Source organism: Cavia porcellus, unplaced genomic scaffold, assembly GCF_034190915.1.
Source record: "Cavia porcellus strain 051 isolate PalLab524CR breed Dunkin Hartley unplaced genomic scaffold, mCavPor4.1 scaffold_23, whole genome shotgun sequence".
In the NCBI taxonomy this organism is placed as follows: domain Eukaryota; kingdom Metazoa; phylum Chordata; class Mammalia; order Rodentia; family Caviidae; genus Cavia; species Cavia porcellus.
Window position 1 is genome coordinate 16,547,397 of NW_026947506.1, and position 144,179 is coordinate 16,691,575.

Here is a 144,179-nt window from a genome sequence, read left to right on the forward strand (position 1 = left end):
TAAAAAAGTTTATGGAAGTAATGACAGAAAACTTCCCAGGTATAGAAAAATAATTCCACTTACACATAATTGAGTTATATAGATCTCAAATTAGCCATTACCAAAATAAATTTATAAAGGCACATAATAATTAAGATGCAAGAAATCTATCACAAAGTCAGACTATTAAAATCTGTTACAGAAAAGAAACAAATCACCTATTAGTAAAAGTCCATCAGGACCACAGCAGACTTTGCAACATAAAAGCTTAAGTCATAGGGAACTTTCAGTGACATATTCCAAGTCCAGAAAGAAAATAACTTCCAACTCAGATTGAAGTATCCTGCCCAGTGAACACAAGGAGCTTGCGAGCTTCAGTGTGCCATGTGGCATGAATTCAAGGCCTTCACAGCATGTGCCACCTCACTTTGCAGCATTGATGCACCACTCAGGATCTGGTATGACCCCATCTAGTGGTACCAAGCAGCCAAAGAGCTTCAATGTGCCATGTGATACAAGTTGAAGGTCTCTATGTTATACTCTACCTAGATGTGTAGCCCCAGTGCACACTCAGGACATGGTAGGTTCCTGCCCAGTGAACCTAAGAGGCTATGAAACTGTGCAGAGTGAGCTGAAAACATGTACAGTACATTCCACCTTGCTGTTCAGCACTGGTGTGCCACTCCGGAACTGGTATCGTCCCACCCTAAGACCCCAAGGATCTGGGAAACCTAGTTTCCCTGTGTGGGGTGATTCAAAGGCTGGCAAAGTGTACTTCATGTAGCCATGTGGCCTTAGTGTGCTGCACAGAACCTAGTGAGCCTTCCCAGTGAACCTAGCTTGAGAGCCTTTCTGGGCTATTCTGGACCTGCGAAGGTCCCACCTAGCAACCCCAAGCAGCCAAAGAACTTCAGTGCATAATGTGTGGTGAGCTGAAGGCCTGGAAACATTCTTCACCTAGCCATGCAGCTTTAGTGCACTGCTTGGAACTTGGTAAGGACCTGCCCACTGATGCCAAGCAGTCAGGGAGCCATGGTATGCCACTCTGGACCTGGTAAAGCATTATCCATTGACCTCACACAGATGAGAAACATAGGTGTGCCTATTGGGGTGATCTGAAGTCTTGTACATCATACTCCACTTATTTGTGAAGCACTGGTGCACCTCTCAGGACCTGGTAGGGTTGCGTGCAGCAACCTCAAGCAGTCAAGGGGCACTGGTGTGACATGTGCCATGAGTTGAAGCCTTGCAAAGCACACTCTACTCAGCCATGTAGTCTTGGTGCCCACTTGGACCTGGTAGGGCCACACCCAGTGACCCAAATCAGCCAGTGAGACTCACTGTGCAATGTGGGGCATGCTGAAGGTCTACCCAGTGTACTCTTTCCATTCAGGGGGTCTCCAAGAGCTGCTCAGTATCTGGTAAGGCCTACCTAAGAAGCTATACTCAGCAGCCACTCCAGTATGGGCAGTCATACTCAACCCAGGAAAGAATGGAGTGTTAGCATTTAACTTCCCCAGGGAAACACAAGAAAATGAAAAAACAAAAGAGCAAAGTGCAATTGCAAAGCTCCAACCTATCCCCAATGAGCCTAGCAGACTTGGACTTAAATTAAAGTGTAAGTCATGCACCTGTCATTTTTGAAAAGATAGCAACTAAAGAAACAACTCCATGAAAATGTAAAAGAAATCAGATCAGAAATAATCTCCCAGGTAAAACAAGAGATGGTAACTATAATGAAAGAAATACTGAACACATCTAAAGAAGACCTAGTTTAAAAAATAGAGGACCACTGCTAAATGATGGAAACATTGGATGAACAATATAACAAAGAATTAGAATAGATAAAACAAGTTCAAAGTTGTTTACAGGAATTCAAAAATTCTATCAAATGCTGCCAAAATGGACTCAATGTGTGTGAAGATAGGCTTTGAGACCTCAAAGAAAAGATTGCTGCTAATGAACAGGAAAGAAAAGATGTAAAATTAACAAGGAATCAGGAAATAATGAATCAGTTATGATCAGACTATGCAAAGAAAAACAAGGTAAGATTAATAGGTGTCTATGAAAAAGAAGGTTATAACACAAAGATGCAAAGAGTCTATTTATAGAACTAATAGCAGAAAATTTCCAAAACATGGGAAAAGAAAATGACATACAGATAACTGAAGCATGGAGAACTCTAGTTAGCCATAAACAAAATAGAACTACACCCAGGCATATAAAACTCAACATTCCAAAGATTCAATATAAGGATAGAGTATCAAAAGCTGTTAGAAAAAGAAAAGAAATAAACAACTTATAAAATAAAACCCATCAGAATTATAACATTCTTCTTAACAGAAAAGAATCAAGTCAAGAAGATGGTGAAGTGAACTATTTCAAACCATAAAAGAAACAACTTCCAATGGGATGGATGTACCCTGCAAAAACATCCTTCAAAAATCAATGCAGAAATAAGATACTTACATGACAAAGAACAGTAAAAAAGCTTTATGATTACAAAACCAACCCTACGAAGAATGCTGAAAGATATGCAAGATAGACATAATAGTCAGTATAAATTCAAGGACACCAACAGAAAAAACCACCAAGCATGGCAATTAATTAAACAGAGGGGAGAGATAAAGAACCAACATAGAAAGATAACATGACAAAAATAAGGCAATATAAATGGTCCCAACTGACCAACAAAAAAAAAACCAGAAAGACAGAATAGATAAAGAGACAACATTCAACTCTCCACTATATACAAGAAACCCATCTAACTAAAAGGGAAATTTGTAGACTAAAAGTCAAAGAATGGAAAACAATGCTTCATCTAGCAGAGCCCAAAAGAAGCAGGCATAGATTTTCTATTTAAACAATGATCAGAAGAGACAAGGAAAGTCATTATATTCTGGTTAATGTAAAATTTCAAGAGGAATAATTAACAAATTGAAATACATATGCTCCAAGTATGCGAGCACTCAGTTATATAAAACAAATACTAATAGAAAAGCAAAATCAAGTAAGCAATAACACAATCATAATGGGAGACCTTAACACCCCATTGACACAAAAAGACTGACCAACTAGACAAAAATCAACAAAGAAATAACAGAACAGAGCCAAACTGGTGAACAAATGGACTTAGTAATTGTGGACAGAGTGTTCTACCTAACAACATCAGAATACACATTCTTCTCAGCTTCACACAAGACATCTTCTAAAATAGATCATATACTAGCCCATGGAACATGCTTAAGTAAAGAAAAGAATGAAAATTATCCCACGCATATTACCTAGTCAAAGTGCCATGATATGGAAACTTAATGACAAAAGAAACTGGAAACAATCCATCAACATATGAAAATTGAATAATACATTCCTCAGCAATCAGTGGGTCCAATAAAAAATAAAAAAGACATTAAGCAATATCTAGATGCAAATTAAAATGCAAATACAAGTTACCTGAACCTATAGGATGCAATAAAACAGTCCTCAGAGGAAATTTATTGTGGTAAATTCCCACATCAGGAAAACAGAACAAACACAAATAAATAACCTGATGCTACACCTTAAATATCTAGAAAAAGAAGAGCAAATCAAGCTTTAAGTCAGAAGTAGGGAAGAAATTCTAAAGATCAGAGCAGAAATTAATGCAATTGAGACTATGAGAATGATACAAAGAATTAATGAATCAAAGGGTTGCTTCTGTGAAAGGATGGAAATGGACATTTTTGCAAAATTTGTATACCGATGTCATGCAATTCCATTCCGGATATCACTAACATACCTCACAGATGTACAGAAATCATTCCTAAAATTCATCTAGAACCAGAAGAGACCTACAATAGCAAAGGCCTTTCTGGGAAACAAATACAAGGCAGGAGGCACCACAATCCTTGACTTGAAAATACAGTACAAAGATACTGTGATAAAATCAGCATGGTACTGAAATTAAAATACACCTAAAGATCAAAGGCACAGATAGATGATACAATCAGAACTATAAACACAATCAGCTAACTCACATTTGACAAAGGATACAAACATTTTCAATGGAAGAAAGATAGCCTCTTTAATAAGTGATGCTGGAATAACTGGCTTTCCATATGCCAAAAATGAAAGCTAGATCTATGCCTAACATCATGCAGTTATCTATAGTCAAAATGTATCAGAGATCTAAGTATATAAAAAGAAATATTGAATCTGCTGGAAGAAACTTTAGGTAGAAACATGAAAACATGCTGTCCTCCATCATGAGCAAGTATTGTACCATACACCACTAGGGCACAAAAACAATAAAATTGAAAACTAAAGTAAGATTTACACTAAATAGTTTTTCTGTATTTTTCAGAAGGTATTTTACCAGGCCTAGGGGATGTTAAATAAGTTACTGTCTATTGGAGATAAATCCCAGAGTTCATAATTTGTGTTCAAAGAGGGCCATACTCAATTCTTCAGGCCAGTTGTTGTAACACTTCCTGTCAGAGTCCCCAAGTGGCTGAGAGTAAAGTTGTGAACTACCACACATCACTGATGATTATTTTACCCAAGCATTGAAATCTTGGCACATCATGCTGTATAAAAACATCCCAAAATTAAAGTGATATAAAACACATGTTTTGTTTCCTCACACTAAATTAGTTACCAACACTATAAAAAATTCACACCACTTAGGGCCACTTAGTAAGATCACATCTCAAAAATTTTTAGAAAATTTAAAAACTTAGCTCAGAGCAAAATTCCGGATTTCAGTCCTACACCAAAAAACAAACAATCAAGCAGGCTGAGCAGGGTGGTGTACACCTATAATCATAGCTCCAAAGAGGCTGAGGCAAGGAGTTTACCATGAATTTGGAGCCACCCTGCATTCCAAAGTGAGACCTTGTCTCAAAAAATTAATTAATAAATTAATCATTAAGAATAGCTGGAAGCACTTCCTGTGCAACTCCTGCTGGCCCTGGGGAATACATTCTGACCTCAGACCTTGGCCCGCACAGGTGTGTACTTCCTGCATGAGTCCAGCTGGCAATGAGGAATGCCACACCATCCTGGGACCGTGGCCTGTGCACAGCACGTGACCAGACCTAGGACGTCTGCTGGCTCCTCAGCGATACTCTCTACCTATGGGACTTAATACTGCTGTTGATCTTCAGCTCCCACCTTTCTCCCAGAATCTTGAACTACAGCAGATTAACTGTGCTAGCTTGAAGGGAGATTTGGTAACTGCCTCATCCAAACAGATCTCAGCAGTCCAGTCAGTGTGGTGGGTATGACCCTAAAATAGAGGTGTACAGTGGGTAAATAGGGCCAGTAGTAAAGCTCCCTCCAAATAACTGTCAGACCTTTGTGAGTCTGACAAGAGTCCTTCCTGTGCACAGAAAACATCAGGCAGGGTGAGGAGTGTGCCAATAAGGACTCTCCCAACTAGGAGGAAATCAAAAGGGCTTATGAAACAACAGGCACACAATAGGGACACAATAGGGCCTCAGCTGACACAAACACTATAGACAGGGAGGTTTGGTGAACTAGAAAGACCTGAAGATAAAGTAACAGTAGGAACTAAAAGTTGGTGCATGGCTCCTTCCTGCACACAGAAAACATCAGACAGAATGAGGAATGCATCAATAAGGACTCCCCAAACTTGGAGAAAATCAAAAGGGCTTATGAAACACATAGGCACACAATGAAGACACAGTAGGGCCTCAGCTGGCACAAACACTGTAGACAGGGAGGTTTAGTGACCTAGAAAAACCTGAAGAAAAAGTAATAGCAGGAACTAAATGTTGACCTACATCAATATTACTAAGCTTGTCAGCCCAGGAAGAATATAGGACTCACCAAAAAGGCCCTGCAGTGGGAAGTCAGGTAACTGGCCCACCTATTCATTGTGGGACCCAGCAATTGGACAAACATCAACCTTACATTAGGACTCCAAGATACACACTACAAAGAGTTAACACAAGTGGGATTGAAGGACCAAATATTAACTTGAAAGGGAAAATGGCAAAATACAATCTCAAACATCCAGTCAACCAGAAGCAGGTACAAGAGACATTGAAATAGAGGACTTCAAAAGTAACACACTGAAAATCTCTGAAAAGTTGGTGAATGAAATAAAACAACTCTATGAGGCTAAAGAGGAAATGAAATTAAAAGTACTCTCCCATGTAAAGATAGAAATAGAGGGAAAAGTACAGGAGCATTCGAAACCGATTGAAATCTTGAATGAACAATATAGAAAACAAGCAGAATTCATGAAACAAACTCAAAGAGACATCCAAGAAACAAAAATTTCTATTGAAAACTGGCAAAACCATTTAAATGAAGATGAGGAAGGATTTCAGACCTTGAGCACAGGATCACTATTAGTGATCATGAAAGGATAGAACTTTTAAAACTAATAAAGCAGCATGAAATGACAAACCAGGAGCTTCAAGAAGGTGCCAAGAGTAACAATGTAATATTAACAGGCATCAGTGAAGACACAGGAGTCAATGCGAATGACACAACTAAAATATTCACAGAAGTAATATCAGAAAATTACCCAAACATGGGGAAAAATCTGATATGCAGATAAGTGAGGCATTTAAAATTCCAAACAGTTACAAACAACATAAATCTACACCCAGAGAAAAAATAACTAAGATTTTTAGTTAAATAATAGCTAAAAGCTGTTAGAGAAAAAACACAACTCATCTATCAAGGAAAGCCCATTAGAATCATGGTAGACTTTTCAGCACAAACCTTCAAGTCAAGACAAACTTGGAGTGAAGTATTTCAAGTTCTGACAGAAAACAACTTTCATCACAGACTGATGTACCCAGCAAAATTTTCATTCAAATTTAATGGAGAAACAAAATATTTCCATGACAAAGAAAAATTGAGGAAATTCATGTCCACCAAACCAACCCTAGAAAGAATATTGAAAGCCATACTAAATAGAGATAAAAATGACCACAATCCCCAGAACAACAGCAGAAATAAACCACCAGGTAGGACAAGCAGGTAAACAGAAAGCAAACAACTAGGACATAACATGGCAAAGTTGAGCCAGCTCATATCAGTGATATCCATAAATGTAAACTGTCTCAATTCACCTGTCAAAAGAAATAGGTTGACAGAATCAATCAAGAAATATTATCCCACAATATGCTGTATACAAGAAACAATCTGACCCAAAATGAAACTCATAGATTAAAAGTCAAATGATGGAAAACAGTATTTCATGCAACACAAGGTCCCAAAAAAGCAGAGGTAACTATTTTATTTGCATACAACATAAACATCAAACCTAAAATGATAAAAAGAGATAAAGAAGGTCACTACATACTTGTTAGTGGAAAAATTCAAGAGGAAGAGCTAGCAATCATAAATATATATGTACCAAATACAGGAGCACATAACTATATAAGACAGATACTTACAGGGATAAAAAAAACCAAGTACACAAGAACACAATTATAACAGGGGACCTTAACACTCCATTGTCACAAAGAGATAGGTCAACTAGACAAAAAGTCAGCAAAAAAATGACCAAACTCAATCATACCTCTGAGCAGTTGGACTTAGGTGTTTACAGAGTGTTCCACCCAACTACACCAGAATACATATTTTGCTGAGCTGTGCATGAGACATTCTCCAAAATAGACTGTATATTATCCCATAAAACACTCTTCAGTAAATGAAAAGGTATTGAAATTATCCCATGTATAATTTATGACCAAAATGAATGGAAATTAGAAATTAATTGCAAAACCTGAAAAAATACATGGAAATTAAATAACAGCCTTTTGAACAAGCAGGGGCTACAGATTAAATTAAAGAAGTAATAAAGCAATACCTACAAGTCAGTGAAATTATGGCAATAACATTGTAATCTGTGGGATACAATGAACACAGATTAACAGGGAACTATAGAGACATAAATTGTCATATTAAGAAACAGAATTAGCAAAAATAAACAACCTAATGCTTAATCTCAAGTTTCTACGAAAAGAAGAGCAAGTTAAATTCAAAGCTCATAGACAAGAGGAAATTGTAAAGATTAAAACAGAAATCAATGCAATTGAAACTAAAAAAACAATACAAAGAATTAATGAATCGAAAAGCTGATTTTTTGAAAGAAGAAACAAAATTGATAAACCTCTAGCTAATCTTATCAAGAAAAAGAAAGAAAAACTTAAATTCACACAAGAAGGACTAAAAAGGGAGAAGTTATTGCAGATCCCATGGAAAATCAAAAGATCATGAGTACCTACTTGGAAAATCTCTACTCACATAGAGTGGAAAACAGAGGAAACTGACAGATTTCTATGAACGCATGAACTACCAAAGCTCAACTAAGAAATATAGCAATTTTGAATAACCCAGTATCAGATATTGAAATTGAAAACATAATTAAAAATTTACCAACAAAGAAAAGCCAAGGTCCTGATGGATTCACGGCTGAATTCTACAAGAAACTTGGAGAAGATTTGATTCCAGTACTCCTTAAACTCCTCAATGAAATTTAAAAGGAAGCAATCCTTGCTAACTCATTCCTGAAGGCAAATATCACTCTCATACCATAACCAGAGAAAAACCCAAGCAAAAAGGAGAAATAAAGGCCAATCTCACTAAAGGAAATTGATGTAAAGATTCTCAATAAAATATTGGCAAATATAGTGCAGCAAATTATCAAGAAGATTATACACCATGACCAATTGGGATTCATTCCAAGAATGCAGGGATAGATTAACATACATAAATCAATAAATGTAATACACCACATTAACAGAGCCAAAACCCAAAACCACATGATCATCTCCATAGACGCAGAAAAAGCTTTTGATAAATTCCAACACATGTTTATGAAAAAACCTTTCAGAAACTCTGAATACACAGTGTCTATCTTAATCTTATGAAGGTCATCTATGACAAACCAACAGCCAACATTATACTAAATGGACAAAAACTGAAAGCTTTCACTTTAAAATCAGGAACAAGACAAGAATGTCCACTAGCACTATTCCTATTCAATACAGTTCTGGAAAGCAGCCAGTACAATCAGACAAGAGAGAGAAATAAAAGGAATAAAAATAGGAGAGGGAGAAGTTAAATTATTGCTATTTGCTGATGACAACATACTCTGGATAGAAGACCCAAAAAACTCCAGTAATAGACTCCTAGAGGTAATAAAAAATTCAGCAGTATAGCTGGATACAAAGCCAATGCTCAAAAATCAATAACATTTCTGTATACAAACAAAAACTTCACTGAGAGAGAAATTATGGATATATCACCCTTCACAATAGCATGTAAAAAATGAAATACTTAGGAATCAGCCTAACAAAGAATATAAAAGACCTATATGCTGATAGTTATACTATGCTAAAAAGGGAAATTGAAGAGGATACTAGAAAATGGAAGGATATTCCTTACTTTTGACTAGGAAGAACCAACACTGTGAAAATGGCGATACTCCCCAAATTGCCATACCAATTTAATGCAATGTCAATCAAAATATCATTAACATACCTCACAGATCTAGAGAAAACACTCCTAAAATTCATTTGGGAATGGAAGAACAAAGGCAGTTCTGGGCAACAAAGACAAGGCAGGAGGCATCTCAATTCCTGACCTGAAAATATACTGTGAAGACACAGTAATTAAATCAGCATGGTATTGACAAAGAAATAGACCTGAGGATCAGTGGAACAGATTAGAATATGTACACACAACTACAGAGACATTCAGTGACCTTATATTTGACAAAGGGTGTAAACATATTCACTGGAAGAAAAAGAGGATAGCCTCTTGAACAATTGGTGTTGAAAAATTGACTTTCCTTATGCTGAAGACTGAAACTAGAGCTATGTCTATCAACATGCATTAGACAAAAGTCAAAATGCATCCCAGATCTAAATATTAAAACAGAAACACTAAATGTAGTGGAAGAAAAGGTACGTAGAAATCTTGGAGACATAGGGGTAGGCAAGCAATTCATGAACAAAAGGCAAACCACTTGGGAAATACATCAAAGAATCAACAACTGGGATCTCATATTATTAAACAGTTAGTGCACTTCATAAGAAATCACCAACAAAGTGAAAAGAAAATCCACAGAATGAGAAAGAATTATAACCGTCCGTCCCTCAGACACTGCACTTCTATCCAGAACACAAAGAATTAAAAAGCATCAAGCCCTCAAATTCAAAGACCCTCTCCAAAATGGGCATCACTGCAGAATGGGTGAAAAAGATGTGATATTTTTATACAATGGAATATTACTCAGCTATAAAAAGCATGATCTTGAAACTTTTGTGGGTAAATGGAGACAACTTGAGACTACCCTCAGAAGTGAGATAAATCAGATTCACATTTGTAAATATCATATTGTCTGTCTAGAAAAAATAAAAATAAAAAGCTGAAAGAGTAATAAGATCCAAAATGTATAGTAGATACTGTAAATTGAAAAGGAAAGAAGGTGCTCTACAGGATATAACTGTATGTGTGTCTAACTGTGCAAGATAGATAATTAAACTACTAAAACCTTTTTACATTCATCAAACAGATTAAGTTGTACTGTCATTTGATTTTCTGTCCGCATTTTATGCTTTGATTTCATAACTTGATTAATTACTTCTAAGGTAACAGTATGTAATTTATCAACTAGTCATTTCTTACTGTTTGTGTGTTTGAGAAAAATTCTGTATTATTTCTACCATTCCTCTGTTTTGTTTTTTTCTCTAAATAAATAAAATATTCAATAAACCTCGTGAAAGAGTAAGAAACTGCTCACGGGGGAAAACATCTCATGGAAAAGAGGAAAAGAATGAAGGCAAAGCAAAAAGATACAAATTTGAGTGTATACACTTAAGATAGGTTAGATGATTGTACTAGTAATTTTATTCTTCATACAAAACAGCATTCATAGGTCAATTTTGCATGTCTATATGTGGTAATCTTAGTAACTCATTTGAAGATAACTGTGCAAAAAAACAACCTTTGTTAAACTCCTACAACCTTGTTTTGAAAGCCTACATTGTTGCTTTGGACTCTGATATTGTTATATAATTGTCTCTTTTGTTTCAAATAATTCATGAATTCTTTGTATATGTTTGTTTCTTTTGTTTCATCTTTTGTACTTTCTGTTTTCTTTTCCCCTCTAATATAAAAAGGATAGATGTACATGTATAGGGTTATACATGCCTAGAATTTCTCCTAAAGTGTTTGAGGAACCAATTTTATTGTATGTGATGGTGTGAGTAGCCATTTTGAAGCAAATAAGACATTATGGTAGTCACTGCTGTTTTCCTGCCATCTTGTTTTGAAATCCTATAGTGCTTTTATTCTTTCTTTTGATTTGTTTTAGTGTCTTTTCCATTATTTGATAATATATGTGAGCGATTAGAGAGCTGTTTTGAAAGGAACAAGAGCCATCACACTCGCTACTGTTGATTTTTCCTATTGCCTGGTTTTGAAGGCCTATATTTCTTTCATTCTTCTATTTTGATCAGTATTATACTGTTTTATATTGTTTGAATTCATTGCATGTGCAGATATGAACAACTATTTCAAAGTAAACAAGAGACACTATGGTAGCCACTGTTGATTTTCTGTTTTCTTGTTTTGAAATCCTGTATATTTCTTGTAATGGGAATAGAAACTGGGATATTCACTTTGGTTATTTTAAATGCTAACACTGGGTTTCAGTATGTTGCCCAGGCAAAGATGGAAATTGTGAGCTTCTTGCCTCTGCCTATTTGATAATGAGACCAAAGTTGTGGATCACCCAACCAAGATAGTGTGAGGGATTTATCTTTACTCCTACACTCAAAGTTTACAAATTCAATAAGACTACTGATTTGCATGTCAAGAAATTTGTAAATTCGTGTCCACTGAGAATGCATGAAGGCAAGCCTGACAGACACCCTTGTATTCTTCTGTAAAACTAAGTGTGTATAAATTTGAGATTAGCTATTTGTAGGTTAGTTTTTGAAATGTACTTCTTTCTCATGTTTTGAACACAGCCTCTCAGATGATCTTAATTTCTTTAGCATCAGGAAACACTATTCTTTCTCATCAGAAGCTCCTTGGAGGCAGTACATTTATTATTGTTAATTGGATGACTTGATGTACCACCCCTTGAGAACATTAGAGTGGTGACTCATAATGAATGACAATAGCCCATACTTTGAACAGTCATCTGCACTTGCAGTAGTGTACAGTAGTAGGACTCGACTCTGAAGTGGTCAGCACTATGATAACTCATGGGTAAGTTTACAAGTTTAACAAAGCCACTCAGGGAGTTGTTGTCCTTAGTATGTAAACATCCTCATCCTGTGCAACAGGAGGGCATGTCCACTGTGTGAATGCTACACCTACCATAGGAAGGGCTGTCCTGCTTACCGTAGAAGGAAGGAAAGGAAATTTGAATTCCCCACCCCACTTTTTGCTCTTGTTGCTTTTTCTGTCCTTGTGACACCTTGATCTCTTTCCTCTGTGCCATTCCAGCCTGTATTAGAGCTAACTGATTACGGACTGAAATCTCTGTGAACTCTTAGCTAAATAAACCTTTCCTTCTTTAATTTTGCATATCATGTATTTTATCCCAACAATGAGAGAATAGTATCTAAGACAGTACAGTGAAGAATTGTGCTTAAAGCTTTTCAATTTGTTATATAATGACTTAGGGACTGTAGTATCTAGAATATCCTTATATACCTCCTGGATTTACCTTAGTCTGAGGTGAACTCTTCCCTGTTGGCATCTTGGTAGGCCAGTGGAAATGGCTTATACAGAAAGGCTCATTAGGAATAAATGATGAGTCTTCAGTTTAAGGAATCTATTCAAAATCCCTGCACGACTTGCAGCTTGTCTCAACTTTCATCATTACTCAGTGAAGCCTCTTTTACCTTGTTAATGTAGGGCAGCCCAGATTGTGAGAAGCTAGGAAAGAGAGGGTGCAAGAGAGGGTGACAGACTTCGAAAACTTGTGATTCAGTTGCAGAGCTAGAGATATGGAGACATCTCCCAGGGAGACAGATTTCAGGGGTGTTAATTTGCCCCTTTGAAATACCGTGTCATATAGACAATTCAAGTGTCCAAAAACATTGCTAAGTCAACAGATTAGAGTTACTCATCATAGTGTTACAAATGATGTGAATTGTTTCAATAATTTTTACTGTCATGTTAGATTACGAGTGAATTTTACTGGCATCGTGTTGGTGATCACAAATTCAGAATAACTGACTTTACATATTTCCCAATGGGATAAACAGAAGAATTAGGATTATTGGTACCACCATATGAGATTTCCCATTGACTCTTCCCAGTATCGATCATCTACACCTTCATGAGTCATCTCCAGGATTATACTTATTGTCAAGATATTTCTAAGCATATGATTATCTACCTTTCTTGCATCTGAATTTTAGGATGAATTGCGATCATTTATCAGACCCACCTATCACTGGATACACCAAAAAAAGAATGGCTGCTTTGGGAGTAAGGAAGTTGGATCCAGCGATTTTGACTTCCCAGCCAAGGTTTGGAATATTATAGTTTCTTCTGTTTTTTTTTTTTTTTTTTTTTTTTTTTTTTTTTTTTTAAGTTTTCCTCAGCACATTAAGACTGACAATTGGGACTCTTGGCCTGGCTCTCAGTATTGACAATTGGGACTCTTGGCCTTCTTCCCTATCTTGTAGTGGTGGTTGGGTTATGTGTGATGCTCATTATTTCCCAAGAGATGAGATACCTCTATCCTAAGAAAATATTTGCCCACATGTCACTAGGAACATAGTTTCATGTGAGTCTTCATTCTGTTGCCAATCCCTCCTCATAATTATCATATTATAGGCCACTGTTCTCTGTACATTATCATGTTGCCTAGCCATCCTAGAGAATTCAGACCAGTATACATGAGTTTTACTGAGAAATCCAGTTTCAAATTTTTAATATGACCTAATTGATATAGTTAAGATTTCATCTCAATTCACATACTGTCATTTACCTCTGTATTTGCATTCTTCTATGTACATCTCATTCCTGCTATGGGCACTACATGTCCTCACAACATCTTATGTCCATCTTCCCCAGCAATGGGAAAGCAGTCTTTTCCAGTTCTCTTACTAAAATAAATTCAGCAGACATTTTGTTGTGGGTGACCTAGAGGATTTGACAAAGTTTCATAGACATCTTGGAGTATTTCACATGTCTACAGAGTCTGTATGCAATTGAAGACTTGAAATATATGTGTGTATTTTTTTTTCAAACCAAGATGTCTCTACCTTGCTCGCACTGCACTGGAACATGTGATCATCATGCCTCAGCTTGCTAAACATCTCAGATTACTGGTGTGTGGTACTGCATCTACCATGCTATCACACTGCCTACCCTCTTCTAGTAGTGTATGATAATATCTGCTTATAGGCAAAAAATACTGGCCATTTTCTAATCTAATGAACTCTCTAAATAGAAATTTAAATTCCATTGCTCATTCTAATTTGCCTATTTTTCTTAATTTTGTGCCTGTTATTAAATTACATGTACATTCCAAAAACATATGCTCATATCATCTGTTCATTTTTGTGAAGACTTTTATTTTTGGTAAAACTGATTTTTTGGCCTGCTCTAGGCTTTCCATCCTTACTCCAGGACACCTTTTCCAATTGAAGCAAATTCTAATCATTATATTTTTTGTGCATAAAGCATATAAGTATATATATATATATATATATATATATATATATATATACATATATTTAAAATCATTTTATCATTTGTAGATTTGCAGTCTTATGTTTGAAATTAAGCTCAACTCTAGTTAGAGAGTTGTTTCGCCCATACATTTTGTATAGCCAGAATATTTGTGTTTTGTATTTTGTCCTGAACCTGCCTGGATTGAACATTTCCTTGTGTGTTCAGTAGAACACACAAGAGATATACTTGGCCTAAAAATAAGTAGCTCTTTTTTCCCATAATGAAATAATTAATGTCTTCTTTCTTTGCATTTGCACTGGCAGTTCTAGCAAGGTTTGGTTTTGAATACAGGAGAAGTATTTCTCAATTTTTCTTGTAAGTTTAATGTACGTGCCTGTTGCTCTCTGCTACAATTTAAATAACTGATTCTTAAAGTGACCCAAGAATTAGAGAAGAGGGAATGTCTCCTCTCTTTCCTTCTTTTATCCAAAATTTCTGTATTATATTATTATCCTTTATTTATCACTAAGAACTTTGAAGAATTTTTGTCCAATTTTCAATGGATTCACTGATATTATAAATACAATTATACTGAAAATGTATTTTTTTTATTTTAAACAGGGTAAGACAGAGCATAATAAAACAGAACAAAGCAAATCACAAGAAAATGATACAAGTGAAACAGGCTTTCAAAGTAAGACAACAGGTGATCAACAGTGGCTAAGATAATGACTCTTGTTTTGTTCAAAATAGTTGTCTATATCTTCACATACAATGAATTGAAATAAAACAAATAGTACAAAAACTGATGAGAACAGAAGAATGAAAGCATTATGACCTCCAAAACCAGACAATAGGAAAATCAACAATGGCTAGCATATCTTACTCTTTTCAAATAGCCATGCATACTGAAGATATAAATTAAAGGATTCATATTATTTCATATATCATCATATCCAAGGGTAACTATTCATTCTGTGTTTAAGTCATCCTTTAGAATCTATTTACTAGCATTATTGTGCATTTCAATGTTTTGCAAATATTTTTTCTATTCCTGAATATTGTGTAGAAGAATCAACAAAATAGGGTATAGGGAAACATAATGGTGTCTGAGTATATGTCCCAAAACCCACAAAGAAGAAAGAAAAAAAAGAAAGATTCAAGTAACTAAAAAACTTTTAACTGAATTAAAATTGGGTTACCTAAAATTAGAATTACAGAACAGCATACTGGAAGAAAACACATTTATGACCCATGCTCAAGAAGAGTCTCCACTGAGCCCTATAAGAAAATAGGGTCAACTCTGAGACCACAGGGTAAAGCCCAGAATTGTGTTATTATAGGTGTGGGTTGCTAAATCCAACAGGAAGGGGATTTATAAATTAAATTAAAAACCAGCTGTTAGTTTTCATATCAAGAAAACTAATTTGTTTCTATTTCATATATAATAGGGCCATTCTGAAAGACATCCTTGCACCCTTTCTGCTATAGTTATGTTTCTCTACATTCTAAATTAATTGAATGTAGTATAATTGTCTCTGAAGGAGAGCAATGGAGCTGGCGTCTGTTATACTAAGATGCTAAAAATTAAAATAATTGATCAAAAGATAATTAACAAAAATAGTTACTTAAAAAGATAGTTATTAGTAAAATTGTCATTCTGTACTGAGCTCATTACCCTAGTAACCAAGCACCAACCACATAGTTATAAATTAACTGACCGCATCATTCTGCTGTTCTGTAACGTGTCATCCCCCCCCATCTTAGTGACCTGTGTGCTGTCAACTTTTGTTCCCCTTGAAAGAGACAAATGATGCTGTGTCAAACATTGTTCCCTTTATGAGAGACAAATGTTCCTGGAATTGGCAGACCAAGGGCTATGAATTGGCTAACCACCCACTGTGAAATGCCTCTTACCTCAAGCAAAGGGGAACAAAGGCCCACCTTATTTCTGTTTCTCATCACTATGTACTTAATGATCAATGAGCTAATCATAAATGAACTATAAAAATCAGTCAAAACTCTAACTCAGTTGCACAGCTTTGCAAATTCCATCTGCACTGTGTCACTGGGCCAGCTAAAATAAAAGCGCTTCTTTTAAAAAAGACATCTTGCCCCATTTGTCATCTTGGGGTTTTGCCCCATGTTTCATCATGGGGCCCTGTTTTTTGAGTAGAGTACAACAGCATCAATCAGGAATGAAGAGTCAGGCTGCATGAATTGTCCACGCAGGTGTGCCAAAGTAGGAAGGTTTTTCCTGCTATGTTGGCAGCACACCCTTAGCACATTGCTGGGAGTCACCCTTATCCCTGGAGACAGCTTTCTGTGACTTCTGCTGAGTGTGGGCTTCTTGGAGAGGACTCTAGGAGACCCTGGTCATGCAGAAGTTATGTTGTGTGACAGAAAAAGTGGATGGTACTGAATTGGGATGAGGCCTGATAGGAAGTGACCGGAACTACCTACAGGGATATGCAGCCTCCTTTCTTAGGTTCAGAATCTGAGGTTCTCCTGGTCTTTGGTGCTTCTGTCTTCTTTTCCTTTTTCTGTGTCAGTGTTAGTTCAGTTTCCTGCATACTGTTCCAGTTTGACACTATCAATGCACCATGCAATTTTGGGTGGTGCCAGGCACAGCCTCATCTATGTCAGTCTAGGAAGTTTGGCTGTACTGACTTCAACTCAGGTGGCTGTAGAAGCTGGGTGTATCTGTGTTGTGTTTATAACCCTGCTCTGCTTCCTTTCAGCAGCAGACCTGGAAGTTCTGACATTTATAAATGTCTACAGTGCAGGATCTTCCACCCACAACTCATCTCAGAACTCTGCCTTTTTATACTCCTGTTGAATTTTCAAGTTTCCAGTGTTTCCCCACATTGGCAAATTTATGAAAGGGCCATGAGAATTCAAAGATAGTTTTAACATCACAGGTGTCCTGATTCCGTGGGGTGCTTTTGCAAAGTATTCAGTGAACTCTTCCTACATCCCATAGTCAGCAACCCAAAATTTTGTCACCTTAATGATTTGTGTCCTACTTCTACTTACAAGAGTTTGTGTTCTCACAATAGTGTGTGATTCAGCCACAAACAAAAGGAGAATGTCCTATGTGGTTAGTATCACCCAATAAACTTGTATTCTATGTAGAATAAAAAGCAATATAGAGGTATTTTCCCCCATGAAGAAACTATGGTTTTGGCCACTTCTTTTGGTTTTTGGTCTCCAGTAAATTTGGCTTCCCAGTAGCCATTTTTCAGAATTCCAATGGGAATTCTTCAGGATAAAGTGACTGAGAAAAAGGAACTGGAGACTGGATGTAATATCTATGGTCATGCCTCTCTGTCTCAACCAGATCCACTCAGACATGGGCATTACTAAATGTCCTAGGCATCTGTGAAGCTAATGCACTTCACAATAAGGCTAAATGCAGTGATTCAAGGTGATAACTTTACAGTGGTGAAATTAACACATTGCAAGAGAACATTTTTCAACCAATGAGGAAAGGGTAGTATACTACAGAAGAATTACTCTTGAGTTGGTAGGTTTTTGTGCCTCATCATTGATAAGAGAACAAAGATGGAGCTACACTATGCCTCTCATTCTGGCCCTCCTCATACAATTAGTCTTCAGAATTCTGACTTTCTTCATGACTCTGGATATAGAACTTGCCTGTCTGTGGTAGCCAAGATATTTTATTTCCTTTCACATTGGTTTCTTTGCATGGTACTGTTATCATATTATACATGAATTTTTCACTTATTGGAGAATTATATTCTCTTTCTCACATGGTTTTCTTTCCTTGGCTGAAAATGTCTAGATGGAGAGATAGGCTTTGAGAAAATCTGTGCTAGGAAGCCACCTTTTATAAATATTGGGTCTTCCCAACAAATCACAATATATTAGCCATTGTTAATTTCTTGTTATCATGTTCTGAATTTCTGCATTATAGTTTTTATTTTTGACTTATACTATCATTTTAAAATAGAAAATTGTTGAGTTACACATTAAAAAGCACTTTAAAAACCCTCAAAATTTTTATTTTGTATACACATTGTTCAGTTCCAAAGCTATTGGAATTTTATTTCATGGATTTTAATTTAAGAATGCCTCTCTTCTTTTAAAAAGAATTAGTGCTTTCCTTCTATTCCATCTTGTCCTACTCTTGCCTGGAGACACATTATTGGGTCTGTGGATTTTTTCCATGTGGCTTTGAATTTAGAAATTCTGGAGTAATTTCAGGATCAAATTTTTAGGAACAAAAAATAGGAAGGTCCCACTGGGAACAGTAAGAAGATACAAGCAGCTTTAAAAGGCTAGAAGTAAATCCTGCTTCAGGGCTGTAATCCTTCAGGCTGGTGATGGACACATCAAGGAAAGAAGTGATCAAAGATGGAGTGAGACTAGACAGAGAAGAATTTGATTAGAGTGTAGTATTTCAATGTCATACATGCAGGTAGTACACTGTTACTCTTGTGCCTATTGAGTCATCGTACACGAAACTGAGCAGCCTGTCATCAGTGAAGAAGAGTTTGTATTACGTGAATCATCCAGTCACATACACTGGCCAGAGAAGTGGGTTCTCCTCTGTCAGACATCCAAGGCAGAAGCTCCCAGTGTGTTGCTGAGTGCCTTCCTACCTGCTAAACTTGACTTGTTTGTGGGATCTAATGACAGTGCCTGCATGGGAAAAACACTGGGAGAGAATTAGTCCAAAAATAATGCTTGTGCACTGCCCAATGATCCAAGATCAGAGTGGGGGTTGTGGTTAAGACATGATTCATGGTTGAAAGTGAACAGAAACATCCTTGTCAGGAACTAGTTCTATCGGCATCAGTTGGAATATTTGGTCCTAGGTGAAACTGTAGTGGTACCCATTTGTTTCTTTTGGCCCTGTACTTTGGACTGAGATTGCTTCCAGGACATAAGTATACTGTCAAGTTGAGGTAACCACCATGGCCAGAGACTGACCTTTGGCATCTCAATGCTTGAGCCTAACACTAATCCTAAATTCACTCCTCACCATACTGTGAAGCACATACGCAGAGTCAAGGGGAGTGTCCTGGATCCTGTGTGAGGTTTCTGTGCTGTTGCATGTCTTGTTATTCCTTCCAACATCAGTGTCATGGTTTTATCTGAAATGTTTTGTAAGTTTCAAAGTTGACTGCATTGTGTGGAATCAGTATTCATCATTAATCTATTGATGATTTCAGTGTATGAAAATGCTGTGAGGAGGATGGGTCCTGTTACACATGAGCCACTTGAAGCAAGTTCTGGAAACGTGTTCTGTCGGCAGCTTACCTATCTTTTTCGGCTTTCCAGCTGGCACCTTTGGAGAACATTTTTCTTCACCATGTGACTCTGCCATTGTATTTCTGCCTTGCAATTAGTAGACCATGTGGCTGATACTGGGAGACAAATAAAACTTCTCATTCGTTAAATTTTAGGTTTTGCATCTTTTGTCCCATGGATGTAAAAACGAATGACAACTAATAATTTTAAAACTATATAGAGTATATAATCTGAAACATGCAATTTTTTCTGGAAATCCGTGGTATTTATTCTAATAACAATAAAGTTTGAACTTCTGAACTATCTAAGCACTAGGTGGCTTTTATTAAAGCCATGAATATCTGCAGAAAATTTTAATGTTAACTATAATGCTTTGTGTTCCTTTTGAGGGACAGAAATTCATTTTCATAGCTGAAAAATTAATAGATTGATAGACATAATGTGAAAATCTTCAGACTGAAGCCAGATTCCTCATTCTTGGATACTGATCTCTCAAATAGCCAGTTCTCCCTCTATTGCATTGTGTCCTGGGCTGGCCTGGACCCAGGTTGTTTTCTGACATAAGACTATTGAGTCTTTATTAGAATACTGACCCTGGAACCTCTTTAACACATTCGTGGCCCATTTTTAGTTAGAGTCGAGTCTTATAAGAAAATTGGGTTAATTCTGAGACCTCCGGGTAAAGCCTTTAAATGCAAGTACTATTATGCAGGCGAGATGAGATTAACATTTTATAAGAGAACCTGGTCCAGAAGTCTCTGCATTACAGTCTTGCACCTGGGCTGCACTCTTGCAGGTTTTGTTTGTTTTTCTTTTGCCGCTGGCTCAGAGGGCGGGCAATACTGCAGAAGTCAATCAATGAAAAGGAAGCCAACTGTATAAACTGTCCAATCAGAAAAGGCCAAGAGGGCGTGTTCTTCCGGTGTCATGGCGTCAAAGTGCCTGGAGCTTGTTACTGAGAGCACTCCAGCTGGATCGGCTCCTTTCTGTGATTTATACAAGCTATAGGCTGCATAGAAAAGACTCTAGGAGACCTTCAAGCTGCATAATGGTAACGCTGTGCGACGGGAGCTCTGAAATGGAGTGGGATCTGGAAGATGTCATGTTAGAATTGGTCTGAACTATGTATGGTGGCCTAGGGGCCGGGATGTAGCTCAGAGACACAGCGCTTGTCTGAAAAGTGTGACACCGCGAGTTTGAATCCTGGTACCAAAGGGGAGAAAAAAAAACCCTAACTGTAGTGACTAGGCTCCCCCCCCCCCCCGTAGCTCCGGATCCTGATGTAGTTTCAGATGTGAGTTGAGCCATTCCTTGTTCGTTTTGACCTTTGCTGATATAAAGGGGGAAAAAAAAAAAAAAAAAAACCCTCACAACCTACTAAATGTCCGGTGTGAGTTTGTGTTCTCTAAAATCAAAGAATGAATTTTAGGGTCACTGGAGATTAAGAGAGATCTATATATTTATTGATAGAAAGAAAGCTGTGTCCTAGTAAGATTTTAGCACGATAGAGACAAAGAAGCATAGGTGATACTCTTGGAGAGACAAGTTGCTTCTGTGAGCCCAGTTCCAAGTTGGAAAAAGGTCTTGTTAGGCATAGCTAAGCCCCACGCTGGAGGAATCTACCGTGTCTGAAAGAGAGAGGGAGACATCGAGAAAGATGGAATCCAGAAATAAAAAGACAGAGAGAATGGGCCCTCCATGGGTTTCCTAGGTCCCTGGTTTTCTAGGGATTTTTACAGAACAAAACCACAAGTTGAGGGGGGTCCAAAGTGGGCAAAAATGGAAACTCACAGTGCAGAGGGATGAGGTAGGACAAAATTGTGGTCAGTCAAGATTATGAGTTATTTGCTCAGGTAAATGATTAAATTGGGATCCAAGAGGGACAGTAGCATGGAGGAGCAGGTTCTTTGCCCTAAGGAGACGGATTAGTGCTTCTTCTGGCTTCCTCAAGGTGATGAATATCTGTTGAGACTATTAATCCCTGATGTTTACACTGAAATTGTGGTTTTGTTTGTTTTCTCATTTGTCTTGAGACCTGGACCACAGAGAGGGGTGATTGTTACCCCCATAGTTGCAAGGTGTCTGGTCTTTTGCACTGGCTCCACTGAGGGCCTAGCCCTCTCTGACTGCATATAATATTTCTACTTAACTCAGCTGCCTATAACATCGCTAGCGCAAGGCCAGTACTAAGTTCTCAGGACATTTTGTCCGCTATGACACTGACAGCCTGAGTGCCCTCTTGAGAAACCCACTGCTACATTTGCATGTGCACCATTCTGAGCAGAACAGGGGCCTCAGGAAGATCCAAGATGCAAACTGTAGGTGGATGCGGTGGTGATGAACTAGGTCCCTGGTTTCATTTCTATCAGCAGCACAGCTGAAAGATCTGAAAGTTATAAATATCTGTGTTGCAGGAATTCATACTCACAATTCCACCTCAAATTTTTGCTTTTTAATCTTTGTAGTGATCCTCTAAATTTACACTACCTTCCTACATTTCTAGAACCATGTTAGGTATTAAGAAGCTGAGAATTGATAACAGTGTGGTGATGTGTTCCAGTGGAGGAACACCTGCCAAAATCCCAGGGGACTCCTGAGTTCCATGCAGAGCAATGCAAAAAAAAATTTAAAAATTTATTTAGATGATAGGTCCACTCACAATTAGACAGTTCAAATGATATTGCCACAGAGTTAGAATGCCAAGGAAAACATAGTGGGTGGTAAAGCCTTAGCAAAGAAATGGAAAGTGTACCTTGCAGAGAAAACTTCCAGACGGGGCTGTCTATTAAGCATACATTGAGAGAAACGTTGAATTGGGGTATTTACCTGGGCATACATTTGTGATATGTGTAGGAGTGGAAAGCAGCCAGGACATCATCTCTGTATTAAGGGCTATAGTTCTTGGCCTAATTGTTCATATTTTTAAATAGAAAAAAGCTGCTTGTGTTAGTTTCCAAGGAGTACTAGAGCAGGGGAGAAGCTGGAAATAGTAGTTGTGCAGCGTATTAATGGTTAGTAATTAAGGGTTTTTGTTTAGCCAATAGTAGTGTCTAAAATATAGAAGATTCTGAAACTCAGATTGTCCTGAGGGTAAGCATGAAGGAAGACTTGTGTGCTTGCTTGCTCTGTGAATTGGGCAAAGGTCACAGATTTAAAGAAAAGATGGGAGCTTAATAATAGGTAACTATGCCTTCTGCTACCACTGATAAGTTCATCTAATGATTTTCAAGGCAAAATCTGAAATTAGTAAAGTATCTGGCTTAGTTTTAGATTTAAAATTAATGTGGACACCATAGCTGAAGTAGAATGATGGGGGTATCCCCAATAGATCAGAGATTTCCAGGTGTTCTTGATAATTTTAGTTTGTTTATTAATTTTTGAGACAGGATCTCACTTTGTAATGCAGGCAGGCCTCTAACTCATGGCAGTCATCTTGCCTCAGCATCCCAAGAGCTGGTACCATAGGTATACAGCACCACACTCAGCGTGCTGTGTGTGTGTGTGTACAGGGACTGAACTCTGGAGTTTTGCTCTGAGCTAAGTTTTTAATTTTCTAAAATCTTGGAGGCCAGGACTTACTAAGTTGCCCTCCAGGAGGTGTGAATTTTTAATAGTGTTTTTAAGTCTCTGACTGTGGGGATAATACATATGTGTCACCATGCAGGTTTAAGGTTGGGGTGTTTATATCTATTGTGATGTACCAAGATTTAAATGCTTGGGTAAAGTAAATATTGGTGAGGTATAATACTTCAAGTCTTTATTCTCAGTTGCTTGAGGAACTGAAACCAGAAGTCTTATAACAATGGCCTAAAGAATTGGGACTCTTTCAATATAAAATCTAAATTCTAGGATTTATCTCTAGTGAACAGTAATTTTAACATTCCCTGGGCCCTGTAAAAAAATCTTCTCAAAAATACAGTAAAACATTGTAGTGGAAATCTTTTCTATTTATTTTTTTACTTTTTATTTTATATTTTTCTATTCATTTTGTGCACTAGTGATATGTGGTACAGTACTTGTGCATGATGGAGGACAGCAATCATGAATCACTGCTCTGTCAGCAGCAGGACATTGGTGCTGAGCAATTAGTGATTACAGTGGACTACTTTCAGTAAAGTTCAAGAGATATTAGTAATTCATTATGAAATTTGGAAAATGTTATATATATATATTTCCCCAAACACAAATTAAGCAAATTGTTGAGCAGGTTTAAAAGTTCCAAGGTGTACAAGTAATGTTGACTTGAGTAGGTATATTCTGTGCACTTTCAACACATTTCTTTTTGAACTTCCTTTAAGTTGAGTATATTTTTGCTAACTTCAGCAATGTCACTAGAATACCTTGAAATTGTCTTAAAGTTCTCTATAGAACATGTTACTTAACTTATGTTTCTTCTTTTGAGTGCTGTATTAGTCAGGTTTTCCAAAACAACTGAATCAGGAGAATTACATGAATAGTATTTGGAAAAGGAACACTATGAATTTTGTGTTTCTTCTTTTGCTTTGACTAGTTTGGATGATGATGATCCTTATGAAATGTCCCTACTTTGTTCACAGTGTCTGGTTTGCATGACCCTAACAAGGGGATAGGGTAGAGATTTTCAATGATCAGACTGAGCATGAGCATTTTGAACACAAACCACCAACCATGTGTCTGGCTGAAGATGAAGCACTTCCATTTGTAGTTCTAATTCATGCTGGTTTTGGGAAACTTTCTAACTGTTTTGTCTTGAGTAAACTGCCTTGCCATGCCAGTTTGCCTTCTCATAGAAGCCCACTTCATTTAATCTGTAACATTAATGGGCTAGATGCATGTCTGTCCAGTACTATGAATTCCAAGGCTCTTTCCCCTTGACAGTGATACATATCTCTGTGGGAAAAGAGAATACCATGAACCATTGTTACATGTCCCATAAATCAAAAGAGCCTGCAATCCCTGAAATTCCTCTCTTGGGGAATTTGAGTTCTCTTGGCCTGTGAATTCTGTGTGGCTGTACTGCAGATTGCCATGAGAATGGCCTATGCCATAGCTGAGATTCAGCACCAGCTTCAGTTCAAGGCACAGTTTAGTCTGTTGGTAGCTTCCTGTGGGTGTCATCTTGAAGCATGAAACTGTGGAGGCTGTTCTAGCTTTTCACACTGACATCTGAAATGTATCACAGATTTTAAGGACAAGGAAAGGGTCGCAAGGATAATAGCAGAGTACTTTGGAAAGACTTTCTGAACTTGAAGTGCAGCGGTAGCAATTTGGAAGCTCTTGGGGGTCTTTGCCTATTTTTGTACCTTGTCATTTGAGATCTGTGTCCACTGCATCTTCTGTGAGTCCTTTCCAGCAATAGTAATTCTGCACATGAAAAACCCTGGAATGTGTCTCAACTTTTTTACTTTTAATCATAATATAGATCATGAGAAAGATTTAGAAATATCTTGAGAGTGGAGATCAAGGATGTTGAATAATGTCATAGAAAAAAATGGGGCAGACTTTTTTAGAAGGAAATCTTGGGCCTAAATATCACTAGTGCTGTGCTTGAGAATCCTGTTGCAGGTGTATTTTATTTCCATATTGTACCACTTATCATCATGATTAGATTATACCCCATGGCTTCATGTACATTTTATATGCTGGCTGTAGACCCTAGATATGAATAAGCACACTCTATATGTGCTCTACACTGCTCTTCACTCCAACCCCATGTATGTATATTTTTGTGCTAAAATGGGAACGTTTTAGCTTGTTCATTCTGCATTTTAATTCTTTCAATATTATTTTCTAGATTTCTTTGCACTGCTGCATGTAGGTGTGATTCCTGACTCCACTGTTTGTCTCCATATTATTTTACTGGCCTTTGCACAGTTATGGGAGAGCAGGCTTCTCTAGTGCTGTCACTGTTATAGGTGCCACAAAGAACAGGATCCTCCCTGCTTCCCTGGAAGCAAGATTTGAGAACACGCCATGAATGCTCAGGAGCCTGCTTGATGGTAAATAGAGAGTATATTATTTAAAGTCTTCAAATGCAGTAACCACAGTTCCACAGCTAGTTTCTGTTCTGGCCTCTAGTTTCTATCTCTTATCACCATCAACACTGGACCTTTTTAGTTTGACAAATTTCATTGTTTCATTATGAAATTTAATTGCTTCTGTATAGTTTTTGCTCTATTTTATGCCTCCAGTGTTAGGCAATCATTTTTCCATTTCCTCCACAAATTACTGTTTAATAAATATTTAGATTTCTCTGTACATTTTGTGTGTGCTAACCTTTGGGTAAAACTGCTTGAGAGGTATTTACAGTTTCCATGCTGCTTGGGAATAATGTAGCTTGACTTAGCTTTAATGTGTAATAAAGGGTTAGTTTTCGTTTTCCTCATTCTCAAAGCAGTCCCTCACCTTATCAATTGAACTCAGACTATCTCTCCAAATTATTGGAGTATTTATCATCAATTAGGAGTTGACTTTTTCAGTTTTGCTAAAATTTACTCCCTTATTTTATTCATCTAAAAATATACATACTGTACAACGTAGTCTATTTAGAATAATACTTTCTTTCCCTTCTAAATAACTTCTCACTTCTTAATTCTATTTTCCCAAGACCTGTGAACTGTGTACAGTAGGATCTTCATTTTCTGTAAGTCATTTTTTTAAGAACATAATTCAGCATGGTCACTGGGTCTGTCTGTTTTATGATGTTTACAAGAGAGGCCCCAATGAAAGTAAAGAGTTTTTCTGGTGCCATTATTCAATACTAGAAAAGAGAAGAGAGAGACAGTGGCAGAGAGGCAGAGACACACCTGCACTCTTTTTTTTTCCCCCTTTTTATCTGTGCTGGGGATCGAACTCACGACTTCCTGCTTGCAAGGCAGGCACTTATGCCTCTGAGCTAAATCCCCAGCCCCTCACACCTGCACTCTTAAGACACTCCATGTGATGCTGTATGACTTCAGTTCCCTCTCTTAGAAGAACATTGTGAGATGTAAATTTTGCAAAGCAGTAAGCCAAAATAAAGCTCCTTCATTATGTACCTAGTGCCAAGCATTTAATTTAGAAGCATGAAGAAAACGGGAGAGTGCCCATGGCTTTCATAAGTTTAGGAACTGTCAGTGTGTGTTCCAACCTGACAGCCCACCTGACACTCTCAGTTACCACTTGGGAGTTTTCTTCACAACTTCACCAGCAGTTCTTATTGTGTAGTTTTCTGACAATAGTCTGCTTAGTGGCATTTTGTTTTCATATAAAAAATATTTGCCTTATGCCTAGTGACAAGTGTGGTATTAATAATAGCTACAAATGCATGAATCAATTCATCCTGAGGAAAATAGAAAACTTTTATTTTATAATTTGGACAGCTATTTCAAAGATGACAATATGTAACCTATTAACTAGTGATATCTTACTGTATTTTTTCCCTTTGGAATTATGTATTATTTATACCCTTTTACTGCTTTGTTTTTTATTTTATTTCCTTTCTTTTTTTTCTCTTTAAATAATAATAAAAAAAAGTTAAAAAAAAGAAGAAGTATCAGTTGTAAGATGGGATGTTAACTTATTTTGTCTTTTTTAAAAATTATAGTGAAAGAGAAAAATGAACAAATAATCTGTCGTGATATGTAAAATGAGTGGAGAGAAGCATAGTTTTCTGCAGAAGCCATTGTTTACCTGAAAGTTGGGAAGGCATGAATAGATATAAAATTCAAATGTTGGTCAGTGTCAATGCATTGAGTCAGCACTGTGAATATTATCTTTTAAAGCATGAGGGGGAAATGCCAGTGTGAAAAAACTAAGGAGAGCCCCAGTGAAATTGGCTCCCAGAATTAACTGAGCCAAAGGGAATCTCTTTTCTTTATCATTTCCTGAATCTGAACACTTGTGTTTAGGAAAACAAATGTAATAATACATCAGTTTTTGCTTCCACAAGTGCCGCAAGTTACAAAGAGTGTCATCCTTTCAATATTAATAGGATTACACACAAAAAGTTGTGCTAGAACAGATGAAATAATGAGAATACTTGCCAAGCATTGTAGTAAACTGAATTGAACCTCATTACCTCAATTTTTTGAGAAAAAAATATTTGAAATTATTTGTAACTGTATTGGAGTAAAATCATAATCTAGAAGAGATATCTGTATTCCCATTTGCATTGAAAAAAATACGTTCCTTAGGCATGTTGTGGAAACAACATAAATCCACTGTTATGGCTCTGTTAGTGAGATTTTAATTACACCAGAAATAGCTGACAGAATGTAAAAGGAAGAAAATTTTAATATAGATCAGTTTCAGAGGTCATCCTGCAAAAAGGAAGACATATTACATATGCACAGCATAAAGAACTCTTGTCACTCTCATTTAACCCCTTAAAGAGAGAGACAGAGAGACAAAAGAGAAGAAAGAAGAATGGAATGTATCATTCTAGAGTGTATTCCAGGGACCTTCTTCTAAAACATCAAGATGTTACTGTCCTTAAGAAATTCTATGTGCTGTTCTTTGAGACAACAAATCTCATTGTGTCAAAATGTACAGAATGCAGCATTTAGAGTATCTTTGATTCCATCACAGTGTCTCCATGCACAAGAATAGGATCATTTGTTATAGATTGGAATAGTGTAGTCTCAAAAATGGACACTGTGCCTGCCATTCATAGAAACTTGAAGTAACTAAAGATCATAAAGAGAAATATAGCAGAGATGAGGCAGAGGTGATAAGCTATAATCTTTAATATAGATAGCCCTGATACACTAACAAAAAAGAAACACAGGAAGAATAGATTAGGAGGCAGAATCCATAAAGATGCTCTGAAGAGGAAATACACTCAACCTGAAAGAGTTTAATAAACTGAAAGTCAAAGATGAGAAAACAAAGCTTTAAGAGACAGGGATCCAGACCAGGGAAGAGACAGAAATAGGGACAACTCGTCCAGCAGCCGCAGATACGTTAGAAAGTTATGACACTTTTGTGCAGTGCAGAACCACAAAGCTAGAAGGAAGGAAAACTTTGTGGCTTTATTAAGTAAAGGAATACAGCTCAAGAACAAGCTCAGGGGTAAAAAGATTTAGCAACACTCAGATAGATAACAGGTTGGCCCCCTAATCTAAAAACTAAAAGAGCTAGTGAGACCCAAAATATACAGAGCACCCTGAGAAAGGGAAAAGGGAGGAATTGCCTAAAAAAGGAAGGCAGAGAATACTGCTAATGGTATATCAAGATTTAAAAGTCACAGTAGTCTTTTTTAAATTTTTTTTTTAATTTAAAGAGAAACAAAACAGAACAAAACAGTAAAGAGGTACAAGTAATACAGAATTTCAAAAAAATAAACAGTAAGAAAAGACTAGTTAATAGATTACATATTGTCATCTTAGAAATAGTTGTTCAAATTACAAAATTAAATCATACAAAGTGAACACTCATACAGTGAGATTGCAAACAGTTCTGTTCAATGACCCAACAAAAACTTGTAATATGGTTTTCTATCTTACACACTTAAATATGCATGCAGTTATATCCTTTAGAGCACTTTCTTTTCCTCTCTTTTTTTACATTAACAATTCCACACATCTTGGGTTTTATTACTCCCACAGTTCTTATTACCTTTTTTTGAAGAGAATAAAATGAAATTAAGAGTCACGGTAGTCTTATCGCTCTGTTTAATTTGATTATATTTTGTTCCGGCCTGTCTACTCAGAGTTGAGGGCACAGACAGCTAACCCAAAAATAGCAGGTAATACCATGGTAACTATCCTTAATTTCCTATTAACTTAACACTGAAACCCTATATTACATTGTCTTACTATGACTGATCTTATTTGAAGCTGATTTGTAAGACTGCTATTTAGCCTTGACTGATTTTATTCGAATTTGGTATGCTTGGTAGTATCAAGTCTTAAGAGTAGAGGCAACTACTCTGAAGATGACAAGATGTAAAAGATACCCATTCTGGTTTTGATTATTAACTGCTTGCAAGTCTTACAATGTCTTCAAAGTTGTGTTTTTATTAAAAGAGCTATGTAATGTTATGTTCAATTATATTGTGCATGATGATGTGGACAATTCTATTGAAAATAACAAGAGAAAGCATAGTAAGTACTGTAGATCACCTAATATTGTGGTCCTCTGTCTTTTTCATTTCATGTTTTTCTAGGATTTTATTTTGTTGTTCTGTTTTGATCTGGTTTTCCCTGTAATACAGAAAGGATAGATATACATGTAGAGATTCACACATGGTAAGAATTTCTAAACTTTTTAGGGGAACAGATTATATAGTATATGATGTACTGAACAGATATTCTGAAGAAGAAGAGACGCTAAGAAACCCAATGCTAATTCTGCAGCATTATGATATAAAATCTAGTAATACTATCATTCACTGTTCAGAGTGATTAGTCTAGACTCTTATGTTCAATTTCAACATAGGTAAAGATAAAGACAGCTACTATGAAGAGACTGAGAAACATTATGGTAGTCATTATTGAAAGATTTAATTTTACTTTTGAAATATATGCAGTTTTACATACCATTATGTTTGAATCAAGTGAAATAAAATTTATCAAGTTAAAGTTAAAATGACCATGGACACATGATTTGTCTAATTCACCATCTTCCTGCAGAGATTATAGTTCTGCCCTACTTTAGTTTCTGACAAATATTAGGGTATATTAATAAAATTTATACTTCATTAATTAGAAATGTCAAAGAACTACTTACAGGATATAATTTGGGAAATAATTGACATTATGTCATCAGGGCTTTCCATTCATGACAGTCAGTATAGAAAATGTTCTACAATTTTGAGGTTTAATTCTTTCATTTAGGGAAGTATTGAAAGCTCTTTTCCATTTACTGAAGATTTTCTTACAGAACTTTTCACAATATTATATAGAGATACCTGTGTTTGTCTTGGTACTTTAGTTTGAAATTGCCTTTACAGATTTATTTTTGTGAGAGCCTTCATCTAAATATTGTGACACTGATTGAGTAAAGCGGCAATCCATTGAACTTTAATTGATTATCCCTGCCAGTAATTATGTGATTTAGTAAAGGAGAGAAAGTTGGGAAACATCGTCACCTGGCTATTTATAGTACTCAAGTTGAAAGAGGAAGTGGACATATTGTTTTTGACTATCTGGTCATACCATGTGCACCAGTGTATCACTGACTAAGAACATAATTACATCCACTCTTTTGGTGTATTTCTGTTGCCCTTAATAGAATATCAATGTTTTGTTGCTTATTACAAACAATGAATTTTCAGAGTTGTGAATGCTTGTAATTCAAGGACCAAACACAGCTTCATTGTGTAGTAAGACATGACTTAGACTTGATGCATTCTCATTATGTCCTCTCAGAAAGAGTTTTCATTACTTATAATTGCAATCATATCATTATGGAGGGTTCTAACATCATGATCTAATTAGTCCATAATGCCTCCATCACTTCCAATGTTATCACCTTGGAACATAGGATTAAATAGATAAAAATGCAGAAAAGATCCCATGTGTATATGATTGTGTCTGTGTTCTACTTTTTACTGAAACAAGGACATTCTTTCTGAGGTATATGAGGCCTTTACAAATGGGTATGAATTTTTTATGTGCTGAGACTTGGTTTCACTCTGATACTCAGACTGCTACAGATCTTGGGAATCTTCTTGTCTAAGCTACCCACAATAGTGTTAATACAGGTGTGGATCACCAAATCCAACATGATGTAGATGTTTAAATTAAATTAATAATCAACTTAATTTTCAAATCAAGAAAGCTATAATTTAACTCTACTGCTTATATGATAAGGCCATTCTGAAAGTAGTCCTTGGAATCTTTCTGCTCTAGATATGTTTATATACACATGAGATTAATTGTATGTCATGTAATTTATTTTTGAAACATGGCTGTTTCTTGCAGATTCTGGAACAGTGACCAAGACAGTTGCAATTTTATGAATACTAACAGTGTCAACCCTCTTATGTTTTGGTTTAGGACTGCATTTTCATTTTGGTTAATAGGGTGAGTCATTGTGCTATTTCTTGATTCTTTCAGATGATGATACATGACAAACACAACAGCACATGATTTCAACTGCAGACTACACTTGGGGGAGTTTAATTGTAGATGGCATTGAATTTGACATAAATGTGGTAATTCTGAGTGGGGTGAGGATTAATTTTAAGCCCACAATTTCCCATTTGAGAAATGTTTAATGTTCAGCAAACAACACACATCTGTGTTCAAAAAAAAAATTGGGAAAAGATGCAGTTCAACCTTAAAATGATGGGGTGAGACTATGTCACTACTGAGAATTGCTCCTAGGAATGGTTCAGTGAAAGAGCCAGGATACACCAGGTAACAGTGCTTTACTTATTATCAAAAGGTCTTCTTTAATGAGTAACTGCAAAGAGCTTTAAACACTCTGAAGTGTACTCTCATGGAATATGAACAGACTACACTATCAATTTTGTTCTTCGTTGCATCTTTATTAAGCCTTTGGTAGGATAAAATATTTTGCAGAATAATATTTCAGGAAGTCTATTGTGCATTGAATTCAGTAATATGCTTTAATGTGTCTCTCAATATTCCTTTTACTGCAGCATTTCCCTGTAATTCTACTCGCTTTTTGCCTCTTTTTGCCCTTTTTTAGTCTGGGATCTCATCACTTGAATCACTTGTTGTGGTTTGGTCTTTCTCTCTACATCCAGTTATTTCCTGGTGAAAAATCTTTTATCATTTGATTTATTATGTTTAAAATCTACTCACACCTTCATTATGGCTGCTATTTTGATGTGCCTTTGTCTATATTCTGTCTTTGCACTGAAATAGTAAAAGTAAGAGGCCTGTTTCTGTAACCTATGAAAGCTTTCTGCGATAGTATCACAGTAAATATTGCAGAATAAATGCTTCAGTGTTGCCTTAAAGTTAATAGGAGTGCAAAGTTCTGGGGAGAGAAATGGTTTCTTTTGGTAGAGCAGTGATATGATACATTCTACTTGGCCTGTATACAACCCTGCTTGATGTGTTCATGTCCTGAATATTTTACAGTGTTAAAAGTGATGCATAGCATATACATTGCTGTCCAAAAGCACAAAGCTGTCTCCTGACTCATGCTGATGCTCATAGATGAGGACACAACAGCCGTAGGCTAAAACAAAAAAGCTCTCATAGTTCTTCCTAGTCAGAGGTGCTTCCCAGGAGAATGTGAGGATTGTGTTAAGTGTCTTGTGTCTGATCATTTCCTATTAATGAGCCTTTTCTACTGTTGTGAGTGATTGACTGTGTAATTACTGTTATGTAAGAGATGATTTTAGGTCTTTCTTTGGATTTTAAGTGTCAAAAGAACCAAATTCCTACTTTGGAGGGAAAAGATAAGTTGTGTCTCTCCCTATACATGACCAAGTTTTATATCCAGCCTAATGTTATCACTTACTTTTCACATAGTGTAAAGCCTATGAAAAGCAAATGGAAGTTGATTTTAAAGATTGTTTAGATTCTGCATCAATAATAAATCATTATACTGTGGTTTTCATGGAGGAAAAATATTAGGTATCCTGAGAGCCTCCATGAAATGGCCTAATATCACCTGTCATGTTTATGTCAGTGGCCCCCAGGCCTCATTCATTTGTACCGTGCATCTGTGATCTGGTTCACTGTGTAGTGCTTGGGTTGATGGTGTCAGTGCTACACCCACATAGGGGTGGAGCCAGGATGTAATGTAATGGCAGAAAGAAGGTGTGTCTAACTCTCTTTCGCCTGTATCCTCCTTGCTGTTTGCAGCCGCCATGAACTGCGGCCCAACCATGCCACCCTGCCTTGGAGTCAACTGAGTATGGACTGAAACCTCCAGAAACTGTAAGAAATGAACCTTTCCTTCCCCAATTTGGGGCTTTAGGTATTTTGTGTCAGCAACAAGTAAAAAGTAACTAAAATACCACCTGAACTCCATACACTGATGCTTTTGCAGCCTGGTTTTGGCCTCTGGATTCTCAGTAAAGTGTGAACTCATGGACAGGCAATACTTGTTATTATTGATCAATAGTTTATAGCTCACTCTAGAGTCTTTGAGAGATTTTTACCTCTTTCAGGAAATATACATGAGATCCAGTTTGTTTCACCAAAAATTCAATAACAGAGCAGTATTGAAATATCTGCAATTTATAAGAATTGAAGTAAAATCCCTCTTATTCCACCTAGAATCTCCCATCAAGCTCTATGCTGAAACATTTTACAGGGCTCCTAGAAACCCAAAAGGATTAAATTTCTCAGAGACTTTCTGCTCCTTCATGATCTACATCAGCGAATACTTGATGATGTCATTCTCCATGCTCAGGATTCCTACATGCCTTTGTTTCAAACTGACTTGTCTGCCAACAGTGTTGCTTTTAACATTGCCTGGGTAATTCCTTTGTGTATCTCAAGCACTTCTCAAAAAAATGCCACCCTTTGTGTGAAATGGTTAGTTTCTTACTCCTTTCTTTCTTGTCCCCACAGCAACTATTCCTTTTCTAGTTCATCAGTTTTCTTGACAACTGCAAGTTCTGTGCTCCTTTGATATGAAAATATTGTACCTGCCTAGCTTTCTATGACTATAAACAAAGCTCTTTTCTGCTTTCAGTTCCTCAGAGAAATTCTCTTACATTGAACATGACAGGTTAGAGAAAAATGTGGTGAGGTAAGCCAGGTGTCCTTAGGCATTCAATAATATTTGAGGTGTCTGGAAGTGGTAATGTTTAAGTACAATCTGAAACATGTTTATGATGAGGTGAACTAGGGACCTAGGGAATTAATTTCCAGATAGAAAAGACTATGTATGTACATACATACATACATACACACAGAAGAACGTGTCATGATGTTGTATCATGTTAGCACATTCAGGTGTATTAAGGGTTTTTTTTTTCTGAGAAAGCATTAACACATATTTTTCTCTAATGCAGAAACATAGCAAATACAAGGGATAGAGTAATTTATGAGAAGCAGGGCTTGGAGAGTTTAGAGAAGGAGCTTCAAAGGAAAGGGATAGATTTGGTTTTTGAGGACATATTACCATGACTCAACCAGACATTGAGAAGTTGGCTTTACAAGTATCCTGTACATCTTTTGACCCAATGAACTATAAATGAGAGTGTCACATGACTCCACATTATTTTTCCTTCATTAATATTTGTGTTGAATAGCAGAGAATTTCAAAGTGTGAGGAAAGAACTTTATACATGTAGAGTTTGCAATCTTAAGTCCTTAGGTGTCCCTGTCACATCACTGAATGGTGACCAAGTGGAATCAGCATGGGGCTCCATTGTAGCATCTAGTCAGGTTCCTATGTATAGTTGTAAGTTTAGCTTCAGATTTCAGGGCTTTTTATGACCCTGAATGAAGTACGTACCTTGTATTAAGAGAGTTGCATTGTATGGCTTTCTTTCATCTTTAGTCTTTTGTAAAATATTACTATACTTTAACTTTATTCTTTATGAAATATTTCTGTTTCTTTTGGAGGGGCACATATTCATCTTCTTGACATCAAATGAAGACTTTAAGATAGTATGAAAATCTTGATAGTGGAGCTTGCCTCATTCTCAAATATTACCTTTTCAAATTGCCTGCCCACTCTCTTCCATGGGGTCTTAGCCTGGCCTGGACTCAGGATGTTTTCTAACGTTAGATTGATTGATTGCTAGCATACTCCCTGTGGAGCCTCCTAAATACATTTTCAACCCAAAACAGGAAGTGCCCACTAAGATCTTAAAGAAAACAGGGGCAGATCTGAAAAGCCAGGATCAAAGCTCTAAAATGCATCCCAGGTCAGGCAAAGTCAACATCATGGAGGAGAATGTGACCCAGAAGTCTTTTGCTTACAATCTTTTATTTGAGCATCACTCTTGCAATTAGGGGTTTGTTTCTCTTGTCACTCTTCTCTCTGAGGGAGAGTGAGGGAGCAGGCTCAATCAGCAATAAACAGTCAGGCTGCATGAACTGTCCACTCAGGTGAGCTAAAGTACGAAGGTTCTTCCTGCTATCTCTGCACCAAAGCTAGTGTCCTTAGCACATTGCTGAGAGCCACCACTGTCCCTGTGACATTTCTGTGACTTCTGTTTACTTTTGCCTGCTTTGAGAGGACTCTGGGAGACCCTGGTCATGCAATGGTGATGTTGTGTGACAGAAGCAAAGGGTGGTATGGCATTGAAATGAGGTCTGATATGAAGTAACCAGAACTATTTACAGGGATATACAGCCTCCCTTGCTAGGTTCAGACTCTGAAGTTCTCCTGCTTTTCTTCCTTCTGTCCCCTGTTCCTTTGTCTGTCAGTGTTTTGAGTTTCCTGCATCCTGTCCCAGCTGTGACACTACCAACCCACCAAGCTATGTATACCAGTCTAGTGAGAGTGGTGGTACTAACTCTAACTCAGGTGTGTGTAGGAGCTTGTGCTATAACCCTGGTCTGCTTCCTTTCAGCAGCAGACATGGAGTCTCTGACATTGATAAATGTCTGCAGTGCAGGATCTTCCATCCACAACTCCTCTCAGAACTCTGCCTTTTTATACTCATGGTGAATTCCCAAGTTTCCAATATGTTGCCCCATTTTTAAACTTATAAAAGTACAATGAGAATTCAAAGACAGCTTTAACATCTTAGGTCATCTGACTTGAATGAGGTGCTTTTCTCAATTATTCAGTGAACTCCTCCTGCATTCCATACTCAACAAACCAAAATATTGTCCCCTTAACGATTTCTGTCCTACTTCTACTTACAGTAATAAAAGTGGAGATTGTGTCCTCACAATAATTTGGGATTAGTTCACAAATGAAAGGAGAATATTAGGAAAGTTTTATTAAAGGAAACACGAATACTACTCTCCAATTCCTTGGAACCATAATGAGTGAGTGACCATGTGGCTAGTCAAACTAGAGCTGATTACAGATAACTAGGGCACAATAATTGCTCCATTGCTTAATATCACCTACCTCAAGTTACTCCATATATTTAAAATGATCATTTAGATCTCAGGCACTGAAACCCATTTTCTTGCCAGATAATATTCAAAGTGTAAGGGTCAAATCAACAGTGTGTGTGAAAGCAAGGAAACATATGGTTTGGCACCTGGACACGGGTAGACTTAGGGTAAAAAATGCCAACTGCAGGAAACAGAATAAATGGGTCTTCTTTACAGGGCTTCAAAGAAGGTAAGGGACATTCGGTTGAAGAGCTCAGTAAATGTCAGTGGGCAAAGTTCTCTGGCCGTTTCATCCTTCATTAGACAGAGTCCTTAAGGCATCTTGTGTGAGTACTTGGGTGTCTTCAGTTATCCAGCTGCTTGCATTCCATCTCATCATTTTTATCATCCTGTGTTTGCTGGCAGCACTGGTTCTGCAATGAGAACCATGCCTCTGCTAGCAGACAGGTTGTCTATGAAAGAGTCATGTACAAATGGAGCCTTATATTCCTGCCTTTTAGTTATTATAAACAAAAAGGAAAAAGAAAAAGTAAAAGATAGATGGATGCTGTTTCTCATGACAGTTTTCTGCATGGCACATGGTCTTAGTGGGCATCCCAGGGGGAAGGAAAGCCTTGGGGAACCATTTCATACTGGATGGAGGGGAAGCACAATAGCTGCTAATCACTGATTGCCTGATGTGGTGTTGTATGAATTGTAACACGTGTCTGGAAACACAGCAGCCAAGAGAAGAGGTGGATTATACAGACCAACAGACGAAGCCATGAGATCCATCCCCAGACATTAGTCCAGGAGACAAGCATATATTGTCTAAATTTTTTTAATATTGTCTAATTACTCAGGCCCTTCCATTAAGCCTTTTGGTTGCATTTTGTACTATGCCAAATTGGTTTGTGTAAAAATGGCACACTTTTCTTGGACGATGAATAGGCCACATTTTTCTAATGTAAAGAGGTGTAAGCTTCTTTGGTTTTGCAGTGACTGATTCTAAAGAATCAGTTTGTGACTGTAGACTCACAGTGGTTTGGATTATCTCCTTAAGGTTCTGAGATAGATCTTTAAATAAGGAGTGATAGACCAGAGACATGTTGCCAGTGCAGCTATTCCTGTTCTGATTGCAGCAGTGTTTCTCATGCCAGGAGGAAAAGAGATTAGCTAAATCACATTGCACTGTTGAACCTAGGCCTTCACTGTAACAGGCAGGCTCTGGTTTCCCAGATCTATGCCTAAATGTGCTGTATCATATACCAGTGTATATGGCTGAGTCCTGTTGGTGGGAAGGCATAGAGTGGTGGAGGTCACACAACAGAAGAAGGTTCTATGACTTGGTGATCAAAATTAATTATGAATGATAAAAAGATATTTAAATCTCCTTAGTTATTCAAATGTTTCATTTGCCTGACAGTACAGCACCTGTAAGTGATTGAATATGCCTTCTGGTTAGAGGATTCTGAGGGTCAGCTGTGGTTTGCTTTTTCCAGTGGAGGAAAATCCTCTTGATGCCTATCAGCTACTCAGAGGAATGATTGAAACTGAGCACAAAGAGGTAGTGAGAGTGGGTAAGAGTCTGAGTGAAGGCCTTCCCTTGATGCATCTCTGCATAGGGGAAATGACAGCCATTGCAGACATCAGAGTGTTTGTTAATCAGTGAAGCAGTGACAATCGGGGGAGAGGCTGAGAAGCAAAGGAGTTGAGTGAATGAGAGTTTTTAAGTTGTTCAGTGATTAACATTAATAGTGGAAGCTAACAAGATTAGCATAAAATTACACTGTTAGAGGGAAGGTGTCCAAATAAAGATCTGGAAGACATTGCACTGAGTAAAAGGGGGGTTTGAAAAGTTAGATCAGATTTATTGGTTATCAAGCTATCTGTAGTTTTATTTGAGTCCTTATAAGGAGTGAGACATGACAAGTAAGTTTGTAATAGCTAGATTGTTCAGCAGGTGTGTTAACTCTTTGAACTGCATCATGAGGGTATATCACAAGGATAAAAGGAGGGTCAAATCTCCCAAATGCTATTATGTATAATTAGAGAACCCTATTGTAAGCAGTGATGATGAGCTTTCTGCTTGCTCATACCTGAGACAAAATACATGTGGTCCCACAAGAGATAGCACATGTACAGACCCCAAGCCAACAATCCTTAGGCAGAGATGGGCTAGACCAGTGGAGTAAGGCGTGGGCAAGATGTTCTCTTGTGTACAAACATTTGGACTTTGGTGGGGAGACTGGTCTGTGAGCATCTGTGGAGAATATGGGGATGATACCGGTGAATATGATTGTATACATAGGGAGTGATTCCATCCTGCAGGCAAGAAGCAACTGAGTTACAGTACTAACAGAATGAGAAGGGAGAACCCACAGGAAGAGGCCTTGGAAGAACAGAGGGTGTCTGGGCTGTGTCTTATTTGTCATGGGCCTTCACATAGAGTATCAAAAAGGAGAAAGGAAAGAAAGGAGAAAAGTAATGTTACTTCCTCTGAGGAGAAATCACACAGTGTATCCTGGCAAAGGAGATCGTTTATCTACTATGTAAAGATGGGAGAGTAGGAGCCTGATGTTGAAACCATGTCTAACCAGTATTAACTGATCAAACAAAATTTGATGAAATGCAATGATGTACATGGACAGGGAATTAAATGTTTTCTGGAATTTTGGCCAGCATGATGGATGTTGGGGAGATTACTTGCACCTTCCATGAAGGGGAGAAGTCAGGTGAGTTTTCAGCTGGACACAGTTTTATTCTGGAATGGTGAATCCACTGCAGGTAGTATTGCACCTGGACCAACATTGGAGTGCTATAGAGGACTCTGAAAGGTTTCTTTCCGTTTGCTTGCAGGGATCAGGTGTTTAATCAAAGTTAGTTTGTTAGCAAGGTTATCAGGGTAAAGCAAGTGTCAGAAGGCAGGAGAAGGTTAGAAGCACATTTTATTTCTTTTTGGATTTCTTGTAAACCTGGGAGATAATCTCCAATAGCATAGACCTCTGGTCTGAGATCCTGCCCAATCAGAAAACTGCAGAGTATAAAAGCTCCAATGAGTCATGCCCAGTAGATCCTAAAGGAGTAGCTTGAATTCTGAGGAAAGTTATTGGGCAGAGGATACCAGTCCTTTTGAAGCTGTAATGAAGCCAATACTTCTTTCTACATTTTCAGATGACTGAGGGAGACATGGAGTGTGAAGTATCCTTTGTGTACCAAGTGATCTGTACTCTTTCTGTGTAATCTGACTAATGCAAGCTGGGCCACTGTCTGATTGAATGGAGGTGGGAGACCAAGTCAGAGGAGTATATTAGTTAGGAAACAATCAGTGAGTGCTAAAGCTTTTTTTTTTTTTTTTCTTTTTTGGAACTTGTAGAAAAGTCTGTACCCACCCACTGAAGATGTCAACCAACAGGAAATTATATCTCAAATTTTGGACAAGGGCATATAGGTGAAATCGATCTGCCAGTTCTAGGTTTGGAGAAACATTGTGGAAAAAGGAGAAATGAGTGTGGAAAAAGGAATAGGCCTTTGGGAACTCTAAGTCATAGTTACCTTGCAGACAAGCATTGAGCTATAAAAGTCATAATGGAGGTCTTCCAGGAAGGGAAGGAAATCAGTGGCTAAAGTAGACAGACTCTAGGTTTGTAAACTAATTTTATGATAATGAAAACTATCAAGGAGAGATGAAGAGATAGAGTAGATCTGTGAGGGAAGAAAGGAGGATCTTCCTTGAGCTGTGAACCACTTGTTCCTTGTTGGGTTGTTTTGGTATTGTTGATGATCAGAGGGTGAGCAGGCTAGAGTGAAGCAGGGAAGGGCCAAGTGTTTGCCTTTCATAGTTTGCTAGGAGAGATTAGTTGGACCTTGGTGGTGTATCTGCAAAGACATTTCCAATGGCTATGGGATCTGAACAAGTCCTTGGTGACCTCAACAGTTAAGCACGGCCATTCTTGTTGGCAGAAGAGTTGTTTGGAGGATGGCCTTAAAATATAGGGTATTGCTGATTGAGGGCCCATAAGAGGGGAAAAGCCCTTGCAGTTGTCTGTGAATAGCTGAGGCATACTGGCCAACAAAGTTCGTTCCTAATAAAACATCTTTGGTCTGTGCATTGGGCTTAATTTTAGTATATTTGTGGAGGGCCTCAGTTAAGCACCGCAGAAATAAAGAATGACTTTCTTCTTGTCCTGTTCAATTTCTCTATAATCTTTTTCCAATTGATTGACCCACTGATATGCCTTCTGCTTCCGTCAATTAAATGAATAATCACTTCCTTGTGTTTCATTGTCCTTATCTCCAGTCTGATATTGTCAATCATGTTCCCTATGATGCACTGCTACTTTACCCTTATTCCTGGCATTATTTCACACATGCATTTTGGTGGCCATAGTATGTGTTGTGCCTCACGTGGAGGCCATCTTTTTAGGGCTGCAGCCATTAGAAAACAGTACAAGAAGATGTGTTTGAACTGGAGATTTAGCTCAGCAACATAAGCACCTGTCTTGTAAACAGGCAGTCGTGAGTTCGATCCCCGGTACTGATAAAAAAGAAAAAGACAAAAAAAAAAAAAAAGAAAAAGAAAAAGAAAAAAAGGATGATGTGTTTAAGGTAGAGCACATATTATAACAAAAGCCTGAAATTCATCCATGAATCTATTAGGGTCTGGTTGTTTTTATCTGGCACCATTTATACGTGTGCACAACTTATTGTACAAGGTCCATGTAATTCTGTGTCTTGACCTAAAGCCCCAAAGATCTAGACACATGGCATATCTGTTCATACTTCCTTCATCTTACAAAATTGATCAAGCTCAAATACTGTAGCAAAGCCATGTTGCCATTCAGATCCCATGTCTTTCCACATTCTAACTCATACTTACCTCACTGTGAGCTGCAAAGAACAATCATCCATTTCTGATCTTTAAATCATCCCCTTTAAAATGGTCCCAATTGCCCATAATCCATCCTAAAGGTTATGCTTTGGGGAAAGACTCCAAGCCACACATGCTCCAGAAAGGTACATTTCACACCTTGAAGACCTCCCCTTTGAACCTCAAATGATGTGTCCTCTTTACTTTCCCCTGATGGCTGGCTCATCAAGAAATGTGTCATTAGCTGGATCTCCTGGGCTCTAAGGCTGAAAGAAAGAACTCAAAACACACCTTCAAAAAGATTGTCATAATTGGAAACAAGATTCATGGATATATCATTAAAAAGCATATCAGGCGCCCCTCGGCTGCCTGGGGTGTGGGAACCCGCACCCGGTGCTGCTCCGCTTTCCTGTGTGTGGGTTTGCACAGACGCTCCTTCATTCAACAAACACGCGCTGATCGAAAAATATGTACCGGGGATGGAACTCACGACCGCCCATTTGCAAGGCAGGTGCTTATGCCGCTGAGCTAAATCTGCAGCCCCTAGTCTGCGTTCTTAAGAAGCAACACTCCGGCTGCCGCGCCTGGCCATAGGTCTGCAGAGGAGGAGCTGGGCAGATCTGGGGTGCCCTCACCGGCCTCTCTGCGTGTCTGGAGGACTCTGGATATCTCCGCCCAGACTGCTGGAGTTCACCCAGACTTCCAGGTGCAGTAAAGGGGAGAGGTGGGTTTGAGGCTTCCACATCAGCCTCCCCATTCCGCCTTCACTTGGAGACCTGCTGAGCTGCCAGTGGATGGGCGGGCCCACACTATCAGCCTAGCCCAGCCTGTTTAGCTGCCGCACCTGGCCATAGGTCTGCAGAGGAGGAGCTGGGCAGATCTGGGGTGCCCTCACCGGCCTCTCTGCGTGTCTGGAGGACTCTGGATATCTCCGCCCAGACTGCTGGAGTTCACCCAGACTTCCAGGTGCAGTAAAGGGGAGAGGTGGGTTTGAGGCTTCCACATCAGCCTCCCCATTCCGCCTTCACTTGGAGACCTGCTGAGCTGCCAGTGGATGGGCGGGCCCACACTATCAGCCTAGCCCAGCCTGTTTAGCTGCCGCACCTGGCCATAGGTCTGCAGAGGAGGAGCTGGGCAGATCTGGGGTGCCCTCACCGGCCTCTCTGCGTGTCTGGAGGACTCTGGATATCTCCGCCCAGACTGCTGGAGTTCACCCAGACTTCCAGGTGCAGTAAAGGGGAGAGGTGGGTTTGAGGCTTCCACATCAGCCTCCCCATTCCGCCTTCACTTGGAGACCTGCTGAGCTGCCGGCGGATGGGTGGGCCCACACTATCAGCCTAGCCCAGCCTGTTTAGCTGCTGCACCTGGCCATAGGTCTGCAGAGGAGGAGCTGGGCAGATCTGGGGTGCCCTCACCGGCCTCTCTGCGTGTCTGGAGGACTCTGGATATCTCCGCCCAGACTGCTGGAGTTCACCCAGCCTTCCAGGTGCAGTAAAGGGGAGAGGTGGGTTTGAGGCTTCCACATCAGCCTCCCCATTCCGCCTTCACTTGGAGACCTGCTGAGCTGCCGACAGATGGGCAGGCCCACACTATCAGCCTAGCCCAGCCTGTTTAGCTGCCGCGCCTGGCCATAGGTCTGCAGAGGAGGAGCTGGGCAGATCTGGGGTGCCCTCACCGACCTCTCTGCATGTCTGGAGGACTCTGGATATCTCTGCAACCAGGGAGGGTCCACAGGTTCCTGAAGCACTGCGGCCTGTGGTGAGTACCCTAACCCGGCTGCGATTGAAGAACTGTGGAGCTTCCAAGGGGCAGGTGGGCGCACAGTGTCCCTGAGGCCCAGCTTGTCTGGAACTGCGGAGTTCTGAGGAGGCAGAGGAGAGACACCGGTTCTGTAGGCCCAATGACTTGGGGTAGCGCGGTGCCAGAGTCTCAGTAGCTCCAAACATAGAAGGGGATTTTCAACAGATCCTGAGGAAGCTTTCAAATAACACTTGAAACACAGAAATATAGGAAAATGACAAAACGAAAGACCAAATTACAACCTCAAACCTCCAGCCCATCTCAAGAAACCCTAGGAGCGATGTATATAGAAGAAAATATATCCCATCCACCCCATATATTGGACATAATAGCCACTGAAATTGACAAGCAACTCCAGGAAGCTTTAAAGAAATTCAAACTCGAAATAATCTCCCAGATAAAAGAAGAAATGATAAAAGAAATGAAAGAGATTCTAAATATATCTAAAGAAAACACAGATAAAAAATTGGAGGAACTAAACAAAAAGATAGAATCCCTAGATGAGCAATATAAGAAACAAACAGAATACATAATGCAGATGCACAGAGATATACAGGAAATAAAAAACTCCACTGAAAGTTGTAAAAACCGCCTTAATGAAAGTGAAGATAGAATTTCAGACCTTGAAGACAGGATTGCAGCTAGTGAACAGGAAAGGAAAGATCTTTTGAAAATACCAAGGAATCAGGAAACAACAATTCAACAACTGCAAGACGATGCAAAGAAGAATAACATAAGAATGATAGGGATTAATGAAAGAGAGGGAGACAACATGAAGGATGCCAGGAGGATATTTAGAGAAGTAATAGCTGAAAATTTCCCAAGCATGAGATCAGAAACTGACATCAGGATCAGTGAAGCATATAGAACTCCAAACAGTCATAACCAAAATAAAACTACACCCAGACATATAATAATCACCATCCCAGAAATCCAACACAAGAATAGATTGTTAAAAGCTGTCAGAGAGAAAAGACAGATCACTTATAAAGGAAAACCTATCAGAATCACAGCAGACTTCTCAGCACAAACGATAAAGTCAAGAAGAGCATGGAGTGAAGTATTCCAGATCCTAAAGCAAAATGATTTCCAACCGAGACTGATATATCCTGCAAAACTATCATTCAAAATAGATAGTGAAATACAATACTTCCATGACAAAGAACAGCTGAAGAACTTCATGAATACCAAACCAACCCTGCAAAAAATATTGAAAGACAGTTTAGATACACAAAGGAAAAAACCACTAAGCAAAGCAAATAATTAAACAGAACAGAAAGATAAAGATGCAACAGCAGAGAGATAACATTCCTACAATTAACCAGGATTTAACAGTAATAACCATTAATATAAATGGTCTCAATGCACCAATCAAAAGAAACAGACTAGCAGAATGGATCAAGAAACAAAATCCAACCATATGCTGTTTACAGGAAACCCATCTAACCCAGAAGGATACTCACAGACTGAAAATCAAAGGATGGAAAACAATTCTCCATGCAGCAGGAATCCAAAAAAAGGCAGGAGTAGCCATTCTGTTTGCAGACAACGTGAACTTTAAACCAACAATGACCATAAAGGACAAAGAAGGTCATTACATACTCATAAGGGGAAAACTCCAAGAGGAAGAGATAACCATCTTAAATATATACGCACCAAACTCCAGAGCATCCATTTATATAAAACAATTATTAACAGAAATGAAAACTCAAATTATCAGTAACACAGTTGTAACAGGAGACCTTAATACACCACTGACACCAAGGGACAGATCAACCAGACAGAAAATGAGCAAAGAAATAACAGAACTGAATCACACCTGTGAACAAATGGGTTTGATAGACATATACAGAAGGTTCCACCCAACAACATCAGAATACACATTCTTCTCAGCAGTACATGGATCATTTTCTAAAATAGACCATATATTAGCTCACAGAACATATTTAAGCAAATGCAAAAAAGTTGAAATCATCCCTTGCCTATTATCGGATCATAGCGCTCTGAAATTAGAAATTAATGACAAAAGATACTGCAAAAATTCCACAAACACATGGAAACTAAATAAGACACTCTTGAGTAATCAGTGGGTCACAGAAGAAATTAAAGAAGAAATTAAACAATACCTAAAAGAAAATGAAAATGCAGATACAAATTACCGGAATCTGTGGGATGCAATGAAAGCCGTTCTGAGAGGAAAATTTATTGCACTGAGTTCCCACATCAGGAAAACAGAACGAATACAAATAAATAACTTGATGCTACACCTCAAACAGCTAGAAAAAGAAGAGCAAGTCAAGCCCAAAGCCAAAAGAAGAGAGGAAATTATAAAAATCAGAGCAGAAATCAATGCAATAGAGACTAAGAAAACAATCCAAAGAATCAACGAATCAAAGAGTTGGTTCTTTGAAAGAATAAATAAAATCGATAAGCCCCTGGCCAACCTTATTAAAAAAAGGGAAGAAAAAGCTCAAATTCATGCAATAAGAAATGAAAAAGGAGAAATCACTACAGACCCAATAGAAATACAGAGGATCATCAACACCTATTTCGAAAACCTCTACTCTCAAAAGTTTGATAACACAGAAGAAATAGACAGATTCTTAGAAGCATATGAAGTAACAAAGTTAGATCAAGAGGATATAAAACTGTTGAATAACCCAATCTCTGCTAATGAACTTGAAAATGTAATTAAGGCCTTACCCACCAAGAAGAGCCCAGACCCAGATGGATTCACTGCAGAATTCTACAAGAAATATAAAGAAGACCTAATGCCGACACTCCTCAAACTATTCAATGAAATTGAAAGGGAAGCAATCCTTCCTAAGTCTTTCCTGGAAGCAAATATTACTCTAGTACCAGAACCTGAGAAAGACCCAACTATAAAAGAGAACTATAGACCGATCTCCCTAATGAACACAGATGCAAAAATCCTCAATAAAATATTGGCAAATAGGATCCAGCAAATCATCAAGAAGATTATACACCATGACCAAGTGGGATTCATCCCAGGAATGCAAGGATGGTTCAACATACGCAAATCAATAAATGTAATCCACCATATCAATAAAGCCAAAAATAAGAATCACATGATCATTTCTATAGATGCAGAAAAAGCCTTCGATAAGGTCCAACACTTATTCATGATAAGAACTTTACAGAAAATTGGAATAAATGGTCTTTACCTCAATATAATAAAGGCCATTTATGACAAACCAACAGCCAGCATCATACTAAATGGCCAAAAATTGAAAGCCTTTACTTTAAAATCGGGCACAAGACAAGGATGTCCTTTATCACCACTCCTATTTAATATAGTACTGGAAGTACTAGCCAGAGCAATTAGGCAAGAAAGAGAAATAAAAGAGGTAAAGATAGGAAAAGAAGAAGTTAAATTATCATTGTTTGCAGATGACATGATACTCTACATAGAAGACCCCCTAAACTCCATTGAAATAGTCTTAGATACAATAAATAAATTCAGTAATGTGGCTGGATACAAAATCAATACTCAGAAATCAATAGCATTCCTATACACGAACAACAAAATTACAGAGAGGGGAATAAGAGAAACTGGACTATTCACATTAGCAAGCAAAAAAAATGAAATATTTAGGAATTACTCTTATGAAAGAAGTGAAAGACTTATACAGTGAAAATTATAATACACTGAAAAAGGAAATTGAAGATGATCTCAGAAAATGGAAAGACATCCCTTGCTCATGGATAGGAAGAACAAACATTGTGATGATGGCCATTCTCCCAAAACTGTTATACAGATTCAATGGAATCCCAATAGAAATTCCATCAACATACCTTATAGATCTAGAGAAATCACTCCTAAATTTCATCTGGAACCAGAAGAGACCTAGAATCGCAAAGGCAATTCTAAGCAGCAAAGACAAAGCAGGAGGCATCACAATCCCTGACTTGAAGTTATACTACAAAGAAACAGTAGTAAAATCAACATGGTATTGGAATCAAAACAGAGCCGAAGATCAGTGGAATAGATTAGAAGATACAACCACAACTACGAACACACTCAACCACCTTATCTTTGATAAAGGAGCCAAGCAGGTTCACTGGAAGAACGACAGTCTCTTTAATAAATGGTGCTGGAAAAACTGGCTCTCCGTTTGTCGAAAACTAAAGCTAGACCCATGTCTATCACCATGTACTAAATTAAAATCTAAATGGGTCAAATATCTGAATATTAAAACAGAAACACTAAATCTATTGGAAGACAAATTAGGTAGGAACCTTGGAGACATAGGAGTAGGTAAAGAATTCATGAACAGGACTCAAACCGCACGGGAAATACTTCCCAGAATCAATAACTGGGACCACTTCTTATTAAAAAGTTTCTGCATGTCAAAAGAAATCTCCAGCATAGTGAAAAGAAAACCCACAAACTGGGAAAAGATTTTAGTGATCTCTCTCTCAGACAAGGGCCTCTTGTCTAAAACATATAAAGAATTAAAGAAACTCAGACCTCCAAAATTCAAAGATCCAATCCAAAAATGGGCATCTGAGATGAATTCGCAATTCTCAGATGAAGAAATGCAAATCGCAAATAAATACATGAAAAAATGCTCATCATCATTGGTCATTAGAGAAATGCAAATTAAAACCACACTGAGATACCATCTCACTCCTGAAAGAATGGCCAGGATCAAGAAAACCGACAACAAATGCTGGAGAGGCTGTGGGGAAAAAGGAACTCTCCTGCACTGCTGGTGGGAGTGTAGACTGGTACAGCCTTTGTGGAGATCTGTCTGGAGATTTCTCAAAAAGTTGGGACTGGAAATCCCATTTATTCCAGCTATTCCACTTCTAGGCATATTCCCAGAAGAACTGAAAGCATCATACCACAGTGATATATGTGCACCTATGTTTATAGCAGCACAATTTGTAATCGCCAGATCTTGGAAACAACCCAAGTGTCCATCAACTGAGGAATGGATAAAAAAGTTGTGGTATTTCTGTACAATGGAGTATTATTCAGCTATAAAGAAGGATCACATTGAGATATTTATCAATAAATGGGCGCAGCTTGAGACCATACTCATAAGTGAAATAAATCAATCTCGCATGTGTGAATACCAAATAGTTTCCCTAATGTAAGTAATGAATCAAATATATAAAAATATGTGGTAATCATGATTCCCCATTTGGTGGCCTTGGAGCCTTATAAAGTTTTCACTCATTAATTAGAAAGGCTTTATTCTGGGCTTCTTGATTTGAAAATATTTGAAGCTATAGTATATGAAGTTTTATCCAAATATTTCAAGGAAAAAGACACTATGGTAACTACTATTAAGTCAGGTTATATGGTGGTGAAGTACTAGGTTGTTGAAACAGTCATGCTGGGACCTCTATTGTTATATTGTTATGTCCTGTTTTATCTCAATCTACCCCTTATTGTTTTAAAAAAAATTATTTAGTCATTTCTTATGTTTGTCTTAATTAAAGAAAAAATTCATAAAAAAAAGCATATCAGAAAGCTTTATTTCACTTATATCTGTGGAATAGAGTTGCATCTAGTAATTCACAAATATTTGCAATTTACCCTATTTCATGGCTTAATAATATTTCATTGTTAAAAAACAACCTTCTTTATCCATTAGTTAGTTGATGGGCATTTGACTTATTTCCAGATTCTACTATTACAAACTGTGCTGCTGCAAGCATGAGTACACACGTTTCACTATGGAAAGATGTTATTAATTGTTCTGGGGAAATATCCATAAGAGGAATAATTGGGTAAAACGGGACCACTAACACTACTTTTTTGAAATATCTCCATTCTGATTAGCACAATGGTTGCACTTGTCTACAGTCTCACCAACAGTGAATAAGGATTCCTTTTACCACACAGCCATTCGAGCATTGATAGTTAAATGACTTATTTTAATAGGCAATATTTCTGTGCTGAGATGGGATCTCAGTATTGTTTTAATTGTTATCTCTTGAATACCCAAAGATTGGCAGGTGATTTGTAATTGGTTGCTCTTTGTATTTGTTCTTCTGAGAAGTGTGTAATGATTTCAGATCCCCAGTTTTGGATTGTATCACTCAACTCTAGAAGTCTGGCTTTTCAGTTCTTTGTATATCCTCACTAGTAATCCTTTGTCTAAGGAACAGCTTGGAAATGTTTTTTTTTTTTTTTTTCACAGATTCTGGGTTATCTTTTGGCAACCTAGGTTAATTGTTTCTCTTGCTGTGTAAAAGCTTTTTACAAAAATAAAATCCTAGTTTTTGGATTCTTTGTGATAGTTCTGCAATCAGTTTTATTCTTAAAGTCTTTGCCTATAGCATTGTCTTCAAGAAATTTACCATTTGTATATTCCAGCAGATTCAGTGTTTCTGTTTTACTATTTAGATCTTTAATCCACCTCAAATTTACATTAGTGTTTGATGAGAGATATGTGTCCAATTTTATCCATGGCTTGTGCAAAGCCAGTTTTTCCAGCACCATTTATTGAACATGCTTTCTTTCCAGTGAATATGTTTGGCACTATTGGAAGCAAATATTACTCTAGTACCAAAACTTGAAAAAGACCCAACTAAAAAAGAGAACTACAGGCCAATTGCATTAATGGACACAGATGAAAAATCCTCAATAAAATACCGGCAAATAAGATGCAGCAAATCATCAAGAATATTATACACCAGGACCAAGTTGGATTCATCCCAGGTATACAGGAGTGTTTCAACATACATAAATCAATTAATGTAATCTATCATATCAATAAAGCCAAAAGTGAGAATCACGTGATCATTTCCATAGATGCAGAAAAAGCTTTTGATAAGGTCCAACATTCATTCATGATAAGAATCTTACAGAAAATTAGAATACATGGTCTTCACTTCAGTATGATAAAGAACATCTATGACAAGCCAACAGCCAGCATCACATTCAGTGGCCAAAAACTGAAAGCCTTTACCTTAAAATCAGGCACAAGATAAGGATATCTCTTATCACCACTCTTATTCAATATAGTACTGGAAATACTAGCTAGAAAAATTATACAAGACAGAGAAATAAAAGGGATAAAAGGAAAACAGGAAGTTGTTATTATTTGCAGATGAGATGATACTCTACATAGAAGCCCCCCAAAACTCCCTTGAAATACTCCTAGATATAATAAATAAATTTAGGAGTGTAGCTGGATACAAAATCAATGCTCAAAAAGCAATAGGATTCCTATACACTAACCACAAAATCACTGAGAGAGAAATAAGAGAAGCAACAATCTTCACACTAGCATGCAAAAAAAAAAAAAAAAAAAAAAAAAAAAAGAAATACGTAGGAATTAATCTCACAAATGTAAAAGATGTATACAGGGAAAATTATAATACCCTGAAAAAGGAAATTGAAGAGGATCTCAGAAAAAGGAAAGACATCCCTTGCTCATCGATAGGAAGGATAAATATTGTGAAAATGGCCATTTTGCCAAAACTGTTATACAGATTCAATGCAACCCCATTGAAAATACCAACATACCTCATAGATCTAGAGAAATCACTCCTAAAATTCTTCTGGAACCAGAAGAGACCTAGAAAGCAAAGGCAAGTCTAAGCAGCAAAGCAAGGCAGCAGGGCATCACAATCCCTGACACAATCTGGAGTGAGATTCTGTCTCACTCCAGAAAGAATGGCCAGGATCAAGAAAACTACCAATAACAAATGCTGGAGAGACTGTGGAGAAAAAGGAACTCTCCTGCACTGTTGGTGGGTGTAGTCTGGTGCAACCGCTGTGGAGTTCAGTCTGGAGATTCCTCAAAAACTTTGAGATTGGAAGTCCCGTTCGACCCAGCTATTTCACTTCTAGGCATATTCCCAGAAGAACTGAAAACATCATACAACCGTGATATATGTGCAACCATGTTTATAGCGGCACAATTTGTAATAGCCAGATCTTGGAAACAACCTAAGTGTCCATCAACTGAGGAATAGATAAAAAATTTGTGGTATTTTTATACAATGAAATACTACTCATGTCTAAAGAATGATCACCTTGACATATTTATAAATAAATGGTTGCAACTTGAGACCATATTCATAAGCAAAGTATATGAAACTCACTTGAATAAATACCATATAGTCCCCCTAGTGTAAGAAATGGTAAGAGTATACAAAAGTTTATGGTAATCATGATTCTCCATTACATTGCTTTGAAGCCTTGTAATGTTTCCATTCATTAGTTGAAATGATTGTAACTTGGATTGTTTTATTTTATTATCTGTGATGATATGAAGAATTATTTTGAAGAAAACAAGTAGCCAGTGCTGATGTAATATCATCTTACTCTGAAGTCCTACCATGATTTGTTCTTCTGTTTCCATTGATTCTATCACGTTGTATCTTATTGGACTGTATTATGTCTGACAGTATAAACAAATTGTTTATGGACAGTGAGATAATACAGTAACCATTGTACACTTTCTGTTTTTTAGTTCTGAATGCCCTGTAATACTTTCTTTCTCTTGAATGGTTTTATACTATTTTGTTATGTTTGATACTATTGTGTATGTAGGCATACTCAACTATTTCAAGTAAAGAGACACTGTGGTAGCTACTATTATATCGGGTTGTCTTGTGCTGAAATACTGTGTTGCTTAAATTGTTCTGTTCTGACCTGCTCTGTTATGTCCTCTTTTTTTTAATCTTAATATTTTTAAAATACAAAATTTAAAAATCAAAGATTTTTGTGGAAACAACATAAATCCACTGTAATGGCTTGGTTACAGAGATTTTCATTGCAGTACAAAATAACTGACAGAATGTAAAAGGAAAAATTTTTAATATAATCAGTTTCAGAGGTCATCTTGCTGCAAGGAAGAAATACTACATGTGCATATCATGAAGAACTCTTGTCACTTTCATTTCACCCATTAGAGAATGAGAGACAGAGAGTGAGAGAAAACAAAGAAAGAGGGATGTATCATTCTAGATTATGTGCCAGTGTATGTATCATTCTAGAGTATGTCCCAGTGACCTTCTTCTAAACATCAATGTTGATCTCCTTAAGAGAATCGGCATGATGATCTTTGGATAGCAAATCACCCAGTAAGAAAATGTACAGAATATGGCACTTAGAGGGCCTTTGCCTCCATAGCAGTGTTTAAGTGTCCAAGAATAGGATTATGTGACTGGAATAGTGTATAGTCTCAAAAATGGATACCTTGCCTGCCATTCATTCCAGCTTGAACTAACCTGAAGATCATAAAGAGGAATATTCTGTCAGAAAAAAATATTGCATGAGCAAATTCATACTTAGCATCTGCGGTAATTTGATAAAATAGAAAATTTAATGATAGTTGATGTTGGGTTGTGAAAAGGGAGATGTTAATGAAAACTGTTGATTTTTCTCTTTATAGTACAAACAGAATGTAGCAATTCCTTGACGACTGTGCTAAATGTTACAGCATCACAAATAGGGTTGAAATTGAGTTTTCACATTCTCAAGGTAATTAATTTTGTTATATGAAATATATACGCAATAAAGAGATTGTAGGAATCATTGCCCACGTAGACATATATTGAAACATCTAATTGTACTTTTGCAATATATGCAGTTGCATTTGCCATTATGTTTCAATCAAGTGAAATAAAAGTTATCAAGTTAAAGTTAAAATGACCATGGTAACATGATATGTCTAATTCCACACTTTACTTCAGAGAGAATAGTTCTTCCCTATTTTAATTTCTGACAAATATTAGGATATTTTACTAAAATTTATAATTCATTTATTAGAAATGTGAAAGAATTGCTTGCAGGATATAACTTGGGAAATAATTGACATTATGTCATCAGGGCTTTCCATCCATGACAGTCAGTATAGACAATGTTCTACAAAGTTTGAAGTTTAAGTATTTTCATTTAGGGAAGTATTGTAAGCTCTTTTCAATTTATTGAAGATTTTCATACAGACATTTTCACAATATTATATAGAGATACCTGTGTGTCTCTTGGTACTTTAGTTTGGAATTGCTTTTTTGGACTTGTTTTTGTAACAGCCTTCATCTAAATATTTTGACCCTGGTGAAGAGAAAGAGGAATCCATTGAAATTTAATTGATTACTCCTGCCAGTAATTATGTGATTTAGTGAAGGGAGAAAGTTGGAAAGCATCTTCACCTGGCTATTTAAAAGAAAGCTGCAATTGGTTTGTATTGCATATATGATAGGGCCATTCTCAAAGCTGTACTTGGAATCATTTTGCTATAGATATGATTATGTACATTTGAAATTTATTGTGTATCACATAATTTATTTTTGAAAGATTTTTCTTGCAAATTCTGGAACAGTGATTTAAGACTTTTAATTTTCTGAGTACTAACAATGTCAATTCTCTTATGATTCTGCTGAGGGCTATATCTTCATTTTGGTTAATAGTGTGAGTCAGTGTGTTATTCCTCAATTCCTTCAAGATGATGACTCATGAGAAACACTACACTCTGGTTTTTATAGAGGAAAAGAATTAGATATCCTGCGAGGCTCCATGATATGGCCTCATACTATCTAAACTCTATTCTAGAGCCTGAAACACTGATGCTTTTGCAGTCTGGTCTCTGCACTGGATTATCACTAAAGTGTGAGCTCATGTAGATTACTTGTTGTTACTGACCACCAGTTTGCAACTGACTCTAGTGTCCTTAACACATTTTGCTTCTGTCAGAAAGTATTCATGAGACACATTTTGTTTCACCAAACATGCATTAGCACAGCAGTATAGAAGTATCACAAATTTATAAGAATTGAAGTAAAATTCACGTTATTCCACCTGTAATCTCCCCTCCACCTAAATGGTGATGATAACTTTTACAGGGCTCCTACAGGTACAAAAGGTTTAAATTTCTCAGAGACTTTCTGCTCCTTCATGGTCAACATTCATGCAGTATATAATGATGGCTTCTTTCCATGCTCAGGATTCCCTAATGCCTTTGTTTTAAACAGATTTCTCTGTGAATGGTGTTGGTTTTAACACTGCCTCGGGAATTCCTATGTGTCTCAAGCACTTCTGAACACAATGTCACCCTTTCTTTGAAGCTGTTATTTTTTACTTCTTTCTTTCATGTACCCACAACTTCTTCTTTTCTAGTCATCATTTTTGACTACTGTGAGTTTTGTGCTCAATTGAATGGAAATATTGTTTCTGCCTAGCTCTCTATGATTATGAACAAAGCTCTTCTCTGCCTTTAGCAGAGAAATTCTGCTATATTGAACATGACACGTTAAAGTGATAAATGTAAGCCAGGTGTCCCTAGATGTTCAGTAATATTTGAGGTGTGTGGAAGTAGAATGCCTAAATGAGATCTGAAACATGTATGTTTTTCATGCAGGTGAAGAAAAAACGTAGAAAAATACTTTCCAGATGAAAGAGACTGCATGAATTTTTATGTGCATGCAGAGGAATCTGTCATGATTTTTTTGTCATGTAAACACATTCATTAATACTAGGGCTTTTATTCTGAAAAAGCATTGAAATACATTTTTTTTGTTCCTAATGCAGAAACATGGTACATCCAAGGAAAAGAGTATCTAATTTATGAGAAGCAGGAATTGGAAAGTTTAGAGAAGCACCATGAAAGGAAGGGGACAAATTTCATTTTTGAGGTCACATTAGCATGACTCAACCCCACATTTGTAAGTGGGTTTAACAATTATCCTGTTCAGGCTGCAGCCCCTCCGGGGGAGAAGCACCTGCTTCTCCTGAGGTCTGCACCATGTTGGAACTTAGGACCCTGGAAACCAAGCAAGCAGCTCGCCTCCCTGGTAAATGCCTGTAGTGTGGCAGACTGTGGTCACCTCTGGGCAGGCACCACCAGTGTCTCCTGAGATCCACCACATGTTGGAACTTAGGACCCTGGAAAACCAAGCAAGCAGTTCCCCTCCCTGGTAAGTGGCTGGGGTGTGGCAGGCTGTGGCCTCTCCAGGGGGAGAACCACCAGCATCTGAGATCCACACCATGTTGGAATTTAGGGTGCTGGGATACCAAGCAAGCAGTTCCCCTCCCTGTTAAGTGGCTGGGGTGTGGCAGGCTGTGGCCTCTCCAGGGGGAGAACCACCAGTCTCTCCTGAAATCTGTGCCATGTTGGATCTTAGGATGCTGGGAAACCAAGCAACCAGACTGCCTTCATGCAAAGCAATAGTGATCCTACTGGTACATGGGCTGTGAATCAAACATCCCACTTCTCCTAACTCTCTTCCCCTGCCTCCCATTAGCAAATGGGAACCAAAGATCTGAGCATCTCTTGGGAGGTTGACCATGGCAAATAAGGGGGATTTCACTCCATCTGTTTGGAGGCAAATATTTTTAGTACTGTTTTGCTTTATTCTGATTAATAATACTGGTCTATTCAACATTCTGTTTTGATAAGTTCTTCAATGTTCTGTATGCCATTTTATTTTGATACACATAATGAAAGAACAACTATTGTAAAGATAACAATATATCCTGTGATGCTTATTACTGTTATCCCAGTAACCTGCTGTGAAGTACTGTACCAATTTCACTACACTGTCTCAGTTGGCTTTATTCTGTCTTTTTCTTTGTATTTTACTACCTTCAAAATAAAAATAAAAAAAAATCCTATACACTTTTTTTTACATTACCCATTGTAAATGATAGTATCACATGACCCCACATTATTTTTCCTTCAGGAATACTTGTGTTGAATCCAGAGAATTCCAGTGACTGAGGAAAAGTCTTTTAGGAATGCAGAGCTTACAGTTTCAAGTCCTTATGTGTCTCTGTTGCATCACAGGATAGTGACTAAATGGATCAAGTATGGGGCTTTTGGCATCTAATCTGCTCGCCATGTCTGGTTATATGTTTGACTTTAGATTTCCGGGCTTTTTATGACTTTTTTCAAAGAAAACAAGAGAAAATATGGTAGCCACTATTGATTTCCTCTTCTCTTGTTTTGAAATCCTGTGTATTATTTGTACTGGCAACAGAAACAGACATTCACTTTTGTTATTTTAAATGTTAACATTGGAGCTCATGGAAATTGAGAGCGTATTGCCTCTGCCTGTCAGAGTGATGAGATCAGAGATATGGATTTCCAAGCCAAGATAGGGTGAGGATTTTATACTCACTCTTATACTCAATGTCACAAATTCAACTTCATGAATGTTTTACATGTCAAGAAATTTTAAAATTTGTGTCTTTTAAGAATGCATGAGGGCGATCCTGAAAGGCATTCTGGGATTCTTCTGTGTTACATAAGTATTTATAAATTTGAGATTACTTATTTGTGGCTTGCAGTTTTTGAAATGTACTTCTTTCCCCTTGGGTTTTGAACAATTTCTGAGATGATCTTAATTTCCTCAGCAGCAGGAAAGGCCATTCCTTCTCACCATCAGCTATTAAGGAGGCAGCATATTTATTGTTAATTGGGTGATTTGGTGTGCCACTCCTTGAGATCTTTAGGATGGTAACACATGATGAAAAACCACAGCCCATGCTTCAAACAGTCATCTGCACCTACAGTAGTGTACCGTACTAGGACTGGGCTCTGAACTTCTTAGCACTGTATAACTCCTGTGTATGGATTAAAATTTTTGCCTCAATTTTCTGCTGGAGAATTGCTGTAATTGTTGATATATTGTGTCAATTTGAGAAGTTTAAAAGTTTAGCTAAGCAACCTAGCAATGAGGGGTCCTTAGTATGTACGCATCCTCATCCTGTACAGCGGGAAGGCATGGACATTGTGTGAAAGCTACACTCACCATAGGGAGGGCTGACCTTCTTACCATATACAGGATGAAATGAAGTTTGAATCCCCCATCCAGTATTTTAATCTTGTTGCATTTGTCTTCTGCCAACGAGCTGTTTTTGCATGTCATTCCATCCTGAATTAATACCAACTGATTATGCACTGAAATCTCCACAAACTCTGTGCTAAATAAAGCTTTCCTTTTTTAATTTTGCATTTCATGTATTTTATTGCAGCAATGAGAGAACAGGATCTAAGACAGTACAGTAAAGAGTTATGCATAAAGCTTTTCAATGTGTTATATAATAACAGAGACCTTCTGTATTTACCATAGTCTGAGGAGATCCCTGCCCTGTTGGTACCTTGGTAGAATCAATGGCAGTGTTTTATACAGAAAGGGATATCAGGAATAAATGATGAGTCTTCAGTTTAAGGAACCTCTTAGAAATCCCTGCACAGCTTGCAACATGTCTCAACTCCCAGTATTACTCAGTGAAGCCTCTTTTACTTTGCTAATGTTGGGCAGCCCAGAAGGTGAGGAACTAGGAAAGAGAGGGTGCAAGACAAAGTGGCAGACTCTTATACCTTGTAATTCAGTTGCAGAGCTTCTCACAGGAAGGCAGAACTCAGAGGTCTTAGTTTGCCCTTGTCAAATAACTGTTCAATAGACAGTTTAATTTTCCAAAAAGATTGGTAAGTCAGTGAATTTCAGTGGTGCTGTGGATTAAAAACTGTGATCAACTTAATGCCCGCTGGATTATATAACTGTGGTGCTGAGCATAAATGTTCCACCTGAGGAAAATTTCGAGACTAAATAGAGACATGGAGAAGAAGCTGTTGCAATGAGGTGTGCTGAGGTGTGCTTGTGGGTTCTTCTACATGTTGCTGCTTGAGCCATTAGGTTCTCCTGGAGAAGCTTTGGTCCTCACATCAACCATTGCTTCCTTGCTCTAAGGGGGAAGACATAAGCCCCTTGGTCTCTAGGATGAACTCCTCATGCTGGCTTCTTGACATGTACTCGACTGTGCTTGTTGTTCAAGAAGCTTGGGGCCTGTGTGTTGTTTACAATGACTGTGGTGCTTTTCAGGCCAACCCTGATCTTTGTTGTGAGTGTGACTTCTCAGCTCCCTCAACCTACCAGCACAGCTCGTCACTCTCCTGGCATAGACTTTCTAGCTTCGACCACTGATTTTTGGATCTTCCCATAACAGATCCATAAAAGATACTGGCATAAGTCCTTCTTGTGGGATCTAGACCTCTAGTTGGACTCATGGGAGGCATTGTCATGAGCTCTGGGTCTTCATCTGGACTCAAGTGGGGCACTGCTGTGGGATTCATGACCTTGGCTAAATATTCTATGTATTTGGTGATGTGGAAAATATTCTGCATTTCATTGTGTTAACTGTGGCTGACTATCATAAAACAATTACATGTTCTGTATTCTGATTCTAATTGTTCTCTGCACAACCCTAACTACAACAAGTGACTAGTCATAATCTTAGAAACCATGTTAATTGTTTCAGTATTTTTTGCTGTGATGTCAGATTATGAGTGAATTTTACTGGCATCGTGTTCGGGATCACAAATTCAGAATGGCAAATTTTACCTATTTTGCTATGGGATAAGAATTTGGATTATTGGTACCACCCATCTGAGATTTCCCATTGACTCTTCTGAGCAAAAAATCATCTCAACCTCCACAAGTCATCCCAGGATTAAATTTATGGTCAAGATATTTCTGTATCTACACATTCTTGAGTCTGACTTTTAGGATGAATTGTGATCCTTTATGAGCCCCACCTGTTACTGGATACACCAAATTAATGTGGCTTCTTTGGTAGTGAGGAAGGTGGATCCAGAGATATTGACTTGCCAGCCATTGTTGGAACAATATGCTTTTCTCTGTATTTTACTTTATTTTCCTCACCTCATTCTTGAGACTGACAACTGAGACTCTTTGCTTGGTTTCAGATACTGACAATTGGGACTCTTGGCCTGATTCCCCATAGCATCTTATGGTGGTGGTGGAGTTATGTATGATGCTCAGTATTGTGCAGAGATTGCATACCTCTATTCTTAATAAATATTGGCCCCCATGTCACTAGGAACACTGTTGCATGAGAGTCTTCATTCTGTGATCAACCCCATTTCATCATTATCAGATTATAGGCCATTGCTTCATGTAGTTTTATCATGTAGCCTGCTGAATCTAGAGAATTCAGAGAAGTGGTGCTGTGGATTAAAAACTGTGATCAACTTAATGCCAGCTGAATTATATAACTATGGTGCTGAGCATAGATGTTCCACCTGAGGAAAATTTTGAGACTAAATAGAGACATGGAGAAGAAGCTGTTGCAATGAGGTGTGCTGAGGTAGGCTTTTACTGAGAAATCCAGTTTCAAATTTTTAAACCATCCAAATTGAAGTAGTGAAGCCTTTTCTCAATTCATTTCATTTACCTCTTTATTTGCTTTACTCTTTGTAAACATCACTCTTGCCAAGGTCACTACTTGTTGTCTTCACGATATCTTCTATGTATCCTCCCCAGCAATGAGAAAGCAGCCTTTTCCTGTTCTCTTATTTAAATAAATTCTGCAGACATCTTTTTTGTGGCAACCTAGATGATATGAAAACATTTCACAAACATTTTTGAATGTGTGTACAGGTCTACAGAGTGTGTATGCAATTAAAAACTTAAATATATGTGTATTTTTTTCAAAACAAGATGTCACTACATGGCTCAGACTCAGCTGGAACACGTGATCCTCATGCCCGCGGGTTTCTCAACAGCTCACATTAAGGTGTGTGATAAAAATACCCAACATGGAATTTTTAATTCACACTTCCTACTCTTTGCTAGTAGTGAGTGATAATGTCTATTTGTATCCTAGATACCCTGACTGGTTTCTAATCTGATGACCTCTAAATAGAAAATTAAATTCCATTGCTCATTTTCATTTACCTATCTTCCTTAATCTTTTGCTTGTTATTTTCATGCATCAACATTCCTAAAAAATTTTCTCATATCTTCTGTTGATTTTTGTAGTGAAGATTTTTATTTTTTGACAAAACTGATTTTTGACATGCTCTAGATATGCCATCTTTACTCTAGGACATTTTCCCCATGAAAGCAAATTTCAAATATTATAATGTTTGGTGTGCATAAAGCCTATATGTATATATATTTAAAACCACCTTATGTTTTGTAGATTTGCAACATTGTATTTGAAAATTTTCTCAATTGTAGATTAGAAAGTTGTTTCCCTGATATATTTTATATAGTTACCAGATTTATATTTCATATTTTGCCCTGAATCTGCCTGCACTGATTATTTCCTTGTATGTACATTAGAAATGAAATGTACTTGTCCTAAGAATAAGCAGTTCTTTTTACCCATAATGAAATAATTAATAGACTCTTTCTTTGCATTTGTATTAGCAGTCTTATCAACGTTTGGTTTTGAATATAGCAGAAGTATTTCTCAATTCTTCTTTTAAGTTTAATATACATGCCTATTGCCCCAGATTACAATTTAAATAACTGATTCTTAATGGGAGCTAGGAATTAGACAGAGGAAATGTCTCCTTTCCTTCTTTTATCTAAAGTTTTTGTAATATAGTATTATCCTGTTTATCACTAAGAACTTAGAAGAATTTTTGTCCAATTTTCAATGGATTTATTCTAAAGAAACAAAATTACATTGATTATATAATTTTTAAAGAGGGTAAAACAAAACATAATTAACAGAATAAAGCAGATCAAAAGAAAACGATGCAAGTGACACCGAATTTCAAACCAAATAGGTGCCCAACAGTGGCTACCATAATGTCTCTTCTTTACTTTGAATAGTTATCCATGTCCTCACACACAATGAATTCAAACAAAGCAAAATAGTATAAAACTGATCAAAACAGAATAATGAAAGCATTATAATCCTTCAAAGCCAGATAATAGGAAAATCAACATCGGCTGCCATAATGTCTTGTTCTCTTCAGAAGGGCTGTGTATACTGAATATATAAATTGAAGTATTCATATTATTTCATATATCATCACATGCAAGGTAATTATTCATTCTGTATTTAGATCATCTACAATGCTGTTTGCTAATATTATTGTACATTTCAATGTTTTGCAAAGGTTTTTTTTCTATTCGTGAATATTTTGTAGAAGAGTCTACAAAGTAGGATTCAGTGAAACCTAATGGTATCTGAGTCCACGTGCCAAAAACCAAGAAAAAGTAAGCAAAAAGGAAAGACTGAAATAATTAAAAGTATTTGAACTGAATTAAAATTGAGTTACCTAAAATTGAAATTACACAATGTTGTGCTAGTAGCAACCTAGGCACTTCATGACAAATGGGAAGCAGTGACAAGCACAGAGTTATAAATGGTACACACTGTGCAAGAGCATACCTCTCGTGACCTCCTTTTCATACTGAAGATGTGTTAGAAGGCATCAGTCATTTAACTAAATGATCAAAGTAATTGATGCATTTGGAAGTTTATTTAGCAGAAACACCAAACTGAATTTTATTTGGTTTTTATGTGTGTATTTATGTACTTAGTTACTTACCTACAGGGATGAACTGCCTGAACCATGGAACTTAAGAAAAATAAATTCATTTTGTCTCCTTATTTCAGGATGCAATTTGCTTTAGGCTGTTTCCAATGTAGAAACATCTTGGCAAATAGAAATAAAAAATCGATACCTACTTTATGAGCCTCAGGAGCCAAAGTATAGAGGAAGACAAAGAAAAAGAATCCAGGGACCAGAGTTAGTGGGTCCAACCAAACTAACATTAAAGAACCAGACAGAGCTAGAAGTGTGCTCATTTAATATCCTATGCATCTCTTAAACTAAATGAGTTAACAAAAGTATCACATGACTCCTTCTAAGGCAGTATGTTCCTTCTAAGATATTAATTTCTTGAAAGAGGCAAATTTTAATTTGTGAGGAGAACACTACAGGGCATCAGAAAATTATTCTTAGATGTTCTTATGATTACCTGCTCATCCCAAAGAAATAGGTCAATAGGTCAGTGGATGAGCAGTGCAGCTGCACTTCTAACCCTCAAGTGTCCAATATGCTTATTTTCAGAAATAAATGAGGTGGGTTTAGACTCTAAATGAGCAGCAATTTTGTGTGCAAGAGGTTGAAATGTTTTTTTTTTTTTCATTTTTTCTCTTTTAGAGAATATTGCTACAATTCAATCCTACTGTTTGTTTTCCTCTTATGGGGCAAATCTTTATTCTATTAGCTGAAAACTGACAGGTGGAAAGAGTTAGTACAAAAATCTTCAGAATGAAGCCAGTTATGTCATTCCCAAATATTGACCTCTCAAATAACCAGTTATCCCTCTATTGTACTGTGTCCTGGGTTGGCTTTGACTCAAGTTGTTTTGTGATATAGGGAAATGGCTTCTTTACTAGACTATTGACCATGCACCTGTTACAGGCAGCTGAGTTAGTTAGAAATATTATTGGCTGTCAGACAGGGCCGAGCTCTTAAAGGAGCCAGAGTAGAAGTTCAGACATATTGCAGCCTTGCAAGAGACAAGCACCTCTTGCTGTGGTCCAGATCTCAAGACAAAAGGCAGAGCAAATACAATCATATCCTATGCATCAACAGTCCAAATAGTTCTCTATCACCCTGAGGAAGTCAGGAGTCAGTATCTCAACACCTACAACATCAGCCAGTGCTGCTAAGTGTGCCCACTTACTAAGAGAGTCACTCTATTTGTTCCAAATCTAATCAATTTTATCTGAGCCATTAATCTTACTAGTTGATCACAGTTTTGTCTGGCCTTATGCCCACCTGGTGAGTTCCCATTTCCCCGCTCCTTGGACACACTTAACCTCATGATGTTACCATACATAAATCCTTTAAAAAGAGCGTTTTTGGCAATCTGCTCAAGATTCCTTCTGTATTTTTCAGACAGAATCTTTCAATGAATATATTCCACTATTAACTTCTGTTGTCCCTAAACTTAATTTTAGAGAGCAGGAACTCATACTTGACATACAGTAGGCTGGATGTTTCCTTCCCTATAACAGAACCCTAAGAACACAATTGTGACCCATGCTCAAGAAGAGTGTCCACTGAGTCCTAAAAGAAAATAGCGTCAACTTTCCTCAGAGTAAAGCCTTTAAGTGCAAGTGTTATTAAGCATACGAGATGAGATTAACATTTTATAAGATAACCTGGTTCAGAAGTCTCTGCATTACAGTCTTGGACCTGAGCCCCACTCTTGCAGGTAAAGATTTATTTCTCTTTTCCCACTTTGCTCTTAGGGCGGGCAACAGAACAGAAGTCAATCAATGCAAAAAGGAGAATGCTGCATAAACTGTCCAATCAGAGGTGGCAAAGGGGAGGGCTCTTCCGGTGTCGTGGCGCCAAAGTTCCTGCCCCTAGCACATTGCAAAGAGTACCGGAGCTGAATGGACTTTTTTCTGTGACCGCCAAAGCTACAACCTGTATAGCAAAGAGTCTAGGAGAGCCTCAAACTGCACAATGGTAATGTTTGGGGACGGGCAGACTGAAGCGGGTCAATATCTGCAAGAGGTCTAGTTAGAATTGGACCAAACTAACTGTGGTGTCTTTAATTAAAGCCTGGAATATAGCTCAGAAGCACAGCGCCTTCCTGAAAAGTGAGATATCCTGAGTTGTAACCCTGGTACCAAAGGAAAAACAATCCCTAACTGTGGTTCCCGGGGTCTCCACGTTAGCTTCAGATTCTGATGTAATGTGAGATGGGTATTGATTTCATCTTTCTTCATTTTTCCCCTTGATGATAGAAGGGAAAGAAACTCACTACTTACTACAAACTTACTACTTACGCACAGTTCTTGGAACTGTGATATTTCTTGGTTTTTTTTTTTTTTTTTTTTTTTTTTGAGACAGGGTCTCTATGCGGTTCAGGCTGCCCTTAAGTTCACTTTGTATCCAGGGTGGTCTTAGGCTCGCAAAGATTCTTCTGCCTCAACCTCCTGAGTGCTGGGATTACAGGCTTGAGCCACCATGTCTGGCTGAGAACTGCGATTTTTGTAGGGATTTTAGAACAGCAAAACCACAAGGTAAGGCGGGGGTGAGGGGGTAGGGGATGTGGCAACTAGCAATGCAGAGAAGCCTGAGGTGGGACAGGCAGAATTACAGTCAGTAGATAAAATTATGAGTTAATTGCTCAGGTAAAATTGAGTAAATTGAGATCCAATAGGGAAAGTTGCAAAGCAGAGGAGGGCCTTTGCTGTAGGGAGTTGGATTAGTAGCCTCTGTCTACCTCAAGGTGATTCTATTGAGATTATCAATCCCTGGTGTTTATATTAGGGTGTGGTTCTGTTTGTTTTGTCTATTGTTTTGAGATCTGGCCCACAGTGGAAAAAGTGTTTGTTACTTTCACTGTTGCCAGATATCTGGTCTTCTGAACTGGCTCCATTGAGGCCTAGTCCTCTCCGACTCCTTATAATATTTTATTCAGCTGATTACAACATTGCCAGAACAAGACCAGTTAGGAATTCTCAGGACCTTTTGACCAATGTTACAATGCAAGTCTGAGTGCCCTCTTGAAAAACCCATTGCTACATTTCTATTTGCACCATTTTGGGAAAAGCAGGAGTCTTGGGAAGATCCAGGCTTAGATGAAACTTGGAGTTGGATGCAGTGGTGGTGAGCTAGATCCCTGGTTTCATTCCTGTTAGCAACACTGCTGGAGAATTTGAAGGTTATTAACATTTCTGATGTAGGTTCTCATTCTCACAACCCCAAATCAAACTTTTGTTTTTTAATCTTTGTGGAGATCTCCTAAATATCCATTACCTTCCTTCATTTCTAAACTTATATTAGATATTAAAAAATGTCCTGAGAATCCAAAAAGGTGTGGTGATGTGCTCCAATGGAGGAGCACGTGCCTAACACCCAGTGAATTCCTGAGCTCTGTACAAAGCAATGCTAAAGAAATTTAAAATTTTCATTACTTAGCTGACAATTCCATTCACAATTAGTTTAAATGAGTTCTGCCACAGAGTTAGAACACTGAGGAAAATTTAGAGGAGATCAAAATCTTAGCAAAGGAAGGAGAAGGTATACCTGCCAGAGACAATTTCCAGAAGCGCTATTAAACCCACATTGAGAGACATTGGGGCATGGAGAGATAATTGGGGCATTTACATGGGCATATATGTGTGATATGTGTAGGAGTGGAAAAGAACCAGGGCATAATTTCTGTTAATGGCTATAGTTCTTGGCCTAATTGTTACTTTTATTAAAATAAAAAAGGCTGCTTGTGATAGACTTTCAAATTAGCACTGGAGTAGGGGAGAAGCCTGAGAAATAGAAGTAGTGCAGTGTTTCCTTGGTTAAGTAGTCAGACTTGTGTGCTTGCTTATTCTGTGAGGTGGGCAAAGGTCACAGGCTTGAAGAAAGGAAGGGAATTTAGTAATAGTGAACTATGCCTTCTGCTGCTACTGATCAATTCATGAAATCTACTCTGAGGCAAAATCTGAAATGAGGAAACTGCCTGGCTTTGTTTTGCTTTGAAATTATTGTGGGCACCATAGCAGAAGTAGAATGGAATGTGGTATCCGCAGTGTGTCAAATATTTCCAGATGATCTTAATGATTAATTTATTAATTTATTTTTTGAGACATTATTTCACTTTGTAGTTCAGGCTGACTTCAAATTCATAAACAACTTCTTGCCTCAGCCTCATTAGAGCTGGGATATAGATGTACATCACCCCGCTCAGGTTGTTTGTTTGTTTGTTATTGTAGGGACTGAACTCTGGAAGTTTGCTCTCACCTGAGTTTTCAAATTTTCTAAAAAATTTTGAGAACTGATCTTTCAGTAGCTTTCAGTGGTGTGAATTTTTGATAATGTTTGTAACTCATGTAATGTCATTATAATACATGTGTATCACTGTATCAGTTTAAGGTTGGGATGTTTTTATATACCATGATGTGCCAAGATTTGAATGCTTGGGAAAAGTAAACATCAGTGATGTATGATAGTTCACACCTTTACTCTCAGCCACTTGGGGACTATGACAAGTGATACAACAACTGCCCTGAAAAATTGAGTGTGACCCTCTTTCAATACAAAATATGAATATTGGGATTTATCTCCAATAGATAGTAACTTGTTTCATATCTCCTAGGCCCACTAAAAACTTTTCTGAAAAATAAGGAAAATTATTTAATGGAAATTTTACTTTGTTTCAGTTTTATTGTTTTTGTGCACTAGTGATGCATGGTATAATACTTGCTCATGATGGAGGACAGCAGTGATGAATCACTGCTCTTCAGCAACAGGACACTGATGCTGAACAACTAGTGATTGCAGTGAGCTATATTTAGTAAAGGTGGTGAGAATTTAGTATTTTATTATGAAATTTGGATAATGTTATCTATATATCCCCAAATTCAGATTAAGCATGTGTGTTGAGCAGATTTAAAGCATCCAGTGTATAGAAGTACTGTTTGCGCAATTGGGTATATTCTTGCACATTCAACACATTTCATTTTAAATATCATTTCTTTCTAACATCATAGTCTTTCTAACTCCAGTACTGTCACTAGATTTATACTTTGAATTCCTCTTAAAGTCCTCTATAGAACATGATACTTAACTTGTGGTTTCTGTCTTTGAGTGCTGTGTTAACTGGGCTCTCCAAAAGCAACTGAATCAGAAGAATAACATGAGTAGTATTTGGAAAAAGAAACATTATGAATTTTGGTTGTTCTGTTTGCTTTGCGTGGTTTTCATGATGTTGATCCTTATAAGATGCCCCACTCTTCACACTGTCTGGCTTACATGACCCTAACAAGGGGATAGAGTAGAGATTTTCAGTGATCAGACATGAGCCTGAGCAGTTTGAACACAAACCACCAACCATGTGTCTGGCTGAAAATAAACACTTTATGAGTTCTAAGTCATGCTGGTTTTGGAAACATTTCTAAGTGTTTTAACTTTGGGTAAACTGCCTGCCATGCCAGTTTACCTGCTCACGTTAGCCTACTTTCATTTCAGTAACATTCATGGGCTGAAGGCATGTTTGTCCAGTCCCATGACATCCAGGGCTCTCTCCCCTGAGCAGTGACATAAATGTCAATGGGAAAAGATGACCAGGAGCCTTAGTTACATGTTCCATAAGTCAAAAGAGACTGCAGTCTCTGAAATTCCCCTGAATTCTCTTGCCTGCCCATCCTATATGGGTATACTGTAGGTGGCTATAGGAAGGGTGTGTCACACAGCTGAGATACAGCACCAGTTTTAGTCTTTCTGAAACTTCCTGTGGGTGTTATCATAAAGCATGAAACAGTGGAGGCTGTTGTACCTTTTCACACTAGTGACATCTGATGTGTAGTGCAGGTGATAAGGACAAGAGGAGGGCATGCAAGAACAAGCAGAGCGTACTTTGGACAGACTCATTGAGCGTATGTTTGGGGTGCAGAGGTAGAAATGTGGCAGCTCTTGTGTCTTTGGTCATTCTTGTAACTGGTCATTCAGGAGCTATGTCCACTGCATCTGCATCAATCATTTTCATCAATGCTAATTCTGTACATGAGAAAACCTATAAATATGTCTCAACTTTTTTCTTGTAATCATGACATAGGTCATGAGGAATATTTGGAAGCATCTTAGAAGTGCCAGTCAAAGATGCTGAACAGTGTCACAGAAGAAATATAGACCTTTTTCTAAAGAAATCTTGGGCTTAAGTATCACTAGTGCTGTGCTTGTGGAACCTGCTGCAGAAAAATTTTCTTTCCATATTGTATCACTTATCATCTTGATTAAAATATACCCCATGGCTTCATGCACATTTTTGCCCTGGCTGTAGACCATAGATACGAATAAGCCCTCTACATGTGCTCTACTATTGAGTTGCACTCCAATCTCATGTATATATTTTAGTGGTCAAATTAGAATGTTTTAGATTGTTCATCTTGTATTTTAATTCTTTGAATATTACTTTTTGCATTTTCACACTGCTGTGTGTAGATGTAATTCATCGCAGAGACTCCCCTGTTTGTTTCCATAACATTTTACTTGCCTTTGCACAGTTATGGGAGTGCAGCTTTCTCCACTGATGTCACTGTTACAGGTGCCACAAAGAACATTCTCAGACTTGCTTCCATGGAAGCAAGATTTGAGAAAATGCCCTGAATGCTCAGAAGCCTCCTTACTGGTGCATAAGATTATATTGTTTAAAATCTTACTATGCACTATCCACACTACCACTGCCAGTGGGCCTTAGTTTCTGTTTCTTATCACAGTCAAACTGGATCTTTTCTAATTTAACAAGTTTCATGGATTCATAATGAAATTTAATTGCTATTTTATTTTAAATTTTATTTAAAAGGAAAAAGAGAAAAAACAAAACAAAACAAAGTGGTGTAAGGGTACAAGTAATACAGAACTACAAAAAAAAAAAAAAAAACAAAAACAAAAAACAAAAAAACCAGAAATCACCAGTTAATAGATTACACATTATCGTCTTAGAGATAGTTGCTCTTAATTGCTATTTTAAGACTCCAGTTTTAGGCATTCATTTTTTCCAGTTCTTCTGCAAATTACTTTATAATACATACTCAGCTTTCTTCATACATTTTGTGTGTGCTGACCTTGAGTGCTATTTATCGTTTCTATTCTTGTTTGATATAATGTAGCTTTATTATATTGAGTTGATTTTAATTAGCAATAAAACTATGCAAAACACTATTTTCCAGTGAATCTTGTCTTTGGCAACATATGTGCCCCTGTCTTTTTTCTCAGTTTTTACCTCTTGTTTCTTATCATTTATGTACAGAAATTTTATCACTTTCATTTTCATTCTCTCTTCACTTTTTGTTTGTCTTGCTTTTTAGTATGACACATGAATTTTTCTTTTATGGTAAATCGTATTATCTGTGGTCTGATAAATTGAAGAACTGAACAAACTGCTTTGATAAATTGCAATAATGAACAAACAGCTTAATTATAATATAGTCACATTTTTGTGGTGTGTGGTGTTTAGGTTGAGCGCGGGAATTTCAAGCCTGGGAACCATGCTACCAGTGTGTTACATGCAAAGATGAGATTTTGCTAAGCAACGTTCTATCCTGGCTTTGAAACTCTCTATGTCCATATATTTGACTTTGTTTAAAAACATGTTGTCTGGACTTAGGTAAAGACTGCAACAACCTGGTGAGGTAAACTGCAGAGATTTCTTACCCATTTTTGTATTACCAAGACTACATTTCAGATTGTGGCCAGATGAGTCTATAATTTCTCATTCCAACGTTCTTATTTGTACATATTTGCTACACATAATAAATATATTCATCCTGGGTAATGAGTACATACACAAATGGCATCTTCTTCTGTGTCCCAAAAGTTTCAAAGTAGGTTTTTACTGAGATACCCATTTATAAGAAAAAAATTCTCATTGCCAGTTGAGTTGCTTGATAGTTTATTTCTTAACCCCCTCAGCTGCCAATTCTATTTTCATATTTTTAATTTTGTGTATTTGTATTTATCTGCTATCTAAAATTATGAGATGACAATTCTGTTATAATTCTTATTTCTTTTCAAATAACCTCAATGATCCATATGTTAGACATCTGTATCTACCATTCAGGTAGCTGATCCAAAAACATGTGTAGTGCACCATTCACGTAGCTGATCCAAGAGAATCATATTTTGTTTTTGTTTTTGCACTTGGAATGGACCTCAGTACCTGCACTTGCTAGCAGGCACTGTGCCACTGAGCTGTTTCACTGGGCCCTGAGGATCAAATACTGATGGCCAGTGTGTTTCCCATAGCAAGCCCATATCTCTAATATTAATATATCTATACTTTCATAATTGTTCCTGTGTTGTTACTGTCTTTATCTTTTCCAATACACTGATTTATTTTATTAATTCTTTTTTGAGTTCTTTTGATAAGACGTCTTCTTAATTACATTTTTTCAACTTGTATATTTAATTGAGATCATTGTTTTCAAACCATATTGTATCCTACAATCATGATCTAATTGTATGTATATTTTGATTTTATTATGTTTACCATTTATTCATACCTTTATTCTGGCAGCCATTACGTGGCACCTTTGACTATATCCTTGTGTCTTTTCATTAAAATGTTAAAAGTAAGATGACTCTCTAACTTATTTCTGTAACCCATGAAAGCTTTCTGAGGTAATACCAACAGTAAATGTTGTAAAATAAATGCTTGAATGTTGTATCAAAGTTAGTGGAAATGGACAGTCATGGAGAGAAAAATGATTTCTCTTGAGAGATTTTTGTCCTGTATGTAACCCTGCTTGATGTGTTTATGTTCTGAATATTTTACCGTGTCAGAAGTAATGCATAGCATATGTGTTGCTTTCCAAATGCACAACTGTCTCCTGATTGATGCTGATGCCCATAAATGAGGACACTATGGCATGCAACATTAAAAAAAAAAAAAAAAAAAAAAAAAAAAAAAAAAAAAAAAGCTCATGGATTTCTTTCAAATCAGAGTTGCTGTCCAGGAAAATGTGAGAACTGTATTGTCTCTTGTGTCTGATCATTTCCTGTTAATAAGCCTCAGGTTTTTCTACAGTTGTGTGAGGTTGACCAAATAACTACTGTTTGATATAAGATGATATTAGGTCTTTCTTTTGATCAAAGTTTCTGAAGAACCAAACTGATAACTTTGTTGCAAAAATAAATGTTGTATCTCTCTTGAGACCTGATCAAGTTTTTTCTGCAGCCTAATGTTATCACTTACTTTTCATATAGTGAAGCCTATGAAAAACAAAAAGAAGTTGATTTAGAAGATTGTTGAAATTCTCCATCAATAGCAAATCATTATACTCTGGTTTTCATGGAGGAAAGAATTAGATATACAAGCAGCCACAATGATATGGGCCTAATACCACCTGAACTCCATACCAGAGCCTGAAAGACTGATGCTTTTGCATTCCAGCCTCTGCATCTGGATTATCAGTAAAGTGAGAGCTCATTGAAGCAATCTTGGTTTTTATTAACCAACAGTTTGCGACTCACTCTTGAGTCTTTGATAGATTTTTGCTTCTGTCCGGATATATACTTGAGACTCTGTTTATTTCATCAAAAATTCATTAGCAGAGTGGTATAGAAGTATCTGAAATTTACAATTCTTGAAGTAAAATCTCCGCTTATTCCACCTAGAATCTTCCATCAACCTCTAAATGGTGCTGAAACCATGTAGAGGGCTCGTAGAGGCAAAAATGGATTAAATTTCTCAGAGACTTTCTGCTCCATCATGGTCTACATTCAGACAGTATTTAATGGAGGGTTCTCTCCATGCTTAGGATTTCCACATTCCTTTGTTTCAAACTGACTTAGCTGCTATCAGTGTTGCTTTTAACTTTGCCTCGGGAATTTGATTGTCTATCTCAAGCACTTCTGAAAAAAAAAATGTCATCTTTTTGTTGTAGTGATTAGTTTCCAGCTACTTTTTTTTCATGTTCCATAGCAACTTTCCCTTTTCTAGTACATCAGATTTTTTGATCACTGTTGGATTTGTGCTAATTAGATATGGAAATAATTGTACTTGCTTGGAGAGAACACACCCAGTGAACCATCTGTGGGGAATAGCAGGATTACACTGTTGAATATGATTGTGTATATAGGACGTGATTCCATCCTGTAGGCAAGAAGCAACTGAGTTACAGTACTAACAGAATAGTAAGGAGAACTCACAGGAAGAGGCCTAGTAAGAACAGAGAGTGTCTGGGTTCTGTCTTATTTGTCATGGGCCCCACATAGAGTAGCAAACAGGAGAAGGGGAAAAAAGAGAAAAATAATGTGACTTCCTGTGAGGAGAAATGACACATTGTAACCTGGAAAAGGCAATCATCTATCTACGTTTACATAGAGTAGAGAGTCAGAGATTGATGGGGAAACCAAATCAAACCAGAATAAACTGACCAAACAATAAATCAGATAGCACAATTTTCAGGCATAGGGCAGGAAGGTGTTTTCTGGAATTTTGTTCAGTTTGAAAATTGTTGGGGAGATTACTTGCACTTTCCATGAAGGGGAGAGGTCAGGTTCGTTTTTAGCTGGACACAGTTTTAATCTGCAATGGTGAATACACTGCAGGCAGTGTTGCACTGCAGGCAGTCCAACCCACCATTGGACTGTTACAGAAGACTCTGAAAGGTCCCTTCCTGTTTGCCTGCAGAGATCAGGAGTTAATCAAAGTCAGTTTATTAGCCTGGTTATCATGGTAAGGCAAGTGTCAAAAGGCAGGAAAAGATTAACAGTGCATTGCATTTCTTTTTTGATCTAATATAAACTTGGGAGATAATCTCTAATAGCACAGACCTAATTGCTGAATTCTGGTCTAGTCAGAAGCTCAAATAGATTTTACCAAGAGGATCTTGCAGGAGTGGCTTGAATTCTGAGAAAATTTATTGGGCAGAGGGAACAAATCCTTGTGCCAATTTGAGGTGGCAGTTAGTTCTTTTTAACTCTCAAGATTATTGAGGCAGTTAGGGAGTGTTAAGTATCTTTTGTATGTCAAGTGACACATTCTGGTAATCTGACTAAAGCAAGCAGGCCAGTATGTGATTGAATCCAGGTGAGGAGAGCAAGTCAGGAGAGTATATCAGCTGGGAGACAATCCATGAGTGCTGAATCTTTCTTTGAACTGTAAGGAAAGCCTCTAACAAATCAGGAAAGATGTCAACCCAAAAGTTATGTCAAGTTTGATTCCAGGGCATGTGGATGAAATCAATCTGGCAATCTTGGATTGGGAAAGGTCTTGTGCTTGAAGTGTGGGAAAAGAAGAGGTACTCAGGGAACTCTGAATCACAGTTACCTTGCAGACAAAGCATTGAGCTGTAATATTCAGAAGGGGGCATCATCATCATAAACCATTTTATGATAATGAAAAATCTCATAGACAGATGAAGAGATAGAGTAGGTGTGTGAGGCAGGGAACAGGGATCTTCCCTGAGCTAGGAATCACTTGTGTTTTGGGAGTTCTTTTGGTGTTATTGATGACCAGAAGGTGAGCAGGCTAGAGTGAAGCAGAGAAGGGCAAAGTGTATGCCTTTTGTAGTTTGGGAGAAGAGATCAGCCGCCTCCTTGGTGGTTTTATGTGCAAAGCTGTTTCTACTACTGCCTATGGGATCTGAAAATACCGGTGTCCTTTAAAATAAACCACAGCCACCCATATTGACAGGAGAGCTGGCTGGAGAATGGCTTTAGAGTATGGAGCATTGCTGATTGAAGACCCTGAGAGGTGCCAAAACCTTGAAGTTGGCTATGAGTATCTGAGGCATACTGGCCAATATAATTTGCTCCTAATAAAGCATCTTTCAGTTGTGAGTTGGGCTTAACATTAGTGTATCTGTGGAGGGCCTCAGTTAAACACCCCAGAATTAAAGGATAAATTTCTTACTTGTCCTGGGCAACTTCTCTTATCTTTTTATTACTGACTGCTACTCATATGCCTTCTGCTTCCATCAATTAAATGAATAATCATTTCCTTGTGTTTTTTTGGCCACCATCTCTAGTCAGACATTGTCACTCCCAGTTCCTATCAGGTACTGCAACTTTACCCATGGCCCTGATATTGTTTCACACGTGTAGTTTGGTGGTCATGGTATGTGCTGTGCCCATATGTGGTCCATCTATTTAGCACTGCTGCAATTAGAACATAGCACATGAAGATCTGTTCAAGCCAGTATACATGTTATAACCAAAGCCTGAAAGTGATCCCTGAATCCATTAGGGTCTGGTTGTTCTATGTGACACCATTGGTACATGGCACAACTTACTGTGCAAGATCCATGTAATATTGTGTCTTCACGTAGGACCTCAAAAACCTGCACATATTGTATTTCTCTCCATTCTTCCTTAGCTTACAAAACAGATTGAGCTGAAATAGTGCACAAAAGTGATGTTGCCATTCATGTCCCTTGTCTTTCCACCTTCTAACTCGTGCATATCCCGCTGTGAGCTGCAAAGAACAATCCTCCATTTCTGATTCTCAAATCCTCACCTTCGAAATGGCCACATTTTCCACTACCCATCTTCAAAATTATGATTGTGAGACAGATGTCCAAGCTACCCATGATGATCCAGAGAGGTACACTTCACAACTTAAAGAACACCCGTTTGAACTTCTAATGATGTGTCTTTTTTACTTCGTGCTCACAGCTCATGAAGAAATATATAATGGGCTAGACCTGTTGTCTCTAAGGCTGAAAGAACTCAAAACACACTTTCAAACACATTCCCATCATTGAAAAAGAACATTGATTATATATCAATAAAAGGGATATGAGAAAGCTTTTTTTCACTTATAAATGTGGATTAGAGTTGCATGTACTTAATTTATAAGTTGCAGTTCACTGTTTTATGGCTTAATAATACTCCATTGTTAGAAAACAATCTTATTTATCCATTCCTTACTTGATGGACATTTGGTTTGTTTTCAAATTCTAATATTGCAAATTGTGCTATTGAAAGCACAGATGCATACATTTCACTATGTATGATGTTATTAATTTTTCTGGGAAAATGCCCAGAAGACAAATAACTGGGTCAAATGGGACTATTAGTACTAGTTTTTGAAAGAAAAGACCACTCTGATTTCCACAAAGACTGTACTAGTCTGTAGTCTTACCAACAGTGAAGAAGGATGCTTTTTCCCCACAGGCCTTCCAACTTTTATAGTTAACTGACTTCAATATAATAACCAATTTTTCTGGGCTGAGATGTAATCTCATGGTTGTTTTAATTCACATCTTTAGAAAGGACAGGGATTCTTTGCCAAATGTAATTGTTTGCTCTTTGTATTTCTACTTCTGAGAATTGTATATTCATCTCAGGTGCTCTCTTATGGATTGGATTGCTAAATTTCAGAGGCCTGACTTTGTATGTTCTTTGTATGTTCTTTGTAAGTTCTTTGTATGTTCTTTGTAAGTTCTTTGTATGTTCTTTGTAAGTTCTTTGTATGTTCTTTGTAAGTTCTTTGTAAGTTCTTTGTAAGTTCTTTGTATGTTCTTTGTAAGTTCTTTGTAAGTTCTTTGTAAGTTCTTTGTATGTTCTTTGTAAGTTCTTTGTTCTTTGTAAGTTCTTTGTATGTTCTCACTAGTAATCCTTTGACTAAGGAAGCACCAAAAATATTTTTTCCAAGATTCTAGGTTTTCTTTTGACAATCCATTGTTTCTCTTGCTTGAAAAGCTTGTTAGTAAAATAAAATCCCATTGGTTGAATGATAGTTCTTGTGCAATCAGCTTTATTCTTAAACTCTTGTGTACACCATTATCTTTAAGAGTTTTACTGATTGTATATTCCAGCAGATTCAATGTTTCAGTATTTGGATCTTTAATCCATCTCAAATATAGGTTAGTGTGTGATGTGATATATGAATCCAATTTAGGCATTGGCATGTGCCAACATTATGTTTACCAGCAATGATTTATAAAGAGGCTTTCTTTCCAGTGAATACATTAGGAAACGTTGTCAAAGATAAAGTGACTGAGTATGCTTGCAGTTGTTTAAGCATCTTGTCATCTCTTCCATTGATCCTCAGTTGTCTGGTTTTTGTTTTGTTTTGTTTTTTTTGTAGTGCCATGCTGTTGTTAATCACAGTACTTTTATAATATAATTTCAATTTGATGCTCCATGCTTGCCTTTGCTACCCAGAAATGCATTTGCTTTCTATGTCTCTTTTGGCTCCAAGTAAATTAAAGAATAGTTTTGTTAAATTCCTTGATGTATGTGGTAGAAACTTTGATCAAAATTGCATTACATCTGTTTAACAGTTTTGGAACTCTGGTCACTTTCACTATATTGGTTCTTTCTGTCTAAGATCAAGGAATATCTTTTTATTGTCTGATATCCTTTTCAACACTATTTTTCAAAGCATAATAGTTTTCAATGTAGAGATCTCTTACATCCTTGTGAAATCATTGGATGTACTTTTAGGTGTTTCATTCATTTAAGTAATATAATAAAAGACATTATTTGCCTAATTTCTCTCTCAGTGGGACTTTTTATTCAAGTACAGGAAGGCTATGCACTTTTGCATGTTGTTTTTATATCCAGCTACACTGCCAAATTTTCTGATAAAATGTAACAGTTTTTTATTGGCATTTTTGGCTCTTCTATATAAAGAATCATGTGATACACAAATAATGATACTTTACCATCTGTCTTTCATAATATTTTTTTATTTGCTTGTCTTGCCTAATTTCTCTGGCTAAGGTTTCCAGAATTATGTTGAATTAAGAGTGGAGACAGTGGGTATCATTCTCTTATACCTGAATCTGTTTTATGAATTTGTTTTCTTTCCAATCTTGGGCACTCAAAAGTTGCATCATTTTTTAAGTTACTCTATTTATTTTTATCTGTCTCTACTCCAGAATCACTAACCATGGTTTTGATTGCGCCTACAATTTCTTCAGGTATCTGTACATTATTTCTGATTTTTTAGCCTCTTTCAATTGCTTTGTTGTTACCACTTCAGAGAGGCAAGGTGGGTGGCAGTCAGATTGTCCCAGGTCTTTGGCCCATGAGTTTGCCTTTGGTGAGTTCAGTATCTGAGGTTTCATCTCATTTGTGTTTTCTCACTTTCATTTCTACTTTTTAAAGTTTATTTCCTGGTTGAATGCTTGTAAATTGCCTATAGTGAGTTATTTTTTTGCTAGTATTGAAACCACTTATGCAGTGAGAACATGTCTTCCATGTGTAGCTGGTTAGGTTTTCAGTCCATGTTAACATTCTCCCTCTTCAGTGTTGGAAAAATGAGATGTTCTTATATGTTCATCCTGTCCTATGTTTCTCTGGTACTGTCCCACATTGCCTTCCAAGAATCCTAGTAAATCTCAGTCTTGGAAAACCATGAACAACAGCCAAATAAAACAGTTATGCCACCCCCGCTAAAGGAGAACCACTGGACAATGCTTTGCCAACAAACAAGTCCTAGAAATTGATAAACTGAAGTAACCATATCTCTACCACCTTCAACTCCATGAAAATGATTTGTTGTTATATAACAAAATCTAAAAAGAACCAGAAATTGATACGCAGTGCATACATCATTATTATGCCAATTTTACAATAAGGGATTGAAATTTAATAGGAATTAGAGAAACAGAGTGTAGAATATGAGCAAGAGTTTAGAAATAAAGCCAAAAGACTAAGGAATGTCTTGCTTAATTTGGAGTACATGTGCAGAAGACAGAAAGGGGAAAGAAAGGAATGATAAGACAAACAGAAAAATAACCACAGAAAGACTAAAAGCCACTTTCACACTCATATAGAAATAAAATAAAACAATGGAGGAGAACAAGTAAAAATCCTCTTCCAGATTTGTCTGTGCTGTCATTATTAGGTAATGTGTGAAGACAGAGTCCAGATCTGTGTTGATCTATCCCAACATTCCAGCAGTAACTTTATATCTGAGTAGTAGATAATCTTAGCCAGCCTACATCTTTATTTCCCTTAGAGTTTATGTTGTATTCAGGAGGAAGGTACCAAGAACAGAACTCTTTAGGCTGCAGCAGTCAGTGACCCTTCTCTGGTCTGAAGCTTAGCTGGGAGCTCCTAGATGTACCAGTCTCTTGTTCTAAGTTCTGAAGTTACTTGGGCCTTCTACAAAATGGCTCCTGGCCAGTTGCTTTCCTGTGCAAAATGACTGAGGCCTCAGCACTCAGCCACACACAACACACTCCTCCACATCCACTGCTCCTCTCTACTGCTGCATCTCTCCATTGAGGCTTCTGCCACTGCCAGCAGTCCTCATGTATAACCAGGCCTGAACCACTCCCATGTGCTGAGTTCCAACTCATGGAGAGGATTCTGCTGGCTGCCGCCTTTGTTGAAGTTTCTCTTTTCACTCTTATCTGTGGGCTCCATTTCTAACTTCATATCTTTCCAGTGTGGCAGCAACCCACTTCCCTTTTCTTGTCTTCCTTGTATTGCTTTGTTCCAGTGTGTGGAGAGCCACTCTCAGAGATGTTCTTTCTCTGTTGTTTGCCACTATTCCATCTTCTTGAGAATCTCAGGCAGCAAGTTTTACTGAGCTGTTGTACACTTACCTAGATGAACTTGTAAACCTGCTGTGTACTATATTTTACACATGCAGCACTTCTCAGTGCAGACTACTAACTTTAGTTCAATCACTTGGCAACCATGAGTAGCAAAGTGACTACGTTAGCATAGGGCAGCTCAACCAGTCTCTGTTAACCCCCTAATGCCCCAGCAAGATCATCAGGGCATAAGTGTATGGGGTCTTTTTTTACACTTTAAAATCCCTGTGTGATGTTGATAACATCTATGATTTCTGAAAAAACTTAGAAATACCAATAGCAATATGTCTTAGCTTTTAAACAATTTCTAAGCTTGTAAAATTTCGTGGTGAAATCAACAATACTGAAAGAAGTAAAACTAAAAAAAACTTTCCATTAGAATGTTTAGATCCAATGTTTAGAATGCCATGAAATTTGGAAGAAGAATTACTGTGTTAGGAAGAAAGAAAGGAAATAATCTTGCAAATGGCAGCTTTCCAAAAGGAACTGCATATTAGGTGGTAACTGATGCTCTCTTTCAAGTAAATGTAAATATCCACAAGGAAATAGACACAATTGTGTTATTTGACTATGTTTTTTAAGAGACATGGATGCCATGTCTCACATTATCATTACATTGTTGGTGAGTGTGTAGAAAGTTTTGGAGCAATGACATGCTTTGTGTGGTAGCTCTTTCATAAGAGTGTTAGCCATAGATGTTAACTAATCTCAAGCCTGTTTCAAATGTCCTGTTGCTTCAGAGATAGTTTTGTATGTTAGTAGATTCACAAGTGATTTCTCTTACGTACTGTTTATGTCACCCATGGTAAACATCAGTTTGAGGATAGTTTCCTTGTTTCACAATAGAATCTGTGCCCAAAGATTGATTCTTGTATTTTTCCCTGGGGTTGGATAGCCTTGGTATTGCCTTTTAATGTTTACATCTTTGCAGATATGATTATATAGAAATGTTTGCCTTTAAGATCTTTCTCTGTAGTTATTTCCACCACATTTGCATTGTTAAAATAATGGCCTGGTTGGCTTTGTGTAGTTATGTACTGCCTATTTGAATTTTACTTTGTTCAATACACTTTTTCCTTTAAGATTCATCATTTCCTCTTCTCATGTATTATTTCTCATGAGTATACATTTGATTTATTTTGTGTGATAAATGTCAAAATACAAACTTTGGTTTTCCTTTTTTAGAGGTGATTTTGTCACTTTCACCTCGACCATCATGTCATTAATTTGTATGATTATCTGTGCAACAAGTCATATAACTGTTGGTTTAATGTGACTCAACCGTGGAGACAATGAATACACACATTTCAAAATTTAATTTATTAATTTTTTTAATTTTAAAGAGGTGAAGACAAAAGAGAACATAACAAAGCAGATCAGATCAGAACAATGCAAATAACACAGCATTTCACCACAAGACAACCCATATTTAACTACCATAGTGTCTCTTTCTTTGAAATAGTTAAGCATAGCTTCATATACGATAGTATCAAGCATAACAAAAAAGTATAAAACTATTCAAGAAAATGAAAGCATTACAGGGCTTTCAGAACCAAATAGCAGAGAATGAACGATGGCTACTATAATCTCATTTTCCATAGAAAATTTGTTTATACTATCACATGTAATAATATCCAACAAGATATAACAGGATAAAACCAAAGGCATCAGAAAAACAAAAGCCTAGTGGGACTTCAGAATAAGATGATACTAAATAATGTCTGGCTATTGTTTTCTTTAAAATAGCTGTTTATACTATCACAGATAGTTAAATCAAACAATCCACGATAAAACCATTCCCACTAATGAATGCAGACATTGTAAGTCTTCAGAGCAATGCAATGAGGAACCATGATTACTATAAACTCTTATGTACTCTTACCATTTCTATTTGGTATTTATACATGTGAGTTTGATTTCTTTCATTAATGAGTATGGTCTCAAGTTTTGTCCATTTATTTATACATATCTCAATATGATCATTTTATAGCTCAGTAGTACTCCATTGTATAAAAATACCACAACTTTTTTATCCATTCCTCAGTTGATAGATGTTGTTTCAAAGATCTGGCTATTACAAATTGTGCTGCGATACACATGGGTGCACATATATCACTGTGGTATGATGATTTCAGTTCTTCTGGGAATATGCTTAGAAGCGGAATAGCTGGAACAAGTGAGACTTCCAATCCCAGCTTTCTGAGAAAACTCCACACTGCACCCCCAACATTGCAGGAGAGTTCCTTTTTCCCCACAGCTTCTCCAGCATTTGTTGTTGGTAGTTTTCTTGATCCTGGCCATTCTTTCATGAGTGAAATGGAATCTCAGTGTGGTTTTAATTTACATTTCTCTAATGCGTAATGATGATGAACATTTTTTCATGTATTTATTTGCCATTTGTATTTCTTCATCTGAGAACTGTTTGCTCATGACAAATGCCCATTTTTGGATTGCATCTTTGAATTTCAGGGGTCCAGTTTTTTTTAAATTCTTAATATGTTTTAAACAGAAGTCTTTTCAGGATCAGTTCACTTTAAGATTTTTTTCCAGTTTGTGATTTTTTTTTTTTCACTATGCTGGAGGTTTCTCAGCAGCATAAGCACCTGCCTTGCAAGCAGGCAGTCGTGAGTTCGATCTCTGGTACCAATAAAAACGAAAATGAAAAAGACAAAAAAAAAAAAAAAAGACATAATTCCAGTTATTGATTCTGGGAAGTATTTCCTGTGTGGTTTGATTCCTGTTTATGAACTCTTTACCTACCCCTGTGTCTTCAAGATTTTTACCTAATTTGTCTTCCAACAGATTTACTGTTTCTGTTTTAATATTCATATCTTTGATTCACTTAGATTTTAGTTTAGTGTATGATGATAAACATGGGTCTAGTTTTAGGTTTTGGCATGTGCAGAGCCAGTTTTTCCAGCACCATTTATTAAAGAGACTGTTATTCTTCCAGTGAACATGTTTGGCTCTTTTATCAAGGATAAGGTGGTTGAGTGTGTTTGTACTTCTCGTTGTATCGTCTAACCAATTCCATTGATCTTTGACTCGGTTTTGATTCCAGTACCATATTGATTTTATAACAGTAGCTTTGTAGTATAATTTCATGTCAGGGATTGTGATGCCTCCTGCCTTGCATTGTTGCTTAGAGTTGCCTTTACTTTTCTAGGTCTTTTCTGATTCAAGATGAATTTGAGAAATATTTCTCTAGATTTGTGAGGTATGCTAGTGGTATTTTGATTGGGTTGCATTAAATCTGTAAAACAGCTTTCGGAGAATAGCTATTTTCACAATATTTGTTCTTATCCATGAGCAAGGGATGTCTTTCCATTTTCTGAGATAGTCTTGAATTTTTCAGTATATTATAAATTTCCCTATATAGATCTTGTACTTCTTCTGTGAGATTAATTCCGAAGTATTTCATATTTTTGGATGTTATTGTGAAGGGTGTGGCTTCTTTTATTTCTTTCTCAATGATCTTGCTTTTAGTGTATAGAAATGCTGTCGATTTTTCATTATTGATTTTGTATCCAGCTACATTCCTGAATTTATTTATTATATCTAGGATTCTTTCAATGGAGTTTTGAGAGTCTTCTGTGTGGAGTATCATGTCATTTGCAAATAATGATAATTTAACTTCCTCTTTTCCTATCTTTACTCCTTTTGTGTCTCTCTCTTGTCTTATTTCTCTGGCTGGTATTACCAGTACGATGTTAAATAGGAGAGGTGATAAGGGGCATTCTTATCTTGTGCCTGATTTTAAGGTAAAGGCCTTCAGTTTTTGACCATTTAATATGATGCTGGCTGTGGGTTTGTCATAGATGGCCTTCATCATATTGAGGTAAAGACCATCTGTTCCAATTTTCTGTAAGATTCTTATTACGAATGAGTATTGGACCTTATCAAAAACTTTTTCTGCATTTATAGAGATGATCATGTGATGCTTACTTTTGGCTTTATTGATATGGTAGATTACATTTATTGACTTATGTATGTTGAATCATCCCTGCATTCCTGGGATGGATCTCACTTGGTCATAGTGTATAATATTCTTGATGATTTGGTACATACTGTTTGCCAATATTTTATTGAGGATTTTTGCATCTATGTTAATTAGGGAGATTCGTCTGTAGTTCTGTTTTTTGTTGGGTGTTTCTCAGGTTTTGATACTACAGTAATATTTGCTTCCAGGAATGTCTTAGGTAGAATTGCTTCCCTTTCAATTTCATTAAAGATTTTGAGGAGTTGTCGGCAGTAAGTCTTCTTTGTATTCCTTGTAGAATAATGCAGTGAATTCGTCTTGCCTGGGCTCTTAGTAGGTAAGGACTTCATTACATTGTCAATTTCATAAACAGAAATTGGGTTATTCAGCAGTTTTACATCTTGAACAAGCTTTGGTATGTTGTATGTCTCTAGAAAGTTGTCCATTTTTTCTGTTAGTGAACCTATGAGAGTAGAAGTTTTTGAAATAGGTGTTGATGATCTTCTGTATTTCCACAGTCTGCAGTGATTTTGTCTTTTCTATTCCTTGTTGCATGAATTTGAGCTGTTTCTTTCCTCTTTTTAATAAGATTGGGTATGGGCTTATCAATTTTATTTATTCTTTTAAAGAACTAACTCTGATTCATTGATATTTTTGGATTGTTTTCTTAGTCTCTGTTGTATTAATTTCTGCTCTTATTTTTATAATTTCCTCCCTTCTTTTGGCTTTGGGCTTGACTTGCTCTTGTTTTTCTGGATGTTTGAGGTATAGCAACAGGTTGTTTATTTGTATTTATTCTGTTTTCCTGATGTGGGAACTTAGTGCAGTAAAGTTTCCTCTGAGGACTGCTTTCATTGTATCCCACATATTCAGGTAAGTTGTATTTGTATTTTCGTTTGCTTGTTGGTATTGTTTAATTTCTTCTTTAATTTCCTCTGTGAACCACTGATTGCTCAAGTGTGTATTATTCATTTTCCCTGTGTCTGTGGGGCTTTTGCAGTTTCTTTTATCATCAATTTCTAGTTTTGTGGCACTATGATCTGATAACATGGCATGGGATATTTTGAATTCTTTTGCATTGATTTAAATATATTCTGTGAGCTAGTAGATTGTCTATTTTAATGAATGTCCCGTGTGCTGCTAAGGAAAATGTATATTCTGATGTTGTTAGATGGAACACTCTGTATATGTCTACCAAGTCTATTTGTTCACAGGTGTGAATCAGTTCTGTTATTTCTTGGCTGATTTTCTGTATGGTTGATCTATCCCTTAGTGTCAATGGTGTGTTAAGGTCTCCACTTACAATTGTGTTATTGATAATTTGATTTTTCATTTCTACTAATACTTGCTTTGTATAGCTGCTTGCTCTGGAATTTGGTGCATACATAGTTAAGTTTGTTATCTCTTCCTCTTGAAGTTTTCTCCTAACCAGTATGCAGTGACCATCTTTTTCTCTTAGGATCATTCTTGGTTTGAAGTTCATATTATCTGCAAGCAAAATAGCTATCCCCACTTTTTTTTTTCAGTTCCCATTGCATGAAATATTGTTTTCTATCCTTTGACTTTTAGTGTGTGAGTTTCCTTTTGGGTTAAATAGATTTCTTGCAGACAGCATATGGTTGGATGTTGTTTCTTGATCTATTCTGCCAGTCTGTTTCTTTTAATTGGTGAACTGATACCTTTTACATTAATGGTTTTAACTGTTACATATTGGTTTATTTTTTACGTTTTATCTTTCTGCTGTTGCATCTTTATCTTTCCATTCTGTTTAACTGTCTGCCTTGCTTAGTGTTTTATCCTATGTGTATCTAAAATTTCTTTCAGTATTATTTGCAGAATTGGCTTACTAATCATTCCGTTCTTCAGCTGTTCTTTGTCATAGAAGTATCTTATTTCTCCATCAGTTTTGAAGGACAGTGTTTTAGGGTTCATCAGTCTAGGTTGGAAATGATTTTCCTTTAGGATCTGGAATACTTCACTTCATACTCTTCTTGACTCCATTGTTTGTGTTGAAAAGTCTGCTGTGATTCTGATAGACTTTTCTTTATATGTGATCTGTCTTTTGTCTCTGATAGCTTTTAGTATTTTATTCTTATGTTGGATTTTTGGGATGGTGATTTTTATATGCCTGTGTGTAGTTTTATTTTTGTTATGCCTATTTGGAGTTCTACATGCTGCACTAATCTTAATTTCAGTTTCTATTCTCATGTTTGGGAAATTTTCAGCTATGAATTCTTTGAATAGCCTTTTGATATCATTTGTGTTGTTTCCTTCTTTTTCATTTATTCCTGTTAATCTTACGTTGTTTTTCTTTGAAGCATCTTACAGCTGTCAAATTGTTATTTCCTGATTTCTTGTTATTTTTAAAAGATCTTGCCTTTCCTGCTCACTAGCTGCCATCTTGTCTTTGAGGTCTGAAATTTTTCTTTACTTTCTTTCAGTCGGTTTTGAAAACTTTCGATGGAATTTTTGATTTCCTGTATATGACTTTGAATCTGCTTCATGTATTGGGTTTGTTTCTTAAATTGTTCATCCAAGGATTCTATCTTTTTGTTGTGTTCCTCTAATTTTTTAACTGTGTCTTCTTTAGATGTGTTCAGCATCTCTTTCATTACTTTTATCATTTCTTCTAACTGGGAGATTATTTCTAGTTTGAATTCCTTTAAAGATTCCTGGAGTTGCTTTATTTCAGTTGCTATTACAGGCATTTCAGGCATATGGCATATATTTTCTTCTATGTACATGGCTTGTAGGCTTTCTTGGGATGGGCTAGAGGTTTTCAATTGCATTTTGGACTTCTGTTTTGCCATTTTCCTATATTTCTGTGTTTCACGTTTTTTTCTAAGGCTTCCCCTGGATGTGCTGGACGTTGTCTCCTATGCCCTAGGCCCTAGGACTGAAAGGAGGTTGCTGAGCATGGTCCGGTCAGGCCCTCATGCCCTCCTGTGCTACCTTCAGTGTTCCAGGTAGCAGGGCAGGCACCTACCCATTGTGGATGATGGGCTAAAGCTCTCCCTGGGCAAAGACCAATTCCCTGAAGCTCACTTCACCTGCTCTCAACTCCTGTAATTGAAAAAGGCCACTGGGGGTAATCTACTCAGAGTACAAAACCTCCCAAGGCCAGTCTAGTGTGGGTAGGCTATGGGCGAATCCTTGAGCTCTCGGAGCAATGATCTTAACACAGTGTCCTGGGCTCGGGATGGCACGTGGACTCACCCCAGCCAACAGCTGAGTTTCTCAGTTCCTGGTTCCAGAGAAAGGTTGCTGGGCGTGTCCTGTTCAGGCCTGAAACGTGCCAGGTGAGTGCAGCCTAGTGTGCCTGGACTCTGGGCAGGCCCTTGAGCTCTGGGAGCAGTGATCTTAACACAGTCTCCCGGGCTCTGGATGGCACAGGGACTCACCACCGCCACCAGCTGAGTTTCTGGGTTCCCAGTCTGGAGAAGGTCCTAATTTCAGGTTTGGAGACCATGTGTTTGTTATAGGATCTTTGTACTTTATCTGGTTAGGACATTTCATTTAAGATTCTCTTCTGTAGAAACCTTGCAGAAATAATGAATAGAAATTGAATTATAGAAAATAACGTTTATACTAATATTCAAATAATCAGATGAGGGTTTTGTTTGTTGTTTTTTATAATTAATATTAAGATAAGTTTCTAATAGTGAGACATGCTTATCTTTGATGAACAGCATTTGAAAATGTGTAGTATCTTTCCTAAATGTTTACATTTCCTACACTATAAGAAGCTTGCTGTTTTTAGTGAGTAACAAAAAATGAGAATTTAAAAATGTAAATGTCTGCATTCTAAATTACTGAGATAAGACAGACTTTTTTGCAATGCATTTTATAAATGTTTTCAGATATTCCTGGAATATGTGCACTGTGGTATTTATCATCCCTGTTCATCAATTCCTATTGGGAATGACCTAAAACTTCATTTCCCTATTAATAAAATACACCTAGTTGCTAAATGTAGGCTTCAGTTTTAATATCCTCTATTGCCATGGGAAATGTTAGGAAATTTATTTTTAAATAGATGTTTTGAAAGACTCTTAAGTTGTAACACCTTATGCTAGGATGCCATTCGAGCTGACCCAGCAGCCAAAGTTCTCACTTGTGCTTCTTCATTCCATTTTAGATCTCAGCAACCACCACAGTCACACTTGTTTAGACATACTATACCCAACCACAGTTAATTTTCTTTGGCTTTCTTGTGGCAGCTCCAGCCAGTGTTCCTGGTGCTACACTTGCTGATGTTCATGTTCACACTGCTAATGAAAGCACTGTGTAGAGTAAATGTATGCTACACACATTTTGTGCCTACTGTATAGTTTTTGTACCTCAGAAATTGTGTTCAGTGTGATAATATAACCTGCTCTACTCTTACAACTGTGTCACATGTGTGGCATACACTAATTGCATATTCTGCACGTTTTCATACAGTCAACCATATTGATGGTTATGGATTCAGCCCACTGTCTTTAACTTTGCATTCCCTGTGTTAAAGTCTGTGCCCTTGCACTTGTAATCATGATTGTATTGTGTCTTTATACTGGCATATAGCTGTTCTATGAAAATCCCATGCACTCACAGATGGGAATTTTGGGAGGTGACCAAATCTTGGATGTCATGGATATATGATCTTTGATTATTCCATAGCTGTGTATGATTTTAGGAGGTAACAGAAAGAGGTGATTCACTGTGGATATGAACTATATGAGTGTACATATATCTCTCCTGCTCCTTTGATGACCTTTTCCTTTCCTGTGCCATGCCATGCACAAGTATCCTGTTTTCCATTCCCTTCTATCCAGCCACCATTCCTTGGATTTAGCAAGCTATGGACTGAAAATTCTTCATTTTTTCTTTTGAAGAGAATAAAAGGAAATGAGACAAAATAAAATAGGGTCAATCAAAATAATAGAATGGACATAGTACATGACTTTAAAATGAAAAACAAGCTGATCTATAATGGCTACTGTAATGCCTCTTTTTGTCTTTTGAAGAATTGCCTGTATCATCAAGCATAATAAATCAAACAAAACAATACAGAACAAAACCAATTAAAACAAAACAAAGGAGACATTATAGGACTTCAAAGAAGATAGTCAAATAAAGATGGTATCATAGTGTATCTTGTCTTCAAAGTAGTTGCCTATGCTTGGTACTATCAAATAAAACAGAATAGAGTAAAATCAATCAACGCAAAACAATGAAAGCAATGCAGGTTTTCAAATGAAGCTGATAAGAAATCAAAAATGGTTATCATAATCTATCCCGCTATCTATGGAACAGCTATCCATGCTATCAAATCTAATAAAAGTAGCAAACTGAAACAAAATAAAACCAAATTAAACTGAGCAATGAAAACAATATGTTTCAGATCATGATACTGGATTAACAGTGAATACTGCCTTCCATTTTTAGACAATTCCTTCCCTTCCAATTTCACAGGGTGTATTATTCATTTTGGATTCCACTAACACCTTTAATTTTTGTATGAGGGATGTAACCTACTATTTACCTAAGTGATTACAAAACTTTTTACCACTGATCATGATCCCAAGTTGTATCCATTTACTTACAAGAGCCACAAGGTTATCTTTCTTTATGGCTGAATAGTTTTACATTGTATAAACATTTGTCATCTTAAACTTTCAGTCTAAAACTCCCTTTTTTGGTAAGTGTATTTCTTATATAAAGCACATTGATGTGTCATGTCTCCAGATCTGCTATGCCTGGGTTTGTTTTTATTGGTGAATTGAGGCCATCTATATTAGTAATTAAGGGCAACCTTTTTTGCCTCATCTCTGGCATGCTGTTTTTCTGCCAATGGTTGTCTACTTTTTCCATATATTCCACTGTCTGTCCATTCAGTGAGTACACTCATCACTGTTCCTGAATTCCTGGCCTATTTTTTCTCTCTCTAGAATGAATGTCCTTCATTATTTTTTGTAGGATTGGTTTGTTGGTCATGAATTCTTTTAGTTATTCTTTGTTGTGGGAGTATCTTGTTTCTCCATTAATTTTGAAAGATAATTTTGCAGGGTACATCCACCTGGGTTGGACATTATTTTCTTTCAGGACTTAGAATACTTTATTCCCAGGTCTTCTTGATTTGATGGTATGTGTTGAGAAGTCTATCATAATTCCTACGGGTTTTCCTTTTTATATGATCTGTTTCTTTTTTTCTGATGGCTTTTAATATTGTGTTCTTGTGTTGAATTTCTGGAATCTTGATTATTGTATATCTGGGTATAGATTTCTTTAGGTTATAGTTTGCTGGAGTTTTGTATGTCTCACTTATTTGAATATCATTTCCTTTTCCTATACTTGAGTAGTTTCCTTTAATTATTGGTGTAAAAAGGATTTGTATTTCATTTGTGTGCACACCTGCATTTTCCTTCACATTTTTTCTTAAATTATACATCTTTGTGTCATCCTGTAGCCTTTGTATTGCTACTTCCTGATTCTTTGTTATTTTGAAAAGATCTTTCCTTTCAAGATTACAAGCTGAAAATCTGTCTTCAGGGTTTGATAGTCTATTTTTAGTTACTTTCAGGCAATTTGCCAACTTTTAATTTTCTGATTATCTCTTTGAATCTGTTTCATGTATCCTGTCTTTTTTTTTATTCTTCATTGAAGTTTTCCCTCATTTTCCTATTCTCCTCTACTCTTGCATCTGTGTCTTCTTTAGATGTGTTTAGTATTTCTTATTACATTTCTCATTTCTTCTTTCCTTGTGATAGTATTTCTGTTCTAATTTATTTTTTAGTCTCTTGAAGTTGATTGTTTATTCAGTTATTGCTACTTCAGAAACTTCAGGAGTGTTACTCCCTGTCTCTTCTGTGTTTACATCTCCTTGACCAGTACTGCTTCGGTGGGAGGCCAGAGACTGCCTTTTGTTTCTTCCTTTTCTCATGTTCCTGGTTTCTTCTGTAAAAGTGAGTAGTAGGGTCCCTGGCTCTTCCTATGTTGTGTACAATTTCTCTGAAGCAAGGCTATTTGCTTTTTTTTTTTTTTTAATTTTCTTTAAAAGGAAAAAGAGAAAAACACAAAACAAAACAAAGTGGTGTAAGGGTACATGTAATACAGAACTATAAAAAAAAAGTAAGAAATCACCTGTTAATAGATTACATATTATCATCTTAGAAATAGTTGCTCAAATCACAGTATCAAAGATTACAAAGTGGACATTCAAACAGAGAGACTGCAAACAGCTGTGTTCAATGATCCAAAAACATTAATATAGTCAGCTATTTAACACCCCTAAACACACTTGCTGTTACATCCGTTAGAGCTCTTTTTTCCCCTCTCTTTTTTACAACAAAATTTACACATTTTGGATTTTATTACTCCTTAGTTCTTATTACTTTTTTGGGGGGGGAGAGAATAAAGTCAAATATGGCAAAACAAAGCTCTCAGTCAAAACCAAGGATAGACATAGCACATGATGTAGAACAGAGTACAAGGTTATTAACAATGGTTATCAACATTGTCTCTTGTTTCCTTAAAAGGAATTGTCTATCTCATTAGATATTATAAAGTTGGACAAAACAGTGGAGAACAAGACCAATAAAACTTAGGCATTGTGAACATTACAGGACTTCCAAAGGAGACAATAGTCAAACCAGAATGGGCATCTTTGTGAATCTTATTGCCTTCAAATTAGTTGCCTATACCCTCAGACTTGCTACTATCGCACAGAATGGAACAGAGTCTAATCAGTCAAAACAAGATCGTGGGAGTATTACAGGACTTCAAAACAAGTTAATAGGAGATCGAAAAGAGTTACTATTATATATCCTAATTTTTTAAATTTTTCCCTCTACGGCCATACCACCCTGAACACGCCCGATCTCTTCTGGAGTAATGTTTTCACTGGAAAAAAGAAGGGTGAAAAAAATGTCAAAAGCATTAGGGGTTAATATAAATACAAACTGAATCTCCTTGAGGTAGGGCATCTGCATATGCTTTGTGTATGCATGGAAAGGTAGAAAAAGCAAGTTCTCTCGCATAATTGCGATGGTGCATGAATGATTTGTAGATATTATTTCAAAAAATGAAAATTCTAGCTGGGTGTGGTGCCAGATGAGTGTATTGCTAGTACTCAGGAGGTTGATATCAGAGGATTCTTGGATGTTCAGTTTCACCCTGGGCTACACAATCAGTTCAAGCCCAGTCTTATGTATAAGGGAAAAACCTGATTCAAAAATAAAAACCTGACACACTGAATGAGGTAGGACAAAGTGTAGAAGCAGTATAAAAGCAGGTGAAAAGAGCCACTTGTAGGTCTGCAGACATATCAGTAATTAAGTGGAGAATGGTGTTCTGTTATTAGAAGAGCACGTGAAAGTACATACAGCATGGGAAAGCAGTGGATGGTGGTGACAGGCAATAACATTTTCTGAGCAAGAAATTTCCCTATGAAAAATGCCTGTTGTGTATAAAAATATATGATCATAATATTGCTCAGTTAAATTCAGCATAATATATTATACATTTTGTGTCCAAAATCTTGTAATTTTTACTGTTGGGAATATGCAGTGACCATTTTGAAAGGCATGCTTGCTGGCTTCTTTCTCTCAATAAGTATCTGAATTAGAGATAAGTTGTGTGTTGTATAGCTTTTACTGGAGTGCAGAATCTAACACTATGATAACTGCACAAACTGCAGTTATATACACTCCTTTTTGTCAAAAAGCAACCATGAAGCAGCTTTTTTTTGTTACTCTGTTTCATTTCTTTTCAGTCAGAGTCTCACAATGTAAATCATGCAGATGTTGAACTCACTCTGTAGCTCACAATGGTTTTGTAGTCATGACTGTCTTTTTGCCTCAGCCTCCTGAGTGCTGGGATTACAGACATGTATCACCACACTTTGCTCAAATATATGTATGATCCTCTAGGAATCAGTGACGTTTGAGGATGTGACTGTGACCTTCACCAGTGCGGAGTGGACTTTGCTGAGTGCATCCCAAAAGCAGCTCTACAGAGATGTGATGGAGGAAACCTTTCAGAGCATCATGACTATAGGTAAGAATGAAATCTCGTTCTTATTGATACACTTAGAGGAGATGGCTTTTTGCTCTTCAGTGCAGTTTCATTAAATAGAATGTGAAAACAATTAGAAAAATTAATTTGGCCTGCTTATATTATATCATGAATCTAATTGGCATGTGTTAATTTTTATGTAATAATGTAGTGACCACTTATACTTCTGTGTCTGTAATTCAGGAAGACTCTTGGGTAACCAGAAAGTGGAAGAAGAGTGCAGTAACCTCTGTAGAAATCTAAGGTAATTTGTCCTTTTAAGAAAAATGTATAAGCCTTAAGACACTACATAAGGAAAAGGACTAAAATAAAAAAAAAACCAACACCATTTTTAAATTTCTTTAATTTCACAAATACTCTCCAAAACTATATGCAGCTTGAGTATGTATAGTCTGAAAAGTAAACACAAAAATATTCCAACATAAGAAATGGATTTATAAGTAAAATCATACAAGTGACACTATCTCACGTGTAATACAAAAAAATGTTGCTTTATTGTCAACATCATGAACATGTATGACGTTGTTATTAGGTGTTTTGTGTAGCTGTGAATGAGAGGTAATGGATAAAGGAAAGTGATATTTTAGAGATGGGAAAGACAAATGGGATAAAAGTAGAACAGAAAGAGTAAATAGGAAATGGTGTTAAAATTAATCAACATGTGTTATGCATATATATGTAACTCAAAATAAAACTAAAATTACTCTTATAAAATATACCAACTGAAAAATTTCCAAAAATATAACAGTCTTTAGGGAAAAGCTTTCTCAAAAGATCCCTCATATGTATTCTTTTAATTCATTATCAAAATTCTTAGCAGGCATCAATTAATCTCTATTAAGTCATTGATATGGAGAGGTGTTTTATTTGTTTTTTTTTTTATTTTTACAGAAATGAAGATGTTGAGAAATACCATCTATATAAAGGTTGGAATCAGCACAAAGAATGCTTTCTTTGCTCTCACGATGCTAATGTGCATATGAAACCATGTGGTTTAAAACCAATTGAAAGTCTTACTTGCAGAAAGCTTTTGATTGGGCCTTTTTCACTAAACATGCCCATCATAGCTCACACCTCAGTAAAGACAGATGAATATTTTGAACTCAAAGGGAAGCTGTTTAAATGTAATGAAAGTAGAAAATACTGTGATGATTTGCAGTCCTTTCAGAATCCTGCAAGAACAGAAGCTGGCAAGAAACCACGTGAACATGATCAGTGTGAGAAATCCTCCTCTGGTCTTAGTGAAAGAACTCATCTTAGAGACAAGATATTTGCATGTCCAAAAATTATGAATGCCTCCAGGAGGCCCAGTGATGTTCAGATCTATCAGACAAATCACAGTTGGGGTGCACCCTCTGCATGTAAGCAATATGGGAAAGCTGTCAGCACACATACTATTTCTCAACAACAGGAAAGAATTGAGATAGAGGAGAAAAAGTATGTATGTAAGCAATGTGGGAAAGGGTTCAGGAAAAGTTGTTATTATCAAAAGCATGAAAGAACTCACACTGGTGCGAATCCATATATATGTAAGCAATGTGGGAAAGCTTTCACTACACAGTATTATTGTAAACTACACGAAAGATCTCATACTGGTGAGAATCCTTATATATGTAAGCAATGTGGAAAAGCTTTCAGTATAAAGAGCAGTTGTAAAAGACATGAAATAACTCACACTGGTGGGAGACCTTATGTATGCAAGAAATCTTATGTATGTAAGCAATGTGGGAAAGCTTTCACTACACAGGCAAATTTTAAAGTACATAACAGATGTCACACTGGTGAGAAACCTTATGTATGTATGCAATGTGGGAAAGCTTTCAGCAAACAGAGTAATTGTAAACTACATGAAAGAACTCACACTGGAGAGAAACCTTATGTATGTAAGCAATGTGGGAAAGCTTTCACTACACAGGCAAGTTTTAAAGTACATGACAGATGTCACACTGGTGAGAAACCTTATGTATGTAAGCAATGTGGGAAAGCTTTCAGTACACACAGTAGTTATAAAAGACATGAAACATCTCACACTGGTGATAAAGCATATGTATGTAAGCAGTGTGGAAAAGCTTTCAGTACACAGTGGTATTGTAAACTACATGAAAGATCTCACACTGAAAAGAAACCTTATGTATGTAAGCAATGTGGAAAAGCTTTCAGTACACAGGCGTATTGTAAAGTACATGAAATCTCTCACACTGGAGAGAAACCTTATGTATGTAAGCAATGTGGGAAAGCTTTCACTACAAAGTCAAATTGTAAAGCACATGACATATGTCACACTGGTGAGAAACCTTATGTATGTAAGCAATGTGGGAAAGCTTTCAGTACACAGGGGTGTTGTAAACTACATGAAATATCTCACACTGGAGAGAAACCATATGTATGTAATCAATGTGGGAAAGCTTTCAATAGACAGAAGAGTTGTAAAAGACATGAAAGAACACACACTGGTGACAAACCTTATATACATAAGCATTGAGGCAAAGCTTTCATACACAGGAGTATTGTAAACTACATGAAAGATCTCACTGGTGAGAAAGCTTATGTATGTAAGCAATATGGAAAAGTTTTCAGTACAGGGTTATTGTAAACTACATGAAAGATCTCACACTAGAGAGAAACTTTATGTATGTAAGCAATGTGGGAAAGCTTTCAGTACACAGAAATTGTAAACTACATGAAAGATGTTATACTGGAGAGAAAGATTATATATGTAAGCAGTGTGGAAAACCATTGATCACACATAAATATTAATATGAAAGAATTCATACTGCAGAGAAATCCTATGTATGTAAGGAATGTGGGGAAGGTTTCAGCAGAAAGAGTCATTGTCAGAGACACAAAAAAAACCTCAAAACGAAAAGAAACTACACGTGTGCAATTTTTTAAGTCTTTCAGTACACATAATTATTGTAAAATAAATGAAATAAGCCACAGTGTAAAAACCCTATGTATGCAAGCAGTGTAGAAAATGATTTTTTCATTAAACAGACATTAAAACTCATTAGGGAGAAACCCTATGTCCATAAACAATGTGGAAAAAGATTCAGTGCACACAAGTCCATTACCATATATATTTTATATCAAATCCAAAAGGATCACTAGGAAGAAACTATATGTGTAAGACTATTTTAAAACCCTGTTAAGATGTTTCAGTTGGTGAAATTCTGTAGAAATAATACCATAGTATTTTATGTCAGTGTTGCCTTAGATATGTTCCAAATAAATCAAATTCCAGGTGATTTATTTGGAACAAATACATACATTATGTGGTTTATAATGCATCACATATGTACATTATTAATGTACAGTGTTTAAAAATATTGAGTTGCCACAATGAGGAATTTTTATCTGAGTGTCTGTGCTTAATCCATAATGTCTTAATTAAGCATGGTTGATGAAACTATTTTTTTCCTTTCAAGTACCATTAGAATTTGTGCTGTTTTCATTTTATCCTCAAGTTTGGGAAGAATAGGCTATTAAATATCTTAATTTTGTAACTTTTGCTATTAGAGTTTTGCACTATTTTGCTTTTCAATTACTGTGTGGGTTTTCTATATTCTATGTAAAAAATGATATTTTTAATTTGATGCTATATTTTCTATTGATATCTATTTTCAAAGATTTGTCAACGTGAGTTTTTGACACAGTTAGTCATGTTCACACAACTTGTAGATTAGCAAATTTTGTTTTTTATATGACAGGGTTCCTGCTTGTATACCATCAGTACTGTATACTGCATCATGTACATATATTGCGTACTTTTATTTCAATGCATTCATTTCCATGAAGTTTTATTTTTTCTTGTAAATCTTCTGTTTACATTGCAATGGCTTAATTTGTTTCACTGGTAGTTTCTTAAACATAGATACCAAACATAAACCATACTGCTCAGTATTTTTCATTGCCAGAACCCCACTGTTGGAGAATTCAAGATATCAGAACTAAGGTATTGGACTTTGAAAACTGACTGGGGCAATCAAGGACATGGAAACAATCAGAGAAGTTTATAACAACGTTGAAATGAGACAGAACTTATGAATCCTGTAAGAACAAGATGACACAAATTCTTCACGGTACATAGTTGTAAATCTTACCTCTAGCAAAACAGCAACATATAGCTACAGGGGAAGAGGGGGGAACTTTAGCAAGATTCATCTCAATGTCCCATTTCACCACATGACCATAACTTGTCTTTATAGGAAATCATTATTTACAGTCATCTGTCCAGAATATGTATATTATGTTATATCAACCATAACAACACTTTGAATGGAATGCTCATCATCTGTGGAACTTTTCTCAGGAGCATGGTCACTACTGAATATTATGAGATTAATGCCTTTATTCTATTCCCTAATGCACTGATGCCAAAATATTTTTGGTAATTATTGTTTTTACATAGGAAGCTAAAATACTGGCACCAAGAAAAATGAAACTCCTCACATACATCAATCAACTTATTAAAAACAGAAATGTCTGAAATTTTTATTTATCCTGTGTTCTTGACCATTTTAGGATACATTACTATGATGATATTTTTCATCGATTGTTAAGGTTAATCATCTAGTTTTTTTTTTTTTTTTTTTTTTTTTTTTTTTTAATTTTTAAAGAGGGTAAAATTAAACAGAAAGAACAGATCACAAAGTAACAATGTAAGAAACACAGATTCCAAAGCAGGACAACTGGAGATCTTCACTGTCTATAATATTGTCTCTTATATTCTTCCAAATATTTGTCCAGATTTTCACATAGAATGAACTCATACAAAACAAAATAGTATGAAACGGATCAGAACCCGATGATGAAAGTATTTTAGGTCTTCAAGACCAAAAAATCAGGAAGTCAATAATGGCTGCGATAATGTCTCTCATTCTTTTCAAAATAGATGTTCATACTTTCATGTATGTTGAAATTAAATGAAATAAAACAGAATAAAATCAGTCTGAACAAAAGGTAATAGTATTCCTGGATTTCACATCATGATGCTATAGAATCAGCACTGGGTATCTTAGTGTCTCTTCAAAGTAGCTCTTTCATTTCATCGTGCATTATATTAACGATTTTCATCAGGTTTTTAGAAGTTGTATGTACGCATGAGTCTCTACACATATACCTATCTTTTCTGTATTACAGGGAAAGCAAAACAAACCCAGACACTACAAAACAAATTCACAAAATAACATGAAATGAAAAAGACATATAAACAATAGGAAAGAGCCCAGAACACTGACAAGTATAGGCCTTAAAAACAAGGTGTTATGGGCAAAACTAGGGTTTTTATTTAACATGATGATCTTCAAGAGTTCCTTAGATAGCTATACAATAATATGTACAAATCTCCAATTCCTATGAATGTTAACTATTTTGTTCCAAGAACTTATGGTGTTTGCAGCGCAGTCATGTAAGCTATCGTAAGTGTTTCTCTTTACTTTTTCATTATTTTCCCCTTTAAGCATATTGTTTTCCTTTCATTGTGATCATTCCGATTTTTGTATTTTATATACTCTTAACATTTCTTACACTAGGGAGACTAAGGTATTTAGATATGTGACTTTGATTTATTTCTCTTATGAGTATGGCCTCTACTTGCATCTGTTTACTTATGAACTTTTCAATGTTATCATTCTTTATAGCAGAGTAGTACTCCATTTTATAAAATTTCACATCATTAATCCATTCCTCAGTTGATGGGCATTTAGATTGTTTCCAAGACGTGGCTATTACAAATTGTGTTGCTATAAACTTGGATGCACATATACAATTGTGGTATAATGTTGTCAGTTGTTCTGGGAATATGCCCAGAAGTGGGAGAGCTGGGTCAAATGGGACTTCCTAACCCAAGTTTTTGAGGAACCTCCAAACTGACCTCCACAGTAGTTGCACCACTGTACACTCCCAAAAACAGTGCAGAGGAGTTCCTTTTTACACTCAACCTCTCCAGCAGTTTTTGTTCGTAGTTTTCTTAATCCTGGCCATTCTTTCTGCAGTGAGATGGAACCTTTGTGTTTTTTAAGGAACAGTGATGCTTGACATTTCTTATGTATTAATTTGTCATTTGAATTTCTTCATCTGAGAACTGTGTATTCATTTCAGATGCCCATTTTTGGAACGGGTCTTTGAATTTTGGGGATCTCATTTTTTAAAAATTCTTTATATGTTCTAGACAGAAGTCCTTTGTCTGAGGGATCATTCACTAGGATTGTTTTCCATTTTGTGGGTTTTCTTTTGGCCATGTGGAGATTTCTTTCAGTATGAAATCCCCATTAATGATTTTGTGAGGTATTCTGTGTGCAGTTTGATTCTTGTTTATGAATTCACTACATATCCCTGTGTCTTTAAGATTTCTACCTAATTTGTCTTCCAACAAATTTAATGTATCTGTTTTAATATTTAGATCTTTGATCCATTTTGACTTTAGTACACGGTGATAGGCATGGTTCTAATTTTAGTTTTACTCATATGGAGAGCCCATTTTCCATCAACATTTATTAAAGAGTCTATCTTCCAGTGGATATGTTTGGCCCCTTTATCAAAGATAATGTGGCTGAATATGAATGTTATTGTAGTTGTATCTTCTACTCTATTCCATTGATCTTCAGGGCTTTTTATTCTAGTACCGTACTGATTTTATTACAGTACCTTTGTAGTATAATTTCAGGTCAGGGATTGTGATGTCTCCTGCCTTGTCTTTGTTGCTTAGAAATGTCTTAGCTTGTTTAGTTCTCATCTGGTTCCAGATGAAGTTTAGGAGTGATTTCTGTAGATCTCTGCAGTATACTAGTGGAATTTTGATTAGAATTGCATTAAGTCTGTGTAATAATTTTTGGAGAATGGACATTTTCACAATGTCTATTCTTCCTACCCATGAACAGGAATTTCTTTCCATTTTTGGAGGTCCTTTTTGATTTCTTTTTCCAGGGTATGATAATTTTCCTGAATAGGTCTTTTCCCTATTTCATTTTTTGTTGGATGCTATTATAAAGGGTGTGGCTTCTCTTATTTCTCTCTCTGTTGGTTTGTTGTTAGTGTATGGAAATGCTATTGATTTTTGATTGTTTACTTTTTATCCAGCTACATTACTGAATTTATTTATTATACCTAGGAATTTTTGAATGGAGTTTTAGGGGTCTTCTGTCATGTCATCTACAAATAGTGATAAGTTAACTTCTTCTGTTAATATCCTTAGTCCTTTTATTTCTCTCTCCTGTCTAATTGCTCTCACTGGTATAAACAGCACTATATGGAATAGCAGTGGTGTTAATGGACATCCTTGACTTGTTCATGATGTTAGGATAAAGGCTTTTAATATCTAGCCATGTAATACGATGCTGGCTGTTGAGTTGTCATATATGGCTTTTATCATATTGAGGTAAAGACTATATTCCATCTTTCTGTAAGGTTTTATCATAAATAAGTTTTGGACCATATCAAAAGCTTTTTCTCCATCTGTAGAAATTATTATGTAGTTATTATGTTTGACTCTGTTGATATGGTGGATTAGATTTTTTGATTTGAATATGTTGAACCATTCCTTCATTCCTGGGATGAATCTCACTTGGTCATGGTTTATAATATTCTTGTTGATTTACTGCCTTCTTTTAGCCAACTTTAATGAGCATTTTTGCATCTATGTTCATTAGGGAAATTGGTCTGTAGTTCTCTTTTTTGTTTGGATCTTTCATAGGTTTTATAATTAGAATAATGTTTTCTTCCAGGAATGAGTTAGGGAACATTGCTTCCCTTTCAGTGTCATTGAAGAGTTTCAAGGTTATGGGCATTAAATCTTTGGATTGCTTGTAGAATTCCACAGTGAATGTCTGTGTAACTAGGCTTTTCTTTTTTGGTAAAGATTTAATTACATTTTCAATATCATTAATTGAAATTGGGTTATTCAGAAGTTTTACTTCTTGTTGAGTCAGCTTTGGTATTTCATATGTTTCTAGTAATCTGTCCATTTCTTTCAGTCTATGAGCTTCCTTTTGGGTTAGATGGATTTCCTTTATGCAGCGTATGGTTGGATGTTGATTCATGATCCATTCTGCCAGTCTGTATCTTTCAATTGGTGAATTTAGGCCATTTACGTTAATGGTTATAACTGATACAGATTAGTTTACTTATCACATTTTTTCTTTCTGCGGTTGATTGTGTACATTTCCACCCTGATTAATTGTTTACCTTGCTTAGAGGTAAACCCAGAATAAAACCATTCCAACTAATATATGAAAAAATTATAAGGCTTCAAAGCAATATAATGGAGAGTCATGATTACACATATTTTTATGTATTCTTACTATTTCTTATACTAGGGAAACTCCTCAGCATTTATACATGTGCGTTTGATTTATTTCACTTATGAGTATGGTATCAAGCTGTGCCCATTTATTTATAAATATCTTAATGTGATCATTCTTTATAGCTGAGAAGTACTCCATTGTATAAAAAATCACATCTTTTTTATCCATTCCTCAGGTGATGGACACTTCGGTTGTTTCCAAGATCTGGCTCTTACAAATTGTACTGGCATAAACATAGGTGCACATATATCACAATGGTATGATGTTTTCAGTTCTTCTGGGAATATGCCTAGAAATGGAATAGGTGCAACAAATGGGACTTTCAATCCCAGCTTTTTCAGAAATCTCCAAACTGATCTCTGTAATGGTTGCACCAGTATACACAGTATACACTCCCAACAGTGCAGGAAAGTTCCTTTTTCCCCACAGCCTCTCCAGCATTTGTTATTGGTAGTTTTCTTGATCCTGGCCATTCTTTCAGGAGTGAGATGGAATCTCAGTGTGGTTTGAATTTTTCATTTCCCTAATGGCTAATAATGATGAACATTTATTCATGTATTTATTTGCCATTTGTATTTCTTTATCTGAGAATTGTGTATTCATGTCAGATGCCCATTTTTGGATTGGATCTTTGAATAGCCTTCACTTCTTTACCCAAGCCTTAGAAAATGATCTTGAAAGCATAAATGTACAACCTAATGTACTCATTTAATACATAGATGACCTTCATCTCTGCTCCTCTTCCTGTGCCACAACACAACACACAGCTGTTTTACTCAACTTTCTCTGTAGTGAAATATATAAGCTCTCTTGCTCCAAAGCTCAAATCACACCACCAAATGTCAAACATTTAGGCTCCATGCTGACTCTCATCACACGGTCCATAACCTATAAGCATAAGACTCTCCTTCATGATGTATACACTTGAGTCACCAAACAATGAAAGCTATTCTTAGGTCTATCAAACATTTTTGCCTATGGATTGCCAACTTTGCTTGCCCATACCACTATACCAGGCATATAAAAGGCCTACTTCCAACCCCCCCATCATAATTAGTACTCCCTTCAAAAGCTTAAAAGGCTCTCCTTAGATAGCCTACACTTACACTTCCTAATCCTCATATTCTTTTTATTCTGTCCACTAAATCAGAAAAAGATTATGCAGTGGTAGTACTGGGACACAATAAAGAACCTCATTCCAGTCAATATCCTACCCCTCAAAACATTTAGATGTACTGTTAGAGGACGGCCTTCCTGACTTCAGGCAATAGCATCAACAGCCATCCTGACACAAGAAGGCAAAAGTTAAATTAGGGCAGACAGTCACAGTCTATTCACACTATTGAGTCAATCTAATTTCTCCCAAGACACTTCAAGCTCTAATGATCCTATCATAGCTACAAAAAACTAAATTTAATAAAACTCCCATTATCACAGTCTCAAACAGCAACACCTTCAATCCAGCCACCCTACTGCCCACTCCAACAAATACGGAGATACATTCTCTATAGTACTGTAAAGATGTTCTCCAGTTAACTCATACTTACTTCCCACATATACATGATTCTCCTCTCTACTGCCACTGATACCTGGTTTTCAGATGATCATTCAACCAACACCACTGCACCAAAAGTGATATTCTACAGTTAATAGGTCAAAAGTGATAGAGGCAAACCACTACTTCCAGGATCTTCCTCACAAAAGACAAAAATCATTTCCTTGATCTAAGCACTGTAACTATCAAGAGATAAAATTATTAACATATGTACTACTCCAGGTTATTATTCCCAGGCTTGGACTTCCACAAAATATACAATCTGACAATAGCCTGGCCTGCATTTCTCAGTATCTGCTAAAAGCTATATAAAACATATCATGTATGGTTCTTAAGAAAAATCAAATAGACAAACGGGCTCATCAAAATGCACCTAACAAAACTTATTCTACAATGACATTATATATGACTGAAGCACCTACCACCTCTAGCCCCTACAAATCTCCAAGCTTTTTACAGATCCCCTACTTAGTTAAACCCCTTTGAATTTATCTACAGTATATCATTTGTCTTACAAAACTGGCCTTGACCTTCTAGTCTTCCACTTTTGGCTGATTACATTCTGGTTCTCTTGCTTCTCTGACACCTTCAACAATGTGCAGATCTTTGTTTCCCTCAACTCTCTGAGGGACACACACCAGATCCTTCTGTATCTCAAAGAGACTTAATCTGTATTAAAATTCCTAAGCCCACATGCTTAATTCCAACTCCTCAGTGTAAGTAAAATGAACCTCACCTGGTGTATATTGTCACTCCAACTGCAGTAAGTGTAGAGGGATTCCCATGCTCTTTTCACATCATGCACATGAAGAAATATCAACCGCTGCCCAGTAACCTCAATCCCAAACACAGTAAAGGGACTTTGTGCACCTCACAGCCAGTAGTTCCCACCTGTCTCCCGTTAACACAACAGAAATACTGATGCTTTGCTACTCTACCTAGTTTTTGTCCTATATATGTTTCTATACGTCTCCTCTCCCTCACAGGTGCTCTAACACTTTACCCTCCAAAATTTCTCTAAAGACTTACATTTATTACACTTTTCATATTAATAATCTTACTGGTTACATTCCTCAATTGTCTTAGCCAAAATGACAGGCTTCCCCCTTTAACTCAATCCATTCCTTCAGCTCACCTTACAACACTCAGACATCCCAAAATATCAATTCTACATGTCAAACATGGGGGAGTAGTTGGTCCTTCCCACATAACCATTACTCAAGAAAATTAGACTTTAGGACCTCTAATACTTGATTTCACTTGGAATGCACTAATGATTAAAGGTGACAACCTCTGTATGCAACCTATCCCCCTCAATTGCTCCTCTTCCCTAAAAATCCAAACTTTGACCATTCCAGTTTTCATTGTCTCCACTGAAGATTTGAGACTATAGGGTAATAATCTTCAATTTTGGCCAAATCAAGATGACTATATCTGCATAAACAACTACCACATGTATATTTGGGACAAATGTCTTACCTTTTCACATAAAAAATATAGAAACATTTCGACTACTACCTTGCAGGCAAACATGGGGCTCTCGTTTGTATGTCATGTCTGCCTCTAAACCCATATTTATAACTCTCCACAAACAACTGCTCTCCATTACACAAGTCCTCACATCTCAACACTTAAACACACTCCCCACTTTTAAGAGACATATATCTCACAAACTCTCACACATAGCAACTTTTAAACTCTTTTCAACTTTTACATGCTTTAAATTTCTCAGACACTAGCTGTTGGCTATGTCTACTCAATCAACAAAGAATCTCCATATGACATCTCTGATAAAATGAACCAGTGTCTATTACAACAAAAACCTCAAACTAAAGTGGTGGAGCCACTTACAATTGCCCCATCACAAATATGGCCTGTAGACATAACTTATATATACAACCCTGAAAATTCACAGAATGTTCCTCAGGTAAAAAACCTAACCTTCCACAATATATACATACTAAAGACACAAAAATAGCCAAACAACCTGTCCCTCAAGTGGAAAATTTTTTGCTTATGGACATGGGGGCTGCACATGTCTTACCTCCCTATGGTAGGAATCATCCACAGTGGTTGTGATAGCACCAAAAGTCACTTTACATAATCAATCACAAATTCTACACCATCTACAAGCCCTATTTTATCACACTATGAATGGCAATTGTACATATTATGAGTGGGTTAAATATATTTTCTTTCATCAATCTGGTAGCAAAGAGATTAAAAACCAGTCTAATATAGTACTATTGGGTATCACATGACTTGAGAACAGTGATAAAATCAGTCTCCCAAAATGTTAATTCACTTGAAGGTCAAATAAAAACTCACTGAACAAGATAGTTCTCTAGTAAGGAAAGGAACTCAATATTATCACAGAAGAAAAAGGGGAGTTCTATGCCTCTTCATGTTGGGAGAAGAATGCTGCTATTTGGTTAATGAACTGGGTATAGTAAAGACCAGGTAAAAACTCAAAAAATTGGCAGCTAATATATAAAACAGACATCACTTTTCAAAATCTACTTCCTGATCATCATGGTGGGGCTCCCTAGACATATGGGCCCTCATCTTAATGCCCATTATGGGTCCCCTAATTGCTATAATAATTATTTGCATTTTTCCCACTGACTTCAAGTTCCTCTCATGGTTTGTCCAAACCAAAATACAGGTGTTCACTAACAAAGAAATCCTACTACTGAGTGACATCTTTGCCTCACAAATTCCAATGGGATTCTTGGATCCCATTCCGTTCTGCCCTATACCCCAATAATGCCTATCTCTTCACAGGAAGCAGTCAGAGAGACTCCAGGGTGCACACTAACACCTTGTGGTGTGCACACTAACACAAAGTGATGGGAATGATAAATACCCGCAATTATCATTGTGGCAGTTCCAAATTGTGCCATGATTATGCATAAATCCTTCTTCCCAGAAGGCCCTATGGCCTTATCCTTCTAAAAGTTCTTTCCAAAGCTCGTGTGTAAAGATTTACCCAATTCCCTGCACTCTCACAAAACAAATCCACCCACATCAGTCTCTGGAGGCCTACCATCATAAGATCCCATATCTAGCAGAGCTTGCGCTCTGTGTGCAGAGGGCCCTACATGCTAATTTGCGATGACACTGTCTGTGCCCTTATTAAATGTTCAGATCCCAAAATCAAACAACCCAGGTAAAAACCATTGCAATTAATGAGTGAACACATTATATGGATTCAAACCAATATGATTGGGGATCATTATTACCACATATTTTATGTATTCTTATCATTTCTTACACTAGGGAAGCTATTCGGCATTTATACATGTGAGTTCGATTTATTTCACTTATGAATATAGTCTCAAGTTGCATCCATTTATTTATAAATGTCTCAATGTGATCAATCTTTATAGCTGAGTAGTACTCCATTGTATACAAATACCACAACTTTTTTATCCATTCCTCATTTGATGGACACTTAGGTTGTTTCCAAGATCTGGCTATTATAAATTGTGCTGCTATAAACATGGGTGCACATATATCACTGTGGTATGATGTTTTCAGTTCTTCTGGGAATATGCCTAGAAGTGGAATAGATGGGTCAAAAGGGGCTTCCAGTCCCAGCTTTTTGAGAAATCTCCAGACTGACCTCCACAATGGTTGTACTAGTCTACACTCCCCCCAGCAGTGTAGGAGAGTTCCTTTTTCCCCACAGCCTCTCCAGCATTTGTTGTGGTTGGTTTTCTTGATCTTGGCCATTCTTTAAGGAGCGAGATGGTATCTCAGTGTGGTTTTAATTTGCATTTCTCTAATGTCTAATGATGATGAACATTTTTTCCTATATTTATTTGCTATTTGTATTTCTTCATCTGAGAATTTTTTATTCATCTCAGATACATACTTTTGGATTGGATCTTGAATTTTGGGGGTCTGATTTTTTAAAATTATTTATATGTTTTAGACAGACGTCCTTTGTCTGAGGCTCAGTTCACTAAGGTTTTTTCCCAGTTTGTGGATTTTCTTTTCACTATGCTAGAGATATCTTTTAATGTGCAGAAAATTTTTAAAAGAGATGATCCCAGTTATTGACTCTGGGAAATATTTCCCATGCGGTTTGAGTCCTGTTCATGAATTCTCTACCTACCCCTATGTCTTCAAGGATTTTGCCCAATATGTCTTCCAATAGATTTAGTGTTTCTGTTTTAATATTTAGATCTTTGATCCATTTAGATTTTATTTTAGTACAAGGTGATAGGCATGGGTCTAGTTTTAGTTTTTGGCATATGGAAAGCCAGTTTTTCGAACACTATTTATTAAAGAGACTGTCGTTCTTCCAGTGAACATGTTTGGCCCCTTTAGTGAAGATAAGGTGGTTGAGTGTGTTTGTAGTTGTGGTTGTGTCTTCTAATCTATTCCACTGATCTTTGGCTCTGTTTTGGTTCCAGTACCATGTTGATTTTACTACGGTGCTTTGTAGTATAACTTCAATTCTGAGATTGTGATAGCTCCGGCCTTGCCTTTGCTGCTTAGAACTGTCATTGCTATTCTAGGTCTCCTCTCCCTTCAGGTGAATTTTAGGAGTAATTTCTCAAGTTTTATGAGGTATGTTGATGGTACTTTTATCAGGATTATATTGAATCTGTATAAAAGTTTTGGAAGAATTGCCATTTTCACAGTATTTATTCTTCCTCTCTATGAGCAAAGGATGTTTTTCCATTTTCTGAGATCATCTTCATTTTTCACTATATCATGATTTTCCACGTATAGGTCTTTCACTACTTTTGTGAGAGTGATTCCTAAATATTTCATTTTTTGATAATGTAAAGGGTTTGCCTTCTCTTATTTCTTTCTCTGTGACTTTGTTTTTAGTGTATAGGAATGCTATTGATTTTTGAGTATTGATTTTATAGCCAGTTACATTACTGAATTTATTTATTATATCTAGGAGTCTTTCAATGGAGTTTTGAGGGTCTTCTCTATAGAGTATCATGTCACCTGCAAATAATGATAGCTTTACTTCTTCTTTTCCTACCTTACGCCTTTTATTGCTCTCTCTTGTCTAATTTCTTTGGCCAGTATTTCCAATTGTATATTAAATAGCAGTGGTGATAAGGGACATCCTTGACTTGTTCCAGATTTTAAAAATTAAAGACATTCAATTTTGGGCCATTTAGTATGATATTGGCTGTTGGTTTGTCATAGATGACCTTTATTTTATTGAGGTAAAGACCATGAATTCTAATTTTCTGCAAGGTTCTTATCATAAGTGAATGTTGGATATTATCAAAAGCTTTTTCTGCATCTATATAAATGATCATTTGATTCTTACTTTTGTCTTAATTGATATGGTTTATTACATTTATTGATTTATGAATATTGAATGATCTCTACATGCCTAGGATGAATCCCACTTGGTCATGGTGTACGATCCTCTTGATGATTTGCTGCATCCTATTTGCCAATATTTTATTGAGGATTTTTGCATGTGTGTTCATTAGGGAGATTGGTCTGCAGTTTTCTTTTTCAGTTGGGTCCTTCTCAGGTTTTGGTAGTAGAGTAATATTTTTTTCTAGGAACAATTTAGGAAGGATTGCTTTCCTTTCAATTTCATTGAAGATTATGAGGATTGTTGGCATTAGGTCTTCTTTGTATTTCTTGTAGAATTCTGCAGTGAATCCATCTGTGCCTGGAATCTTCTTTGTATGTAAAGATTTCATTTTGTTCTTGATTTCAATAATACAAATTGGGTTATTCAGAAATTTTCCATCTTTATTATCTAGCTTTCACACTTGGTATGCTTCTAGGAATCTATTTCCTCTGTGTTATCAAACCTTTGAGAGTAGAGGTTTTCAAAATAGGTGTTGATGATTTTTCTATTATTATAGGGTCTGTAGTGATTTCTCCTCTTTCATTCCTTATTGTATGAATTTGAGCTTTTTCTTCCTTTTTAAAAATAAGGTTGACTAGGGGTTTGTCAATTTTATTTATTCTTTCAAAGAACCAGCTCTTTGAATCATTAATTTTTTGGATTGTTTTCTTTTAGTCTCTATTGCATTGATTTCTGCTCTGATTTTTATTATTTCTTCTCTTTTTTTGGCTTTGGGTTTGACTTGCTCTTCTTTTTCTAGATGTTTGCGGTGTAACATTAGGTTATTTATTTGTATTCATTATGATTTCCTGATGTTTGAACTCAGTACAATAAATTTTCCTCTGAGGACAGCTTTCATTGCATCCCACAGATTCAGGCAAGTTGTATTGGAGCTTTCATTTGTTTGTAGGTATTGTTTAATTTCTTCTTTAATTTTCTCTGTGACCCACTGATTACTCAAGAGTGTGTTATTCAGTTTCCATGTGTTTGTGGGAATTTTGCAGTATCTTTTATCATTAATTTGTAATTTCATAGTGCTATGGTCTGATAACATGCAAGGGTTAATTTCAACCCTTTTGCATTTATTTAAATATATTTTGTGAGTTAATGTATGATCTATTTTAGATAATGACCCATGTTTTGCTGAGAAGAATGTTTATTCTGCTGTTGTTGAGTGGAATCCTCTGTATATGTCTATTAAGTCCATTTGTTCACAGGTGCGATTCAGTTATTTTATTTCTTTGCTAATTTTCTGTCTGATTAATCTGTCCATTGGTATCAATGGTGTGTTAAGATCTCCTGTTAGAATTGTGTTACTTTTAATTCGGCTTTTCATTTCTGTTAGTACTTGTTTTGTGTAGCTGGGTGCTCTGGTATTTGGTTCATATATATTTAAGATTGTTATCTCTTCTTCTTGGAGTTTTCCCCTAACCAGTATCTTTATCCCTTCTGATCATTATTGGCAGAATTTCCACCCCCACTTTTTTTGGGTTCCTGTTGCATGAAGTATTGTTTTCCATCCTTTGACTTTCAGTCTGTGCATATCCTTTTGGGTTAGATGTGTTTCTTGTAGACAGCACATGGTTGGAGTTTGTTTCTTGATCTGATCCGACCTGTGGATCAATCCATGGGTCTCACCTGGAGCAGGGATCGGGGATGGGGGAAGGGCAAGAGAAAAGAGAGACCCGAGACTTGGCAGGATTCCATTCAAGTCTCATTTATTTTTAAAATGGCTACAACTTATATAGGGTGGGGGCGGGCCAAAGGCAGGAAGAAGGCTTAATCTGATAGGTCATCATCACATCCAGTTATATGATGTAAGCAGGAGAGGATTATGGGTAATGTAGGCAGGCTGAAACAGGAAGTTCTCTTGTCATGTGCATTGCAAGCAAGGGGAGGATCAGGGGAAATGTAGGCTGACACACAAAATGCTCTCAGGCAAGAGGGGCAGGGCAGCTGTAGCTATTTGAAGCTGCTCCCTACATCTCCTCCCTTATTATTATTTATATTTTTTGGGAACATGGCAGGCCCTTTGAGGACAGTGCCTGTCTTGGGTCAAGGACTCCTCATATGAACCTGATCGAGCCTTACCCGTCATGGGCCTGTAGGACAGCTGTTGGTCCTGGACCTGTCTTAGGTGTCCGATTGGCATTACATATGTGTCCTAGTTGCTTGTCTCCGACTGCCTGTCCAGTGCCTCAGGGCATTTGGGCCACAGCATCATGTGGGCCGTCGGTGGGTGTTTTTTCCCGATAAGTTTGTTGTTCTGCCATTTCCAACCGATGGTAATATACCTGAATGGGCTTTGCCATAAATGTGTCAACCTTGTTATTAACGTTATTAATGAGTGTCATGATCCTCTGGAAAATACAAGGTCCTACAGTAAGCAGCAACAGCAAGACAGCTAGGGGTCCCAAGAGGGGGAAGAGACCCCCCCACATGGAGGAAAAGGTGGTTGCTCCGATGCACTCCTTTTCTCTCTCTTTGAGGCGCTCTCTCAGTTTACTCATGGACTCTTTGACTACTCCCGAGTGGTCAGCATAAAAACAACACTCTTCCTTGAGGGCTGCACATAAGCCACCCTCCTGCATAAATAGGAGGTCTAGTCCTCTTCTATTTTGCAGGACTACCTCAGATAGAGACATCAGGGATGCCTGTAGAGCTGTCACAGATGCTTCTATTTCTTTTAAATCCTGATCCACTGCTGCCTGTAATTGAGCTAGATGCTTATTTCCCAACACTAGAGCCGTGGTCCCTGTCCCTCTTCCTGTTGCTACTCCTAATCCTAGTAACACAGCTAAGGTGAGTGTCGCAGGTTCTCTCTTAAATATATAGCTGATCTGCGATGCCTGGAGGTAGTAGTCTCCTGGGTAGAAGGTTATGCAAGGAAGAACCTGTACAAGAACACAAAAATCTGCAGACTTGTTAAAAACAGCAGTTGCTATACAGGGTGAGAGGCCAAAATTGCAGGCCCAGGACCTTCCTGGGGGTGGAATGAGGTAATTATTTGGCTTGAATTTGGAATGAAGCTGGGCACAGAGTTGTGCTGCCAGGGCTGGTGGATGGCTGGAGTCCCCAAGACAAGTTCCTCTACCTGAGACATCAGGGAGAGTCAGCTTGTGGTGATTGTCCCAGTCACAGGCAGATGAGCTAGAAGAACTGACAAAGGTTAAATTGAGGGCCTTTCCTTCATAATATGGGGGAGGAGCAGCCAAGCATAACCAACATGATTGGGTGAGATTAGGTTGGGTATGATTTAAAGCCATGTATGCTCCTTTAATCAAACTGAATAGGTTAGAATGTGAATATTGAGGGGCAGGTACATGATCTGTCTGGTGTAGCAGAGCTTGAGAAACCGTTATGGTTGAGGGACTTACTGTGGTTATTTGAACAGTAGTAACAGGATCTGTAGTGGGCTGATTGTATTTTGGATTAGGATAATATTTTGGCTTTAGAGCAAAGTTTGGGCCTATGGGCACAAATGAAGTCTGTAGGGGAACCTTTTTTATGAGAATAAGACTTCCCCTGTCTTTACCTGACTCATAAACTCGAAGTCCCCAGGTGCATCCTGTCAGCCAACCTGGGTCCTCAGGAGTGGTGACAGTGACGTTTAGGACCTGACAGGATCTTTGATTGGCCAGTGGGTAGTCACCTAGGCTGCACCCCGGCGGCCCCCATGTCAGTTCAAGGTGTTTATTGGGGAAGGCAGGTTGCCACCCTGTTGCAGCTGTTTCACAGCCCCAATAAGCACAAAAATATTCTCCCAGAGAATTACAATATGATCTGCCCCTGGTTGCTGTGGGACAAAAGTAAAAATGATTTTGTTTGGGACATTGGAGCCCTGGAAAGAACCAACAGGGTGTGGGCGCAAACCATGGACTTCCTGATCCTATCCAAGTCGAAACCTTTTCTTCATCGTTCCAGCAGCTAAGATCCCATTTCCAGGGTTGATGGGGGTTGCTGTCCATTAGATGTAGTTGTGTCACAAGTCCAACGATGATCCATAAGGTTTTGACAAGTCGCACCATCTGTAAGAGAACACAGGGAATTGTGCCTCAGGAAGAGATTTTATTCCTGTGTGTCACATTGGTCCTCGATGAGGAACTGTCTATTTGTTTTATAAGCTGTTCAGGGAGCCATCTAGCTCCTTTTTCCTGTTTGGAATAAATGCATACAGAGCCTCGTCCCCAGATGAGGACTGGGTCTGGACCATTCCAAGTGTTGGTCAGGGGATCTCTCCAGAGAACAGATGCATATTGTGTGGCTGTCTGTGTGTGCCAGAAGTGAGATGCTGCAGAGTAGCCTAAGGCATCCAGGGATAGAAAATTCAAAATAAAAAGAGCATGTGAAAGAATATTTTTAGGAGAACCTTGGGTTGGATACCAGGTTCCTCCCTTTACCTTGTCTATGGTAGATTTGAGGGAATGATGTGCACGCTCAACAATGCCTTGTCCTTGAGGATTGTAAGATATATCCATGGTATGGAGAATATTAAGGCACTTACAAAATTTGGCAAAAGAGGTACTAGTATAGCCTGATCCATTTTCCGTTTTGAGTTGTTGAGGACATCCCAGAACTGAGAGAGCTGATAGCATATGGGCTATAATACGTTTAGTAGCCTCTCCAGTCTGGAGTGTGGCGAAGATGAAACCACTGTATGTATCAACACTTACATGTATATATTTTAGGTTGCCAAATTCATTAAAGTGAGTGACATCCATCTGCCACAAGGCATTGGGGATCAAACCTCTCGGGTTGACTCCCAGATGCTGAACAGGCAAATGAACAGCACAAGAGGGGCTGTTTTTTACAATTTGTCTGGCTTGTTCCTGAGTAATTTTGTGGAGGAGGCGGAGGGTCTGGGCATTGAGATGGTGTAGCTGATGAGCCTGTTGGGCCTCAGATATCTTGGAGTCATCTATAGGCCCAGAGTTGGCCATGAATACCTATGCCTGTGTGGCAATATCAGCCAAGTGATTTCCCTGTGCAAGGGGACCTGGGAGGCTAGAGTGAGCTCATAAGTAGCCAATGAAAAACTTATGACTACAAAGCCGAATCATGTCCTGTAATTGTTTTAATAGGTCTGTAGCTGGGGAGGCATGGCTTATGGTTGCAACAGTTTCTAGTAATGGAACAGACTGAGAGAGGTAGGCACTATTGGTGTACAAATTGAAGGGTTGGTTAGGATAAGCAGTGAAAACTGCAAGAATGGCCTGTAATTCAGCTAGCTGTGTGGAAGAGGTGTTTGTCTGAAGGGTGAAAACATTGTCTTGGCCTACATAAGCAGCCTTGCCAGAGGAGGAGCCATCAGTAAAAAACACTAGGGCACCAGAAAGGGGCTGTTAAGCTGTAATTTTGGGGAATACAAATGGATGACGGTTAGCAAAATCAACTAACTTATCTGGAGGGTAATGGTTATCAATGGTTCCTAAGAAGGAGGCTATAGCAATAGGCCATGCCTCAGTAGTCTGGAGTAACCAGTCCACTTGATCTTTGGTGAAGGGTTGAATGATAATATCTGGTTCCTTTCCATAATAACATTTTCCTAGCCTTCTGCCTTGAATTATTAGGTCAGAGACTGCTTGGTAGTAAGGCAATAATACTCTCTTTGGGGAAACTGGCAGATGAAGCCACATAAGAGGAGCCTGTTGCCAAAATACTGCTGTGGGAGAAAGTTTTGTATTAAAAATGAGATAATGGAGTGGCCTATTATAATCTATGAATGAGACAGTTTGTCGAGCAATAGCCTCTTCTACTGTATGGAGTGTTTTTCTAGCATTAGGTGTAAGCTCTCTAGGGGAAGTTGGGTCAATGTCTCCTCGGAGGATCTCATAAAGGGGTTGTAGGTCATGTTTGGTCAATTTTAAATAGGGCAAAAGCCAATTAATATCACCCAGAAGCTTTTGAAAATGATTAAGTGTCTTAAGGCCATCAAGCCTTAGCTGATGCTTTGGAGAAAACACCTGAGTGCCTTGTAACTGAAAACCCAAATATGTATATGGGTCAGTGAGCTGGACCTTGTCAGGGGCTATTTGAAGCCCAGCCTTTTGTAAGGCAGCTTGTAATGCCTGGTAACACTGTAAAGTTTGGTCCTGACTCTCTCCCGCCAAGAGGATATCGTCCATATAATGGGTATATATATATATATATATATATATATATATATATATAGCCAATGATCTCTAACTGGCTCTATTGCAGCAGCTACAAAAGACTGGCATAGCGTTGGAGAGTTAGCCATACCTTGTGGTAAGACTCGCCATTGAAATCTCTGCATAGGGGCTCTAAAATTAATTGATGGAAGACTGAAGGCAAAACGCTTTTGGTCATTTGGATGTAAAGGACTAGAAAAAAAGCAATCTTTAAGATCAATGACAATTTTAAAAAATCCCAGAGGAATGGCACTGGGTGAAGGGAGGCCTGGCTGCAGGTGTCCCATTAAGACCAAGGTCTTATTTATTGCCCTAAGATCTTGTAGCAGCCTCCATTTCCCTGACTTCTTTCGAATAACAAAGATAGGTGTGTTGCAAGGGGAATCACTGAGGACAATGTGGCCTGCATCTAACTGGTCCTGCACCAGCTGCTGTGCGGCTGTAAGCTTTTCAGAGGTAAAGGGCCACTGATCGACCCAAACAGGTTTGTCTGACAACCAAGTAATCTCTTTTGCATGGGCCGCAGGAATGTCAATGACCCCTATTGAAAATGGCCTAGGCCTGCTTTAGAGGGGTTTGGAGTTGGGGAAATAGGGACTTTAATGCTTGAGCCCTGTTTGCCTAAGCCTTGATTAGGAAGGAAGCCCTGAGTGAGCATTTGTTTGGTGACTACAGCATTGGGACTGCCCATCATCATTCCCATTTGAGTTAGCAAATCTCTGCCCCACAAGTTAAGGGGCAGCCCTTCTACAATATAGGGCTGTATGTGCCCCTGATTGTTCTCACTATCTTTCCAGGTAAGTAGACTGGCACTACGTTGTGGATTTTTAGATTGTCCAATCCCTTGTAAATGCATCATAGTGGTTTCTAAGGGCCATGTGGGAGGCCAGTCTTCCTTTCTAATGACTGTTACATCAGCACCTGTATCTATGAGCCCTGAGAAACTTTTCCCATTAAGCAATAAAGCCATAAGGGGTTTATCTTTGGAAATGAACTGAGCCCAGTATATATGTGAGGATCCAAGGGAAGAATTTCCCCTGTAGGAAGCCACAGCTGCATTAGAAGTTTGAACTAAAGGCAGTAGCACCAACTGAGCAATACATTGTCCTTGGCTAATGGAAACTAGGCCAGAGATAGAGGATATCATGACAACAATTTTGCCAGTATAGTCGTTATCTATGACTCCTGGAACAACTTGTAACCCTTTCAATATTGTGCTGCCGCGTCCAAGAACTAACCCACAAGTGTCCTTGGGAAGAGGGCCATAAATCCCTGTGGGGATGGCTTGTACTCCCATGTCGGGAGCTAATACTGCATCGGAGGTGGAACAGAGGTCCAGTCGTGCACTTCCTGGCGTGGTGCGGAGGAGGTTTGAAATGGATTGTTTTGTGCCTGGTCATGTTGTGTCAGGTTGTTTTGTTGTGGGACAAATCTTATAGCCCCGGAGGTCTGTCTGAGGTTGGGGGTCTGGGGCTGACCCCGAATCCCGTTTCCCTGCCGGGGGAGGGGATTGCCACCTGCATCTGTCTTTGACCTGCATTCATTAGCCCAATGATATCCCCTTCTGCATTTTGGGCATAGACTTGTGGGTTTTGGCCTTGAATTATTGTACTGAGACTTTTGGGCCACAGGGCAGTCTCTGGCAAAATGGCCTGTCTGATCACATTTAAAGCATTTGCCATTATTTGTTTTCCCTCCTTGCTTGTGTGCGAGGAAGATTTCTTTTACAGCTGTAGCCATAGCTAAACCTTGATGATAGGTGGGGCCTATGTCAGCACACAAGCAAATATAACCCAAAAGGTCCTCTTTTTTTCTATAGGGTTTGATAGCAGCCTGGCAGGCAGGAAGAGCATTTTCATAAGCCAGTTGCCTAATAAGGCCAGTGTTATCTTTGGCGGTGCTGAAGAGACACTCAGTTTCCTCTAAGAGGCAATCAACAAAATGAGAAAAGTGTTCCTCAGGTTTTTGTTTTATTTTTGTCAGGGAAGAAGCAGCTCCACCAGAGGGGAGCCTTTGCCATGCTCTGCTTGCTGCCAGGGTGATCTGAGCAAAAAGACCTGCCTCATATCGCATTTGGGGTTGTTGTGTGGCATATCGGCCTGTTCCCATCAGCATGGGAAGGGTGTAATGATTTTTCCTGTTACTATTGTCTTTAGCTTCACATTGATCTTGGAATTCTACCTTCCAGAGCAGATAGTTGCCCCCTGAAAGTGTAGCTCTGGCTAAATCTCTCCAATCATTAGGCGTAATCCAGCCTTGGGTTAAGGAATCTAAGACTGCAAGGGTGAAGGCTGCCATGGGACCATATTGAGATACTGCTTTTTAAAATTCTTTTAGGGCAGATACTGGGAATGGTGCATGGTCCCTATTGGCTCTCAGTGCTAGGGCCGGTTGGTCTGTGTCTGTATCACTGCTATGCGAGTCAGAGTCATTTTCTTCCTCACTATTATCAGTTTCTATACCTTGTCTCTGTAGACGTGGTGGCTGTCTTTTTTTATTTCCCCTTGTTGTGGTAGTGGCCTGTATTTTATCTCTTTCATGTTCCTGACTTGAGGATTGAGTCCCACGTCTAGTTCACCTCCTTTGTCTCCCCCTTTCCCTAATTGATTTAATGTCGCCCTCTTGTGGACTGGCACCACCTTGGGTGGGTTGAGTTGTCTCCCTACCATTGTGTAAGTTATCGCCACTCACGCCAGGTTGGGCAACTTCTGTTACAGGAAACAATAAGGGATGTGTTACTCTCAAGGCCTCTGTTTTGGGAGGGCAGGCAGTTTCTGTAACTGGGAACATCATTGTGGGCAGACCACCTGGCGACCCTGAGATAGGCGTTATCTTAGGGAGTGGCAGGCCCGTGACAGCCATCATTCTAGGGGGGTTTGCATGCAATGTTTGGAGCTCTAAGGAAAGCCTTTGTATATCTTTAGTCATCTGAACCTGCTGTTGTAAATCATGAAATTGTTCCTCTAATGAGAGAAGGGCAGAAGACGGACCAGGCGGTCGCTGAAGACCGGTGGGTAGTTCTGCAGCAACAGGAGCCATAACCCGGGGGGAATGGTATTGGGCTGCCTCTTCTGCTAATTGTCACCAATCAACTTCCTGGCCATTGGAAAGGTCAGGGTAAATAGGGCGGTATGGAGGAGGGACTGTGGCAGCGCCATTTTGAGGACCCTCGTGGTCTCCAGACAAAGGGAGTGTCGGCACATCACCATCTTGAACAGGCTCTGGGATCTCAAGGACAACAGAGCTGGGAGGGCTGGGTGCCTTAGATAAGACCGGTGGTGGTGGAGTACAATTGCGGGAGGCAGCTAACGCAGCCTCACCCTGGGCAAGCATCTCCGTGAGCTGGGGATCTGTGTGACATTGTGCCAGCAGCTCAGAGATTAAAGTCCAATATGAAAAAGCAGTTACAGGGATCTTTTTTGGACCAAAAACTTCATAATAGTCTTTAAGAGCATCTCCTACTCCATTGCACCTGTTTAAATTAATGGTACCCTCTAGAGGGAACCATGGACACAGTGAATGTATAAACTGAAAGAACTTTATTAGTTCCTTTGTCTTAACCTTAATCCCTCTAGTCTTGAGTGCCTCCCTGAGGCCAGTCATGAACGATTCATGCTCACTGAGTGCTTGTCCCATGCTAATGCTGTTCACCTACCGTGATTCAGGCGAGACGTAAGGTGGCCATCTGCACAGATCACAGGAACAATGTCCTTGAATCAGTCACACTGGCCAGTGCTTTACTCCTGTGACCGGTCCCGCGTCATTATCCCTCGTGCCAGGTGGGGTCCCTTCGTGGTCGCCACTTGATCCGACCTGCGGATCAATCCATGGGTCTCACCTGGAGAGGGGATCGGGGATGGGGGAAGGGCAAGAGAAAAGAGATACCCGAGACTTGGCGGGATTCCATTCAAGTCTCGTTTATTTTTAAAATGGCTACAACTTATATAGGGTGGGGGCGGGCCAAAGGCAGGAAGAAGGCTTAATCTAATAGTCCGGTTATATGATGTAAGCAGGAGAGGATTATGGGTAATGTAGGCAGGCTGAAACAGGAAGTTTGCTTGTCATGTGCATTGCAAGCAAGGGGAGGATCATGGGAAATGTAGACTGACACACAAAATGCCCTCAGGCAGGAGGGGCAGGGCAGCAGCAGCTATTCGAAGCTGCTACCTACATTGATCCATTATGCTAGTCTTTTTGTTTTAATTGGTGCTTTGAGACCATTTTCATTTATGGTTATAACTGTTATAGGTTGATTTATTGTTGACATGTTATCTTTCTGTTCTGTTTAACTGTCTGCTTTGTTTAGTGGTTTTTTCCTAAGTGTATCTAGGCTGTCTTTCAGTATTCTTTGCAGGGTTGGATGGATGATCATGTAGTTTTTCAGCTGTTCTTTGTCATGGAAGTATCCCATTTCTCCATCTATTTTCAAGGACAGTTTTGCAGGGTACATCAGTCTAGGTTGGAAATCATTTTCCTTTAGGATCTGAAATACTTCACTCCATGATCTTCTTGACTTTATTGTTTGTGCTGAGAAGTCTGCTGTGGTTCTGACAGGTTTGCCTTTATAGGTGATCTGTCTTTTCTCTCTGACAGCTTATAATATTCTAGTCTTTTGTTCGATTTCTGGGATGGCCATTATTACGTGTCTGGGTGTAGTTTTATTTTGGTTATGGCTATTTGGAGCTCTATATGCTTCACTGATCTTGATATCAGTTTCCAATCTCATGTTTGGGAAATTTTCAGCTATTACTTCTCTAAATGTCCTCTTGATATCCTTTATGTTGTCCCCTTCTTTTTCATTTATCCCTATCAACCTTATGTTGTTCTGCTTTGCATCATTTTGCAGGTGTTGAATTGATATTTCCTTATTTCTTGTTATTTTTAAAAGATCTTTCCTTTCCTGTTTGCTAGCTGCAATCTTGTCTTTGAGGTCAGATTTTATCTTCACATTCATTGAGGCGGTTTTTACAACTTCCAGTGGAGTTTTTGATTTCCTGTATATCTCTTTGCATATGCTTTATGTATTCTGTTTGTTTCTTATTTTGTTCATCCAGAGATTCTATGTTTTTGTTTGGGTCCTCCAATTTTTTACCTGTGTCTTCTTTAGATATGTTCAGCATCGCCTTAATTTCTTTTATCATTTCTTCTTTTACCCGAGAGATTATTTCTCGTTTGAATTCCTTTAAGGCTTCCCAGAGTTGCTTCTTTATTTCAGTTACTATTACTTCAGGTATTTCAGGGATGTGGCATATATTTTCTTCTATGCATGTGGTTCCTAGGCTTTCTTGGGATGGGCTGGATATTTGAGATTGCATTTGGGTCTTTTGTTTTGTCATTTTCCTATGTTTTTGAGCTTCAAGTGGTGTTCCAAGTGAGACAGAGAAGTCAGCCAGGCTGGGACTGGTTCTGTGGCTTGGCTGGACTCACTGTTACTCGCAGGAAGCCATGGTCTGCACCCCAGACAAGTGAGAGAGTTCTGCCAGGCTGGGATGTGATTCCTTGCCCCCTCCTTACTCACTGATCCCAACAGGAAGCTGTGGCCTGGCCTCCATGCAAGGGAGAGAGTTCTGCCAGGCTGAGACAGGGTTCCCTGTCCCCTCTTGACTCACTGATCCCAACAAGAAGCCACAGCCTGGCCCCCACGCAAGGGAGAGAGTTTTGCCAGGCTAGGACAGGTTTCCTGCCCCCTCCCGACCCACTGATCCCAACGGGAAGCCATGGCCTCGCCTCCAGGCAAGGAAAGAGTTCTGCCGGCCTGGGATGGGGTTCTCCACCTCCGCTGGACTTACTAGTTCTGACAGGTAACCAGTTTGGTCATTTCTTTGCTGATTTTTTTGGTTGATCTGTCCCTTGGTTTCAATGGTGTGTTAAGGTCTCCTGTTAATTTGGTTTTTCATTTCTGTTAATATTTGTTTTATATAACTGTGTGCTCTGGAATTTGGTGCATATATATTTGACAGTTATCTCTTCCTCTTGAAGTTTTCCCCTAACCAGTATGTAATGACCTTCTTTATCTCTTCTGATCATTATTGTTTTGAAGTTCACATTGTCTGCAAAGAGAATAGCTACACTACTTTTTTTTAGGGTTCCTGTTGTGTGAAGTATTGTTTTCCATCCTTTGACTTTCAGTCTGTGAGTATACTTTTGGTTTAGATGAGTTTCTGGTAGGCAGCATATGGTTGGATTTTGTTTCTTGATCCATTCTGCCAGTCTATTTCTTTTAACTGGGGCACTGAAACCATTTACATTAATTGTTATCACTGTTATATGTTGGCTTATTGTTGACATTTTATCTTTCTGCTGTTGCATCTTTATCTTTCCATTCTGTTTAACTGTCTGCTTTGCCTAGTGTTTTTTTCCTAAGTGTATCTAAACTGTCTTTCAGTATTCTTTGCAGGGTTGGCTTGGTGATCATGAATTTCTTCAGCTGTTCTTTGTTGTGGAAGTGTCTTATTTCTCCAACTATTTTGAAGGACAGTTTTCCAGGCTACATCAGTCTAGGTTTAAAATCATTTTCCTTTAGGATCTGAAATACTTCACTCCATTCGCTTCTTGAATTCTTTGTTTGTGTTGAGAAATCTGCTGTAATTCTGATACGCTTTTCTTTACATATGATCTGTCTTTTCTCTCTGACAGCTTTTAGTATTCTATTCTTATGTTGGCTTTCTCGGATGGTTATTATTATATGCCTGGGTGTAGATTTATTTTGGTTATGGCTATTTGGAGTTCTGTATGTTTCTCTAGTCCTAATTTCAGTTTCCATTGACATGTTTTGGAAATTTTCAGCTATAACTTCTGTGAATAGCTTTTTGATATCATTTGTGCTGTTTCCTTCTTTTTCATTTATCCCTGTTAATCTTATGTTGTTTTTCTTTGCATCGTCTTGCAGGTGTTGAATTGTTATTTCCTGATTCCTTGTTTTTTTAAACAATCTTTCCTTTTCTGTTCACTAGGTGCAACCTTGTCTTCGAGGTCTGAAATTCTATCTTCACTTTTGTTGAGTTGGTTTTGACAACTTTTGATGGAATTTTTGATTTCCTGTATATCTCTTTGAATCTGCTTCATGCATTCTGTGTGTTCCTTAAATTGTTCATCCAGGGATTCTTTTTTTTTCTCTAATTTTTTAACTGTGTCTTCTTTAGATGTGTTCAGCATCTCTTTCATTACTTTTATCATTTCTTTTCTACCTGGAAAATTATTTCTAATTTGAATTCCTTTAAAGCTTCTTTATTTTGTTTGCTATTATTACAGGTATTTCAAGTGTATGGCATATATTTTCTTCTATGTATATGGCACCTACAGTTTCTTGTGAGGGGATGGAGGTTTGAGATTTAATTTTGATCCTTCATTTTGTCATTTTCCTATATTTCTATCTTTCAAGTGTTTTTCTATGGTTTTCCTGGATGTGCTGGAAATCATCTCCTATGTTCTAAGCTGCTGGGACTGAATTGAGGTTGTTGAGCATGGTAGTCAGGCCCTCAGGCCCTCCTGTGCTACCATCAGTGTTCCAGATAGCTGGGCAGGCACCTACCCACGGTGGATGATGGGCTAAAACTCTCCCCAGGCAAATACCAATGCCCTGAAACTCATTTCACCTGCTCTCCACTCCCATAATTGAAGAAGCTTGCTGGGCATAATCTACTCAGACTGCAAAAGCTCCCAAGCTAAGTTTAGAGTGGCTGGGTGGGACCTTGAGCTCTGGGAGCAATGATCTTAACACAATGTCCTGGGCTCGGGATGGCATGTGGTCTTACCCAGCTGCCACCTGAGGTTCCTGGTTCCTGGTTTCAGAGAAGGACTCTGGGCATGTCCTGGGCAGGCCTGAAACCTTCCAGGCAAGAGCAGCCTAATGTGGCTGTGCTCTGGGTGGGTTCTTGAGCTCTGGGAGTGATGCTATTAACACAGTCTCCCAGGCTCTGAATTGTGATCAGAGTCACCCCAGCCACAAGCTGAGTTTCCAGTTTCCCTTCCTTCTGGAGAAGGTTACTGGTCGTATCCTAAGCAGGCCTGAAACCTGGCAGGAAAGTGCAGCCTAGTGTGGCTGGGTTCTCTAGTTCTTATCACCATAATCCCAGCATTGGACCATGAATCACTCACAAATTCTAGAAGTCTGCTTCATTAATCAGATGAGGTTTTGAAATGATATTCTATGCAAATCATAACACGTTATTTTATGAAGTCTTAGTACATTTATGCTCAGTTTGAATTCCTTTTTCTGTAAGTCCTTTCCATTGTAATAACATTTCCAACAACAAAAATTTGGAAATAGTTTGTGTAGGTCACAAGTGCACCTCTACTTGATCAGAATATATGATGGGATCCAAACTCTGTTTCTATTCTTTACTTTTGCTCTTATTTTTATATGTAAAACATCATAGTAAAATACAGATTTTATTTAAGAAAATAAGGTATGCTTGACTTCAAATTCTAGGACCTGTGTTCCAAATAGTGATGAATAAATTGGAAAATGAAGAGAGGATTTTGTGATGATATCTCAGACAGTGAACTTACTGTGTCATATATCCCTTGTTTGTCCTGTGAGGCAATTCGTGAAGCATAATTCTTTCACCTCCCCACTTCTCCATGTACATTGGGGTACTTGATGCATATGTTGTTCCACATGACCAGAGAAGCCTCTTGGTCTACCTTCTATCTTCTTCCGGAGAAGATGGAAGGACTGGGGACAGAAAACATCAGCATGTTGCTGTGCCAATATGGCCAGTACATACTGTGGTTACTGTTTCCTGTGAATTAAGAATGGGTAATTCAGGACAGAGTCCAGTGAGTCTGCCTTGAGGGGCACAAGTTTCTCTGAAGAGGCCCATGTTTGTAAATGCCAGTTGCACAGAGGTGATGTGAAGGGAGTAGATACCAGACTCCCCAAGAAATGGATGGACTATGCACAAAGAAACAGTTTTTCTGGGAAAATGATAGTTTCCAGAGCAAAATGGCCTGGATTTAAAACACTTACAAGCACTGAATATTCACAGACTACCTCTAAGCATAAAGGCTAGAGTTAGAAATCACTGTGTGCTGCATTCCCATAGCTCTAAGCTCTCCAATTGATGAGCTAACTCTTTGTGTTCCACTTTAGGAACTAGTAGGAATCTTGACTCCCTAGCACACTTGTATAATCCCATCATTCAGGAGGCTGAGGCAGGAAGATCACTGCAAATTCAAGTCCTCTCTGTGCTACATAGAAAGATTGCATCTCAAAAAATCAAAAGCAAGGCAAGAAGTAAGGAAGAGATTAAGAATGAATACAAGGAAGAATGGAAGGATCAAAGAAAGAAAGAAAGAAGAAAAGAAAAGAAAAGAAAAAGAAAAAAAGAAAAAGAGAGAGAGTCAAGTTCCAACACACCAAAGTTGCATGTAGGTAGTTCAAAGACTGTGAACTCCTTACAGGCAGGTGAAAGACTTCTGCAGCATCAAATTCTAGAGGTATGACCAGAGATGCTTCTTGGGTTGTGCTGGCTCTGAAATTCCCCCAGCCAGGCACAATTCTCCCCATGTCACACAATGGGAGTGTATACTTGCTAGCTTTTTTTGCAATTTCACAGCATAGGCCATTAGTTGAATGCCAATCCAGCCTCATAAGAAAAAATATACCTAGACGAATCCATCCCAGAGCCCCAGAGACACCCATTAGGGAGTGTCCAGTGGATCCGGCAGCATTTGAGCTCCACCCGTCAGAGCACAAGGCACCATGAACTATGGTTCAGGCATCCATCGCATATTCATAACTTCCCCCAGCGAGGCACAAGTTCCCAGTCTAAGCACCAGAGGTGTTCTCAAGGTTGCCATGTGTTCCAAGGCACTGGACATCTTGCAATCAGCTGCAAGGCCCCAGAAGCACCACACTCTGGGGACATGTGTAGAGTAACCCTCTAGATCCGGAAGGTTATGCACTCCCTTCAAGTCCAGAAGATTTGGAGTGAAGCATTATAAGTCCAGAAAAAAACTGTAAAACTATCTTTGAAAATTAATAGAGAAATAAGACAGTTACCTGACAATGAAAACTTGAAAAAATTCATGCCCATGAAAGCAACAGTACAGAGTACTGAAAGACACTCTATTGAAGGACCAATTCCCAGAAATATGTGAATCAAAAATGTTAAAGAATAATGGTTAAAACTGTTGAATAACCTAATTTCAGTTAATGAAATTGAAAATGTAATTAAAATGCTAACAAAGACAAGCCCATGTCCTGATGGGTTGCCTTCTGAATTCTACAGAAATTTAGAGAAAGCTTAATGCCAATAATTCTCAAAATCTTCAATGAAATTGAAAGGTATATATGTATCCTGAACTCATTTCTGTAAGCGAGTATTACGCTATGACCAAAATCAGAAAGAGACCCAATCAAAACAGTGAACTACAGGCCAATATCCCTAATGAAAATTGATGCAGAAATCATCAATAAAATTTTGACAATAAGAATTAAGCAAGTGATCAATAAAATTATAAACTAACATCAAGTGGGACTCATTACAAGATTGCAGGTGTGGTTTAACATATATCAATCAATGAACATAATACACCATATCAACAGAGCCAAAGATGAGAACCACAAGATCAGCTCAATAGATGCAGACAAATCTTTTAAAAATTCCAACACTCATACAAAATTTTTTAAAAACCCTACAGAATATTGGTAAAAGTTGTATTTACCTCAATATGATAAAAGTCAAGTATGACAGACCAAGAGTCAACAACTTACTAAATGGACAAAAACTGAAAACTTTCATCCTAAACTAAGGAACAAGACAAAGATGTCCATTGTCACCACTCTTACTCACTATAGTTCTGGAAACATTTGATCAATTAGAGAAGAAGGAGAAGTAAAATGAATAAAGATTGGAAAGGAAGATGTTAATTATCATTATTGGCAAATGGTATGTAACTCAACATAGAAGATCTGCAAAATGCCCATGAAAGACTTCTAGATATAATAACTGAATTCAGTAATACAACTGCATACAAGGTCAACACTCAAAAGTCAATAGCATTCCTGTACAAAAACACCAAACTCACTGAGAACGAAATTAGGGAGACCATACGTTTCACTATAGTATCCAAAAGAATGAAATACTTAGGATTCAATCTAATGAAGAAAGTAAAAGAACTATTCAGTGAAAATCGCAATACTCTGAAAATGATATCAAAGAGGATTTCAGAAAATGGAAGGACATTCCCATTCATGGATACAAAGAAAAAAAACATTCTGAAAATGGACATTGTCTGAAAATTGTTATAGAGTTTTAATTCAATTCCAATCAAAATATTTTCATCCCTCATAGATCTAGAGAAGTAATTTCTACCAGTCTTCTGGAATCAGAAGAGAAAAAAGACATAGAAAAGAAAAATGAAGCAGCAAGAAAGACTGATAAACAACAAAAATCAAACCAAAGTAATAAGATTATATGTTTCAAAACAAATTGATCTGTGCTGGAAGCACATTTGCTGCCAGTGAACCAAGACTTGATAGGGTAATCTGGAGATTTCACTCTTCTATGAGGAAACCCTGGATTATGCCTCTCTAGGAAGAGATGGGACCTCCTCTTAAGGTCAGAAAAAGGAGATGGGATCTTAAGAATTTAGGAGTAGTGTATCATGCATGCTGAAATCTGGCTTTTATATTATTGTGCACAGTGATTTTTTTCAATGTCAATTCCAAATTAAAACCAAAACTCCTAGCAATGAGGAAGACAAACTTGTGGAATGGAGCTACCCTCAGAGGGAGGGACCACAAACTTCACTCCATAATTGCAAGACTAATTCCTGGCTTTCCTTGCCATCACTCACCTATGTGCACCCACTTCTCAAAGTGGTTTATTATCACTCCCTCTAATTTTTCTGTAAATAAATCTTAATCTTACTTTAAACAGTTGTTTGACTCCTCATTCTATTTCTGTATGTTAGAGTCAAAACTGGCAAAAATTTCAGGGTTTGCTGATTACTTTAGGCCCATTCAGGTAGTGGACACAATGGATGTATAATGTCACTAATTAACATAGGGGATGGGAGAAATAAATGACCCACAACTCAGCCTGTTGAAACCAAAGGACAATCACATGATGCATGTCTGTGCTCATGTTGTCCTAGCCCAGTGACACTGACATGCAACATAAGCACTGCAGCACATCCCTGCAGAGGTAGAGTAAAAAAAACACCCTGTGCCTCTGAGGGGGCAATCCAATCACGTTCCTGGAGAAAAAGGAGAGGAAAATGCTCAGATTTAAGAAAATGGCGAAGAAAGGAAATTAAATGTAGAATCATTTAGGGTATTCCAGAGTAATCCATGTTGATGAAGCAAATTTTATTCCTTATAACTGCACTAAAACATGGGTGTTTGCAAATTCACATTACAAATTTCAAAAAGAGCTCTCTCACTGTGAACATTTAATGGTTTCAAGGACAGAATACATGTTTCTATGCTGTCCTGAAAATAAGGAGTATAAGTTCGAAGATAAAACAGGAGATTCCATCTCAAAGTTTTGACTTTTGCAAAAATCTCATGTTGTATGGAACCACTTTAATGGCTCTGAGCTTTCTAACAACGTCTAAGGTTATGATTCCACTTGTCTTGAACAAGTACAGATTTGGAAACATTTGTTTCATCATTTTTTAACGCAGGTAACCACTTATTTACTGGTTATGTAAATCTTTAATCATGTAAATATGAGATAACAACCTATATATTAATTATACAACAAAAGTACTAAAGGTGTTGTGTCTCTGTCTCTCTCTCTTTGTCTCTCTCAGGGTCTGTCTGTCTCTCAGTCTCTGTCTCTGTCTCTCTCTCTTTACCATGGGTTGAACTCACAACCTGGTACTTACAAGGCAAGTGCTTCTTTGGCTAAGCTTACTACTTGGCTTTTGTGGATATTTGGCATACATGCATCCTATCCTTGTGTCCTCACACATAGAAATCTCACTTTTTCCCCTGAAGCAGGATGACAGTGTTGATAATGGGATAAAATAATTCACTCAGTGTGTATATATCTTGAAAAGAACTATGGTTCTTAGATATTGTGGGAAAAACTTTTTGACATTATCCTCCTCTAGCTTTATTTCTCTTCCATTCTCCCCTCCCCATTAAAGAAAATAAAACATAAACAAAATTTTAAAAAAAGATAAAAGGAATTTTTATTATTAAATTCTGTGTCAAAATTTTCACAACCCAGCTTCCTGAGCTGTCCATACCTGACTTTCTGCCTGTGTAGGAGCCATCCTGATTGCTTCTGATTCACTCCTCATTCCACAAGGGAGAAAATCCAAATGTGAACTGATTTCTTTCCAAAAATATAAATAATTACTATCTTGTAAATTAAATGTGGAGATTAAAAATTATGACTTTCTATCACTGCCTCAAATGAACAACAAAAAACATAGAAAATAATTTACAAAGTTAAATTTCCTCATTGTGAGATGAATGGAAAAAGGTGAATTAGGGTCTAAAATTTTTCAGGGCTAGCACAGGTCTTCTCAGCTACTTTGAGTACAAATGTATGTTACAGTGACTTAGTGCCAAGTGCTTTATAGAGATAGAAATTAAACTGAATGTACAGATTTACCAAAAGAAGGTTTTCCTTGCAATTCTAGAGGGGAACCAAGCAAGAATTGTAGCTTAAGTGGCTGAGGGGCAAACATTGAGATATGGGGCTATATTAACTCTCTTGTAAGAATCAGAAACCAGCTTTTAAGCATTAGGAGGTAAGACAGAGAATGTTTGTTTATTTTTTCAGCGTGTATCATAGTTGTGATATCTTTAAGACTGATGTGCTCCTATTTCATCTCTCTGTGCAGTGGTCCCAATTATATGGGGATTAATGCTTATCAAACATTACTAGCAAAAGATTATTTTGAAGACATCACCTGTTTGACTGCTTATTTATAAGAAAATATATGACAGAAAATAAAGAAGAATTTCTCATAACTTTACAGGCCTTTGAAGCAAGGAAGTCACCAACTGCAGTTGGAAAGCATGTAATGGCCTGCCAAAGTTCGCCAGAGGCACCAACTTACCTTTACCATCCAAAGTTGTGTGTCACACACCCTCGACTTACAAGTGAAGGTATATTATGACATTTTCAACTGTTATGTGAATACAACAAAACAGTAAATTAATTATCTACCCAGGAGGCACAAGTGCTGAAAGTGGTAGTAGAGAAGCAACAAATAGCGAAATTGTGTGACCCATTACCTTTCCTCCATTCAACTCTAAACACAATATGACTGATATCTTACGTTAGCACCTATTGGTCTCTGAGTCAGCAAATCATCAACACTAGTAAAACACAAAACAGATTTAGAGGCATCTGACCACAGTGGGATGTACGTGGCCCAAATATATCTGATTGCCACAACAGGCACAAGGATTAGCCTTGTCTCACAACTCTGGAAGACATCTGGATCTGAATCCTTAAGTACTGTATCCCAGAATCATTAAAGATTGCTGTTTCTCTTTGTTTTCCTTTATACACTTGTAATTCATCCTATTTTTGATACTGTCATCCTGTGATATCAATAAAGAGCAACTTACTACTAAGCATGAGGTGTATGCCAGGCAGTTCTCTTCCATTTGTACACAAGAACCTGGACAAATTTTTGCCTATTAAACTCTAACACAGCTCTATGGCTGAGTTAGAAGCAAAAGCAGCAGTCCCCCACCTCCCATCAGCCATGCTGGTTGCCTGAATTAAAAGGCTTTGCTGCAGAAACAGAATGACATGGAAAATGGTTCAAAATTTTCCTACAAGGCTGACAATTTCTTAATGGAATGAGGAGTTTCTACAGTGTATCAAATGAAGAAACTTGTTCAATATTCTGAGTAGGAAAATCTGGAAAAAATTTTACCCTATTCAAATTGGACTTAATGAGCTAGTGTTTCATTAGCTTAACTACACTTTGTGTGTGAGTGTGTGTGTGTGTATGTGTGTGTGTGTGTCTGTTTCTGTGTTTGTTTCTAACTGTGAGTGCTATTGCCCATTTTTATAAAAGAAGCTATATGTTGTGCCCCAAAATGAGACCCAAAATGTGGCTCAGAACAAGGCAAAACATTTTTCAAGAAGAAGTCCTTTATTTTAACTGGTATCCAGCAATGCAGGAAGCAATGGAGACTGACAACCTCTGCATGCTAAGAGAGTGGGCTGCACAGCTTTTATTGGCAAAAAACACAAAACAGGGTGGAGGTTTGCAAGATAGGGTGGGATTCCTAGGAGTTTTACAAGTGACATCTGGAGCACAGTGATCTCAGAAAATGGGGTGTTGGACTGCACTGGGCTGAGGGCTAGGTCTGGAATGTTTCTCTGATAAAAGGGGTGGGGGAGGTAGAAGGCTGGCAGTTAACTTATCTATATGAGCTTAGCTAAGAAGGAACAGAAAAAGGGGGATGGGAAATGCATACAGAATTGAAACATGGCATGGAGTGATCTGTGGAAAATTACAAGTTATAACATTCCCCACAGATTATATTGCAAGGAGTCAAATCCTTGATTTTATTCCCTAGGTACCAATTTATATCCTTGGTTTCTTTAAATCATTAATTTTACAGATTGCATTCTTCTTTGCACATATGAGACTAATTTGTTGATTACACAATGTCCAATAGTTACTAGTAACAGGAGCATTAGTAAAGGGCCTGCTGCCCCGGTCAAGAGGGTGGCCAACCATGGTAAGAATGAGACCCATAGTTTAAACCAATTCTGACTAGTGAGAAACAGCTTGCTCCCTTTCCTGTAATCTCCTTTTTAGTGTTGGTAAATTTTGCCTAATAACGCCTGAATGATTTACATACAGGCAGCAAGTTTCACCTAGAGCTAGACACAGGCCCCCTTTCTTAAGGAAAAAGAGATATAGTCCTTGTCTGTTGTGCAAAACCATTTCAACTAGTGTCTCAAAGAATCTTCTAACTTTTCTATAGTATCTCCCAGGCATAACAAAAGAATTCTGTACTGTCAGCATAGGGACAGTACGTTGTGTTGGATGAGTCAACAACTTCACCACAGTACTGGAACTGAGGGCAGAGATACCAACTGATGGATCTTAATTTTTTTGGATATTTAAGTCTCTACAAGGAATGATTGGTTTTCCTCCCATTAGCAGTTGATCATATTGCATGGCGTGCTGACCTAACAACATCCTCTTATGTCTAATCCTTGTTGGGATGTTATTCAACAGGGAACATAAATCTACTTTAATTATTCCATGGATGGTGGAATTGGCTTCCAGGAGTTAACCTGTGTTATAATCCACTATTTTCCAGGTCCCAAAATAGAAGATATGCTGAGGTTTGTGAAGTGAAACTGCAGGGATCAGACAGACTAGAATATACAGCCACATCAAGCACATCTGGTGATTTTAAACTTTAAGGGGTCCTAAAAGAGGGTTGCAATCCACTTATCTGTAAGTTGATCCTCTGAGGGAGGTGCCAGCTTGATGTGGGAATGATGAATCCAGGCAGTCTTTCCAGCAATGTTGACACCAGTTGGGGTGCTGAGGGCTATGGTGTAGGGGCCTTCCCAGCAAGGTGTGAGTGATTCTAGATGGTGCCTTTTGATGAGGACCAGTGCTCCTGGTTCTGCAATTGGTTGCTGATCCCTAGGTGGAGTCGTCTCAGAGGAGGGTGCTGCTGTGGGAACAACCAATGGATGGATGCCAGAGTTGGCTGGAGGGCCTGGAGGGGCTTAATAAGATCCTGGTTAGTCATTTCTGCTAGTTTTTCCTCAGAGATTTTAGGAATAAGAGGGGAGGAGTCTTCCATATAGAGCTTCAAAAGGGGAAATCACTACAACATAGGGAGTACAACGCGCACACCAGAAAGCAAAAGGAAGGAGACTCACCCAGTTCTCACCAGTTTCTAAGGGCATTTTGGTTATTACAGTCTTTAGGGTCTGGTTCATCTTTTCTACTTTACCCTGAACTTTGAGGCCGGTAGGCACAATGAAGCTTCCAACTAATCTGTAAAACCTGAGCTAATTTTTGAGTTATTTGAAGTATAAAAGCCGGGCCTTTGTCAGATGCCATGGATAAGGGAAAGCCAAATGAGGTACAACTTCATATAAAAGTTTTTAACTACAATTAATGCTGACTCTGACTTAGTGGGGAAAGCCTCAGTCCAGCCAGTGAAAGTGTCAGCCATTACTAGCAAATGCTCGTGTGCATAGAGCCTAGGTTTTCCCATTTTAGTAAAGTCTATTTCCCAATGTTCTCCAGGCATAGTTCCTCGATAACAGGTGGTCTCTGTTTGTTGAGGTCACTTAGGATTTACAAGCTGGTATTGTGGGCACCTTGAACTTATTGACTGTGCAAGCCTTGACAATTGAGGAATAAAGAACCTGTCTCAAAATAGGGCAGCCAGTTTGGATCCTCCCAGATGAGCTGATTGGTGAGCCTGCTCAAGGAGTTCCCATCCTAAAATCTTTGGAAGGAGAACTTGTTTATCAGGCAGTTGATACCAGCCTCCTGGGATATTGGCTTTTTCTTGAAGTTGTGTTGCCACATGTAAGTGTGCACAGGTTCTGACAGGGTAGGTGGAATCAACAACAATGTCAGGCTGTATCAATCCCCATTGATTTTATGGCTGCTTCCCATGCATTGACATCTGCCAAGTTGTTCCCACATGTAATGAGGTCTTCTCCCTTTTGGTGGGCCTTTCAATGAATAATGGACACTTTCCTTGGTAGCTAAATGGCATACAACAAGTCCAGTATCTGGGGGCATTTTTAATCTTTTGGCCCCCTGAATTTAGAAAGACGTGTTCCTGATAAATGGCCCCATGGACATGAGCAATGATGAATGAATACCTGCTATCAGTTTAGATATTTATGTCCTTTTCTTCTGACGATTTTAGGGCCTCAGTCAGCGCCACAAGTTCAACCTTCTGAGCTGAGGTGCCAGGTTCTAGAGTGTGTTCCTATAGAACTTGAGAGTCTGTGGTATCAACAGCTCCTGCAACCCACTTACCTTGATGGATATAACTGCTCCTATCAGAAAAATAGGAGGAGACCCCAGGTAGGGCTTCATCTGTCAAGTCAGGTAAAGTCGGTGAGGTACTCTGTAATCTCAGTGCAATCATGAAGATGAAAAATGGGGTCATCATCAGGCAGCAGGGTTGTTGAATTCAGGCCAGCTGTTTCCCTGAAATTGATGGTAGCCAGATCCAGGAGCAATGCCTGATAGTGCAAATCTCAAGAGCTTGACAGCCACCAGTCTGCGTGGGGGCAGATTTAATGAGGGTCTCCAGTGAATAAGAGGAGACAATTGTGAGTTTTTGCTCAAAAGTTAGTTTTTGAGCTTCCTTAACCAGTAGGGCTACCGAGGCGACCACTTGCAGGCATGGTGGTCACCCGGCCACCACATTATCTAGTCTTATGGAGGCATAGTTGATACGTCTTTGCCATGGTCCAAGGCTCTGGGTTAAAGCTCCTTTTACAATTCTTCATTTTTCATCCACATAAAGGAAAAAGGGTTTTTGCAAGTTTAGAACATGAGGGATGGTGCCTCAGTTAGAACCATTTTTAGTTGATTGAAATCATGGACCTGTGAGCCTGTCCATTCTAGAGGGTCTTGTGTGACTCCTCTCAGTGAATCATATAATGGCTGAGCTATCTCAGCAAAGTTGATAATCCAGAGTTGACAGTATCCCACCACCCCCCGAAATTCTCTCACTTGCTTTTCAGTTGTAGGGGTGGGAATTTTTCGAATAGCCTGTATCCACTGAGGGGAGAGAATACCTTTCCCTTCATGAATCAGGTAGCCCAAATAGGTCACCTTTTTTGACATAACTGAGCTTTCTTTGCTGAGACCTTATAACCCAGTTTATCAAGAGCCTCTAATAAGCCTGGGGGCACTTTTACAATTTTCATTGGTGTTGGTTGCCACCAAGAGGTCATCTACATAATGCAAGAGAGTCAATTTGGGAAAATCCACTCTGTAGCCCAGAAGGTCTCTGGCTAGAGCTTCATCAAATATAGTGGGCACATTTTTGAAACCTGTGGCAGGCATGTCCAATCCAATTGTTCAGAGACCCCTGTGATGGGGTCAGTCCACTCAAAAGCAAAAATGGTTTGACTCACCGGGGCAATAGGCACAGTGAAGAAGGTATTTTTCAAGTCCAATACAGAATACCAAGTTCATTCTGGGTTCAGTAAACTCCACAAAGTATAGGGGTTAGGCACAATCACGTGGAAGGTTACAATCCTTTTGTTTACCTCTCTGAGATCCTGTACTGGTGGTTAGTCCTGGGTTCCTGGCTTCTGGACTGGCAACAGGGGGGTATTCCAAGGAGAAACACAATATTTCAATATACCATGTTCTTTCAGCCTTAGTATATGTTTTACAATGCACTGGTGGGCCTTCAGGTTGATGGGATATTGCTTGAGTCGAATGGGAGAGGTTTTTGGTATAAGCTCATTTACCATAGGGACTTGGTTTATTGCTAAATCAGGAGGGTTATGTTCTGCCTACACCCTGGGGGATTTCTTGCATACATTTTTCTAACTGGCTATTGTTATTCAAGATTTTTGGGCTTTCCAATAGCAAATGTCCTTCTCTTTCAGGGTATAGGGCTAGAACCTTTGTGGTACTGGAGGTTTCAAGTGGGCTATAATCTATTTGCACTGTTGAAGTGGCTGTTTCAAAACTGAGATGAACCTTTAATTTGTGTAAGAGGTCTTGACTTAGTAAGGGGTATGGACATTCTGGGACTCATAGGAATTCATGAGAAATGGTCTTTTGTCCTGGTCAGGCTAACTGAGACTGGAACTTCAGGTAAACTTTTGCAATGCCAGTGGCTCCTAATACTTTTAGTTTGTCCCCCATAGGAGTTCCTATGGGCCATGTTAATACTGAGTGGGTGGCCCCAGAATCCACCAAGAAATCAATTGGTTGGCACCCCACAGACAAAGTTAGCCTGGGCTCCAGGGGAGCATGAGAGCCTTGACATCTCTAATTGTGAGACAGTAAGGCCTTTGCCAATTTCTCTAATTTTGATTTCAGTTTGGGGTAGTTTTTTCACCAATGTCCCATCTCCTTGCAATAGGCACACTTATCAAAATGTGGCTGGGACTTTTCCTTCTTCTTAGTCACCTTTTCACTTAAAAGTTCTAATACTTTAGTCAGCTTCTGGTCTCTAAGTTCTTCACGATTCTCAAACACTATATGAGCAATTTCTAATAACTGGCTAAGATGCATCCCCTCAAATCCATCTAGTTTCTACAATTTTCTTTGACTATCTGGGGCTGACTGCATCACAAAGGCTATATTTATGGCCCTTGCATTCTCTGGTTCCACAGGGTCAATGGGAGTGTAAATGCAATAGGCCTCCTGTAACTTTTCCAGAAAACCCACAGGGGATTCATTAACCAATTGCCTTACCTCTGAGACCTTGCATAGGTTGGAAAGTTTTCTAGTTGCAACTTTAATTGAACTTTAAAGGAATTATGGAATGCAACTTTAAAGGTATAACTGGCGATACTGTTCCACAGACTCCTGACCTCCCATTGTGTTGGGATTCCAGTAGGGTCAGGTCAAGGGGAAAATAAGGTTAACCATGCCAGGTCAGAAGAAGGGCTCCATTGGTGTCATGAATTGCCTTTCTTCCCAGTGACTGCATGCGATCCCTTTCTTCAGCTGTAAAAAGAACTTGCAAAATCTGCTACCAGTTATTCCAAGTGGTTCTGTGAGTGGAAAAGATGGATTCAATGAAATAAGGCTTTTAGGGTCCTTAGAGAAAGGTGGGTTTTGCCCCTTGCAGTTATAGAGATCAGAAGTAGAGAAGGGGACAAGGTGTACTGGGTCTTCAGGGCTGGGGTCTTCTCAGAGTGGGAGCAAGGCAGGGGTGGCAGAGGAGGAATCCAGGAAGACCAGACTGTAGTGATTCCAGGCTCAAATGGGACTGAGTGCCGGAGAGGATCACTCAGGTGAAGTGGGCTCCTCATCTTGAGGGGATCAGTAACCCCTCGGGCACTAAGGAGGTGGGGCAAGGTTCCTTTGGTATCTACCTCTAAGACTGGAACTGTTGGTTTCAGTTTTTCCTTCAACGGTGCCAGCAGTGTGGAGTTCCAAGGCTGTTGCAAAGAAGCCTGTGTATATTTCTTTATCCAAGGGGAAGAATCATATATGAGATCAATTGAAACCTGTATGTAAACAATTTGGTCAGGGTGGGAAGGGGAGCCAAAGACATATCTCCAGGCCACCTCTGTGAGAGGCATGTCAAAAGAACCTTCAAGTGATCAACCCAGCACCCCCTGAGGCCATTCTAGTGAGACACAGACACTGGGTGAACTGGTTCTCTATAGCCTCAAGCTATCTGTTTAAAGTCCTTAAAATGGTTAAAAAAAAAGCATTAATGGATCAAGAGAGGTGGTTGAATTTCCTTGCCCCATGTTTTGTAAAGAAAAATGTTCTGTTAGAAGGACACAAATGACACTGACACTGAAAACACAAAAGACGCAGACAAGACACATAATAGTACCAGTATCTAAGGCTTTTTGGTCTCTAAGAGGATGGTAAAATATGCCTTCCAACCAAAAGGCCCCTTAAGGCTGCTTAATCTGCCACTTGAGAATAGACAAATACTCCTTATAAAGAAAAGTTCTCTACAAAGAGGCAAATTGAGAAAACAATGTTCCTAATTGGGAGGGCTTCTAACTCCCACAAAGTCAAATGCAGACTGGAAGTCTCAAAATGTACGTACAGAGGTCCTTCAAGTCAAGTTGTGAGGCTGATGGTTGAGTGAAGCCTAAAAGGGGGTCTAGCTGAAAGGGGGACTCAGGATGGCCTCAGTCCATTCTGGACGAGACCCCAAATGTTGTTCCCAAAATGAGACCCCAAATGTGGCTCAGAATGAGGCAAGACATTTTTGAAGAAATAGAAGTGCTTTATTTTAGCTGGTATGCTGCCACGTAGGGAGCAGTGGAAACTGACAACCTCTGCATGCTGAGATAATGGGGGCACATCCTTTATTTGCGAAAGCCACACAACAGTGTGGAGGTTTGCAAGATAGGTTGGGAGTCCAGGGAATTTAACAAGGGACATCTGGAGCACAGTGGCCTCAGAAAATGGGATGTTGGGTTGCCTTAGGCTGAGGGTAGGTGCAGAATATGTCTCTGATAAAAGGTGGGGGGGGTACAAGGCTGGTGTTTAACTTATCTATATGAGCTCAGATAAGAAGGAACAGAAAAAGGGGTGTGGGTGACCCACCCAGAACAGGAACACAGCATGGAGGGGTCTGTGGAAATTTACAAGTTGTAATACTATACAGAAGAAAACATATTTCATATTGCATATGATTTCCATTTTTGTTGTCATTTTGTACAAGAAAATGAAAGAGTTTTGGCCCAGACAGGACAGCGTAGCCAGTAAAGCCAAGGAGCTCCTATCTCCCCCTCCCCTAGGAATTTATGTATGGTACCAAACAAAGACCAGTGGGCTACCTGTGCATCCCTAATGCCCCCTTAGGTTCCACCCCAAACCAAGGCTCCTTATGTGCCTCACTTCATGTGTTCCACGGAGAGATTGCCGACTCCCAGGGGATCGGGGGTGTCTGTCCCCTCATTCTCAAAATAAAGAGAAGTTATATTCAATGTTTCTTATCTTTTCAGCTGCCACCAGGCCCCACAGTTCTATCAAAAGTATCTTTGTAGTGTAGAAGTACCAAAATCTACAGAACAGAAGTACCACTATGTGTGCATATTTTACACACTATTCAGAAACTAAAAATAGCTAATAGAGGGCAGGAAATATGAATTTTGGGTATTGTACTGGCATTGAAGCTTATATTAGTTATTGCAAAACCAGGAAATCATCAACACTAGCCAGGGGAGATGTTTGAACCTGGGGACACTTGTTCATGGTAACAGTGGCAGCTAGTGATCACAGTGGTCTTTGGAGAGAGACTCAGCAGAGAAGGTGAGGAGCAGCAGACATAGAGGCCTGTACTGTCTGGCAGAGACTGGAGAAGGGTTGAGTCATTCTGCAGTAGGGAGAGATTGGCCAGGAGCCATTCTGGAGTCAAGTCGGATGAGACAGAACCAAAACAGCTGCTGGTTACCTTCAGCAGATTCTACCTGGGAGCAGACACATAGAAATTGCTTGGACTGAGATTAGCCCAGTTAGTCTACTCTAAAGGCAGGCATTTAAGGTTCTCTAATGCTCTGGCATAATTCAGTGCTTGGTTTGAGGGGAAACAGTAGCATGACTCGGAATATTATCTCCATAGGATGTCTACTAGAGAATCCAGAGAAAATCCTGGAAGTGAATGATTTTTTTGTTTTGAGCTTTTTTTTGTTTTCTTGTTTTATTCATCTGTTTTTTGTTTCTCTTTCTCTTTTATTTTATTCTTATTTTCTGAGTGTGAGTCTGGTTCCTAACTTCAGATAATAATGATTACAACTCAATGAATTCTAACAGAATGAATAGACCAAGAAAGGCAAGCAGTTAGGGGAAAAAGAAAAAGAAAAAGAGAAAACCTATAACAGGAAAATAACATGACAAGGGTTAGTCAATAATAACAGTTTTAAGAATTAATGTTAATGGTCTCAATTCAGCAATAAATTACCAAACTTGTGGAACAGATCAAGAAGCATGATGCAGCAACATGCTGTATACAAGAAACACATTTAATTAAAAAATTCATATGTGTAATTACCATATTGACTCTGCAGTATAAGAAATTGAAAGAGTAAGTATGATTAAAAAATCTTCAATAAATATTGTAAAAGTGTTCGAGACTGCTTAAAGAGGAAAAAGTAGCTCAGGACAAGGGAGAGAAGAAAGAGGAAAAATATATAAACTTGTTTATATGCATTTCATGTTACTAAAATGAACGTACCACTAATTCCATTACATCTTAGAACAAACAGTTAACATTCATGTTATATCAATATTGCATAATTATATCTGGTAATTTGAATTAGAATTTTGAAGATAACTATAAAAACAATAAAATTATTTATGTCCATACCACCTTGTTTTGAAAGCCTGTTATTGTTTTGGTCACTTTAGTATAGTTATTTATCTGACTTTTGCTTATTTTGCTAAAACTTTACTGTTTGGATTCATTTTTCCCTCTAACACAAAAAGAATAGATGGATGTATGTAGGCTAATATGTGCCCAGTACTTCAATTAATGAGTTCACAATTACTAATTTTATTATGTGTGATGATATGAACAGCTATGATAAAGAAAATGAGACATCATGGTAGTCATTTCTAATTCTCTATCATTTGTTTTGAAGTCCAATAATGCTTTCATTCTTGGTTTTGATTGGTTTTAGCCTGTTGTCAGCTACATGACTTAAATGTCTGTGAAGGTATGGACAGCTACTTTGAAGAAAACAAGAGATAATATGGTAGTCATTATTGATTTCCTATTGTCTGTTTTTGAAGGCACATATGGCTCTCATTCTTTTTGTTTTCATTGTTTTTGTACTATTTTGTTTTCTATTAACTTGCTGTGTGTGAAGGTATGGACAACTGTTTTGAAGAAAAAAAGAGACATTATGGTAGCCATTGTAGATTTTCTGTTGCTTTTCCTCAAAGCACTGTTATTTGAATTGCTTTATATTGATCTGTTTTGTTTTGTTATTTTTAAAATAAAAATAAATAATGAAAAATAGTTGAAAAATAGTTGAAAACATTATTTCATGTCAAAAGAAAATTTTGAATGTGTTAATCAAATATCATCATGATCATGATGAACAAATATATATGGCCTCTTTACTCAATTTTTTGTATAACTACACAAATACAGTCTTGTAACATTCTACAGGTATTAAACTATTAGTTTATCCATGCTTGTAGAAAAAAATCATGGTATATTATATTGCATGATGCTGAATTTTAAGATAAATTTATAACAGTTAACAGCTGTCATTACAAAGTAGTGGCAGAAACTTTCTCTTCTGCATACTCAACAGGAGATTTAGACCATATCTAGAAAGATAGATGGGCCAGAAGGATAACCAGCATTCTGGTTCTAGCACTCTGAGGTCAATGATTGTCCAATGCATGACAGAACCATGGTTGTGACATCATATACCTACATGAGATTCTGGCCTTCTGTCCAAGGAGATTGTTGAAACACTGAGGAAAATATTGAGGTGCATAGTGTGCCTAAGATGAGTTACTAGCAAGCAAATGTTTCCTAAACTTTCAAAAAAATCAGGTTGGTCACGCAATGATTGTGACTCATCCAGATGGCTAACACTGATAGGAGATAAAAGAGGTGTTGTACGTGGTCCTCAAGTAAATTCTTTAGAGACTTAGATGAACTTGATAACAAAAACTTAATTAATGCAGTTTTCACTTTAACTTTCTCTTGAACATTCAGCAGAAAAGTCTAACCATAAATGTGTAAAATAATTCCATATTGGTATGTTGAAAGAGTCTCTATGCAAGAAACTCAAATCATTAATACATTATGACAGCTACCACCTACACTGATAAATGAATACTCTTGTGAGGCAACAAACTTTAAAGAGTTACACTGCTGAATGGAGGGACCTATAGATTTTGTGCCTGGAATCTTTGGCCTAAGCAAGTACATGCACTCAGAATGAAAAAAGTTGAAATGTAGAAGATGTTCTGCAAGATACTTCAAACATAAATTTTCCAACTTCTACATACCACCCACCATTTGAAGCCTCAAAACAGGAAATGGAGAGAGGTGGAGAGTGGCTAAAGCTGGAAATTGATCACATGTGTGGGGCTAAATCAAACCTAGAGACAAATACATGGAGTATCTGAAGTGTGATGCATGAACAAGTTATTCTACCACCAAGAATGGGAAATGCACGAAGCAAGGTAGCCAAAGAAATCACCTTTAAATGATTGAAATTGATATTTTGTTATTCAACAAAATCTAAAATGAACAAAAAAAATTGCATGCAGTAAATAAGCCCTCACTTTAGTGAATTTGTCATAAGGAGAGAAAATTCTTAAATGGTTTGTCATAGAATAGAGAACTAGAAGAAGAGGAAGAAATCAGAAAAAAATGCTAAAAGGTGAAGAAAAAACATGCAAAAAATTGGTATAGAGGTTAAGAAAACAGGAGGGAAAAACAGAGGAAAAAATATGAAGAAGGGCACATAAGGATAGGAACAAATAATAGAAATAATGTTCATATCCATATAAAAACAAGAACAAAACAAGGCATAAAAAGCCAAAAAAGAAAAACAAAAACAAACATAAAAAGAAAGGATTAAAGAAAGTCTACTTCATGGCATGCTTCTGCTGTCACTTGTAATGAATGTGGACTGATATTTCCTGATAAAATTAATAACATCTGCATACAAACTCTAAATCAGTTGAATCCTGTGTTTCCTTTCATTTAAATATGATGGTGTTAATAACTTCTGTTAAGTACATTACATTCTGTATTTATTTATTTATTTTTATTTTGAAGGTAGTAAAGCACAACAAAACAAGACAAAACAAAGCCATCAAGACAATGCAGTGACGTTGGTACTTGACTTCAGAGCAGGATAGTGGGATAACAGTAATAGGTAACATAGTATATCTATTTATCTTCATAATAGTTGTCCATTCAATCATGTGTAGCAAAATGAAACCAAAAAGAGAACATTATAAAACCTATCAAAACAGAATGTTGAATAGAGCAAAACAATAAATAAGAATGAAGAAAACAATGTAATCAGTGTTTGCCTTCAAAGAGAAGATAGAAGAAATTCCCCCATATTTGCTACCTTGCATATGGTTATCCTCCCAAGAGATGCTCAGACCTCTGGCCCCAGGTCAGCATAATCAGTGCAATAATACAAACATTTGGTTGCTTTATGTGCCTTAGTTGCTATCAATTCCAGCTGTCCTCAACACCATCCAGTTGCTAAATGGTGGTGGTGGTGGATGGAACATTTGATTCTCAGCTCATGCACAGGTAAGGTCACAGGACATGATGACTTGCTCTCTTCCTGGCTCACCCACTGCTTTCTCATGTCATGGATGCTTACCAGGATTGAGGTCATGTGGCTTTCTTGCTCAGACCACTATGTTCCCACATGTGTGGATCTCAGGAAATGCTGACTTGTTCTCTTCCTGGCTCCCCCACTGCTGTTTGGGCCATGCCTGCTTACGAGGAAGGAGGACATGTTGCTTTCTTGCTCAGCCCACTAAGTTCCAACATGGGTGGATCTCAGGAGACACTGACTTGTTCTCTTCCTGGCTTGCTGGCTGCTTGCTCATGCTGTGGCCACTTACCCTACTTTTTGTAATTTAAAATAATAAGTATTAGGTTAAAGACACAGATGCCCTGGAGTTAGGAACTGTGAAGTTGGTCCTCTGTCAAGCTCCTACTGAAATTCTGAAATTTGTATTCTTGCATTGATTACGCTGACCTGGGGCCAGAGGTTGCCAGAACTAGTCTGAATTTTCAAAAGTTGCATATTAGTGATTGTAATATAAATTTGAATTGTGATTATTACTTCATACTGAAATGTTGTCAGGGCTTCCAAGGGCTTTTAAGAGTTTCTAGATTTTGTTACTTGAAATTTTACATCAAATCAGATCTAGTTCATTGACTATCCTGAGTACTTGTCATTTAATACATATAAGGAGCAGAAAAGCTTGTGTGACAAGCACCTGGATAACTGTGCAGAGAAAGAAGAAATGAGTTTATGTATTAATATTGAACATAATTTTCAAATGCCAATAAAGGAATACAGTTTAGAACTATAAAATAAGGTTGGGTTGGAGGAAGCTGTTGGTAATTTTTCCTTCTTTCAACTTTAGGTTTAAATTGTTAAGTTTTGTAGGTGCTTTTGCTCCAGTGTCTCTCTGCTCATCTCGGTGGGGCAAAAAGGAATGTACAGCTTCAGAATGGACAGGGAAAATCTCTCTGTAATAGTGAGTGCCTGTCTTAGCCCTCTTATTTTTTTCACAAATGTGGAAGCCCCTCAACCACCCCAACCCTTTTCTGCGTGGTTGCCTTTTTCCACTCCTGTCCCCCATGAATTCAAGTTGTTGTAGCTATCCCAAGGTGAACAATCAGCATATGCTCTTTTTGCCTTCTTCTTTTTTGTAATATAACATGGAAATTCCAGTAAATTTCACATCAGTAGAGCCTGCGTTGTTTTCTTCTGTGTCAAGGGTACTGTTTTCCAGTTTCTGAGTATTGATCCTTCACATATTTTTTTGCATTGCCTAAGGAGTTTAAGACAGATGGATAATTCTGGCTCCTGATACCCAGCATGGATGAAAGCAGATATCTCTTTGCCCAATTGTAGTTTAGGGAAATAAAGATTCCAAACACAAAATTAAATTTTGAAAGATCAAATATAGTGGAAAATTTTCTCAATGTTTTTAAGGAAAGCAGAGGACATATTTACACTGCACAATATGAAATAAATCTTTTGACAAATTTCTCAGTACTGTTCCCCATGGCTGTTGTTTTAGTCTCTGGGCTTCATTGTTCATAAAGTATTTTTTATCAGTATTGCTGTTTTACTTGATTATCTCTTTTTAGCTTAAAAGAATCTCCTCTATTATTTTTCTGATCAAATTTACTCTTTGATTCTTTGGATTTTATTGCATTCCATGGCCTCACTGTGAAGAAAAAATAAGTAGAACTTATACTTGTATTGTTATTTCTTTTCTTTTTTATCTTACATTGCTGCATTTAATAATAAAGAAATTATTTTGAAATGTATAGAACAATTGAGCCAAATTTTTGTAAATACCTATTAACTCACTGTCCCTACACAATTTACTTTTCATTTAATACTAATATTTGCCATTGATATAAACCTTTTATGATTGATGAACCAACACTGATATATTATTATTACTTAAAGCCAACTGTAGGAGTTTGATAAACATATGTAATATATCAACCAGTGCAGAACTACACAGAATTGTTCATCTGGGATCTTCTTTATTCTGCCTATTCTACTCTGTCTCAATCCACCTGAATTCCTGATGACCTATAATGTTTTGTCCATAAAGTATTGGTGTTTTAGGAATCTAACTTTTGGAGTCATATGCACTCTTTTTCTCATAATCTCATATAAATTGTTCTATGTTTTCATAATTTGAGAGCTCTTTTGATTTGTGGTTGTGTTATTAGTTTAATTTGCTGGTACTTTTGGAGATTTTTCTATCAGGTGTCAATAGAAACATTTGCCTGTATTTTGTTTTGTAATGAAGTTGTCTGACTGTCAGCTTCTGGTTGATCCTGTAAAACAGTTTGAAACAAGGCAATAATTTCAAAATTTTCACAGAGTTTGAGAAATATTGTAGTTGTTCTTTAAATATTGGGTAATATAGGCTGAAAATGCCTCAACTCCTGAATTTTCCTTGACTAGAGATTTTATTTTTCATTCATTCATCTCATTTTCTGGATTCAGGTTGTAGTATTTCAATTCTCCTTCCTTTCCTTGTCTTTACATCTCATTCTCTCTCTTATTTTTCCTTTCTTCTTCTTTTCTCTTGAGACAAGGTCTTGCTATAGAGTTCAGGTTTCCCTATATTCCACTATAAATCAGAGTCTGGAATCTAACTTAGGATAATTCTCACCATTTCTGGAATTAATCCTCACAGCCTCACCAGCTCTGGAATTAAGGCATGGAATACGATGCCTGGATCAGTTTATAAAATTCTGCTTCACAGTTGAATTATAAGAATAAATTAGACTATTTTTACAGATGAAGGATAAATGACAGTACAGCATACATGAATTTATGGGATAAAATTAAGGCAGTCTTGAGAGGGAAATTTATAACATTAATGCCCATATCAGGAAAACAGAGCAAGCACATATGAGGTTCCACCTAATGTGGAATCTCAAAGTTCAAGAGAAAGAAAACCAGGCTAAACAAAAGCTCATATAATGGAAAAAATTATAGAGATCAGAACAGAAATTAACACACTGGAGACTAAAAAGGCAATAAAAAGAAAGAAAGAATCAAGGAGTTGATTCTTTGAAAGATTAAATAAAATTGACAAACTCTTAGTCAACCCTATCAAAAAAGGAAATAAAAGACCCATGTCTACACAATTATGAATGAAAAAGTCAAAATCACAACAAACTCTGCAGAAATCCAGAAAATCATCTAGACATACTTTCAAAATTTACATTCTAGTAAGATGGAAAATATAAAAGAAATGGTCATACTCCAAGTTACATATGAATTACCAAGGCTGAATCAAGATATAAAAATTAATGTCAGTAAATAAAATCAAGATGTAGTTAAAACCTATTCACAAAGAAAAGCCCAGGCCCTGATGGATTCATTGCTGAATTCTACAAGAAATCTGTTAAAGACCTAAGACCAATATTTCTCAACTCTTTAATAAAATTGCAAAGGAATCAGTACTACCAAATTCATTCAAGCAAGCAAGCATTATTATGATTCTAAAACCACAAAAGGATTTAACTAAGAAAAAGAATTATAGGCTAATCTTCCTTATGAATATAGATGTAAAAATACTCAATAAAATAATAGAAATGGAATGTGGTAAATCATCAAAAAGATTGTGCAACATGATCAAGTGGAATTCATCCCAGGGATGCAGGGATGGTTCAACATACATAAATCCATAAAGATAATACCCAATGTTAACAGAACCAAGCACAAAAGTCATATGATCATCTTTTTTTTGTGTGTGTGTGGTTTTTTCGTTTTTATTGGTACCAGGGATCGAACTCACGACTGCCTGCTTGCAAGGTAGGCGCTTATGCCGCTGAGCTATATCCCCAGCCCCTGTCATATGATCATCTTAACAAATGCAGAAAAAACTTTGAAAAGTCCAGTACCCATTCATGATAAAAAACCTTCAGGAAAATTACAATAAATGGTCTTAATCTCAATCTGATAAAGGCTATCTATGACAAACCAAAACCAACATCATATTAAATGTACAAAAACTGAAAGCTTTCACTCTAAAATCAGGAACAAGACAAGGATGTCCTCTGTCTCCACTTTTATTAAATATAATCTTGGAAAATTTATTTGAAGGGATTAGAAAAGAGAAAGAAATAAAATGAACAAAGATAAACTTAGTAATACTAATTTAAACTATTACTATTTGCAGATGATGTGATATTCTACTTAGAGGATCCCCAAAACAACCAAAAGACATCTTGATTTAATAAGCAAATTAAATACCATAGCTGATTATAAAGTAAACACTGAAAAATCAATATCCTTCTTGTAAATGAATAACACACCCACTGAGAGGGAAATCAGTGATTCAATAACTTTTACAATAGCAACAAAAAGATGAAATACCTAAGAATCAACCTAACAAAGGATGCAAAAGACCTCTACATTGAAAACCATAATACTCTGTAAAAGGGAACTAAAGAGCATATTAGAAAATAGAGAGATACCACATGCTCTTATGTAGGAAGAACTAATATAGTGAAAATGGCCCTACTTCCAAAACTGATATACCGATTCAATGTAATCCCAATCAAAATTCCAAGAGCATGTCTTACAGAATTAGAGAAAACAATCCTAAAACTCATCTGCAAACAGATGACACCTAGAATAGCAA

At 37.6% G+C, this 144,179-nt stretch overlaps 1 protein-coding gene across 1 annotated transcript; it reads left to right on the top strand.

Annotated features, from left to right (window-relative positions):
* The first annotated feature begins 20,843 nt into the window (after positions 1 to 20,843).
* On the top strand, positions 20,844 to 96,268 carry LOC134472449 (zinc finger protein 124-like). The gene is made up of 5 exons (XM_063233847.1): positions 20,844 to 20,980; positions 91,166 to 91,292; positions 91,494 to 91,554; positions 92,202 to 92,236; positions 95,225 to 96,268. The coding sequence occupies exons 1-5, from the start codon at positions 20,978 to 20,980 to the stop codon at positions 95,281 to 95,283; spliced, it is 285 nt and encodes a 94-aa protein (XP_063089917.1). The 5' UTR covers positions 20,844 to 20,977; the 3' UTR covers positions 95,284 to 96,268.
* The last annotated feature ends 47,911 nt before the right edge of the window (positions 96,269 to 144,179 follow it).

Excerpts from the sequence above, each read along its gene's own strand:
- LOC134472449 (XM_063233847.1), top strand. Across the intron at positions 91,293-91,493 it reads TCAGAGCATCATGACTATAG|GAAGACTCTTGGGTAACCAG; the intron begins GTAAGAATGAAA and ends TCTGTAATTCAG. Across the intron at positions 91,555-92,201 it reads AACCTCTGTAGAAATCTAAG|AAATGAAGATGTTGAGAAAT; the intron begins GTAATTTGTCCT and ends TTATTTTTACAG.